General features: G+C 49.9%; 14 protein-coding genes across 17 annotated transcripts; 6 read left to right on the plus strand and 8 right to left on the minus strand.

Moving 5' to 3' along the window:
• Window positions 1-20,290: 20,290 nt before the first annotated feature.
• On the minus strand, window positions 20,291-20,909 carry LOC128274116 (uncharacterized). The gene is made up of 2 exons (XM_053012206.1): window positions 20,898-20,909; window positions 20,291-20,827 (listed from the first exon to the last, which is right to left on the minus strand). Exons 1-2 carry the CDS (start codon window positions 20,907-20,909, stop codon window positions 20,291-20,293), a joined length of 549 nt encoding a protein of 182 aa, XP_052868166.1.
• A 7,459-nt stretch (window positions 20,910-28,368) lies between these two features.
• On the plus strand, window positions 28,369-29,165 carry LOC128272455 (40S ribosomal protein S29). Its single transcript, XM_053010269.1, has 3 exons — window positions 28,369-28,486; window positions 28,660-28,759; window positions 29,043-29,165. Exons 1-3 carry the CDS (start codon window positions 28,425-28,427, stop codon window positions 29,049-29,051), a joined length of 171 nt encoding a protein of 56 aa, XP_052866229.1. The 5' UTR covers window positions 28,369-28,424; the 3' UTR covers window positions 29,052-29,165.
• A 598-nt stretch (window positions 29,166-29,763) lies between these two features.
• Window positions 29,764-72,244, minus strand: LOC128270063 (tight junction protein ZO-1). Its single transcript, XM_053007467.1, has 16 exons — window positions 71,845-72,244; window positions 66,878-66,929; window positions 60,100-60,736; window positions 44,264-44,433; window positions 43,797-44,196; window positions 41,952-43,733; window positions 39,948-40,178; window positions 39,432-39,618; window positions 38,849-39,359; window positions 38,521-38,642; window positions 38,297-38,444; window positions 37,243-37,459; window positions 36,800-37,166; window positions 36,452-36,587; window positions 32,080-34,253; window positions 29,764-31,132 (listed from the first exon to the last, which is right to left on the minus strand). Exons 1-16 carry the CDS (start codon window positions 72,242-72,244, stop codon window positions 30,909-30,911), a joined length of 7,758 nt encoding a protein of 2,585 aa, XP_052863427.1. The 3' UTR covers window positions 29,764-30,908.
• Window positions 72,245-73,592: 1,348 nt separating this feature from the next.
• Window positions 73,593-75,693, plus strand: LOC128273956 (maternal effect protein oskar). The gene is made up of 4 exons (XM_053012029.1): window positions 73,593-73,753; window positions 73,840-74,276; window positions 74,347-74,443; window positions 74,527-75,693. Exons 1-4 carry the CDS (start codon window positions 73,645-73,647, stop codon window positions 75,033-75,035), a joined length of 1,152 nt encoding a protein of 383 aa, XP_052867989.1. The 5' UTR covers window positions 73,593-73,644; the 3' UTR covers window positions 75,036-75,693.
• Window positions 75,527-77,554, minus strand: LOC128273955 (uncharacterized). Its single transcript, XM_053012028.1, has 5 exons — window positions 77,538-77,554; window positions 77,132-77,465; window positions 77,008-77,058; window positions 75,988-76,942; window positions 75,527-75,917 (listed from the first exon to the last, which is right to left on the minus strand). Exons 1-5 carry the CDS (start codon window positions 77,552-77,554, stop codon window positions 75,838-75,840), a joined length of 1,437 nt encoding a protein of 478 aa, XP_052867988.1. The 3' UTR covers window positions 75,527-75,837.
• On the plus strand, window positions 77,397-78,882 carry LOC128273957 (abasic site processing protein HMCES-like). Of its 2 annotated transcripts, XM_053012031.1 has the most exons (3): window positions 77,480-77,494; window positions 77,603-77,772; window positions 77,843-78,882. In XM_053012031.1, the coding sequence occupies exons 2-3, from the start codon at window positions 77,753-77,755 to the stop codon at window positions 78,852-78,854; spliced, it is 1,032 nt and encodes a 343-aa protein (XP_052867991.1). In that variant the 5' UTR covers window positions 77,480-77,494; window positions 77,603-77,752; the 3' UTR covers window positions 78,855-78,882. The 2 variants fall into 2 exon arrangements, with proteins under 2 accessions (XP_052867990.1, XP_052867991.1); XM_053012030.1 differs by lacking the exon at window positions 77,603-77,772 and having other exon boundaries at window positions 77,397-77,494.
• A 212-nt stretch (window positions 78,883-79,094) lies between these two features.
• Window positions 79,095-80,255, plus strand: LOC128273958 (abasic site processing protein HMCES-like). The gene is made up of 2 exons (XM_053012032.1): window positions 79,095-79,201; window positions 79,269-80,255. Exons 1-2 carry the CDS (start codon window positions 79,182-79,184, stop codon window positions 80,155-80,157), a joined length of 909 nt encoding a protein of 302 aa, XP_052867992.1. The 5' UTR covers window positions 79,095-79,181; the 3' UTR covers window positions 80,158-80,255.
• LOC128273959 (translation machinery-associated protein 16 homolog) lies at window positions 80,046-81,021 on the minus strand. Its single transcript, XM_053012033.1, has 3 exons — window positions 80,980-81,021; window positions 80,831-80,916; window positions 80,046-80,768 (listed from the first exon to the last, which is right to left on the minus strand). The coding sequence occupies exons 1-3, from the start codon at window positions 80,980-80,982 to the stop codon at window positions 80,309-80,311; spliced, it is 549 nt and encodes a 182-aa protein (XP_052867993.1). The 5' UTR covers window positions 80,983-81,021; the 3' UTR covers window positions 80,046-80,308.
• A 233-nt stretch (window positions 81,022-81,254) lies between these two features.
• On the minus strand, window positions 81,255-85,140 carry LOC128271525 (epoxide hydrolase 4-like). Of its 2 annotated transcripts, none has more exons than XM_053009096.1 (7): window positions 85,065-85,140; window positions 83,355-83,678; window positions 82,865-82,963; window positions 82,569-82,756; window positions 82,349-82,481; window positions 81,867-82,275; window positions 81,255-81,803 (listed from the first exon to the last, which is right to left on the minus strand). In XM_053009096.1, exons 2-7 carry the CDS (start codon window positions 83,601-83,603, stop codon window positions 81,619-81,621), a joined length of 1,263 nt encoding a protein of 420 aa, XP_052865056.1. In that variant the 5' UTR covers window positions 83,604-83,678; window positions 85,065-85,140; the 3' UTR covers window positions 81,255-81,618. The 2 variants fall into 2 exon arrangements, with proteins under 2 accessions (XP_052865056.1, XP_052865055.1); XM_053009095.1 differs by lacking the exon at window positions 85,065-85,140 and adding an exon at window positions 83,943-85,047 and having other exon boundaries at window positions 83,355-83,872.
• A 268-nt stretch (window positions 85,141-85,408) lies between these two features.
• Window positions 85,409-94,132, minus strand: LOC128274783 (elongation factor 1-alpha 2). 2 transcript variants are annotated; one of them, XM_053013089.1, is made up of 4 exons: window positions 94,113-94,132; window positions 88,329-89,308; window positions 88,053-88,258; window positions 85,409-87,531 (listed from the first exon to the last, which is right to left on the minus strand). In XM_053013089.1, the coding sequence occupies exons 2-4, from the start codon at window positions 89,149-89,151 to the stop codon at window positions 87,172-87,174; spliced, it is 1,389 nt and encodes a 462-aa protein (XP_052869049.1). In that variant the 5' UTR covers window positions 89,152-89,308; window positions 94,113-94,132; the 3' UTR covers window positions 85,409-87,171. The 2 variants fall into 2 exon arrangements, with proteins under 2 accessions (XP_052869049.1, XP_052869048.1); XM_053013088.1 differs by lacking the exon at window positions 94,113-94,132 and adding an exon at window positions 93,210-93,306.
• Window positions 94,133-95,123: 991 nt separating this feature from the next.
• Window positions 95,124-100,222, minus strand: LOC128270064 (GRIP and coiled-coil domain-containing protein 2). The gene is made up of 6 exons (XM_053007468.1): window positions 100,196-100,222; window positions 100,016-100,130; window positions 98,808-99,940; window positions 95,862-98,744; window positions 95,686-95,794; window positions 95,124-95,617 (listed from the first exon to the last, which is right to left on the minus strand). The coding sequence occupies exons 1-6, from the start codon at window positions 100,220-100,222 to the stop codon at window positions 95,571-95,573; spliced, it is 4,314 nt and encodes a 1,437-aa protein (XP_052863428.1). The 3' UTR covers window positions 95,124-95,570.
• Window positions 100,223-100,722: 500 nt separating this feature from the next.
• On the plus strand, window positions 100,723-101,497 carry LOC128274461 (armadillo repeat-containing protein 7). Its single transcript, XM_053012675.1, has 2 exons — window positions 100,723-100,844; window positions 100,908-101,497. The coding sequence occupies exons 1-2, from the start codon at window positions 100,736-100,738 to the stop codon at window positions 101,357-101,359; spliced, it is 561 nt and encodes a 186-aa protein (XP_052868635.1). The 5' UTR covers window positions 100,723-100,735; the 3' UTR covers window positions 101,360-101,497.
• Window positions 101,498-102,098: 601 nt separating this feature from the next.
• LOC128274462 (follicle cell protein 3C-1) lies at window positions 102,099-102,641 on the plus strand. Its single transcript, XM_053012676.1, has one exon. The coding sequence runs from the start codon at window positions 102,099-102,101 to the stop codon at window positions 102,639-102,641; it is 543 nt and encodes a 180-aa protein (XP_052868636.1).
• A 50-nt stretch (window positions 102,642-102,691) lies between these two features.
• LOC128274463 (60S ribosomal protein L44) lies at window positions 102,692-103,524 on the minus strand. Its single transcript, XM_053012677.1, has 3 exons — window positions 103,468-103,524; window positions 103,057-103,230; window positions 102,692-102,982 (listed from the first exon to the last, which is right to left on the minus strand). The coding sequence occupies exons 1-3, from the start codon at window positions 103,468-103,470 to the stop codon at window positions 102,845-102,847; spliced, it is 315 nt and encodes a 104-aa protein (XP_052868637.1). The 5' UTR covers window positions 103,471-103,524; the 3' UTR covers window positions 102,692-102,844.
• Between the last annotated feature and the right edge of the window lie 36,402 nt (window positions 103,525-139,926).

Raw genomic sequence — 139,926 nt, forward strand, 5'->3', positions numbered from 1 at the left:
TTTGTTTGGGGCCGGGCTCGATTTCCGGGCCCTCGGGCCCGAAATGCATCCGCCGGTGCGCTGGCTGGCTGGCTGGCCGTGTCTCCCCCCTGACCACCCTGACCGATCCATCACCCTGCTCCCCACCCCGGGGGCGGGATGACACTTTTATGCGCTTATGCGCGCTGGACAGCGCGGAAAAAAGCAGGCGCTCGCGCTTAATGGGGTACGGCGTTAGAAAACAATTTGACAAACTAAATCAGCAGGAAATGCGGTCGGTTATGGGGTCGGCCCCCATTTAAACCGCCGGCCATTATCTATGCACACACACACACGCACGCACAACATATCGCGGCAGTGTTATGTTTACGATGCTTTCCGATTTCTTTTTGGCCGCGCGCGCGGGCTTTGTTTTGCATTGCTAATTGAAATTAAATGGATCCTGTTTACAGTTTCGCTGTGGTTCCATTTGTTGTTGGCTCAAATTATTGGCCCCCGGGGCGGAGAGGCTGGGCCAGTAAATAATTCTTCCAAAATCGCGCGGCACGGCGCGTCTTTTTCGTCGTAATTACGCACCCAATGCGACGCGGCCTGTGAATTGGTCATCGGCTAATGTTTAACGACTTCCTGGGGGTTGCTCCACGTAATGGACGCCCCACTAGGGTGAGTAATACGTGGTTTGGGAGACACTTTTTGTGACACCGCAAGGTGTCGGTAGCTTGGTGGTGCGACACATCCACACACGATGCTGTGTGGGAATGCACCTGAAATGCGTACAGTTTGAGGTTTTGAACAAAAACCCACGACGATAAAAGTCGGTCCTCATTTTCGTCATGTTCACCAAATGTGGTTCAAGGGACATCTTTTAAAGATGATAAAATAAAACATCAATCTTCGTTATTAATAAATAATTTAAATAAAATAATAATAATAAAACATTACAAGACTGATTGAGTGACATATTAAAGCCAACAAGTGACGAAAAATGCATTGCATCCGTTGAGAGACGACCGCGCAGCAATTCTGAGTCGGGCGGTCGTCTGAAACAGCGAGCCGGATTGAAAACTAAAATTAATTGAGCAAGTAGTGTCGGCGAGTCAATACGTGAAGTGAAGATCTTAAACGCGAAAACGGCTGGAGCCGACCGCCTACGATGCTCAAGTGATCGTAGGCCGGCTAGAAGGTAGCGCTTGATATAATAAGGCAATAGATCAACGTGTCGTAAGGCCTCAATGCTATCAATTCAACAATGATACTGCGGATTTCACACAGCAGAAGCACGATCGGACGGATAAGAGAACGGTACATAGCTTTTAGACACACGTGACAACCCGGAACTCAGAACTAGCGAAAAAGAACAAAACCTAGCCTTCTACCAGGCTGTTCAATAAGTGTTGCGCTTCAATAACAGAGGGCGCTGCTGCTCATCCTTTTTGTTGTTGTTAAATTGCTACACTCTTGATATAAACGTATTTTTAACAATGTAAAAAATCGAGTAAAATCAGTGATTGAATCAGTTTTAGTTTTGGAAGGTTTAGCCAAGGAAATTTATGAATGAATGTTAAAAGTATATTAGGTATATTAAGTGGTAGGTTAAGTCTTTATTGTCAATTGGGCTATGCTGCCCGTTGACTGTTTTTTTCAAATAAATAAATAAATAATTAAATAAAGACTCTTCGCCTTCAATTATTAATGTAGGGTTATTGATGGGTTGCTGAATTTTAACGTGGTCGTACAAGCCTTGAATACGATCCACGTCAAGTACGTCTAAAAACAGTAGCAACACCTTAAATCGTACAAAACATACAGCATATCGTATTGGAAAATCGTCGAATGACAGAAAGAGATTTAGTACAAGGCCTAGGCGTCTCATTGACCAGTGTAAGCAATATTTTGACTGAATTATTCGCTAAAAATGGAACAAAAACGCATTCGAATGCACCTTTCTCGGCAACATTTTGAGCTTTTTCGAAAGTATAAAGTGGATTTTGTGCGTCGACTCATCACTATGGATGAAACTTGGGTCTATCACCATGATCCTGAATAGTAACAAGAGGCTAAGCAGTGGTTTGAACCTGATTCTTCGGTTCGCAAACGAGTTCGTGTGCAGCAAACTACCCAGAAGGTTCCAGCATCTGTTTTTTGGGATGCAAAAGGACAATTAAATTGTTTCCACAGGCCTTCCATGCCTGGTCGGCCTCCATGAGAGTAATCTCTGGCCGATAGAAAGTGATCGAGCAAGTGAACTTGCGTCTGGGCAGTGTTGCTGAGCAAATGACACACACTTGACTTACGCCGAAAATTTTCTAAATGCATCGGTTGACTGTTATGACTCAAGGGAACCAACATAGCGTCGGAACTGTGACGCATTTCCGCTGTGGAATTCGAAAGAAGGAACAGTCAACTATCATCGTCCCGTCGCATTGATCATCTTGTCAATTCTTGTGTTTACCTTTTCGGCACCCCCCAAAAAAGCCCAAAAAGGTAAGCCCAAACTAGGCTCGCGCCCATCGCTCGTGGGCTTGCTGCGCGTGTGGCCGGCACATCGCAGTGGACACCGGGCTGACGGGCGGTCCCGGGGTATGGAAATGGGCGTGCAATTAAACGATAATGTTTTGTCGCACTTCGCGTCCCATCGTCGCCGTTATCGATGAATTTCAGCTTAGAATTCTATTACCGTGAGCACCGAGCACCGCGAGCGGGAAATTAATTGTAATCGATCGTCATTTGGCCACACCACACACAGATACACACACACAGAAGTCGGGTCGGGCCCGCCACCGATTTCCGATTCTAATCCATTACACAGCAACCGCGGACCCGCGGAAAGGGCCGCGGCCAATTGCGCGCGGCCTATTGACAGACAGACAAGAGGGACGAAAAAAGCTGCGCGCGGTGTTCCGTCGATGAGGCTCGGGCCGAGCCGGGAGCCTTAATGCGCCCTCGTTTGGCCGTGGCCTCCGTGTGCGTGTGTGTGCTCCTTTTTTCGTTTGGCACCGAGAACGGAAAGCAGCAACAACAACATCATTTCCATTCCGATGCTTTCAGCATGAAACGGGCATGAAAAATATGAATTCATCCGCAGCAGCAGCAGCAGCAGAAGCAGCATCTGCATAGCTCCGGCCCGGCCCGGCCCGATGACGGCAGGCGGTCCCGAGCCGGTCCCCACCGCACCCGGACCCGCCCGGCCGCCGGCCCTGCTGGGAAGTTTGCCAAAATGGAAATAAAATAAAATATAAAATGAAACGCGCGATGGGTTTAAAAATCATTTTCAAATTGTTCGTTTACCATCCGCGGAGCGCGCGGATGCACATTTTTGCCCTCCCCAGTGGTGGCCAGCCCGCGGGCGGGGGGGCCCGTGGCGGGGGTTCAATTTTTCGCTTCGCCACTGAAAATGATTTATGATCGGCGGCGATACATTTGGCATTGCGTTTATTATTCCGCGGGTTCAGGGTTCGGGTTGATGCGCGCGCCTCACCACCTTCGCGTGTAACTATTTCCCACCGCTGGGGCACACACACACACACCAGGACCACCACCTGACCTACTCCCCGACTCTCTGTATCCTGAGCTGAACCGCGCCAAGTTGGCCATTTTATTTGCGGCCACCGAACGACGACTTTTGGGCCGGGCTATCGACGAAGCGATGTGCACCTGTGTGTTTATTGATTTTATCTGCCAATTTACACCTGCAGCAGCCCGCAAACCGTTTTCCGGTGCCGGCTGCCTGGTGGGATAGATAAGGGGGGCCGGGCTGGCACGGGCATGGGCTGGACTCGAAAACAAACAAGTGCAATTGCATCAGCCATTAAGTTGGTGCGCAAAACATGTCGGCGGCGGCGGCGGCCAAGTGTCCGAAGTGAAGAAGTGTCTCGAAGAAGGGCGCCCCAGGTGTTCCCCAGCGGTGGAGCGGCGGAGGGGGGGGAGGGATTAAGGGTTCCGTGGGGTCCAAAAATTATCATATCTTTGCGTTTTATCCTCGACCCAGAGTCCCGGACCAACAAACGGAGTCATTTTTTGACGCCATTATACGATCGCCACCGGTCGCGAGAGTGTCTTCGACCCAGGCGGGGGGTCCTGCAGGGAATTCGCGACCGGTGACGACGGTGATGATACTGGTGGTACCGTGTGTGTGTGTGCGTGTGGGGAATGCATATTTTTTAGTGTCTCCTCTTGTTTTTTGTTAAATAAACTAACCCTTCACGAAGTGCACCCTCCGAAAAGGATACGGAAATAAATCGAATCTTCTTCCCGGGTGAGGCCAGGACGTTGTCAAGATGTCTATCGATGCGAGCCTGAACGCGGGCCTAACACGAGGGGCTCAACGTAACGTGTAACGGCTACGGCGTCATAACTTATTTCGAGCATCCCCGTACGGACGAGCCGGGCCCACAGACCAATTGCCAATTAGCATTCCGGCGCGCGGAATGGGCACGCTCGGTTTCGGTGGGTGCGGGGTTCCGGGGGCGCGCGGGCACAGGGCAACCCGTTGCCACGCTGCTCGGTCCCGGTGATGGTGGCGTTAAAATGAAATGTTCTTCAATTCTTTCGGCGCTGTTATCTTAACCCGAACCCCGTGGCCGGTCGGTGTGCTGTTTGCAAATAGTGCTCCCGTCGCTGCTCCTGCTGCTACTGTTCCAACCCGACCCGACCCCGGTCCGACCCGTGCCGCCGGCTCCCCCGATGGCGGTGTAAAACCATAAATTACCAGACGACATTAAACTCATTTTCCAATTAAACTCGCTCCAACTTCACTCCGAAGTTCACCGCGGCACCGGCACCGACCCCGCGCAGGATTCGCCGGGAAAAACAAAGCTCACCGAATGCATCATTCCGTGCCGTGCTGCGCGGCCACTCAGCGACCAGCCCCACCAGCGACCGTTTGACGGGTGTCCCGACCCTATTCAAATAGCCCTAGAAAAGAAGGACTCTGACTCCGATGCCCAGCCCGGACCGGCCCGGCCGCCGGCCGACGGAAAGATAAGGCCTCTCGACCTCTCGACAGCCCGACAGCGACGAGCTACGAGCTACGTATGTAGCCTGGCCCATCGCCACCCTTCGCCACCCCCCACCACCCGGGTGGATCCGAAACGAATTAATGAAGTGATAAATTACATCGATAAAACATGCCAAATTATACGTTTTAAAACAAAAAAAGGAAGAGACAACCGAACGACCCGGGTGCCGCTGAAGGCGGACAAGTGCAACAGGGGGGGGGGGGGGGGGCTCCACTGCCCAGAACATATAGCATCGGGGTCGATCGGTCGATCGGAGTTTTAATAACCCCCTCCCAGGGCCGAGCCTAATCCGAGTGTCATTAGGGCGAGCCGGAATCGGATCGCTGAGCCGATCGGAAATAATTATATCCTCTAGGTGCCCCGTGTTTTGTTGCTCCCCGCGCTGACCCCGCCCCGGAACACGATCTGTTTACTTTTGGGGGGCACCCTGTTTTTCTCGATCTCGGGTTTTCGGGGTGGGTGGGGGTGTATTTGATTTAGACGTTCGCGCTTTCGAGCGGGTTATTTATTATGACTTCACGAGCCCAGTTTTCTCAGTTTACGCTTCATTTGCCAGAAGGACCACGGGGAAGGCGGCGGCGTCGAGCCGGTCGGCATCTGCAACATCAGCGTCAGCATCCGTTTTATGCTCACTGGGAGCAACCAGACGGCCTTTCAGATAATTAGGTCTCTAAACGACGCACAACTTTCTCCAGAGATGAAGCGAAGAATTCATTACCGTCGCCAGCGTTTCGCAAAATGTGAAAACTAGAGCCCGAAGCCCGACGCATTGTCCGGGCGTTGTGTTGGGTGCTGGCGGCTGGCCAGCATGCTGGCCCTGACACAATAGATCACTTTCTCCCAGCGTCCCTGAGTGGCCCCGGGAGAACAGGTAACAAGTACCTGAGCATGCAACAGAACCGGGGCGGCCAATCCCGGCGGCCGGTGCCGGTCGATCGGCGGGCGGTCTCGGAGCCGGGACTTTAATTGACTTTTGGCCCGCGTGAAAGTCACCGGGGATAATCCCATCGCCCACCGGGTTACCTTCAGGCACGGTTACGGTCTCCGTGTTTTTTTGTTTCCGTGTTGTTCCTGCTGCTCTTCTTCACCGAGAGTCACCAAATCCATTTTTTGACTTTGTATCGTTTGATTGAAATCTATTCTCTGCCCGCCACCACCAGGACACACTCTACTGCCGGGCAGACCGTGTGTGTGTGTGCGCGTGTTTGCCGGGATTATTGTCTCCGGGATACGGGTCTCGGGTTCCCGGGAAAATCCTCCCAAAATGGCCCCGTATATCCCATGTAAATGGGCAACATACACGAGCAGCCGGTGCGCAGCGAGATGCGATCGGCGGGCCGGTCGGTACTCGATGTGTAAAGGATCCCTTCGAGCTGAAGGACAACTACGAGGACCGAGAAGGAAAAAAAACCGGGCGACCGAAAATAGTGTGCTTCGTCGCTTTCCCCGCTTTCCGTCGCCGCCGCCGCCGCCATCGCTCATCTTTCGGGGTCGGGCTGCAGGATGCTGGCGAAGGACTCGAGACCCACGGGCCGGGGAACTGTAGTACAAGAAAGGGATCGTTGGGCTCGCGGCCGTATGGGAAACATTTGTTTCATTAAATGTTTAATGCGATGAGAGCGAGCGAGAGAAGAGAGTGTGAGAGTAAAAAAAATACACATATCCTTCAAACGCGCATGTGACACCGAGCGGGGACGGTAGCGGGGGAACGGGAGCGGGATATAATCACCAAAAAGGCCAACGGAACACAATCAACCCGAAAGCCGAAAGCCCCCGGAGCCCCGGCGGGAATGGGATTCTTTGGGATTTCGAGTCCTTCTGTCAATATCCTTCGTTTTTGTCATCCATCGGAGGATTTGGATCGATAAACGAAATGGTTACAAATCCATGTGGCTGGCCGGTCCAGAGGACCAGAGTGCACCGCGCCGTGCCGCGTCGCACCGCGCCGCCTGAACGAAGGACGAAACCGAGCGGAGATTGCTGGGAAATGTCACTTATCCGCAGGAAATGAACGGTCCCTACGGTCCCGGGGCAACCGATCGGTGTCGCTCGGTCACAACATTCACGCGCGCGTAAGTACGATAAAAACCGACCGAGCAGCTTCCAGCGGCGAGGCCACTGAGCGAAAGGACGAAATCGGACGGCAGGCAGGCAGGCAGGACCGTCCGGGGCTTACCGGGTGGGCCCTCGCGTACGAACTTTTAACGACTCCATAAAACGTAGCTACAAAGACTAAATATTTGTAAACGAATCATAAAATGCGTCACGATAAATACACTGGCACTGGACGAGGTGAAAAATTAGGTGCTACATTAGGAGGTTTTTATCGGCGGGGATTTCCCGGGTTTTTCTCGCTTTGTTTTCCCGTGCACTGCCTTTTTATAGGCTGCTGATAGAGTGTTTTGCCAACAACGAACTAGCCAACGGAGGAATTAGCTCCAATTTGCCGCGTAACAGCTACTAGTGCTTCGGTGATCTGTGAACGGATCGGTGTTTGGTGGCTTACGCTCCTTCGGATTATGAACTAAAGTTTGCTTGTTGAGTGATTCGTTATTTATTCGCAATGGGCTGCTTATTTAGTCCTAGTTGATTGTCGATTCCTTTCGAACTTGAGTTTATGTTTAAACTCAACAAACTTGCGTTGCCCAGTCATTTAATGGAAGCGCTGGGTACCCTAATTGTTGGACGCAAGAGGCTAGTGATGCTTTCTAACAGCTCGTTCGGTGATAATCATGCAAATATTGGACAACAAATAAAGAGCCAATTAAACATGTTATTTAAACAATGGTCAATCATTACTACTAGAGTTTTATCGATCCTAGGGCTGATACAGAATACCTACGTAGCAAGACACGTTGTTACAGTGAGAGCTTTCTATTTTTAGAATGGCTCCGCTGGTGAATCTGCTTAGAGCTGCTTCTCTAGTATCGACCTTGTCGATTAACCAAACAACATAAGCAAACTCAAACAGGAGTACAATTAAGCGACGCTAAACACACATCACAGATCCGGAAAATCCCTGGAAATACGTAGCACCAATCCAAATATTTTGTATGCCAACAATTTCGTCTGGAAGAATCGTAAGGTATGCGTATTATTAATCGTAAGGTATGCGCAGTTAACACAACGATCGATCAGAATGAATCCATGTGGAATTACATTTTAAATTCACTATTGATATCTTCGTCTTTATAATATTAATACTATTTTGGACAAAACATAATGGTTATTTTAATGGTGATGACATAGATTTAGAAGAATAAACAAAGAATTTTTGAGTTATAAGCGAATTCCCCACAATACAGTGATACAAACAGACAAACTGTTTGCCGGTAGGAACAATTTAACATCAGCAAAGATCCGGAGGCATTCGGCACACCCCGGCACCCGCTGGATGGCTTTGATGAGCATGTAAGAAGAAGAATAGGTGACAGATTGCTAATGTCTAACAAACACTCGTTTTCGACCAATAGAAAGCGGCGAGCGAGTCAAGTTGAGAACGACTCTTGATGGATCCAGAGCAAAAACTGAACGAGAAGTTCACAGATCTACAGCGGACTAGCAGAAGGTTTAATTAAATAGAAAGCACACTTTGAAGCATAAGTTTCGTCAACTCCCACAAAATGATGCGTCACTAGCAACCGATAAATTGACAGCGTGGATTAGAACTGGGGACTTCAAACGAGTCATTTACACTACGCTGCCAGCGTTCAAACATCGTTCGCCTCCCGAATCAATCATAGTAGCTGGCGTTGTCTCGACCCCGAAACTCGATGGAAATTATCTGGAAAACATGTCCAACATCATGGGTTTTTGATCGGGTTCGATTTTAAGTTTTGAACCTCAGTGTGTGGGGCTCTGGAGCGGGGTCTACCGTCTGCGATGCACCGACCGTTCCGTTGAATGGGAAACTTCAATCTCCCGAGCTCCATCTATTAGTTGCCGTTGTCAATCCCAGAAGCCTTTGCTCGAACCGTCAACAGAAGATGCACACACGCTTTATATGTTTTACGTAAAACCATCTCGATCTAACCACTTTCAACCACACAGCGGGATCGTGTCCGTTGCCGCTGCGTGGCACTACTTTCACTTTAATTACATTCCACGATCCGTGGCGTATTACTTATTGAACGATGCCTGTGACATTACGCTCACCCCGTTTGTCAGACTCGCAAAGTTTTGGCTCGCATCGCAGGATCTATTGCGCCATTTGGAGACGGGCCAAACCGGGGTTCGGGGCGAAACTTCCGTGGCGGTGGCCGGGAGCGACTTATCTGCCAGTTTGGCTGAAATCACGGGAATTATGTGGCACCTGGAAAATAGAGTCACAATTCACCAGGGCGGTTCCGGGCGGTTCGGCCCTCCTTAGTAATGTTTATTTGTCGACGACGCGACACAGTAGCGACTTTCTTTCAATTAGTTCCAACGGACCCAACCGGGCGATTGGAACCGTTTACGGGGGAGTCAAAGTTTCCGCTGGTCAATAGTGAAAGAAATGTGATTTCTCGGCAACATTTCGCCCACCGCCGCCGCCGCCGCCGCCGCCGACGACGGCGACGAATTGCGGGCGCGCGTGATTTATGGATGTTTTTGGAGCTTCTTCGACGGAGCTGGCGCCGGTCTTTGGCGAAGCTTTATGGTGCTGGAGCCTGAGCTGAGCATGGTCAGCACTTCCCGTTTTCTGCTGAGCCGGCAAACGAGCTGGTCCGCAAAATGGCGGACTAATCCCAACAGCGGATTGATCGAAAGCGCCGGACGACGACGACGGTTTTAGAAGGCGGCCGACGATTGATTCTTCGATAACTCCGAGACCGACCGAGACTCCGAGATCTTGGGCCGCTTCGAAGCTTCAAGGCAAGGCGTCCCAGGCCCGGGAGCAATAAAGAACCGCAGTTGATGGCCAAATGCAGATCATTATAGTTGCAGTTACGTTCGCCCCGCACGTCGCCTAGCGCTGGGCGCTCGGCTCACCTCGGCTCGCCTCGGCCACGAATGCCCCGCGGGGCCCGCCCGGACACCACCACGGAAATTATCCTATATTTTACGTGTCCCCCCGGTGGCCCCCAGGGTGTTCGCTCGGCCGGACGCTTCGATTGAATTCGATGAAATTTCCCGGGAAAATTGCGCGCGTCCCAACACCGGTTACCCGGTGTGCCCGGGCGTCAAGGCGAAGCCCCAGCACGATGATAGTTATGCCATTTTTATGTACCGTCCGGCCATCTTTGCGAGTGTACTCCGCTGCGGTCACCCCCTCCGGGCGCGCGGTTAAGGCCCGTTTGATTAGAACCTGTCCGGCACATCCTCCGGCCGGGCTCGGCCCGACGAAGAAAACGGCATAATAATTGGCGTTGCTTTTGGGCCGGGCCCGATAAACTCATAATCACTAGGCTGGCCCTTCCCGTGGAAGTGGCCACAGCGTCTTACGCGACCAACGAATCGGCCCCGGCAGTGAAAGAGAGAGAGAGCGGGCGGCGAAACGGTGCGAAACACTTTGGCCATTAACAAATTGACGGTCCCGCCGACGGAGCGCCCCGAAAACGGGCAGGATAAGGCAGGCAGGCAGGAACGATTAAAACGAATCCTTCGATAGCGTCCGCGCGTCGTGATCCGCCGGATGGCCAGCGAGCCACGGCCAAGGATGATGGCGGCCAAGCGTCGCACCGTGGCACCGATCAAATTAAAAAGGCAGAAAAACGACGGCCGAGGACCTCCGATACTCCGGTCCTTGCGGTTCGGTGCGGACAATTATCCTCCACTTCTGCTTGACTCTCTCTCGCTCGCTCCCGCCCACTTAAGCCTCCCGAGAGCTATAATACCATAATGAGTGTGTGTGTGTGTGTTTGGAGCCTTCGGAAAGGCTCCTTATCTGTGGCCACCCTCTGGTTCGGCCAAAGGCGCGCTGCGCGTATCCTTCCTGCGTACGGTACGGGTTACGGTGCGCCGGCCGCCTATAATTATCCGTCATCATTTTTTTTTTCTCCTTGTGCGTGCTTCGCTCTCTCCCGAGCTGCTTTTCTCCCAGGAACCAGGACCCAGGCAGGCAGGCAGCCGAGTCCTCGGAGTCAAATTCGGTGCCACGTGTTTTTTTCTTTCGCCGTTGCGTTTTTTTTTTTCATCTTTCCCCTGTATGATTCTTAATCCCTGATCTGTGGAGGTCCTCTGGTCCTCTGGGGCCATCCGCTCCCGGAGCGACCCCTGCCAAACCGCAGACTCCACGTCAACAGGTTTCTCCGGCCGAACGCCGGGCCGGGCTGGGCCGCAATTTTCTCCCCGAGAGTCCTGGCCGTGGCCCGGTTATTATATTGTTGCTTGCGAAGTCTTACTCTCCCAAACAAAACCTACCGCCCCATCCGCTGGAACATTTGCCGGTTCTTAGGGGTCCCGCCGGGTCCCGCCGAGCTGTTAATTTGGTTTTGTTTTCCGTTGCCCCGCAGTAATTCCCGGTTCCGTTGTGTTTTTGTTTAATAATTTTCGCCGCTCCCGCGAAACGATCGCTCCGGACCCACGGAAGTCCACCGGCGGTCTGCGGTCACTCAGTCAGTCAGTCCGCAGCGTGTGCGTGGGGTGAAGGATAATTTTCGGTTTTCACCGGTGCATTTCTTACCAACCGAGCTCATTTGCTCAGAAAACGGACGGCGGACGGTTGGCCACTGCGGTTTTCCGGCGGGCCCAATCTCAACCCGGTCCGGGCACCCTCTTCTATCGGCTTTTTGATTTGCCATTAATCATTAGCATCGGCCCCATCGGCCCTGGGGCGCTTCTCATCGCCGTCAGCGCCGGTCGTGCAGTGACAACTTCGCAACCTGGCGCCCGGAACTCGGGTTCCGGGGCCCGTCCGACCCTAATTCGCGTCGTGCGGTCGCCGCACGCCGCTCAATTTTCATATCAAATGTGGCCGCCGTGTGGCCTACACACGCTGCGCACCTGTCTTCGGCCAGATCTGACCGCCGCGATAATTTGGCTCTCCGCGCGGTTGACGTGACGTGACGTGTGCGGGGACCGACCGGGGTTCGCTGTGCGCCCTAATCCTGTGGCAGATGCTGTGGCAGAATAGCAGAAAAGGGGTGGTGCCCCGGCGGCGGCGGCCCAGCCATCCCAACTTCCGGTGGCACCGGAGAGTTGATTTGCATTTATTTTGACGTTTGAATTAAACGTTAATGGCGATTATCCGGGCCCGGTTGCGGATGGCGGACGGACGATCGGCGGCATCTAATCTCGGCATCAGGCGACGGCGTGTGGGTGAAGAATTTTCCTACCCGCCGCCGGGTCGATTTTGTGTGCGCCGGTGAGTGTGTTATCCTTTTTTAAACGGCGCACTAAGCCACCCAAACCGTTCCCGGGCGCGGGAATGCCAAAGTCCTGGGCGCACCGCGTGTGTGTGTTTGGTTTTCTAACTGTTTCTTGTTTCTGGTGCGCCCTATTGTTATTCATTTCGTTATCCAGTTCCCGGGGCCCGCTGTGTCCGTTAATTCTCTTCGCTTCACTCGGGCGAACGCGAAACCCCTTTTTTATGCGCTTCTCTAAGCGAACGGCCCTTCGTTGGTTCGTGGCCGTTTTTTTTTTTCGTTTATTTCGATCGTAGCTCTCCCCTCTCGTGGTGTGTTCCACGGTCCCGAAACTCATCCGTCTTCTTCAAAAAAACCCGGACCGGGCGCAACGATGCTCCCTTCAAACATTGACACATGGCATGCACTAATCATGCAGAGTTTAACTTCAAACTAATCAGACGCTCTCGCCAGGGCGGCCTTTTTTGTTGACGGTCGGTTGATGTGTGTGTGTGTGTGTGCCGGGATAAAGTCAAAAACCCCCTCGACTGGGACGGCCGGCGCATCGCGCAGATCGCGAGAATTAGAGAGCCTGATTATTGGCTGGTCCTGGGCTGCTGGCTGGCTGGTCCGCAGGGTGACTGTGGCTGGGCCGGCGTCGAGTGACTATTTGATTACGTAGGGTGTTTGTGTTTTTCGTTCGATCGGTTCCCCCTTGCTGTGCCGCAGCCGCAAACACTGTTGGATTGCCGGTTCGGACCTTTTTTTAACTGCTGCCGGCTCGTCCTGGGAAGCCTGGGAAGATTTCTTCGCATGCCGGCACCTTCCGGTAGAGGGCGCGCTTCGATTAAGCGGCAGGCACTAAAAATCGGCAAGGTTCGTTTGTTTCAATTAGAAGATTGGCCCGAAGAGGTCACCCGATTGTGGTGGTCGCAGTAGGCAGGCCTCCTTCGATCCTGTCGGTGTTCTGTTCGCCCAGCATGGGGCCCGGCTGGAAAGGCCACGATGGCCACGCTCAATCAAAGACAGGATGCCCGTGAGGCGTAATAAGCCGTTTTAGCAGGACCGGGACTTTAAAACTGGCTAATCCGGGTTGCAGATTTATTGCAGCGTAACGGTGCCCGGAGACCCCGGAGACCGGAATCACGGTGGCGGTGGCGCCGAAAAGAGAGATTGGCCACGACGAAAAGGGCCATGCATAAATGATGTCATGGCGAGCATCCATGGCTCGAGCCTAGCGCCTTGCGAGGTGTCAGACTTAATCTTAATTCGTCAAAAGGTGTTTATGGTTATTGCGAACAGCCGAGTTTTCCCGGGCTCCGACCCCACCAAGATCGGAACACCGTTTTCGGTGCCGTTTAGCAGCAGGATTTACTTTGACGTCTTTATCGAAGCTTACGCATTACGGTGGCCCGAAAGCAAAAAAACATCGAACGAAGAACCGGGAACGTCTGTTAGACGTCTTATTACACATCCGACCGAGCCTCGGCGTCGGTGCGGTCGTGTGTTGCGGTGCCGTAGATTAATCATTTGCCCTGGCCCCGGGTCTGACTGGTGTACTCGCGGCGCAATGTTTAATAACGGGCCGAGGGGGGCCATTTAAAGAGGGCGCTTTCGGAAGCGCACAATCAACCGGAAGGTGTTTAATGTTTGGGCAGACCGTTTCGGGGCAGATAGTTGATGAAAGTTGAACCCAAAATCCCGCCGTCCGCCGACGACGACGGGAAGATAAAACTGTTTGCACCTCCGACGTAATTCATCGTGGACACCTCGTGGAGTATGCCGTGGACGCCACGCACCGGTTCCGATTGCATAAACATGAAACACAAGGCGAAGACATTTTGGTCGCATATTTACACTCCCAGCCGACGGAACGATGTAGATGGGCCGCGAATTAACACAGTAGAAGTAGGAAGTAAAATTGGACCATTTCACCAGCTTCGTTCGCCAGGGACGTCCCGTGTCTAACGGGAGCCCAGGAGCCCATCCACAGGAAAAAAAAGGCAAACAAACGAATTTCCCCAACGACGAGCGGTCACACACGCGCTCCGCTTCCGTGCGCGGTGGCACGCAGCGTCTAACGTCTAATGAAATGATCATAATTCATCACTCATAAGACTAAATTATCTATTACATTAAGTCACGATACCGGGCCGAGCGGGCGCGCGCGTGCGCCCGGTCCCGGAGATTGACGGCTCGGGACGCGATCGTTGGACGCGCTTTTCGGGGGCCATCGCGTTTTGATTGTTGATTTTCCCCGATTCGCTCTCTGAGCGCCGTCGCCCGGTGTGCCATTTTGTGGGCCCCTTTTTGGGGGTTCCGAATTAATTTGCGATACTTGCGACTTGCGGCTTGCCTGATTGAAGGGCCACCCGAGGCACGGGATTCATTCACTTCAACACTTCGGCCTTCGGCCGCATATTTATGCGCCCGCGTTTATGGGATCGTTTTTATCGCCACCACCACACAGCTTAAGTCAGGTGCGTGGTGCGTGAATGTCCGCGATTACCGCGGTGACGGCGATGCATCCGAAAGTGTACCTTTCACCGGCCACGGGGAGCGATTGTAAACTTATCAGCTAATGAAAGATGAAGCCAGCACGAACGGCAAACAGGGAACAAGGTAAACAATCAAACAAACGGACATGCAAGGAAGGACCGTTTAACGTTCAAATCAGTTCAATCTGCCCGCCGGGGTCCGCTGAGGGGCTATTGTTTATGCAGAAATGCAAAATTGATACTAATGCTGATTAATGTGGGAAGCCGATGTTGATGTTTTGCATTCATCTACGCGAAACATGCAAAACAGACGACGCGGACGACGCGCGGTGCTACTGCGCCGGTGCCTTTTTGCGTCCATTTCGTTGGTGTTTTTTGCTACTTCTCAAGTGTGTGTGTGTGTGTCGCAGAATCAAGTTCCGCAAGCCCTGCGCTGATTATCCGATCGATGGATCTTCCGCGCCCGACGACGACGACGAGGACGAGGACGACGCTCGTTTGTCTCACTCACTTCGCCGGCCGCGAGCCGCCATTTTCCCCGGCACCCGGCGGATGGTCGGTTAATAATTTCAATTGCAATTAATTGGCGATTAATGGTTGGCCCCGGAGCGCCCGGAGCGGCCGATCCTCGCCCGTGATCGAGGGATCGGGCGCGGATTGAGCCGCGACTCGCACGGGGCTCTATCTCCGGCAATCTTGGCTTGCGAGTGCCGTTGTTTCTTGATGCTACTTTTTTCGCCATTCGACCTCTCTTGCGGAGAGCGAAGATCCCGGGGATCGCAGGGCCCGGTCCCGTGTGTCGTCCACTGACGCACAGGTCGCCGACGCCAGATCTGTGCGTTTCGATTTCTCGACGCGATGGCTGAGCGCTAAAAATGGGATCTTCTCGGACATCGGACGGATCGGACGGAGGGATCGGCCAAAGCCACCACCAGCAACAACAACCAGCAACAACAGCAACAAGCCCGAGGGGGACGAGCAGCAAAATCGAAAAACCGACCCCGAAAAACGTATAATAAGACGGGGCGCGGTAATATCTCATCTCGACCAAATCTTGCGCACACACGGCGCAGCGCATCGCATCGCATCGCATCTTTTCGCAATCGCATCTCGTCCCTGCCGCGCCCGGGCTGGGGGGGTGGTGCGCCGAAACAGGATTCCAGGTACCGCCGGTGCCGTCCGTCCTTCGGTGCGCACCGAGTCAATCGTCATCGCTGTGAAGGGGCCCAAGAAGAGCGCGCGGATTATCGACTGCGCGTCAGCGCGGGGCAAATAACTTCTTCGGCCGCGGCACGGTGGTGAGGTGCGGCGGTGCGGTGTATGCAGATCCCGGATCGGATCGGGCCGCCGTTTTGTGTAGCCCATTTTTTTGTTCGCCCATCCCGCTCTCACTCTCTCGCTCTTCGGCAACACTCTTCCTTTGTCCTGTTCTTCTTCTTCGCGCCCAGGACGCGCCGCGTTTGCAATAAGTTGGCATTTGCATCTCCGCGGCCACGCAGGTCCGCGTCCTGGGGTCCCGCACAAATGAGCACATCGATGAACGTCGTCATCGCCATCGCCATCATCATCATCAGCAGCCGCAGCAACAACATGAGCTGGCAACATCATCTTCTTGCTGCTCGTCTGCATATGTCGGCGTCGCGCCAATCGCGAATCATCGCCACGGTTTTCCATCCTCGTCGTCTTCTTCCGCCTCTTCGGCCGTGTTGTGTTTGGTGGGGCACCCTCTTTCGGCGAATAAATCGCCCGATCGACCGCCATTGATTGCTTGCACTTTAGCGGCAGCAGCCACCGCTTATCCTGTCCGCGGTGCGGCGCGGTGCGGTGCGTACGCGATGCGTCTGGTGGCAACCGGTGAGGGGTCCGACGAAAGACAATCTCTATCTGCCAACCGTGGGTCCTCAAACTGCACCGATCCTGCTCAAGGGCAGACGGTGCAGGGCCAATGCAACAGAGAGAGCGTAAAAAAGGCAAAACAAACCGCGCAGCCGCAGCCGGATATCGCAATCGAACGGATTGCGGGCTCTCTTCTCGGACAGCATTCCATTTCGGTTGACCGCCTTCCCGAGGCGGTCCGGTCCGTCCATCCATCCGTCCGGCTGGCTGGCTGAACGGCCAGTAGGAATGCATTTAGCGGACGCAGTCCGGGCGCAAGCATAAAACATTAATATATACCTATGTTTCATACCGTCTTTAAGCGTTAAACAGCGCCCGGGTTCTGTTTTCTTTTCATGGCGTCGACGCACTTCAGACCTGCGAGAGATGCACTGACAGTTGTCAAAAACCGACTCATCGTCACCCTGCTTCGTGCAGCTTTCGTTGGGCGAGTGTGCTGCAAAATGATGTGATTTTCTGTACTTCTATTTGACGACGTAACGGTTTGTATCAAAACTATCCAACAAATGGATTATTTCGATATCTATTTTACCACTCCCGGTACGTTGGAACAGCGACGTGTCGGGCTAAGATCTGATGATTCATTAAACGTGCCAAAAGTTGTGTACATTTCTAGTGCGCAGACGCCTCACATAACTTCGTAGGAATTTTTGGGAAATTCATAGACCTGAGCGCTGTAAGAGACCGAGCGATCAATCAATTTTCTGATCAATTCGAAGTCAGTAGACCATAGGCAAGAATAGTCGGTGTTACAGGACAGGTCTAACCATCTGAAATGGTTTCTTTACATTTCCGGTAAGTCTATAAGCAAATAACTTTAGGCCACTCTAAAGACCTGTACTGGAAGGCGCAATGAGGTCAAGTTTTAAAGCTGTCAGTCAGTTTGTTTACAAACCTTTATCCTTCGTTACCCGGTGTTGCGAATGTTATCTAAAATCCACGGTCACTTTGCTTAATCATCAAAATATGTCTCTTTGTTCATAAACGTATGATTGTTATCTTTGTTTGGATATTATAAACAATTTAAAAATGAACGTCTATGAGTTTGTGATGCAGAAATTGGCGATCAAAAATCGTTAGTTTAGAAGATCTACAGTAAGTGTTCAGCATGGAACTCGAATCGGTTCCTAGGAGCAAATTATATATGACGCGAATTATCCCAAAAAATGCCCCGAAAAAGCTTTCATTCTAAAATCGATAAGTGCCACAATTTATGAAAAATATCGATACAAACGAAACAATCATTAACGCATTCATAAAAGAAGGTTACTTTAAAGAGGATAAAGGAAATTTAGATGATGTTGATCATTGTTTGTTTTGCTGTGCCTTGAAAAGCAATAAATCACGCAATGGAATTTGGCTGAAATGCCCAAAATGAAAATGAAATCACGCCTGAGATTCGCTTAGTCTAATGTTGCGTGCGTCTGCTCGAAAATGTATAATTACTGCTCATCTAGCCGATGCTGGCCAATGAGTTTTGATAATAAACAAGCAAACAAAAACATTGATCGTTTGGTTGCTTTTAAAATTTACAATATTTTTACAAATTTCCAAAGAACGGCGCCGGGTCGCATTTGAATCCTCCACCAAGCCAAGTTCGCTGTACTTCAACTGGCAAAGAATTGCACTTTCGACGTACGATTTATCCATTAAGCTGTTTGAGGCTCTTGCATCAAGTCTAACGCATTCCGGATGTTGGTTAAATCGTCCAAGTTCGACGTAGCACCAAGTTGACACTAAGGACTAAGGTCCCGTAGGCAGCGTTCGCTGCTCTCCATTATACTCTCGCATGGGTGCCGACTGATAATGCCCAAGCCATTATCATCTCCGGTCCGGTCCACCACCCTCGGTTCAATACCTTCTCCGTCACCGAGCGGACTTCTCGCGGCGGGATTGTGGCGAGCGCGCGGAATGCAATCATCGAACCCCGGGCCAGCTAATCGCCAACCGCGCACCATCGAAAGGACGTCGCCGTCGCCTTCGTCGATGCAATGCATTAACGATGTGGGGGGATGCAACATAAATTGTGCCACCAGCTTCCACCCCCACCCCCTGTCCCGTGGGTCGCAAGGATCAACTACTACTACGGAGGATGCTGCGAGTCGCGGAAATGGCGGATTGAACGAGTGAGCAATTAGCATTTAAAACATAAATTTGTGGATAATAAAGCGAACGCAAAGTGTGAACGATGATCGCGGTGCGAGTGAGCGAGCGAGACGGGTCACCATCTCTCGCTCTCTCTGCCACACTCGCGCTCGCTCAGCGTCTCTCTCAAGCGCAGACTAGCGCCACGGAGCGGACCCTAGCAGTACTGTCGGAGTCTCCAGCAGCGCGATAGCGGCTAGCCCCTCCCACTGCGGCCACGCGCGTGGCCGTGGATTGCTGCGTTTACCCAAAAGTGCGGCGCACGCAACTCTAAGTGGCCACCAAAATAAACACACATTTTGCTACTCATCTTGGGCGCCGCCACATTTGGCCTTCATCTTGGTGCGCGAAAGGGCGGCCGGGACTGCCGGAATGGTCAGCCATCACCGATCACCGATCACCGATCAGCGCGATTGCGATCGGTCGCTGGCCAAGAAACAATCTCCTCTAACAATCTCTAATTCCCGATTGCCGGTCCCATGGCCGCGGCGCATGATTTGCATCGATTCGCAGATGTTCGTGCCGAGAGCCCTTGGGAGCCCTTGCACCAAGCGCCAAGGACCGGCGCATTTTATTCGCAATGGCGCAATCAATCAAACCGACCTGCATCGGTGCACTGGGTCGACCCACCCGTCCGTTATGCTGCCTTGCCCGCCTTGCTGCAGTTTTCCACCAGCACGACCCCCGCCCCCGACTGGCACACCGACCGACCGTCGCGCTCTGCGTGTGCCTCGAAACACAATTTTCCAGCAGAATTACTTTAAATGCATAAAATTAGCCAGCGGCAGTCATCGTCGTCGTCGTCGTCGTCGTCGTCGTCGTGAGGACGTGTCGTTGTTGTCGTGCCGTGGTTTCATTACTTTTGAACAATTTCAATGATACGCGCGCCCGGCGCCTGATCAGCTCCGACCGCTTTTCCTCGAACTCCTGGCACCAGTAGCGCAGCACGGACGTGACGAACTCGGCAAGGTTTTTCCTGGTCTGTAGCGAAAAAGGAATCGAAGGAAGGCGAAAGGAACGTGTGTAAGTTGTACGCGAGAGCCACGTGTGAAATACTTCGCATTGCTCAGTCGACCGCTGAAATATTTCGTTGCATTGTTTCAAAATCATATCTCATTATTCGATACTCAGGTTTATACTCTTCGGTTGTGGTGCTTCTGTTTCTTACTCGTATACGAAAATCATTTCAAACTAATTTAACGGTTATGGCAACTAATCGGATGTCCCTTTTCAGTTCGCTCTCGCCCTAATGCCTTTTTCGGATTATAAGATGAAAAGCAAAAACCAGTAATGTGTGCAATAATAAAATCAAACATTTATTTGTCTAATATCCATGGTACCTGCCCGGATTGGCCGGCCGGGGAGTTCGAATATAAATATGGGAAATATGGGAAGCAAATGTTGCTCATATTTTGTTGCTCCCAAACGGGAACCAATATTCTCGCCGAAGGGTCAGAAATTCACAATTCCACCATCGAACCCGTACGCCTCAGAAATGCCAGTTGCGGTGTGTTTTTTCGTTCTGCATGATGTGCTTGTAAACGGTAACCGGGACCGCAAATGGTTTAGGGACCGGCACCTCGAACTTCCTTAGCACCTCGACCGGAAACGGTTTTTCTACCTCGATCGGGTAAGGTTTCTCGACGGTATATGGGACCGGTTTTTCGATCACCTTCGGGATCACTTTGTAGATCGGAATCTTGATCGGTTGTTCCACGTTCACCTGCAGAGGATATGGTTGCGGAATGTACACTTTTATGTAGTGTGGCACTGCAATCGGGACCGGGTGGGGGACGGGTACTCCCACTTTTTGGAATACCGGAACCGGAATCGTTCTCGTTTTTTCCGACACGCTCGAGTGGATGTGCGCCCCCGAGTTTGCCTCCTTGAGCGTTTCCAGCGCATCCAGATATTTCACGTCGAGCACGTTTTCTTCCGGATCGTTGTAGGCGTACCTCCCGCTAGCTCCCGGAATGGCCGTGCCATGAAGAAGCATCACAATCGTTACGATCGACGAATAACACATCTGTGAGAATTAGAGGTAGAGTTCAAGTCAGGGTGGTACGTTTGATGGCGCACTCGTCACTCGTACTCACTAAAGGGCTCATGGTTTTGAAAACAAAATATCCTCACAATTGCGTATCTGAACTGAACATCAAGGCACGGAACACCAGAATGGACAGCCAGTGGATGGTGTAGTTGGGTTTTATACATCCACCACCATTGCCGACCTGGCTTCGTCGGCAAACATCGAACCGATCGAAGAACGATCCTCGTGCGATTGTTTACTTCTTTCGTTTTCATTCAGCACTCCCCTCTGTGTTCCCTCTTGGTTATTATCGATATAGGCGCCATTTGGAACACTCTCGCCGTCGCGCCCTGCTCGTGGAGTCCGGAAAATGCAACCGTACACCACGGCGCACCATCATCACGGTCGAGTCAACCCTCGACGAAACAGAAAGCCCACTCGCCCACCAACACCAACCCTTCGCTGAGGGTTGAATTTTCCCTTTCACTACGTGTTCCGACGGATCGCCATACGGAAACGAAATGCATCGCGCGGAAGCTTCGAATTGACCGGCTGCCGGCTTCTCTTTTGTGGCTTTCTTTCTTCGGCCACCGCGGAATGGTAAGCCACGGGATCGCGGATGGACGAGCGGCCGGTTGGCGGTATTATTTCCTTCGGTTTCCTGGGCACTGACGGGCGGGCCAGCACACAGGTTCCCGGACGTGCCTCAGATGCGTGCGAATGCGATATCGCGCGGTATCGAAACTCGATCACTTCTGGTCGTGGCACGTACTATCCTCAAACCGCAACAACGGCGTTGCGTAAATATGGGTCAATTAGGTACGCAATTGCAGTGGGTTAGCGGAACGGGCTCAATTTTCTCGGCCCTGGTGCTGCTAAACCGCTTCCTGACGGGCACGATAAAGGGGAAACATTCCGTCACGAAAAGCCTTCTCTCTGGCCTCTCGGCCAGCGTTATTAATATGGCCACCGGCGGACACCGAAACGGACTGGAAGGCTGCGTGTCTGATGGTGGACGAGCGTGTGATAAGCCATCGAAAGGTTGCAAGTGGCCCCGTGTAATTGGTGAATTATTTTTCTATCAAAAGCATTGGCCCCTTGATCGAGCTAACAACACTGTCGATCCTTTCCTATGGTTCGGTTATAGATTGCATTATTTCTTTGTTGGCTGACGTTGAGAAGTCATTGTCCTTTGAATGTACCTCAGTTTACTCTCTCATCTGTCGCCGTTAGCCGATGGAGCTGGCCGACTAATCTTGCGTTGCAAATTAATCGAGTGTGATCGATACTAAATTTAACGATGAAACAGCAATTATGCAAAGTGAACGCAAAAACCTAATGTCCCGGAGCAAAACGCTACGCTGTGGTTACGATGAAGGGCAGAGAAGCGCAGTGGAAGAATAAATCCGGGACTGTAATGAATTTAAATATTGAAAATGTTACTTTAGCCTTTACTTGGCGTTCCCAAACCCGTTATGGCATCATTTTCCTTTCTCGGGATTAGGCACGATCAATGCAGACCGAGTCGACCTCATTATCACTTGAGCAATTCTTTACATCCGGGTCCTGCATGGAAATTTGATCGGTGTGACTCCCGAAATAACGTCTCCTTCCGTGTATGTTCATTGGGAATGTTTGCCTCTCGTGGCTCTGATCCTGGGCCTGGACGTTTTCACTTCTAAACTCATAACACCCGCTTTCGGTCCGGACCAGATGGCCTTACATTCCTCTTTCCAGTCCGTTTGTTAGGGGGAACCATTTTTGTTCTCATATTGAAAACGAACGTTTTCGTTTGAAACGTGTTTTCTTTCCCAGTTTTCACACTGCCCAGTAAATGTACGGTAAATGTGAGAATATATAAGGTCTGCATATTAATTCTTGTGGTTTTTATTCGACATTTCTGGCCTATCTATAGCAACAAAACATATGACTACTTCAATGAAAGTATTGTCCGTGAATGCGTTCCACAGTTCCCATCCGACATTTTCGAGATAGGTTTTGACCGGTTTTGCGATCAGTAGTTGAAAAATTAGTTTATCATGTCTTTTATCCCACTCTAGGTTTTAAAAGCTCACACTATACCACACCTTTCGTATCCCACCATATGCACCGCAGTGACCTTTGCAGTGAATATTTCGCTTTGAATGGACTTGTTTCACCAGGCTCGTAATACTCGTAATAAATATACTTTTCATCACCAGGGACGAATCAATACAAGTACTTCTTCCTTTTTTCCCATGCAAACAGAATTTCGCAAATGGTTTTCCTTCTTTCAATGTCTCTTTCTTTCAATTGATGTGGAACCCATAAGACATTTTTCTAATCATTTCCATGGCACTTAGGCGTTTGGAAATTATCGTGGGGTCAAGTAGTAACGTTTCCCCAAGATCTGTTGTAAAACGACAGCAATTTATTTTTACATCTAATACATTGATGTCGACAGCTTGAATGCCACTTCGCGAACGACTGCACGCAACTTGCCGCTTCCAGCGCCATCTGGGTGTCGCTAGCGAGGTTGCGAACGCACCGATCAAAGGGTTGGAAAAAGGAGAAAGGAAACCGTTTTTCGTGCTGCTTACCGCTGATTGGTGCACAAGTTAATTGCATCGCGATGCACACATGCGTTGCACTTGTGCATCGCTTTTTCAATGGTCGACGACCTTCTCGTGAGCTGATGATAAACGACCAGCGCCGGCCAGAAGCCGGCCATAGCAATGATACTTGTCGTGGTGTTATTTTTGTTCTATTTTTTAATTTTTGCATTTTAGTGACCCATTCGAATGACACGCCAAATGGGTAACATCTTATTTAAATGCACTTTTCAGGCGGCTGTTCGCCAAGGTTGAGAAGTCTCGTGTGGTCGAACATGAACATGAACTGGCCGTATGATTAAATGTAATTTAATTGTCGCCCAGACTCGGACCCAGCACATACCAATGCTCAGTGCACAAAATTATACACTGGGAGCGTTTTGCGCACTGTTTGTAATTATAGGGCTTACGCCACAGGCGGCAATGGCGCTGAAGGATAACTGAACTTCGTGACTACCGCGGCGCGGCCAGTTTGCTGCCTATAAACACTCCCATTTCGCAATCAAAGACGGATAATTTTTGCTGAATTAAAAATGTTTGTAAAGAAACTTCAGATCTCCAGAGGATTCGAACATAAAACCTTTCTTTTTTTGGCGTCACTCGCCAAAAGGCGACCACCACCAACATTGCGTTACGCGTCAAAAGTTATCGGGCATCATGAATAAATTTTGCAGCTTAAAGGCTTTTTAGATGCGGCCGCGTTAATTGTGTCGTGTATTACGATGCATAATGGACCCGTTACTGTTTATCTGCAAATGTAAATCAGCATAAACGCAAGCGGCTCTCGCTATCAGCCGCACAACTTTCGAACAATGACTAACGATGAAACGCTGGGAACGACCGTTTGGTCAGTTTGTTGTACTTAACGTTTTCCTATTGTACGCTAGGCAAGAAAGGTAAAACCGCCCCGCCGCCAGTGGGAAGCCTTTCGGAACGATTAAAACAGGCGTCTTCTTCCGATTGCACCGACCGACGAAGCAATGGAAGGCAACGTTTGGTTCCAACCCCACAAAGAAACGGCCTAAGATAAGAGGGAAACGGTTAAGACGCCCGCCCTGGTGTGCTGATGGAAAATAAATTAAAATTCAAAGCCCTCGCCTCGAACGTTCATCAAAATTCAGCAGCAGCAGCAGGAGCAGCAACGGGCCAGGGTTAGCAGCGCCAAAGCCCATCGCGGCTCTGGGCGCGCGATTCGTTACACTTATCTGGCTTTGGCCGGCCCCGGGATCTGGATGACGTTTGACACCGGTGAAATGTGCGATCCGTGATGAATCCACGCATCGCATTAGCCCGATTCTCCGGCTTCGGCTCCGGGCGTGGAAATGTGCGTACAACGATGGAAAAGCCATGACGAAGCCGATAATCTGCTTTTGTCCTGCGAAAGCACTCGGCTGCCGCCGTGGTGTTCTCGTTTTCTTATACGAACCGACCGGCATGATCAGGGATAACACATTGCCGAGAGAATGCCGATGAAAAATTAACTTTGACTCTATTTGACTAACGGAAACCGACGATTGGTGACGTAAATCTGTTCTACGAAGCGACAACAGGCGGTTTGTAATCCATCCTAAACGTTCGGTTCGTCCACAAGCAGTTCAACAATAATTTCTAACAAACAAAAACAGCACATTGTATTGTTCCGGCCAATTTGATGGCGAGCATCAGCGCACACCGCTCGACAGCATAACAAGCGCGGCCTCAAACCTGTCTCCGCCGGATAGTCGCCATTTTATGTTGTTTGTAATAATTTCATTGTTATCTTTCGGGGTGTCCATTTTTACTATTTTCCTGCGCGCCCTGCACGAATGGCGGATGGCCGGGACGGATGGTGGCGGGCTATTAATTGTGCTTCATTCTTGGCCGGCATCCGAACGCTTGTCGGATGTCAATCACGCGGGCGCGCGTATCATTGAAATTGTTCAAAAGTAATGAAACCACGGCACGACAACAACGACACGTCCTCACGACGACGACGACGACGACGATGACTGCCGCTGGCTAATTTTATGCATTTAAAGTAATTCTGCTGGAAAATTGTGTTTCGAGGCACACGCACACTCGCACACAGGTCGGTCGGTGTGCCAGTCGGGGGCGGGGGTCGTGCTGGTGGAAAACTGCAGCAAGGCGGGCAAGGCAGCATAACGGACGGGTGGGTCGGCCCAGTGCACCGATGCAGGTCGGTTTGATTGATTGCGCCATTGCGAATAAAACGCGCCGGCCCTTGGCGCTTGGTGCAAGGGCTCCCAAGGGCTCTCGGCACGAACATCTGCGAATCGATGCAAATCATGCGCTCCGGCCATGGGACCGGCAATCGGGAATTAGAGATTGTTAGAGGAGATTGTTTCTTGGCCAGCGACCGATCGCAATCGCGCTGATCGGTGATCGGTGATCGGTGATGGCTGACCATTCCGGCAGTCCCGGCCGCCCTTTCGCGCACCAAGATGAAGGCCAAATGTGGCGGCGCCCAAGATGAGTAGCAAAATGTGTGTTTATTTTGGTGGCCACTTAGAGTTGCGTGCGCCGCACTTTTGGGTAAACGCAGCAATCCACGGCCACGCGCGTGGCCGCAGTGGGAGGGGCTAGCCGCTATCGCGCTGCTGGAGACTCCGACAGTACTGCTAGGGTCCGCTCCGTGGCGCTAGTCTGCGCTTGAGAGAGACGCTGAGCGAGCGCGAGTGTGGCAGAGAGAGCGAGAGATGGTGACCCGTCTCGCTCGCTCACTCGCACCGCGATCATCGTTCACACTTTGCGTTCGCTTTATTATCCACAAATTTATGTTTTAAATGCTAATTACTCACTCGTTCAATCCGCCATTTCCGCGACTCGCAGCATCCTCCGTAGTAGTAGTTGATCCTTGCGACCCACGGGACAGGGGGTGGGGGTGGAAGCTGGTGGCACAATTTATGTTGCATCCCCCCACATCGTTAATGCATTGCATCGACGAAGGCGACGGCGACGTCCTTTCGATGGTGCGCGGTTGGCGATTAGCTGGCCCGGGGTTCGATGATTGCATTCCGCGCGCGCTCGCCACAATCCCGCCGCGAGAAGTCCGCTCGGTGACGGAGAAGGTATTGAACCGAGGGTGGTGGACCGGACCGGAGATGATAATGGCTTGGGCATTATCAGTCGGCACCCATGCGAGAGTATAATGGAGAGCAGCGATCGCTGCCTACGGGACCTTAGTCCTTAGTGTCAACTTGGTGCTACGTCGAACTTGGACGATTTAACCAACATCCGGAATGCGTTAGACTTGATGCAAGAGCCTCAAACAGCTTAATGGATAAATCGTACGTCGAAAGTGCAATTCTTTGCCAGTTGAAGTAGTGGAGCTTGGCAAGTGGAGAATTCAAATGCGACCCGACCCAGCGGGCGCTACAGACGGCGTTCGCCCACAGTTCCGAGGACCAGCGGAAGCAGTTCACCGACCTGTTCGCGCTGGCCGCCGAGGACGAAACATCCACCACGGTCGGGATACGGGGCACGAGCAGTCGCGGCCGGAAGGCACCGTCGAGCAAGAAGGAAACGGCCGCGGAAAAGGCGGCCGCTGCCGCGACACACACCAACAACAGCCGCGGCCGAAACGACCTCCAACTACTTCAGCGACGATTCGAGCGACGAAGACTGGTCCAAACAGAAAGTCTCGAAACGACGGAAAACGCTCAGCAATTCCGATTGACACGATCGTCGCTCGTCGGCGAAACGATCGGAACGCAGCGGTCGGGCGAAGGAGGTCCTTTTGTACAGGAGCAGGGTGTTCAGGGGTGGCGTCGCCGCTGCCGCCGGCTGCTGGTCATGGACACACGGATCGAAACTGCCATTACGCTTTCGTTGTCGTAATGACGGCGACCCCGGGGATGCTGTTGCCGCTATGGCCGCGTTTGGCCAGGAGGGAGTCCTGCCGGAGTCTACTCGCTGCGGTGCGATGTTTCGCGCCACCGTCGAGAGGATGCTGGGGTGTCCTTTCCGGGGTTCCGGGACGGGGAACACATTCGTTTATTCCTTCGTTTTTACGGTTACGTTTCGCCCGTTTCGTTCGAACTCTCCCACAAATGAATTGTAAAATATCCCGCTAGTGTTAAGGGTGGGCAGGGAACGCGCGGATCCTCCGAGCAGCTTACCAGAGCCAGAGTGCTCGCGACCGCAGACGTTGTAAGCAAAGCGGGGCAGGGCGCGATAGAAAGAGTTAGTAGCACATTCTGTTATTAATTTTTGAATTATGTTTTCGATCGAAACGGCAACGGTGGCGCAAACTGGCGTAGGCAGAGCACAGTTGTATAGACTGACATACGTACCAAGGACTTTCGAGAGGGCATTGCGCTTCCGGGATCCGCCGGAATGCGTTGTGGTATGTGGTATCAAATGCGAGGAACACAAGGACCCACTCACGGCCAGATCCATACGGGACGGCCCCATTCGGGTGATTCAGGAAGGAAGGCAAACTTTTTACACTTTCACTTACACGCATTTGGCGCAAATCAAAATCGGTCATCAAATCATCGGTCCCACGCGCGATCGATGTACAAATTATGATCAGCTAGGCGACCGGGCCGACGGGTCCATTTCAGGGTGGCCAGGCAGGTTTGTAGCGGACGCACGACGCAAAACGAATGGATACAGTTACACAAAACACCTAGTATACTTGCGGTCGACAGCATATGTAATAGTATTTCTAAATAAATGTTTATAGTTTAAATAAAGCGAGCATTGGTGTAAAGATGTCCTAGAAAAAAGGGTTTCCAAGAGTGGTCGCGAGGGTCGCAGGGTTAATAACATTTTTTGCGGCAACTAAATAATAATTACTTGAGATTTTTGAATCTTTCTGAAAACCGCACATTTGGTCCGGATCGGATCGGCTAAGAGCCCTACCGTATGTTGCCGCTGCAAAGAGAGTGCCGCTGTGCGAAAGGCTTGCCGATGACAGCGAACTGTCAGCCTCTTTTGCCTTCAGCTTTTCCGTGAGAAACACGTTTGTGCATTTTCGCGTGCAGTTTTCCATCGAAAAAATGGGTTTCGCCAGCTTGTGGTACTCGCATCCGCGTAAATACGGACAGGGATCGCGATTCTGGTGAGTTTCGTACCAAGATGACGAGTGGTGCGGATAGTTTGTAAGGCAGAAAGCGACCGAACGAATCGCGCCTTTGGCACGTGTACTGTTACCATAGCCTCGCCATCTTGAAGCTACCTTTATCGTGTACGTTGGGCGGTAACAATCCATTCATATCCGTTTTCTCATTTTAGTCGTGCCTGCTCCAACAACCACGGAATGATCCGAAAGTACGGTCTCAACATTTGCCGACAGTGCTTCCGCGAGTACGCGAAGGATATTGGTTTCAGGAAGGTAAATATCTCCGTTGGTTAATGCTGTGCGAGTGGTCGGAATTTGTTGACATGAACGCAGAAGGGAAGCAATTTCCATCGCATTTTCGATGCTGATCTCGAGCAACAGGTTCCGGATGAGTGATCCTTGTATCACAGGTTTACAGTGTTTAACAGAAAACTAAGGCATAAACAACGTGTACAAGCCGTCCTGTTTTAATGATCAACCTTCCGACACTCCACAGTATTTCGAATCACGCAAGCCTTTTTCTAACCCTTGGTATTTGTTTTCTGTTTACTTTTAGCTGGATTAAACCAGAGAATATTCTCATCTTTCCACGCCTGTGGCAACAAGAAAGATTTGCAACTTGTTGACAGTGATGTGCGAGGAAAAAATGTCCGCAAATAAATAACGTAAAATCAATCAACATTTTAATTTCTTACCGTTTTGCATAATGTAAAGAAAGATGACACTAAAGTGATGCTGCTAATGCCTATATTTTAACAAATTTGGCGAAATTTTGGGGTTTTTACCAGTTGTAATACGTAGCGAAGGAGCAATAGGTGATGGCACCTATTGCTTTTTGATGCGGAAAGGAGTTTATTTTGATTCAACACCAAGAATCAATCATTGTGAAAAAGCGTCTGCAAAATATGTAAATATTGAAAGACGAAAGAAACATTTAAAATTACAGGAAATATCCCAAGTTTTAAGAAATTGGCAACCCTTGTGTTTTGGTCGCGTCCTCCTTTTTGGCTGCGTACTTTTTCCTCCATCTTACCAATTATGCAACCCTGCAAGATGGAATTAAATTGACGTAGGGTCACTTAAGCTGAAAGGCCAGGTCGGAATCAACGTTAAACTGAATTAAAACAATGTTAGCGATAAAAAGACGGCCTTATAAAAATATATTTTTGATTCATACACAGTGCGTTAACCGTAATTGTCATTGTCTCAACAATAATTGATCAGCAATCAGCATTTCATGGTTTTCTTTTCTTCCATTTTTATTCAATTCATAAACAAAAATACCCTACAAACTATGTTCTTCCGATCCTATATCCCATTTTCCCGCGATTTATTTCATAAATGACGCCTCAATACCTGCTCGTGACATAAAACAGAGACTGCATTTTAGTAGAAGCATTTCAACACTAAAACCATAATTTTATTATTTTCCTGCTACTCTCTTTGTAATTCAAAATCGCGCTTCTAGTTTGGATTTGTTCAATTTATGTAGCTTCTACCGACATCCCGCAGTACCAAAGAAAGTTAACGTGCAGCAGCACCTCTTAATGGCATCTTCAAAATTACCCCTGCTTTTTAATTGTAATGCCACCTGCAAAGGCTATCGGAGACTTATCAACTACCTGAATCGTTTCCGGTAGAAAAAGCATCGAATTACTCTACAACTACACCCTGTCTCATTTTGAATTGTTTGCTTCTTTTCAAATAACGGCTATGGTAAAATATGCGGTAGCTAAAAGCGAAATAAATTTCATTTTGTCATCACGTATTCCTCGCACCAAAGTAATGTCGAATTGTTCGTTCTATGCTGACATGCTGCTCGTCGGTCTAGGATTCTTGTGGTGTGCTTGAGATAGCATAAAACAATGACTTACAGACTCATACAATATAATAAAGCGTCTAAATCTTATACTCTGTACGATTGGCTTAAAGTTTCATTATTTACACTATCTGCTGCCGGCGACTTCTAGAAATGTTTTAAATATTGGCTGCCCCTAGGATGTTTCTCTTTCCTCCACTGTTACAAAATAAAATGGCAAACATGCATTTTTGGGGAGCAACAAATGCAAGAGACTTCAACTGAACAATAATGTTGTATAAATTGGCATAATGTACATCAATTGCGGGAGCGAATGCATCGTATGCTCGGGACTTACAAGGCTAAATGTATATTTCGATACATCCGAAAGAAAGTAAACTAGTTGCAAAAAGGCACAATTGTTCGGGTCGATTGTGATGGTAATACTCGCTAGACTTTGCTAACTTTAATGGGACAACGAGGTACATCTACTTACGCGCGTAAAAATATAAACATACTAAAGAATTTACGTGTTACAAGCTAGCGGCAAAGTATTTGCGAAGTTGTGATAAAGCACAATAGTCACTATTGGCAACTGGTTTCCTTTATATGACGACGAATGTGTTAAAAATGGTCCACCTTCACCGAGACGGTGTGGGCTGCCGTGTTGCTGGGCAAATCGATGTCCTCCCAGTCGGTCCGTAGATTCTTCTCGCTATCGGTTGCCTTTAGGGATAAACCTAGCGAGGCAGTGCGCCCAGCACAGTGTGGTATGTTAAGTGTAACCGGCTGCAAAAATTCTGTTCCCTGCGGACCACACATCACAAGCGGAGAGAGCATTGTTTCACCTACAAAACCGATGGAGTTGATCGAAAAAAATGTAGAAAGTTTAGAAATTATGCCATAGATCACATTAGAAAAGTTGAAACATGCATGCGGTGAAGAGTTTCTTCTTTTCAAGTTCAGTATTGTTAAAAGATTGATATGTAACATAACAACTGCTTACTAACAACTATAACAACAAAGACACGTGGAATGTGGTTTATATAAATCATAAAAACAATTCAATAGTCTCGGATTGTTAGGAATAAGGTGGATAATGCAATGGAATTACATGAAAAAATAAGCATTAATAACATGCATAAAATTGGAAGGAAATTATCATAATAAATAAACATATCAGGTATAATTGCAAAAACGGATTTGGACCCACATTCATGATGCATGCAATTGATGTGTTAGTTATCACTTAAACATAAAAGAAGTCATCAATACTTAAGTTAAAGCGAATCACACACTCACACACACACACACACACACACACACACGGACAAAGTTTTAATAAACGTACAAAATGGTAAATGAAAAAACATACGGTGTGATGGTTTGAAGATGGTGATCAATAAAAATGCAACAATGAAAACAAAAGAACTTGTATAAAATGTTGAATGAACAAAAACGACAAACAAACGAAAAACAAAACGTAAAAAACAACAAAAACATAAAACAGAAACAAACACTAGCAAAACACACAAAATCGCCCGTTCTAAGAAACACGAAAATAACACAACAAAAGGCTAGCAATACTGAACGCTGGACGGAAATTGAATTGGCCCAAGCCGTGATATTTAAGTATTGCTTTAGGTCGAGCCCTTACAGAAACGCGTGATACACTGTGCGCGGTTCCGAGCAACAGGACAACAATTACAACCGAGTCAAGGGTGATAGTACTGATAGGTGAAAGGAGCTAGTAGCAAGTAGGTGTAGGTGTTGTGAAACAATAGTCAAAACCAACCATTCTCCATGTCCAGCGGCGGTCCACCGACGCTTTCGCTCAGCCGCGGATCGGTCACAGTGAAGTAGATCTCCTGCTGGACGCCCGGCGCGATCGCCCCCGGCGGTATGTGCAGCGAAACGTTCCAGATCGGATCGCACAGATTGCCTCCAGCCGCATCGAAAATCCCGCGCCGTGTGATCGGTTGCCGAGGCGGCGGGAGTCCCAGCGACATGTCGCTCGCAAACGGTGTGCTGGTGGCATTCGGAGGCCCGATCGGTAGGCTCATCTGAGACGAGGTTGTGTACTGGGTTTCGATCGACGAACGGCTGGTGTACGCTTCCGGTGTGACCCGGGTGCCTCCTGGTGAGGTCACGTGTCCGCCCGCAGGAGGTGGCGGCGGCGGCGGCATAACGGGTGGAGCCGTCCGTTTCAGAAAGTTTGATATGTGTGTCGCTCGCATGCTTTTCGGTGTTGCCTGTCCAGGTGCTGGCTTCTGTTTGAAACTGGTATTTGCGGAACTGGGAGAGGCCCCTTTCTCCAGGACGGTCTCATTATTGCTTGTCATTAGCGTGCGCTCCACCGAGTCTTCATCATCTTCGTCATCTTCTTCGGCCGCTAAAGGAGCCACCGTCATGGGAATTGCTTGTTCAGTTGCCGGTACGGTATCCTTCGGGGAGGATCCAGCAGTAGGAGTAGGAGCCGCCGCCTCGGGTGTTACACTTTCCGGTCCCTCATCCGGTTGTTCCGGGGCAGCTAGGTTCATTGAGGCCATCTCCTCGATCGGAGGCTGCGGTGGCTGGCCAGCCGAATCGAGCTCATTCTTCGACTCGTAGATGGGTTCGTGCTTCAGTTCCCTGCGGGACACGTACACCGGTTCGGCCATCGATTCCATTGCTTCCTTGCGGGATTGGTGAATCTGATCGCGCATCTGGCTGCGCCGTTCGCGCAACTCTCCATTGCGAGACGCGGAGTAGTTGCTCTTGCAGGAACTACTGGACGGAGAGTTCGGGGAGCTGGAGCACGAACCACTCGTACCTTGGGCGAGATCCTTTCGTGGGAAACGATCGCCCCCATGGCCACCGCTCGGTCCAGTGGCTGTTGAACTGTTGCCCGAAGCTGGCGAAGAACTGGGCTGTTGCTGCATCTCCACGAGCCTGCTTTGTTGAATGCGATCTTGCATCTGCTTTTTGCTCTGGTAGAGGTGATCGCGGTGCATCTCGCGACGACTCTGATAAACCGGATCGTCATAGGCGCGCCGTGCATGCTCCCTCGCTTCGTTGTACAGGAACGAACCACTCTTGCTCTGATAGATGGACTCATCGCCGATACTGGTGTTGCAGACCCCATCAGCGTTGCCCATTCGGTGCGCCAGTATGGGCGTGTGGTGCTGCGCCCGCTCCGAACCCATTCGGCGTCGATTTAGCTGACTGAAGCTGGGCGAGGGAGCGGTTCGATCGGCCATACTGTGACGCCGCACTATCCGTCGACCGAGCGTACTGACGGTGGCCCCGGGCCCTAACTGGCCCCGGCCTCGCTCCAACTCGATCAGCGCCCGATTGGCGTATAAATTTTCGTCCTGCTGATAGCACTCCTGCTCGTAATAGGAAGCAGACGGACCACCGCTGCTGCGCCCGCTCGCACTATTCCCGTACATTGATTCCATTTCCAGGTTCTGATAGGTACTGTTCGCATCCTTTGGGTAGTATGGCTCGTGACGCTGATAGCCACCGGCGAGTTGCGGCGAGTAGGGTCCTTGATACGGTGGATATCGCGGATCGTTATAGTACATCTGCTGCTGCTGCTGCTGAGCATACACCGCACGCTGATCGTACTGTGGGTCCGGCATGCGCATCCTACCCAAGCGTGGTTCCATCAACGAGTGCTGCCGCTTCAGTATCGGCCGGAGCGACTTCTTATCCGAATCCGCCATGCTCACCTGGCGGCGTAGTGGCCGCGTGGACTTGATAAATGCATTCTTGATCGCTTTCAGGGGCGACTTGAGTATGTTTTTCTTCGGTGGTTTCGCCGGTAGCTCGGGCGGAAGAGACGGATCCCGGGCATAGGCCACCCCGCCCGATTGGGGCGGTATCGGGGGCAGCGGCTGTTGCTGCAAGTGCCGCATGCGCTGCTGGTGCATCAGGTGCTGCTGATGCTGATTGAACTCATGGATTGACATCATTGGCTCCATGTCTCTGCAGAATTGGGCGGAGGATTTGGGAAGAGGGTGTTTGGTGTTTGATGGTGGGTGTACAAATGGTGGGTTATTTTTAGTTTTTTTGTGAGCAACACTGCGAAACCGTCTCATCAGTGTTGTACCGGGAACAGCAGAGATTGGGCGAACATATTCGGTACGGATGTGGTAGTTAGTTGCGAACAGCGAACCGAAAGAGAAGATGCCGCTACCCGAAGGGACAACGAAGAACTTCAAGCTAAGTAATGCATTGTGACAATATGCACTAACTTTTCCCCCATTTTTTGTTTGTTTGTCTGTTTGATCTGTATATTACTCCTTTTCCTTACCTACTAATGGAAAAACCACCAGCTCAGAGAGAAGTTTAATTCAACAGAAAAGGATGCTGCATCGACAGCTTCTATGAAACGCGTGATCAGTTGGGCTCGATCGATCGGAGCCTTACGAGATTGCTTCTGAGTACACACCGTTCATACAATCGAATAAATATTGTCTTAACCTATTAGCTTTAGTTTCACACCAGAGGCAAAACACACACATACAGAATTCCATTCATTCACGTACACACACACGCGCTTTGTTCTGCCAAATTCCACCATAAAAGATAGAAACGTTTTCTTAGCCAATGACCATTACCACCCGGTTACTATCAACATCACCGATCTTCGTTAGTCAACATCTTTACGGCTATGATTGGTAAGTAGTACAGAATAATTGGACCCACATTAGAAATAGCAATGGATTGCAACTAGGGAAAGAGACAGCAGTCCAACCATGTACATAGACAGAAAACACACACACCACTTTGTGTGTGTGTGTGCAAAGGATCTGTTACCAATAGCCGCGGCTATTGGTAGAGCCAGCTAGCCGCCACAACACATCACAACAACAAAGTGACAGCTCAGTGATAAGCGAAACGCCGGACCAGACGGACTAATTTTGAGTCGCTTCTTTCGGATCGCTTCTTTCGTGATCGATAATAAAGGACTTCAAGATACGGAACGGTCGCGGCGTTTGACTATTACTAACAGGATCAATAAGGCCTAATATACAATTTTGCTAGAACCAAATGTCGGAACGTTTCGCGTAGAGTAAAACGCCCAACAGTAGCAACTAAATGAGGAAAAGAGTTACTTCCGTAGACCATAGAAATGGTGTAGAACAAAAACGAAGCGTATTGTTAGTAAATTTCGATAAAATGGACTCCCATTCTACTAGAGTGAGGCGCTTTGACCGTTGTTTTAACCTTTTCATAGACCTTAATGACCTCATGGGGCTTGATTTATTTTCAATTTTTGAAAAGGAAATTTTTCATCATTTTGAGCCAAGTTTTTAAACTGTCTAAAACTGTATATTTCCAAAACTCTAATCGCTACAGCGTGTACGGGGGTCAACAAACGGGAGCTATCGCAGCTATGTACGCGGTTTTCCTTTACATAAAAAATGAGGGTAAAAGTTAGTGCGATCTGTCTTGCCGATTGGATTTAATATTTCTAGAAAAAAAGATATTCAATATTTCTAGTTGGAATGTGGAAATGTTGGAAAGCGTTTCAGTCGAGGTTTCGTCGGAGTGAGAGATATCGTACTCGTTTTTGTGGTCTTATCTAGTCTTTCAAAAACATCGTCCGAAGCATTGCAAGGGATTCACCGGAGTCGAGCTCTGTTTGAACTGTACTGTATTAGTGAAAACGACATAACCTCAACACCTCACAACCCGCCACTGCATGATTATTGGCTGTTTTTAATGACTTTCCTTAGTTTATTGGCATTTGATATGTACGATTGATGGTTAGTTGTAGCAGTTTGAAACAGCTCGCTACATGCTGCCGTATGTGCGAAAAACAATGGAATCTGACAACCGGTTTGAAAAAAGTTACCATGACATGCCATCCGGAAAACACAAATTAAATGCGAGAAAGCGAGTTAAAGGTAGAGGCATTTCTGAAAATCAGTTTCTTTCTGGCGACATTGGCCTAGAGGCTAGGGTCTAAAATATTGCTCATGGGATAGTTCGGTCTAGATGGGATAGAGTAAAGTAGTCCAAAATGATTGGTTCACCTACATCTGTCGTTGATGACGGCTTTTCAGGGGAATCAATGAGGGAGGTGTATTAGCAGTCGTCGGAAGTGAGCTCAGCAACATAGTTTATAGCCAGCTCGAAAACGGTCGGAGGGGTTAAAAAGCGCAACTTCCACTTACCGTATGTTGTGATGGTGCCCGACTACTGTACCTAGCTGCGGCTTGCGGTACAGTTCGAAAGCCGATCCACGCTGCTCTCGGCTTCCGGCCAGATCGAGCGCATGTCGATCAGAAGGGTGCAGTACTGGCATATTGCCTGCAGGCGACACGTGAATGAGAAAGTAAGCTTTTAGCTGCCTTTTTTCGAATGGCTCTGACATTACACCAAATCATACATCTGGTACGAGGTTTTAAGGATTAAGACATGATGGAAACGGTCGGTAAGTGAGGGAGCGGAAGGTTACAGGGAAGGATTAACGAGGACGAGGCACGGGTGATGCATATGTTGTTGGTGTAAGTGTGTGTTACGTATGCCATGAGTTCCAGCCCCATTACCTCTTTGCATGTAAGTATTGCCGTAGGGGTATTGTGCGTTACCGTGGTTATAACCGTTACTCGTACCCATTGCCATTTCCCTGACACCATTGCCCATATAGGAATGACTACCGTTGGCGTTGCCGTTGTACATTGGGCCACCGGTACCGGCACCACCAGACATCCCGACCATGGGCCCTCCGTTCGCCCCGGCATACGGGTTATACGGGTGCATGGACGGTTGATGCGATGCGCCGTTGTTGGGCGAGCTGGGCACATTGTGCGCCATGCCCTGGTGATAATGGGACGACGGCATGGGAGGATAGTAGAACGCATCCGGAGATCGTGGTGAAATGGGTTCCTGGTGAAGAACGGTAGCGAAAGCGGCAACACATCAGCATTTGAACAACCTGCTCCTTGATCTACAAAGTACTTACCCCATTGTCCCACTGCCCAGAATGATGCATTCCGGAGCCGTTGCTGCCAACTCCACCGATCGGAGGTCTATAGTTCTTAGGCTTCGGCGGTGGCACGGGCTTAAACGGTGCACCGTTGCTGCCCATGGCTCCGGGCGGTGGCGGTCCCGGAGAACCAATCATCGATGGTCCCTTGTTCGGTTTTGAGTAATCTGCCTGCGAGGCCGAATTATTTCGACTGTTACGCGAAAGAAACAAAACACACAACATGTACCTTTTAATCTCTGTGCTATCAGGAAAAGGGATGGAATCGCATAAGATACATTGTATGCGGTGTATGGGTGATGCTAGCGAAAGGGATACGGTGGAATGAAAATGTTGTTTGCGTGCCGATTCGTGTAACAATTCAGAAACAAGCAGTACGCAACAGAAACAACGGCTTAAATCTAGCGTTACAATGTATGGCAATGCGTTGCAACTAGAACCGTGGATGGACAACTAATCTAACAAAATGCACGAGTGGTAATGTAGTGAACGAGTGCAATTTGGAATGATTCGAATGTACAGTTATGAAATCGGTGTACTACTGACTGGGTTTTTACTATCACTGTACCTTGCGCCACACAGTTCAATGGTCGAGAACCGAGAGAAGAACATAATATCGAAAAGCATCGGAAACAAGAAGGGCTCAAAAACACCTAGGAGATGGCCGTTTCAATCGACGTTTCAACCCTCATCGGTGTTCGGAGCCACTCAATCTATGATTTATAATATTTAGGCTAAACAAGGGTGTCGTACTTTGACTGCACGAATCTACTACGGTTATGTGGACAGCACAGTGTGTGGTAGTGCAGGTTCGGTTGTGATTTATTAAGAAACAAATATTCTCTCCTCTGCTGTCGCGATCTGCGGTACCCGTGTCGTTCACATAAGCAGCGTGAAAAGATAGAGACTCTGTTATCCTTTCGACGGGCCACGCGTCACAGTCCGAATGCAAAAGTGTAACACGCTCGTTCGTAAACCAAATCGTTTCGCAGCAAAAGCACATCACATCGATGGCCACTGAACCACTAACCTGTATTTGCCGTAATCGGTTTTCGTTTCAATCATGTGCTTCCGGGGACTATCCAGCACCAGGTTCGTTGGGCGTTGTGGCATATTCATTGCTCCACCGGGACGCTCTCCAGAGTTCCGCGGTGCTAGTGGATCATGCACTCCACTGCCTATATGGGCGAACAGAAGTCGGAATCGTTAACAATCGTACCCAATGACACCCCGAGTGTTCCCATTCGATCGTACCATTGTAGTTGCCCCTGGCCGTCGTCAGCAGCATATCCGATGTGGTGTTCATCGACGGATTACGCCCATACTCTGAATGGCCGGATGGATTCGCTTGCATAGGGTGAACACCGTTACGGTTACTGAAAGGGCAACAGACGAGACGGCAATATTAGACAAAAACACATGGAGCAAACATGGTTCGAAATCAGCCTAAATTTCCACAACAAAAATAAACGTAAAACAAAAAATTACTCGCGAACTCGTTCGCGTCGTTCGAAAAATTGCGTAAAACTCAAAAAGAGCAAACGGTATTGGGCTTGCCGTCAGTAGTTCGATAAAGACTTACTTTGGCACCGATTTCAGATCATCGGGTGCATTGGGTCCTAACCTCATATTCTGTGCGGTCAGCTGCGACGTATTGTACGAATCGTAGCTGGACACACTGTCGTACGATCCGTTCGCTTTACTCGGCGTGTTGGTGTTGCTTCCGGCCGGTGGCGGCGGCTGATGGCCGCCCGTACCGCGGCCACGATCGAGCGACGTGTTCGGGTTACGCTCTAGTGAACTGCCGGGCGCACCAGTTCCGTTCATCATCGGCATCACGCCCGATCGCTTGTCGGTACCGGGCGCAAGTCCGAGCAGCTGATTTCTGCTGCTGTACTCTTCGTGTACCGTTGGATCGTGCAGCGCGTCGCTGGAAGATTGTTTGCCACCAAACAGTCGCTCCTGGGCGGACCGACCAAGAGTGCCACCCGAGCTGGAATTGCGCGATGGAAGTGAAGACCCAGATGTACTGGGGGCACCACTAGCCGTGGCCGGTTTCGATGCTCGATCGACGCGAGGCGGTAGATCAGGGACTGACGCAATGCGGGGGGAAAACATTAGTGATTAGTGAGTGATTAGTGAAAATGAACCAAAATTCCACTCACCATTGCCAAAGTGCGCACCATTTGCTGTACCCTGTATCGGTGGGGCAGGCCGGGCCGAAGACGCTCCATAGATGGCGTCTTCCGCAGTTATACCGCTAGTCGAAGGGCCAGCCGTGTTGCTCGACGAAAACCCATACTTATTGTCCACCGTCATCCGGCGCGGGTGTCCCGCATGGTCGTACGGGTTCTTTACGGGATGATCACCGCGAATGAGGAAGGAGAGATCAAACCAATTAACTTTGTGTTCCGAGCAGTTCCATTACCATCCTTACACTTGCTTTAGTCACACACACGAAGGATGACGATGAATGGAGGTGAGGATAGAAGGTGTTATGTTAACACTTTTGGAAATCGGAAGTATGATAAGCCAGAAACTGCCCAGAGAAAACAAAATAGTGTCAAAGCCGGGGCCCCGAAACTATTTCCTATTTCCTGACAGTTTCTGGCCGGAAGAAAAGATGTGAGTGACCAAGCAGAATAGGGAGGAAAAATAGACAGACGATACTGTTAGCTTACCGTGTATGGTGGTGGCATTCCGTCACCGAGTTCTCTATCCCTATCCAAGTTATCCTGATTAGTGGCAATCGATGGATCAGAGCTTGATTTCACCAGTTGTGGTAAGTTGCCCAATGAGAGTGATGCCGATGGTCCCGGGCTCAGCTCCAGATCCGACTCCGGACTCGAAGCGTAGGACAGGCGGGAGGTCGTCATCGGGAAAAGGAAATCATCGGACAAGGATTCTACCGGCTACGGGGGTCGTAAGGAGCGTTTGCAGGAGTTTCAAGGACCGCGGAGGATTACGTTTCGTAGCGATCACAGCAAAAATACAAATCAAATAAAAACGAACACGAAAACAACATTCGCTCGAGTGGAGATGTTTGTTTGCGGAAAGGATAGGAGTATGATGATGATGATAATGGCGAATACAGGAATCGTACAGCCGCGGGATGGATGTGTTAGGTAGTGATGGCCGGTTACAGCAGAGGCGCACACGTCGAAAGAACGGCACCGGACGTATGGTACAGTGTATATTTGGTTGGCGGTTAGTTTGCGACATTTCGATCATTGTTTGTGTTTCGTCCGTTGCCACGATCGTCGGGACACGCGTTATTGGTATAGTTTATGTTCGCATTCATTCGCGTATCCGCGTGACGAATAAGCGTATATGGCAGACGAATGAGTAAAAAATATGAAAAAGACAGAAAAAAACACACTGTTAGAGACTGGTAAAGGGACTCAAAAATGGAGAGAAATCTTCCACTGTGCACCCCGAAGGCCAGAAAAATCTTTCCGGCGACGGCACACGCGTGTTTACATACTAAAATACCTCCACCACCCAGCAAGAAGATGTTAGGTTCACGTTCAAGTATTACCACCAAAAGACCACCAAAAATCCAAGCGCCAAGATGTGTTAGTTGTCAATGTAAGCAAAAGACGGACTGTCATGCACACGATTTCCGTTCAGATCGACCGTCGTTAGCAGGTTAGAGGCTGGCAACGACCCACAAACCATTAGCTCGCCATTAGAGCAGCAGCCATTTTCGGTGCATTTCAGGTTAGTAGGATCACCATTGCTATAGGGCCGGGTTCGATCGACAGCAGATGGATGATAGGAAGCGTTCATTATGTCGCGGCCAGGATTGTGGTAGTAAGGAGTGGCATGCACCGTGGTCGACGATTGTCGCGCGCTGGGTGGAGGAAGCTCATCATCGTACAGCAAGTGTTCCGACGAGCTGCCCGTTGCCGTCGATGACTTGCCTCCGCCACCCTGAGACGTAGCCAGGCTCAGGGACGAACGTTGAATGGTTGGATTCGAATGGCGCAATTCCGCACTCATCATCAAAGGTTGATGATAGTCGCCCATTGGTCGGCCAACCAGTGGGGATCGTTGGCCTAACGGTTCAACGGTATTCGGTTGGCCGGCATTGACGGGGAATGACAGAGACTTGGAAGCGGCATGATAGGGCCTGAAGATGGTTGCATGTGATTGCCGGTGAACGGTAGCGGCGAGCGAGTTAATGTTAGCGGCGGCTGGCATTGAGTAGCGGTACGGGGTACGAGGATTGCTATCCGCTTGCAACGGTTTGGGCAATGGCATCGGGGAAACATAGCTACAGCACGACAGCGGACACGGAGGAGGGAAGTAGGGAAGAAATATGTCGGGTGCTAGATCCACACGCTGCTGCGCGGGAACGGCGGGCGTAATAAATGGTTCGAAACAACGGAACAACAATGAATGGACGCACAGTGCAAATATAGACAGACACCAACACGAGTATGATACACAAAATGGAGGAAGGAAAAGAAAGAAAAATAATAATCAATTTTAGACACCATTCTGCCACCATTATCACACGATGAAGGTAGTCCGAAAGTCCCACAACGCGCTGAATCTGAAAATGACCTGTAAATCTATGACCCTCTACGCACAACGTTCTACATCTACGCCATACGCACTACATGGAACACTTCCACCAACATTACAAGCGACGAACCGAGACGGAAATGCTTGCGGTTTACCTTTGTCTCCGACATCCACACGGCACCACTCTGCTGCTGGTCGATGGAATCCCTCAGCTTCCGGTACCAGGTGTCCGGGTCGTTCAGATTGATCGTGGTGCTGAACACGTGCGACCAGACGCGCTCCAGCTTTTGGCACTGTTCGAACAGCTTCTTGCTGCTCTTGTGAGCGGACTTTGGCAGTCCCTGGCGCATCTGCTTGATCGTGTGTTTGCTCTCCGCCTTCAGGAACAGCACGATCGGGTAGAACTGGGCGTAGTTCAAGCGATCGACGGCGTTCGGGGTGACATCGAGCAGTGCGTGTTTGCCCCGATCCATGATGTCACGGATGTTGGACAGCCGCACGATACCGCCGCACTTGGACGAACCCTTATCGTCGTCCTGCAGCGGTGCCGTGTACTTGTCCGGGAAGTCCTTCATCAGTCGCTCGCGCGCAATGTCCGCCACCGGTCCGAAGGTTACGACCGGCCGCACGAAGCCCGGATGGCGCAGCACGACCCGCTCGTACGCCGGAAACTTTGAGATGGCATCGGAAAACACAACGTCGTCCCAGTTCTCGCGCGACAGCGACTTGGATCGCCGGTGCGTCGAGCGACGCCGCCGGAAGAAGCTGACCCGCGACTCGGAAGCGTTCAGCTCCTTTTTGCTCGCATTAAACTGCACCGTGGCCAGCTCCTCGGCCCGCGCTTTGTTCGGGATGACACCCCGCTGGAGCTCCTGGTGGCCTCGCCCGATGCGCAGCACCTGCCAGGCGCCGACCACGCCATTGTACAGCGTGTCTATCACCCGGAACACGTCGCCCGCCTTGAACGACAGCTCGCCCTTTGTCGGCGTATCGCAGTGAAAGTGTGTTTTGATGTGAAACGAATCGCCCCGCTGCTGCGCGGTGATCGTGTCGAACTCTTCCCGGCAGTACTGCACGATCAGATCGATGCGATCCTGCAGACTGAGCAAAAACAGGACCGCTTCCTCCCTGGTAACTCCGTTCATGTCCATATCGTTCACCTTCAGTATCTTGTCGCCCGGTACGAGGCCCTGCGCGGACGCGGGACTGTTCTGCTGGACGGCTGTCACGAAGATGCCCACCTCGTTGCCACCGGTCAACCGGATACCGACCGAGCCCTCCTTCTGGAATGTAATGTACCGCGGTTCGCTCGTCGGTGGTTTCTCGTCCAGCAGCTGGCGCCGCGTTGCGTAGAAGTCTTCGCCGCGCGGTGGCGGTGGTCTCGGTGGTTCGTCCACGGCGCTCCGTGATCGTGAATGGCCCGACGGACCACCGTCGACGCCCGTCGTCCGGCTCGAGGTACCGGGTGGCGTGCTGGGTCTATCGAGCTGTTGCAGCGAAATATCGGTCAGTGGACCCCTCGAACGGCCCCGGGGCGTGAGGTTACTTTTGTCGTCCACCAACAGTGTGCTCATGGCCGACGGGCGCGTCGGAGGTTGTACGTACAGATTCTGACCTGAGTACGGGCCGCCCGTGCCGTTCAGATAGCTTTCGTCCATATTGCTACAGTTTGACACTTGAGCCGCGTGCGAGTAGACCGAAGACTGCATACCAGGGCTGGCAACACCACCGCTACCAGAACCACCGTACCCAGCACCGTTCGCATCGCGCACCACGGCCAGCGTTAGCCGTTCCTTGCACCCGTCGATGATCTTCTTCGCCTCCTTCAAGCTCATCGCATCGTTGCAGTTCGTGTTGTGTATTCTGGTAACCAGGTCACCTTCCTGCAGCGAGTATCCGTTGGCCGCCAGCTGATCTTTCGTCTTGGAAGATATTTCCTGAGAAAAGAGGGTGGTTGGCGGTCATTTGGCTGCTTGCTTACGGGGGACTCTCCCACTTACCCTAATGAACAGTCTGCACCCGAGGACGATGCCAAAATCGTCCTTTTTGTTCGCCTTCGCTACGATGACTTTGATTTGCTGCTGAGATCCATTGTTGGCCACCAGACCGAGCCCGGTAGAGCTAAGGCTGTGCTGATGCTGGTGCGAATTCATCCCAACGCCGGGTGGTGGTGGTGGTCCACCACCGGCAGTTCCGACGCCTGTGGTGGCCGAGGCGGGTCCCCCTGCGCCAGGCATGACCATATTCGCCGGTAACGGATGCAGCAGGGTATGGTTTGGAACACGGCGCTTCACCATCAGCGTTACGGTGTTGCCACTGTCCCGCAGGACCTGGACGGCCGTGGCGTACTCAACGTTTTCCAGCGATATGCCGTTCACGGAAATGATGCGATCGTTCACCCTGGGGGAGAAAACAAACGTTGAGTGCTACTTCTTCGGGGTTTCCGGGGTCCGGTCAGCACACTCACTGTAGCTGTCCCTCGGCGGGTCCATTCTTCAGCACATCGCTCACCGCTATGGACGGGTCACCGTTGGCGAAGTGCGGGTTATCGCGGCCACCGGACACGGCAATGCCGAACCCATAGCCGGGCACCCGCGACAGCGTGACGGTGTTGTAGTCCCAGGATGTCCGTTCAACCTGCAACAAAGAGGCAAAACGCCATATTAGGGATCGCATTCAAAATTGGGTTCGGCCACATTAACGGGGTACGAAAACCGAAAGAGGATCCAATCAAATCGATAATCGATCCGTCGCCAAATAGGGACACCGAGCAATAACACCCTTAAGCGCTGCGCTGAGTGACCGCAATTTGGTGATAGTGGCGAGGTCCATTCTTTCGCTTGATAAATCACCGAATCGTGTTCCGTTTATGGACCGAGCATCGCCCTCACAGAAAACACAGCACAATTTACAGTACCAACAAAACAAACCATACGGCCACAGCCTCGATGCTGAACCCGCATACCGTGCCATACTTCAACTGGCGGCTGCAAGAGAGACCCCGGACCCCTTGGATCCGGTATCAAACGGAAGAATCTGTGGGCGCATACAAGGGTGCCCATTGATGAGGCATAACTATGCTTCCGGTGGTCCACCGTCATCATCAGCTGCTGGCTGGCGAGCGATCGAGGCTTATCTCGGTGATGTTCCGAACACGATTTTAATCAAGCGTAATTCAATTAAAAGCCGACAACTTATGTTGGCCTTGGTTGAGAGCGCGATGTCATCTCGTAGTGTGCGTTGCGCCGAGCGCAGACTTAGACCACGGATAAAGAAAGACAACAACTAAAGCCATCAACAGGAGATTTTCATTAAACGGCCGCGGTGCCGAACCTGGTTCCGGTCCGGTTTCGTCATCAGCGGTCGCGATCCCAGCAAAGCAGCCGTGATTTTATTCAGTTCGTTAGCCAAGCCCACGATCGAGCCAGGCACACACATTGTTATGCATTCGTTCCGATCGGTGAAAAGAAATCACTTGACTGTGATTGTAAAGTCCAGCGGCAACATCACCGTGGCCTGGACCGTAGAAAGCCGGGCCCATTTGAATTTGTCGTTTCGTCATAAATTAGTATTAATTAACTACCGATTGTCCACCACCGGGCGGGGGATTGCGCGCGCTCTGCTGGCCCGATTTAAGTGGCCCACGCCGCGGCGGACATTAATTGACCATCGGGTGGCCGCACCAGAGAGAGCCAGGGTTTTTTACACTTTCACCACCGGCCATTGATTAGGAGAGCGTTCGTTAGATAAAAAAGAGTCCCTATCGGAGGCTGCCTCAAGGAAGGGCCCCCTCACCGGAGGGTCCCAGACCCTCGGTCTGATAGATATTCACGGTGGAACCGCACAAATCGGTGCTACTAGTTTTGTCCGTGGAAATCTCAACCACCCGGGAGAAAGCATGGCCAATCGAACGCTGCACGAACATGTTATCAGTGTCGCGCCGTTCAAATTAACGTCCGCCCTGGTCGGACAGTCGAGGGACCACGCTGAACAACCGCCTCGATCACCATTATCAGTTGAGGGGACATGAGAAAATCGTGATGGCGACAACTGATACGTTGGCTCGATCTCCATAGGTCTTGTAGGAACCTTAGCGATAGCGAAAATCGCCGTCAAACTCAATGACCGACCGATCAGAAATCGGGCGCGCGATCGGAACCCTCATTACTGCCTCCCCTCAACGTGTGAGTGACACCGCAGGGAGACACTCTTTTAGCACCCTCCGGTGGACAGAGGTGTGTCGGTGTGAAAATGTGAAAAAAGCCTCAGACGCGATACATAAAAATGGCACAAACGAAGGAGGGTCCCAGAAAGGCACGACGACAAATTCACACGATCCACCGAGGGAAAAAAACCAAAGCCAGCCACCAAAGTGACCACCAAAAGCAGACCAGAGGGCACATAAAACGTGCATAATGGGCCCCGTGCAAGCGACATAGATTCGGTTCAATTTCATGCCAACATTCCGCCGTGGCCGGGTAGCGTGTCGAGGGCGCCCGGCGGCGGATCGAAACACGGCCGATTGCGGTTCGCGTACGCGGGAAACCATTAGGAGCTGCCGAGAGCCTGGCCGATGCTGGGGTGGGCTTTGCTCAATCTCTATCGGCCAGCCCTGGCCCGCCCAGCCCAGCCTAGGCGGCCATTACTCAATCCGTAAAGTGAACGAAACTACAAAGTGCGCCCTCCGCGGGGAAGGGCAACCCCGCTCGGGGCCGCTGCCAAATGGCCCTCCTGCCCTTGCGCGAGACCCCCCGAGTCACAGGCTGACGATGAAATGGAGAAATGTAGTTCCTTTCTTTTTATTTCACCATTAAGTAGCGCACACCGACCGTTTTTCACCCGTAAGTGGTCTAAGGGCTGTCGGGGAGGATCCGGGGGGGCGGTAAAAATCGATCGGTGGCTTTTGTAGGTTATGATTAAACCCACCTCGCCGCCTCCTCCGTCGTTTCCGACGCGCGTGGCGACACTTGGCGGTGAAATGGAATGTTTGGTCTAGAGGTTCCGCGCACACCGCACAATGTCGCACACACAACAAACCGCACGTTTAAACAATGGGCCCCCGCCACCCTGTGCGTCACACACACGTCACGCTGGTTTCTATCCGGTCCGGGGGTTGATCGCCCTTTGGCAGCGCAACGCCGCGGATCGGATCGGAGCGTCAAGTGTGACCACGAGAAACGCGCCGAGAAGTAACACATAAGGGTTTCACTTTCCCGGTCACCCGGGGCCGATGCCAATGCCGTCTCCGGGGGCCGATCGGTTTTCACGAGACACACGATTCGAAATTGTTCATTATCATACACAACAGAAAGTGGCGACCGGCCGGCCCGGTGGAGCGATCGCGAGAAGGGAGGATCAATTCAAATCGCACGGCCGTTTGGCGGAACAACACCGCGGAAAAAAGGGAAATCAAATGAAGAAAAACACAAGAAAGCAACCGCGCTGTTGACCATTCCCGCTGACGAAGTGAAAAGCCCCCCGCGTGTGTGGCCGCGTGTGGAGGATCCACTCCAAGAAACACACCGGAAGAAACCGCGCCGGCCCGCCACGTACGCCATTAGCCAGCCACCGGTCGGCGTATCGGTGGTCACTTTCACCACACTCGCACTCGTTTTCCGAGCCCAAGTGACCGACAGCAGTGCACGCACGCACCGATCGGACCGCACCGTGACCAACCAACAGTAGCACAACGGCGCCGAGTCAACTCCGGGGCCCATCGATGGAGTGCGGAGAAAATCGCCGGTCTAGGATGGGGCTACCTGTGTAGGGGGCCGCCTCACACGGTGGTGGGGCCTCTGCCGACGTGCAAACGCAAATCAGTGTTTAATGTGTCAATTAGCATTCAAGATGTCGTTGCGTCATCAGCGCTGCGCAAGCGAAAACCGGGCCCTTGTCGATGGCCCAACAATGTTTACGCTGTGCGCCTTCGCAGAGGCGATTATTGCTCGGCGATTGGTACATTGGCGAACGGACGGGCGGTGAATGATGTCCCAAGCAGGGCTATTCTAATGGCACGTAATTGATGCCTTTTTGCTAAACCCTGGCGCGGTACTAGCTTTAATAATGAAAGCAATTGGACAAATGTTTGATCGAACACTATTAGCTTTGAACACTTCAGTCCCAGTGATTGGTGTCAGTATTGGCAAATTTGTTGATTTTATGTCAAGCTTCATTTGCTGGATCATTTGTTTTTTGCGGATTTTACTATCGAAAAATGTATCCTCGAAGATGCTATTGGTTGGATCAGCTGAGAGTTATCTATTATGAACTATGGCACAAGCACCAGACGATCAATCTAGACGAGACACCATCCACAAGGCATAAAACTATACTCCACACTCAACGAAAGGAGTTCTATTCATCGCTAGGGGACTTCATTGAATTATTGAAATTATTGAAATGCATCCACAACGTGGAGCGTTAAGAGGATACCTCGATACGGTCGGATGCTGCGCAAAATAACACGTCTGCTAATCAGAGGTTTAAAACGCGGAGCCGAACGTTAAATGCGTCGCTTCCCTCGGCACACAATGCTACGCCCTGGAAGGCTCCATCCAACACTAACACTCTGCCCGGCCATTCTGCCAGCAGCGCGAAAGCATTCCTTGGCACGCATCCGCAACCTCGTGCAGCGCGCGGCTTTGCGCACACACCTGGCACCGGCCGGGACCCCGGGCCTCGCCCGTTTCGAAGGAATTTGGCCACTTCAGCTCCGCGGCACGGACTGCCTGCAACCACGGAGATCGCAAACTGCATTCAAACCGTACACCGTCTTCGCTCTCGCTCTGTCCCGGCTCCGTCGCCAATAGCGGCTCCAACGAAACGAGCCCAACAACATTCGCGCATTCCGCACGCAAGAGAATCAAGGCTCCGGCCGGCCGAAGGTGGACAGATGGAGGACTGCGGACACCGGAGCCGACGGCCAGAGCGAGAACGACGATGGCCGCAGATGTGGTAAAACTGGTCAGGTGAGTTTTTTTTCTCTCCGTATCCTCCTCCAAACATTCAACCACCCTCCGCGCCCGCGGTCTTCGAGGTAGTGTGCTCCTCTTCGAGGGTCGCCCCGGCTCCGGTGAGTGAGTTCTGCGCGGCGCAGAACTCCCACTCGCGCATGGCCACTTGGCAGCCCGCGGGCCCCGCGCTCTTCCTTCCTGGCAGCCGGGGGGACAGGTTTGCTTTCGCAGATTGTGGTAGCATGATTAATTTTTTGATATATTACTATGATGCAAACACGCGTGCCGATGGTAGGCCCCCAAAAAACTGCCTTCCCGCTCGCTGGTGGTGTTGGTGTGGGCAAAGGGAGCGTGTCGACGGTCGCCATGTCTACACACCATAACCTAGAGCGCGAGATCTATCGATTACAACGCAACGCCTATGCAAGCACCGTCATCGTCGTCATCGGCACGACCACTTATGCTTTTCAAATCAAACCGGCCGCAGCGAGCGGCCACAGCGCAATCATCATTTGCGCAGAGAACCGCAAACCGGACCCCCCGCTTGAAGGACACTACACTATCGTTTGATGTAATCATAGGCATTCCAGTGGCCCAGCCACCGTCTATCGGAAAGGATTGATTTCTGTCACTTAGGTTGTCTCTGAGAGCTGTATGAAACCGAAACGAAGGAACTGAAATTCCTATTTTATTACCTACAAGATCCCGCAGACCCGAGAAGCCGATACTGATGGGTTGCCTTCCCTTTAACGGCACCGATCCGGAAACAATCCGATCCGATTCTTGTTGGACAGGGTTTTTCGAAGTCCCAGAAGTTACTTACGATAGAATACGCATTCCACGCGCCGGGTTTTATCCTATCAGAGCCCAGCCACAAACCACAAAAACCGATTTCTAGGGTGTCCTCGGTGGATTAGCGCATTAAATCGCGCTAAGCGATGGAACCGCAGAGTATCGACAGGTGATCAGCCAGCCACAAGCATCGACAACGGACACCACCTTGACGAGTCACACACACACACGCCATTTGCACAATCACTCACCGCGAGGGCCGTGGCAAATGGCAAACTGCATTCCACAGGCCGCGATCGTCAGGTGAAGCCAGCCGGGCAAACGGCTGGATCCTCACATCCAGACGATCAGAGTCGCGGTCAGCATCCCTGCAGCTGCGGATGAAGGTGATCGTTTATAACAACAACGTCAAAAAAACGGTGACACAGAAACTCAAACAATCCTCTCTCGCTGATCAGCAGCAGATCACCCCAACAACGGAGAATGCGCCGACGAAGCGCTGATGATGCCCCCCGCTCGGCCACGGCTGCGGCCAATGGCTACTGTCGGCGGGGTTTTAAATGAGTGAAATTAATAACACACACCCCCGGTCCAAGGCTATTAGGCGAACCGGAAAGAGAAAGGGAAAACGCACACACACGCAGACTGTGGTGAACCTCCTCCCCCCGTCTCCAGGTCGTAACGGGTCCGTGGATCGCGAATTACCAGCGCCGCGGCAAAGTACGGAGCAGAGACCACGGACCGCGCAACAAGATTAACGACGGATAATCTGTTCATCGGACGGCCCGTATGTGTGTGTGTGTCCGTCGGCGGTGGAAGAAGAAAATGGACCGAAAGAGGGCTCCGTCGGATGCACGGTCAGCAGTCGACGCACTGCCAGAGGCTAGATTATTTACGAACGAACGAGATCGGAAAGATCAAGAATTGGTCACTGTTCAGCAGACAGAGCAGGCAGAATCATTTCTATTGTTTGTGGTACGAATTACGCGACACGTTAGCATTAAGTCTGCATCTGGACCTGAATCGGGCATTTGGGCTATTGGGTTTAAATTCCAAACTCCATGTGAAAACTGGAAGTCGGGCACTAGACTAGGTTTGAGGAGTTTCAGTGGTCAGAATTTGGGGTTCATACAGCAAATGGCGTCGCTTAGTGACAATACTAGACACATTCCGCAACTTTGAGAACGTCAAAACGGCCGGCGTGGCTACGGCTAAGTCTTGAGCCACAGTCTTTTCCAAGGAATCAAGATGACCTTGTCCACGGGCCCGGGGGAAGATTTCTAGACACGAAATATCCCGGTTTCGGTTCCCTTCCTCACTGTCTTCCCCACTACGGCCACTACAACTTTCCGACTAGGCCTGGGACCGTTTTTACCTGGGAATCGCTGTGAAAGTGGTTGTTGGGCAGATGATTGGCCCCGTTCGGTGATCCGAGCATGTCCATCATTTCGGGGCGATGGATGATTTCTACGCCGAAACCGATGAAGGAACCGAGGGGATCCGGCGCGCAGCTATAGCAGATCCAGCCTCGTGGCTGCGGTGGTGGCTTGTTGGTCGATGGTCGGAACCGCACAGGCAGGTGCGCAACGCATTCCTTTCCAATTCAGATCCTCCGCGGTGTAATGGCGCTTCACGGAGCAGGTCCGGAGGCAGATCTCGGCAGACCTCTCGGCCAGTAAGCCACCGGCACCACGGGCTGCGGTTACGTATACCGCGTGTGTGTCAGGGTGCTAATGGAGGGGTTGGGCTTCGGAATTTCGCACGGGCTGGAATGTCTCGCGCGCCTCGTGAGGTCCACAAACTTGGCCGGGGGCACTACTTCTATCACCACGCTCACGTCACACGTCACTTGAGTGTATAACACACGCAGCACCAGCGGAAGCCTTGAATTTATAATTCCGATCACTACTAAACACCATCGGTCGGGACAGGTTGCTTGTTGGGTGGTGCTGCCCTGCGGGGTGACGGTTAGGAAGGTGGTGCGTGTTAGGTGCTTCTCATTTTACTTTTGTTCGGCATCCTCCGGGCATCCGTCGAACCAAGTGACGGAAGACACGGGCACACCTAACCTAAAATAGCATTCTCCTTTTCCGTCACCGTCTGAGACGGCGACGAAGCCCACTTTGATATTCTAACTTGCGTCTCGCACTTTGTTTGACTTGCTCACTGGCCCTCTCGCTCGCTCCTTCTGGCTCGCTTTCTTCACACAATCTTCACGTTGTTCAAATCCTGCGGTTCGCGTGGAGGAGATATTTTACAGAGACTCCCTCCCTATCTTTTGGGCTTTCGTGGCCAGGTACTGCCGCCGCTGTCGTCACCCACCACCACCCTGAACCCACCCAAATGCGCACAATAAACAAACCGGAGACGCACACAGACACGCAGACACACACACACGCCTCGAAGTATACATCAAGCGTGACCGATTTGATAGACAGAGTCGCAGTCGCGCTGAATGGTTTCTGGAGGGCACGGAACAGTCCCGGGCGGGGGGAGAAGGGAAAACAGGAGACCGGTTTCTTGCCTAAGTGAGGGTGTATGCGTGTGTGTGTGTGTGTTTATTATTTAACTCTCCTTCGCGGCTCAATGCGCCTTCTGGGTATGGTTCCTTTTCACTCTTCCCACAAACCTGTTGAGTACCGCGGGCGCACCAGAGCGAGAAAGAGACCGTGTCGATTGTCTCACTCTCTACCCTTTTCGGTCGCACACGCACCAGCAATGCACACACACAGGAGGCTCGCGGCTCCTCTCTATGCTCGTACGCACCAACGCGAGCCGCGGACGCACACACATCCAAAAGGCTCAACCAAAGTTCACTTATGCACGACACGCACGAGCCACACAAAATGCTGGGTGCGATTAAATTTCCTACCGAGTGAGTGAGTGAGCGAGCGCGTGTTGTCTCGCTTACGCGCGCCAAAATAAAGCGACGCTTAAATAAAGCTCCACAGGATGGCGACTCCGAAGATTCTTGGCTGTTCCTCTTCCTCGACGGGAGAGGCTCCTGCGGGATGTGTGTGGGCCGGATCGGCGCAAGCTTTCGCGACCGGCGCACCTCTCGCCTATGCCACCTTTCTCATTCACTCACTCAGCGTTCGCGAAATACCCGAAAAAAGCTTCTTCTCGACCGCCGCAAGGATAAGCAGCCTGCTTATTCCTGCAAATCCAGGATCTAAGAGGGTAGCCTTTTGCCGGGAATGCGTCGACTGGGATTTAAAGGAGGCCCAAAATAAGACGAAATCTGGCACCTTTTCTCCAGTTCTTCTTGTTTCCCTGCTCTTCAAAAGAACACACGCGAAAGGAAAAATAGGAACCCCGTGTGGAAGCACGACGAGGAAGTCAAATCACGTCTTTTCACGGTACTCGCGGAGCGTTTGAAATTTGAGCCGACTACACACGCGGAGACTGACTTTTTCTCCGTTGCCCAGGGGGCTTGTCACAGCATTCTTGGATTGTTGAAACTTCCGAGAGCACCCACCAACCTCACACAAACACGCGTGCGAACGGACCACATTCACATACACACAAACACACACCCATGCCGCCGTTGCTAAGGGAATGCGGGATTGGTCGGGACACGACGGGCCCGAGTTATCCTGGAGCTCGATCACGGCCACAACGTTGGAATGCCATCGGACGCGCACCCCGAGTCGTGGCTGTTTTGCGTCGTAAAACGGGAGATTTAATTTGGATTTCAAGATGATTTGAATTTGTTTTTTCCCCCCGGTATTTACACTGCTTATTAGCGAACACGCTCGCACACACACACACGGGGACACTGGCGCGGCGTCACGCCACGCTGCCTTCTTTCACGCCAAAAAGGGCGCTTACGGAACGGGGGAGGCTGCTGGGCGCAATCAGCGAGTGGAACGGGCTTTAACGGGTCGCCAAACCACACGGTTACAGAGCGAGGTGACACAGCGAGGGCCGACAGGAGCACGACACGGACGCGCGCTGCTTACTCGATGGGCCCACGGCACGAAATAAAATGGACGCCAGCCGAAACGAGTTTCCAAGCTCGAAAACGGACCAAATCGGCGCACGGGGATCGGCGGCAACCCGTCCCTCTTTAGCACTCGGTCGGCAACGTCTTATGGTGCGAAGGAGAGAGAGAGAGAGCGAAAGAAACCAATATGATGGACCGCGTCGTAAACAACGCAACGCGGCGACACGCAGAGAGCTCTCCCAGCATCTCTAAGCCGCAGCCACCAGCATCTCGTCCATCGAAACCCGTGACAGAGATTCATAAGAAAGCGACAGAGAGAGCGAGAGCGAAGCTAGGGGGTGCGACAGAGAACGGTAGAGCGCGAGAGCGAGCGAGAGAGAAAAGGCTCAAAGTGGTCGTAAAGGAAACGCAAAAAGCCTCCAACAAGACGAACAGTTTACCGAAAGAGAAAGAAACACGGAGAGAGAGAGACTCAACAAAGCGCACAAGATTGAGAGAAGGAGCGAGCTTTGCGAATGCTTTGTGCGCGATCACTCTCTCACTTTCTCTCTCTCTTTCACTCCGGCCGTATCCTTAACGTACGCGCAACACGATCACGTATTGCTGCAATTTGAGTTTGGCGAAAAATGAGAACGAAAAAAAACAATCGAGCTTTTCGATCTTCGACACCATCGCAAGGCGCACGAGAATTGCAACAGATCCGTTTTTTTTCCGGGCATCAGCTTCGGGTTGCCTTTTTGCTGGTTGCAAATGTTAACCCGCCTGCCTGTGAAGGATAGGGCGGCCACATTACTGTTCGCGTCACACCACCACATCGAACCGGCGCAATGTCCATAAGCCGAGCCGTGATAGGCAGAGTTATGTTGGGCAAGCTTATCGCATGAGTCACGGTCCGTTTCCAGCGATAGCCTGCGAAAGCGTCCGCCGAGCACAGTATTGGCACAAGTTGGCAAAAACACACAAACATTTTTCCGAAATACTCATCAAAGTGTGAATACGTTTGGAAGTAAGCTAACATAGGGAAAGGAACTCAGCTTAAGCCCATAAGTTGGCCTTTGCTAAGATTTTCCTAAAGCTTTTGGACGTTTGGGCAATATGGCAATCAACAAATTCTTCATTGATGACGTTGCCGAAGCTCGCGGCAGCCAATTCTCTTTATCTTTAGCATTGTTCTTTCTCGTTCAAAGAAGCGAGTGAGAGTGTATCCCACACACACAGAACCGCCAAAACTGAGGCCATGTCCTGCGCCCCAGAGCGCGTGCTTTATCTGTATTTATTTTTGTAACGAAATGTGTGTTGTCTAAATTTCATTTCCTGGAGCAGACTAAACACCGAACAGAGACCGTATCTTTCCCTAATTTATGGCTTTCATGCTCTGTTTGTCCGGTGATTGGTCCGCTCATGTGAGAATAACTTTCGTTTAATGCGTTGATGAAGTCGGCAGAATGACAGATAAACATTGCGTGGTGCCAGAATGCTTAATGTCCATTTAGTCAGACACCATAAATGAGTTTTTCTGTTCGCTTCAAACACACTGTGAAATACGGAAACAATAGAAAATCATGGCTACCCACCAAGCAAGTCAATCAGTGTCACCCCGCGGCCACCAATCAATACCCCTTCTTTGGATTGGAGCGAAAGAAACGAAAGATTTTAACGCTCGACCTGAGGCCCGCCAGGAAAGGAACCCGCCCAATGTGCGCGGGGTGCACGCGCGACCGCGGCAAATTTGTCCCCGACCTCCGCCCGACTGGAGGAAGTGTGCGAAGATGCCAAACAATGGAGAAGTTAAGGCGAAGTTGCACCAACCCGCAGACACAGAGTTGGCAGACGGTCGCGGCGCCGCGAAGAAGCCCAAAACTTATTTGGCATATCGGGGACTTCGGACGTGTTCTGCTTTGTGCGAGTATCGCGCAACGTTATAGCCGGTTTTTTGCGTGTCCCTCTTTTAGAAGATTTGCGAGAGAACAGAAGAGGGTAAAGTAAACATTGTCAGCGAAGAATGCGCCCAAAAACAGCGAACAAAAAAGCAGTCCGGAAATGGAATAAATGTTTGTCAAAAGTTTACACTCCCAAGCACCGATGGCGCTGCGGATCTGTAAGCTGTTTCGGACAGCCGACAGAGTTTCGGAGCCGAAAACGTTGTTCCGTGCGTTTTCAATCGATTTTCTTCAAACTCCATTCTTATGCTAACTCTACTTGAAGAACGTAAAGGACAGATTAGTAACGCAAACCACGCTTGCCGTCAGCTGCTCCCGGCACGCAATCGTGCAAATATTTGCCACCGTCCAGCATTAATTCACGTGTCTTCCCACGGGGGGCGTAATTATTTGATTGATGAAAACATTCCAAGAATTTTTACCGAACGGGCCACGTGCTCCGGTCACAAGGGCGATCCCCAACATGATTGCCCCCCTTTGCACTCTGGGCGCGCCCTCGCACATGCTGCTAATCAGCGACATAAATCTAACGAGCTGAAGAAAAAGTCAAAATAAAACGGTCCCGCGCGCCTTTTCAGCCTACCTTGGCCGCCTTTTGCTGGTGCCGTTTGCTACCGAATCCTGCCCCGACCGACGACGGCTGGAGGTATTTGTCGTTAATCATCTCGAAGATTTCGGCCGGCGAAGGAATTTTGTAGAAACGACGAAAACTCCCCCTCAAACCGCCACCACCACCCGACGCCCCCGCCGGTGGGCGACGCCCGTGCGGCTGCTGCTGATGGTCGGCCGGTCCGGCTGGGTAAATTCCAGTGGCCGCGGTCGGAAGCATTTGTTTCGCCGCCCTGCGCACGGTATCCGTAGTAGTGCCGTAGCTTCCGGCGTCCGTAGGCCGATAGGGCGCGTTTGGCAGAGGCAGCGGCATTGGTAGAGCCTGTCCTTGTTGCGGTTGCGGGTGGTGATTAACCACAGCTGTAAACCCATTATCGGTGATCCTCTGATAGCCGGTGGTAGGCGTAAAATGTTGACGAGCAGCGGATGACACATTCGCCGGCAATGTTTGACCGCGTAACGCCGTAACGCCACGATCGGTCGCGATCGGACCACGGTCGTAACGCTGCACGGGCTGGCCGACGGATTGCATACCGTTAGGCGCAACCATCGTTTCTCGTCGGTAAAGGCGGTCCACGCTGCCACTCCTGCCGGGCAGAACATAAGCGTTTGGCCAGGGTGGCTGTTGGGCGGCGGCGTAGTAGGTGGCCGGGACAGGATGCGGAAACCCCGGGGGCGGAAAATAGTACTGCTGTTGTTGCTGTTGCTGCTGCTGTTGGTGATGATGATACGCACCGAACGATGCCGGAAGTGTGCGGAAACGTGCGCCACTCTCATCGAAGGGACGACCCATGGCGGCGGCCATCGCGTCACCCTCCATCATCGGATGGCCGATGGTCGAGTTTTTGAAGAAATACTCGGCCGGATAGAAGTTCTTCGTCGTAATGGCCGACGAAACGTACGAGTTGCGCTTCCGTTTGCCCTTCAGCGACGACGATGTTGACGATTTCCGACGATGCTTCTGACTGGCGCTGCCTCCACCACCGCCGACGCCGCCACCAGCACTGGCAACGCCACCATTGGCGGTGGAGGACGACGTCTTCACCACGCTCTTGACGCCCACATTCGATTTGGGCGTACGTTTGATCCACTTCGGGAGCTTCATATCGCTGCCCAATGGCGTCACGTCACACACCGCACACCGTGCACCTATCGATCGCGAAGGAGTCCCCCGTTTGGTCGTAAGAACCTACCACTGCTTGTCACTTCCTGGCGCACGGAAGACGCATGGCGTGGCAGCTTTTGCCTGTTGGGCCAAACCCGAGAGGGGGGAAGGTCCCTAATTAAATTAGAACAATTTCATTTTCCCGCACACAAACACACCCACTTTTGAGCGCGCGTTTGTTTACGGTGGCCCTACCTTGCTCGTGGCCGAGTTCCAAAAACCCACAGGGGGCTAGAAATTGATTTTCTTAACAGTTTCTTCACGCTGCCCCCTTACGGATGTAACCGCCGGTTTTGGGCGTCGTGACCTTCTGGCCCTCGCTTCACTGGACACGCCGCCGTGGCACTGGACACACGCTCAGGTGGCAAAAAGTCACGCACGGCACTCGAAAACTCACCGTGACGTCCGTGAAGGCCCCCCCTCGGAACTTTTCGATTTTCTCTGCCACTGGAGAACCACGAAACTTTGGCAGCGGCGGCATGCAACTATCGCTGCGCCATCCGACGGCTCAGCCGCCCCTTTTTTACTGTGTTCCGTTCGTTTGGGCCCGCCGCGCGATTACTTATTCACCACTTCTCACCATATCCGGCAGGACCGTTTATGGACCTGTTTCGGCGCTTTACGACGGTGTGCCAGGAGTTCACGCGCCGGAGCAACGAACCACAAAAAGTAAAACACTGCTCCCTGTGCGCCGAGGTTAGGAACCACAACACGCCGCCGACGATGACGATGACGACGGTGGATGCGTTCGCTTTCGTCCTTTTAGTTCAATGAAACTCCTCGGGTGCTCCACACAGTCTACAACATATTCGCACCGAGTGCGAAAACCGACTGCCATCGATCTGGCGGTTCGGTCGGTCACTCGGCCCCTACGTCACAGCGTCATCGGGTGGCTTCGTCCGTGAAAATAGTAGGAAATAGTCCGACGCGCGTCTGCTCTATCGTCGCGCCACCGAAGCCGCCCCCCTAGCGATAGCGAGAACGATATGGCGAGCGACGACGATACCGGCTTTCGTCCGCCCCTTCCCGCCTCTTATTCGGCTCGGTGTCGGTCGGACGGAAAGTTTGTCCTTCGGCGGGGTGGACGGGACAAAAATTAATAAGTAATAAGGACGAAAGTGAGCCAGAGCCGGACAGACCTTGTCTAATTGAATGAGTTTTCGTAGCAAAATGAGAAATAAATCACAATAGTTTTACAATAACTAAGGGTACTGTTTATCGAAAGGATATGCTATCTGCTTCGACACCAGTTACAGCAAATTCTTTGCTCAATTTCGAATTGTTTTTGCGATATGGATTAATGTTGAATGATGAAATTAATTCGATTCGATACTCAATATTCAGAATGTCCTTATAAGGTCGGCTTAGGATCAACATTTGGCGGTCCCCGAAATAATAGTAAATTTTATAAATAATTATAAATACTTTCCGTAATACTCGGGCTGAGCTTTTGGTCCGACCCAACCCACCTTTCCAAAACACGGTAACGGTCTGTTTATAGGTTTATCGCCGAATCGGATATCGAGAAGGGAGTCGCGCGCGTGCACCCGGACCCCTGCTTTCACCATCCGTGGCGCAAGTCTCTTCCCTACCAGCGTCTCGTGCCGTTTGCGTGCGGTTCCCCTCGCAGGATACGAATGACGGACGGAGCCGTGGTTCCTGTGCGTTCCCCGAGGACGCTGCGGGTCGACCGGTCGACGGCACCCCACGACCTGCCCGGGGGACCTTTGCGCCACCCTCATACAACACACACACAAACGTACGTCCCGCCAGGGGGAGGATGAAGTAGGGACAAACCGTGCACCAACACGCACGATAGGACCGGAAATGGCAAGGTGAAACCCGGGTCAGCAGCGAACGACCGGCGTTTTCCTTGGCCCATGCGCACTGCCATTGTTGTGCCTCTGCCGCGACGTGATGCCGCGTCAGTTGTAAACCACTGCCACCCTCCGGAGCCCCCGTTCCGGATCTCTGCGACTGCAACTGCAATCAGGACGACCGGGTAGACGTAAACGAATCCGACCGTACCCGAACGAACGGCACGCACCGAAACCAAAACAACATCAAACGCAGACATATGCCGCCGGAGTCGTGTGCGGTGGCGCCGCCAGACCGTAGGATTTGATCACCGGACGGAAGGGATAATGTCCCAGAGCAGGGGGCACGTCACTGGCATCGTCCTTGCTGGCTGCTTGCTGTGTTGGGGTTTCGGTGCTTTCCGTTTCCGTCGGTATTCTTCTTGTTGCTTTCCTATCGCTTGTATCCGTGCGCCGATATGTCCTCTGTCCGGGACCACACTTACAACAATGTGTTCTTTTCGGTGGTGTATTGGTGGAAGGCCGACGAAACCGATGCGACATCCGGAAGTGCGTTCGGCGCCCTGTGGCCTATCCTACATTCCACATCAACCTTCCGGAATGTGGCCGTTCCTGCGTGTGTGTGGGTTTTTTTATATTGGTCCATTCCCTCAACCCTTTGGCCAACGCCATCGAGAAGGCGCAAATGGCCACTTGCATGCGAAATTAGCATATTCATACCCGGGCGTAATACAATTAAGGGCAGTCCAGACGGCATGACTTTTTGAATAATAAACAAATGGACGACGGAGTAACAACATAAAAAAAATAACGGACCAAAGAGCACACGGACCAAAGTGCGCCCCGAATATTGCAGCAGAAATCGATCGAATTTTGTGAGTGTCGATTACTTTCGATACCCGGCGAAGTTATCATTTACAGGAACATTGGTTCAGAAGACCAGAATTTCAGTTCGGTAACCTTGCATCTGCCACGCCTTGATAGGACTCTTGGGTCCTTTGGCAGTTGCTTCACTTGCTGTGCATTGAGAGCGTCTGCCGATCTTAAGTAAAGTGTAAGACCCGAATCGCGCCACACTTACCACCTTCTCGTCCTCGATCACCTGGTCCGCCAGCACCTCGATCGTGTCGTTCAGCGAACGGTGAGCCTCGTACGTGCGCGGCTCTTTCTTCGATTTGCTCCGGAACAGGCTGGCCGTTTTGTTCTTCAGATTCAACCGCCGGTCGGTGGTGCCACCCAGGATGTCTCCGAACGGTGGCGAACTGAACCGTTTCGGGTTGAAGTACGAGTAGGCAGCCGATTCCGACTTTTGGAGTCGCTTGGCCGAGGGTGGAAGCATCACCGTCGGCCTGGTGGCCGACCCCGTGCCATCGGTGGCGCCCGGATTGGTGCCCCTGTCGCTTTGGTTGTTGCTGGAGGTACTGGTGCTACCGCTGCTGACGGTCGAGTTGTTAAAGTTGTTGTTCGACACGGCAAACTTGCTGTCACCGCTCGGCACCAGCATCAGGTGGTTGCCCGGCAGTGTCGACTTCGCCGGAAGCTGCGGAATCGGCGGTGGTAGCTGGTGAACTGCGCCGTGACCACTCGCTGCCGATGCCGAGATGAGTGACGATCGGCGCGAGGACACGACATTGTTGATCGGAGCGGTCGAAGGCGTTGGCGTGGCCGTTCCACAGTAACTGGTACTTCTTCGCGACCGATTCGAATCGATCGTATCCCTGTGGTTGCGTGAAGAGAAAAAAGAAATAAATTCATTAGCCCATCTTTCCAGGACTTTCCTGTAAAACACATTTTTTCTACGATTGTCCCAAGAATTACACGCCTTGCCGAGGCATACCTTTTCCGAAGCTGTGGGCTACGGAAAAACACCGGACTAATGGGCACGAAGTAGCCCAACTGCGAAGGACCGCCGTCCGGTGGGTGATAAGTTCCGATTGCCGCCGCGGTAGGTATCGGCGTTTCGTCGTTACAGTCGTCGTCGGTTGTAGTCGTACTGGTGGTCGCATTGTTACGGTGGGACTCCTCGTCAAAGTCCTCACCGTCAGGTATCGAATTTTCGGGCACCGTGTAACAGGAAAGGTTCGAAACGGGCCGACACCCCGGATACTCGCACTGCCCGTAGCTCGTGTACATGCGCATATGGTACTCCATGCTCGATCACTCGCACTGCGTTTATCAACTTCAATTTTTTATATCACTGCGTAATGTAATGAAATCAAACAATTTCGTAAAAGACACGTTCCAAGCGGTGACCATTACACGATCTACGCCCATCTGACGCTCGATCGTTGCTGATTGATGCTCGACGACCTGAAGCGTAAGCCGAAGATCTGATCGGTCGATCTGAACACGCAAAGACGGAAACCCCGAGACGGATTAACTCGCCGGAACAACGGCCAAACATTGCTAGCCAAGCGAAACGGGCCACAAAAATGTACCACCCTCGATCAACATCCGGCAGAATATACACAAAAATGTGGTTGCCCAAACGCAAAGCGGAGCGGATTTCTTACCAAAGGAAGGCGGCCTCACACGCCGCAAAGGAATGTTTCTCCGGTTCTCATTTCTGCCTCTTCTTCATTCTCCTGTTGGATGTTTTAAAAAATGGTTCCTTCCATCGCTGACCCACTGGCTACACATTGATGGCATTTTGTAGACATTTTTCGCTCTTTCTTGTCACAGCGTGCGACATACCAAAAGCGGTTCCGGAAGTTGGCCACCGGATGGAAATGGAATGTTTTAGAAGAAGAAAGTCTCACTTTTTAAATCACATCAGAACGTTTCCAAGCAGTGCCGTATCGTAGCCCATCTCTCTTCACATAAAAAAATCATCTCTCACGGAAATCAATAATTGCCTTCCACAGCGCGGGAAGTTGCCACTTTTCATGCCAGTAGCAAAAAAAATCATTAATCGATTTTCACCACTTGTTTCCGTACGTTTTACTTTTGAAACAAACACGCCAATGGTCGATGCGGGCAATATTTCAAAACCGAAAGTAGCCCCCGATTCGGCACGGTGGTCTCATTTTCACTTCACTGCCGAGATTTTCCGAATGAAAAATGAACCCCACCACCAATGTGTCGAGTGTGTGCCGAGTGTGCCCGTTGAGGTCACGCATTGGAATTCATCGGAAAAGCATGAAGCAACACACGGATCCTATCAACCGTCGCGCATAATCGAACCAACCACCAACCCACCAGAGCTAGATCACGACCCCCACGAGAGGCATCTTCGTACCCAGCAACTCTGCTGAGACCACAAGCATTAGCCACACACCCGCTGGCAACAATAAAAATCAATCGCACCGGTCCGTCTGTCCTACGCGGGCCGTGATCGATCGGTTGGCGGTGATGTGATGCTACCGTCGTTGCTACCGAAATGGGTCAGCGGGGCCACGGGAAGCAGGAAGGAAGCGAACTAGCGCAAACTGAAAACCAATATTTCACTCCGTCGCGGCGTCCTTAAGCTCCAAACATGGGCGAATAAAAATATCACACAACTTCCTAAAAATAATTCCATACTACAGCGCCAGCCATCGACAGACGGGCGGATTAGAGAGCGAGACGCGCGAGGGGCCACCAAGTGGCGACGGTCGTTGTTGTTGCTCTTGGCCACATATGGGATAACATGCGGACCAACAGCAGCGACCGCAAACCGACTGCCGCCGATGACGGACTGGGCCGTTAAAATTCTTCTTGAGAACAGCGAGGAGAGTACGAAAAATGTACACCGAAGAAGTTAACCACAAATTTTGTGTTGCAAAATGGGCACCGAACCGAAATTTAGAATCGACTTAAACCCTCAACAGCTGCAAAATTGTAGCTGCAATTCGTAATCTTCGAATTGATAGCTTACAGTAATTGTCTCTATTTCCTGCATTCAAGTCCAAGTAATATAATAAATTCTTTCCCACGTCCGCTGTTCGATGCTCAGCGTGTTCAGCAGCATCGGATACAAATTATCACGAATAGTTATGGCTCATTCGCGCCAGTAACTCTCGATGACATACTTTTCGACACCAGTTCATCTCGTGCCACTGAGCACGTCGAGAAGGAGCAGAAAGGCCAGCTGTCGGTTGTTCCGCGCATCGTATAAACCTTTTTCCCTATTTATAGACGAAACGATGTTGCCAAATTGTGATCATAAAATTATTGCAACCAAGCGTTCTTGAAGAGCAATAAACAAAAATTAAACCTAATGCTGAATATCGGTGCTGTAACAGTGCTGACCACCGCGCAAACACCGGTGCAGTCTAACCCTTCCTTACTTTCCATTTTCAATGGCCAAGTTGTCGTGTCTACGAGTGAATGGCACCTTTGCCTTCACAAACCGGTGGATGGACCTTGTCCTGTCGCGGTACCAACTACATGAGGGCCAACTGAAGCGGTGCGCGTCAAAACCGTACCCCAACCCGGTGGCCGGTAATGGATGACTGGGCCAGAACATGATTATGTTTTAGACGCGGATCATCTTCGTTTTGCCGGTGGCGCTTACAACACCTCGCTGCCATCCATCAGCCCAGTGCCAGGGAGCACTTGTTGTTGCAAACGGCGCAGGTTGAGGTTCAACGACGACGCACCGCGGCACTGGTTACGGTGGCTAAATATAAACATTTCCTGTATTTTCTGAATGCAAGGGACACTTAAGCGCCAGGTTCTTGACACGCACACAGCCCGGACCGACCGGAGAGACCACTTTACAGAGGGTATGCGCAATACGCATGGACTACCTTCCATCGGTGGCTGTCGGTTCAAGTGTAGCGATCTGTCACTTTTAATTTCAGACATTATTCAAAACAAAACCTACAACTTAACCACCGATAATGACGCTGTGTCCAAAAGATGGACCAAAAATCTGAGTATTTGCGGACAGCTGAGAATAAAGAAAACTTTTTCCTTTAAGAAAGTACCAAACTGTCTGCCATTTTTTTGCGAAATCTCTCAGTTGATCGACGGCACTGCACACGCTTCTTCGGCCAGGTTCTGCTTGATTCACGGAAATACCCCCAATCACGCTTATTCACGGTACACTCCGCAACCGGCGGGCCGGCGAGGATCACTTTCGCACCGCCGGTGGAGGAACGGGAACGGGTTTCCTTCTGTCTGGCGACAAAAATACACTTTTCCGTCTGGCGGCGAATCTTTTTATTTAACCTCCTTTTTCTTCATTGTGTGTCGCTTTTTGCACATCTTTTTCGCATGGTCCGCGAGGATCACAACGATCAACGATCAATGAAAAGGAAAACAGCACCAACAACAGCACTGGCACATTTGGACCTTTTATAAGAACCACTCCAATAAAGCTACTGCAATTGCTAGTTTACGCCACGTTTCAGCGGAGCAGTAGATAAACGTGAAACACTCGAAACTACTAAGGATCGTGCGCCGCGACGTGAATCTTCCGTGTTCAGGGAAACTCAAACTGCAACTGGCCACAACGGGACGTTCGGCTAGAAATGCGAAGATCGGGCCAGTATCGGCCCGAGAGAACGATGCGGCGAGCCAGTAACAAAAACACGGTAAAGAACCATCTCATGGCTTCTTTCGCGCGCCCGAGAGTGAATCTCTTAAACACACCCGAAACGCACCCCAAGAAAAATGATGATCATCGCTAGACCATGTGTTCTAATTTAATACGAGCGGCACCGTCGGCGGTATGTCGTGAATCTGTCACGAGCGCGAAGATAATCTTTCTCTCGTCGTCACAACGGCCGGTCGGCTGCGGCAGGCAGTGAACGACGTCAAGTGTGAATGAATTGCGAATGAACGGCGAACGTGAGGACAACCCGTCACCAGCCACCAGTCCAGTGAGAGGATCACCTCACCGAACGATCGCCCAGTATGACGAAAGTTGCTAATCGCTCATGTTGCGGATTACCAACGAGATTAGTTATTTGGATTTACGGTAGCATTTTTACGCAAATCGGGAAAGGATTTCTTTCCACTTCCTTCTCAAACGAGGTAAAAGAAGTGAAAGATCTTTGAACTTTAAACAGCACTTATGAGCTACAATAACGTGCTTCGTTGAGTTCATAATTTACAGATGATCGTAAAGTAATTATTTAATTTGTTGGTGCATTCATCAACAACCTGTGCCTTTTTACCACCAACGGAACGAATCGGAAAAAATGTCTTAACAGCTTATCGTCCCATCTGAATTGAAATTTACGACTTCAACGTCCAACGTAATTAGGGGGCAATTAAGAATTGGTTCCCACTGCATTGAAAGAAAGGGTGCGCAAGGTGAACGGAGGATTCGAGAAAGAAATTGTTAAAGGCAGTTATGAGTCGTAGAACACTAACCATTTAACTCGACACACTGATCGGTCTCACTTGGAAAAGAGACACCAAATGCTCTACATAATCTCGGTACAAAACATAAAAGAACACTCTTTGATGTTTTAAAAAATAGAGTGAATGAATCATCCACCACAGACAAACAATCCTTCCAGAGCAGCTGTACCGACGCCAGTCTGCACACTAAGTGCCCAGTTTGTCCCACTTTCGTAGTAATTGCACCAATGAGAACTCCCATCCATCTTGTTCGCTCGATCTCCGGAGCATAGCGCGATGAATGGAAACAACATTGATGATCGAAACGAGTCGAGAAAAAAAAACCAGCGCGCGTCGATGAATGGATGCGACGAGAGCAGCACTCAAAAGGCACACAAGCGCGAGAAAGAGTGGTGGGGAAAAAGCAAACTTCCGGCCAGCCGACCGGAACACGGAAAAAAGTCATTAAACTGCAACCGATTAAAGTTTATTTACGGAGTGTGAAAGAGTTAAACCCACCACAGGGTCGCTGCTCTACGGCCGCAGCCTCACAAGGCGAGATGACCAGCAACCGGCCCTGGCGCGGAGCCAACTCTGCCCGGCACCAATATCAATTTATGCCACATTTGCTGTGGAACGGTTGGCCGGAGCCGTGGGAACATTCTAACGCCCAGTCAGAACTGGATTTCTTTCCGCTTCACCTAGAACCCTGGAACGTGACTTCGACGAAGCAACATTCGGAGTGAGGTTTGCCGGAAACCTTTTAAATATTTGATGCAACACAGCTCGTGGTGAAGGCAAACGAGACCTGATGGAGTTCTTCAAATGAAACACGAAACACTCAACGTTCATCGCACCTCTGTCTCTTATCGCCCATTGCGATATATGTTTACCGGTGCTTCATTAACCTACATAATGGTGATCGTCCACACCCTGTGGACACACGCCACACAGCGCCATCGATTAGAATTGAGCGGGTTCGTGTGGTATGGGAGTTGTAACATGTTTTAAAAGGATAGTCCGCCCCATTCAACCCGACATATGGGTTACGGGTTAAATGACCTCGTGCTCCGGTGTGCAGCCTAAAGTGTATCAGATTGCACCGAAAACAGCCACGAAACAGGTGATTTTTTTGTGTCGAGCCCACCTTTAGAAACCAGATGGACCACCCCGCCACCGATTATGCTCCTCCGTTGTGAGGTCCTTCCTCGCGAATAATGACTGGCGTGCGCCTGAATTGATGTTGCGTGGCCTGCTGCATGCTTCCCGCGGTGGGGCGGACGGCGGGAACAGAACACGCCAGTGATGTTCCATATGCCGCCCTCGGTTCAGGTGGCATTTTCCATCCAACAGAGAGCAAGACCTACCGAAAACGGGCCTAGAAGCACGTACGGGAAGTTTCATGCTACGGAAAGCAGTTTGCCAATCCAACAGGTGGCCAATTCAAGGTGGCCTTTCGAAGAAACATGTGGCCGTAGGAACGACGGGAGAGAGAAAGGGACGAAAGGCATCAAAGCGAATCCTTCTTTCGTGTCATAAAACCGAGATGGAAAAACGATACTTGCCACTGCGGTGCGATCGCTTACCTGCCGTTCTTGAGTGACGAATCGTCGTGCGTGACTCCCAATATGTCGTCACCTGCAATGAGAAGGGGAAAGGGAAAAGTTCAGAATCGGAAAACCATTAAAGAGTGGGTGTCAGAATCGCTCACTAGGGCGACATATGTAATGAAATGAAGCTGAAACATAAGCCTAAAGTTGGTTCACAACCCCGCGGACCGATCACAACGTGGCGGTTTAACACCAACCGTAGCATTAGTTTGAAGAACACACCGCCTGTTGAAGCCAGCATTGGCTAAGCAAGAAAAGTAAAAGCGAATGTTGGGGCGACCGTTGGCCTTGAAGCGTGAGCGAACCGTGGCTGAACCGCGCACACATGCCTCCGCAGTAGTAGTAGGTAGTGTGCTAATGACACCACACAAGCAAAAGCGCACAATGCCAAGATGGCATCAGCAAAAAGAGCAATAAAAAGAAAACAAGCATAAAAATCAACTCCAGCCACCGTCGAGCGGGCCAACCAACCGGCACCACCGAGAACCCTTCTCCGGCCAAGAGGAAGCCAAGAAGCAAAGCGCGAATAATAAATTTTCAATTGTATTTGCTCGATAGCCGGAAAATGATGGTCCGTTGGCTTGGGAAAACCTCAGACTTTCCGATTATCTTTTCGCCGAGAGGCCTCCTTAACAGTGACCAGTGCAAATCATCGAGCTTGCTGACAAGATCAGTGTGCAGAACGGGCGGACATTGAAATGCTTAGAGCAGGAAAACCTTCCGAGTGCGAGGCAGGAAGACGAAGATTTGCTGTGGATTTTTGTTCTACGAAAACAAACTGTTTGCACCACCGAAAAGCGGAAGCGGACAAAGTAATGATTCTATTTCCACGATAAATACGAGAAAAAATGTTACACAACACGGGCTAACTATGTTTTAATACCGAAACGCGATTGGCAATGTAACACGAACGCAGAAACATGTTAATGATGATATGGCATGGCGTGGGATAATGACTATTAAAACAACATCAAATATTATTTGGCGATTAATGGACAGTGCACATTAAACACCTTGAATGCCTATGTAGAAAAATATGTCATGTTAAAGTTACATAAAAACAATCGATCTAGCATTTTGGGAATCGGAGAACCACTGTGAGGGGGCGATAAAGTGTGGCACGTGATTTCGTAGCATTTCTGGGCTCACGTGAATTTTCGGAGACCAGGCCGAGTACCGACAAGTTTACATGCCTTTTGCTAAAATTAGCTTCCAAGACATTTTCCCGATAATACATCGCATCAACTTTGGCGCGAGGTTTGATTACAATGATTGGAGAGCCGACAGTTCCTTCCATCCAAACCATCACTGTGACGAAAAATGGCTTCTGTTTGCCATTCGGAAACCTTAGTTCTTGTATTTTCGTTGGATGAGAATTAAGACCATGTGATTTCTGGAACATGTAAAACATGTTCAACAAAAGCTCTCTGGCAGTGTGCGTTATACACTTCGGTTAGATATGTTTTCTTCTTTAGCTACTTGCGCTACAAGTTTTTCCGATTCTAGAGCGTTTAGCGATGCTGCCAATATCAATATAATGTGTCACAGTGGTCTACACAATTTTGGGTGGATTAGCTCACGAACAATATTTGGTAGTTTTCCAGCTAAGTGCAACGACATTTTCCCCCATGAACTTAGATGCAAAAACGTTTGGCTACTTGTAGCTCAAACAAAAAACTGTCATCGGTATAAATTTGACGTAGCTGTCATTTTCACTTTAATTTATACGATTATTAGAAGTTATGTAACAGTTGTTCTGCCGAAACCTCCAATACCAAACAATGGCTTTTGTATCCGCGCAATTCGATTGGTCGATAGAATATGGGAAAAATTAATGCTCATCCCTCGCATGACCAACACTGCAACGTTCGGTGAACTGCGCGCGAAACCCTTCCTGTTCATCAATACTGAGCATGAAGTATTCATCGAAAATATTAAACTACACTCCGCCACGTAAAGCACCCCGTGCCAACTGGACCCGCCCATAACAATGCACTTTGTCATCGATTGATTTATGTCGAAGGTGTGTCACACCCCGGCCGCCTCTGATTACTTCGCTACTGTCCGCCAGCCTATCGCTCCCGCCGCCGAACTAACTCGGTGCGCGGTGCGTGGAGTTACCACAAAACGATAACCAAAATGGCAACCCAGTCACCACGGGGTGGTGGCACCGGTGGGGGCTGTAGAGGATAGGGGCATTGCCTTTAATCATCCGCTTGCTGCCCTTCCCCGGCAGACAGGGGTTAACCAGAGTTTACCCCTTCAGTGAGTAGCGCTCCCCCGAAAGCGAGTGCGCGGCGGTTCGTCAACGTGGGAAGAAGTTGTCGGGCGAGAAAGAACCTAAACTTCTCCCTCGATGCCGTGCTTCTTCACTCGGGCGCATAAAATACACTCATCTTCCAGTGCATACACACACTATTGGGCCTTCGTTACGCATGAACAGGCCGGCCGGCCGGGGCAGGGCCAGGGAAGGGCCTGGCGGGCCACACGAAGCGGTGTCGCCGGTCGTCTGTTTGTTCGATGTTTGCATACACAATGAGGGGCGCGATACAGAGTGCGCGGCGCGCGGTGTTATGGTCGCGGTTCTGCCGCGACCTAAAGTGGCCACATTATGGGCGCGAATCGAAGCGGAACAAATGGTCAAAGCGGCCCCTAACTCTCGATTGCTCTCGTGTGCCGGTCCGGGCTTCGGTCACTTTCGCTCTGCGCGGGAGTTAATCGACATTTTGGGTCTCGCCAAACCAGGGAAAAAACGACGCAAAAGTCGGCGACTAACTCGCGATGGCGCGTACCGTCGATGCGATGACAGAGGCCACAACTGGTGTACGCTGTAATTGAGTTTGGAAATTGAATGACCAAAAACTTAATTGGGGCCGCACATCAAACGAACGAGCTAGTGGCCATCGGAAATTGGTCTCGGCGCATTGCACCGCGCGGTTCTCATGGTCGCGATGCGCGGTCCGGAGTGTAATCCAGATCTCCGACAAGCCGTAGAGCGCCGATCGAAGAATTGTCACCTAATGAACCGATAGGTGCCGTACGGCGGGAAAAAGAAACAGCCTCCCATCGTAGCAGGCACCGCGACGGGATTCCATCATTAGCAGGGCTTCCTGTGGACGATGATCGAGGAAGCGTAGTCTTGTGTGTTTTTCCTTCAATGTATTTGTTACATTTTCATCGCCACAACGCTCGACCTGATGACTGGCCATGGAACGCTTGGAATCTGATGACCGAGGCGGCGAGCCGTTTCTTCACTCTCATTCCTCTTTCATCCTTTACATCCATTTCCTGCGGCTGTGATCCGATCATTAAGATCGTCAACACCGTCACGCTCGCAGCGATCGTCCATTGGCCTCACGCCGGCCGGCCGGCCGGCGGTTGGGTCTCGGGATTCTTGATTGTTTCTCCTGAAAAGTCTCACGCGCGTCCCACACCAGGTTCTTCTTCGTCGGCGCTCCGAAAACCGCAGCCGCCACACACACTTTCTTTTCCACCGTCTGCAACCGAAAGTCGATTGTTTTCCAGATTCTCTCAAGCCCACACGCCGCCGACAGGGCCATCTTTTCCCGCAGGCTTCCTGGCTCGGACAACCGCTTCCTTGGCTTCGGCCCAGCGGTAACCAGTTCCTGCAACCGTTCTAATTAGTCACTTCCAGGCCATCGTCACCGTCTGCGATGTCCGTGCCGGCCGGTTGGCATTTCCGGTCCCGGGCATTAATTCTTCCTCTCACTCCGGAGCCGGAACAGGCGATGATGCCGGCCAGCAACCGGTTCGGTGTTCGGAGCTGAGTAGGCCGTTGAATGCTGCCGTGCGACGGAAACAGCCCAGAACCGGCGGGAATTGTTTGATTATTATGCAACCCACATATCGGTGACGATGGCTTCAGTCTACGAGTGCTGCGCGATAACACAATCTTGGGCCGGTTTCAAACACCCATCCCATCCGCAATCTCATCCATCAAACGCGAAGGAATGAAGATATCACGGCTCGCGTTTTAACATATCTGCCATGTGTTAGGGTCCCCCATCGAACCGTTTCGGAGCGTTACAGTGCAAATTGCTGCCCGAAAGTACGCTGGCGGCACTCCATCGGGCATTGCTACAGTGTAGTGTGTTGTTAGTTTATGTTTTTTTCTGTTTCCTCCAACGACCAACCGATAGCACACAACTTAGGCTAAAGTGTTCTCGATCGTTTTCGACGCTTGAGCCCTCTGTCTCGCTTCCACGGCCAGTGGGAACGGTATGTCGGTTCTGTTTTTCCATTCACTTTCTTGAATTGTTTATGCCCATCATAGTTCCGAGTTTTATGCTGCCGTTGCCTCGCTCGCCGGTTTGTAAGTTGTTTATTTTCATCGCAAAGAAAACCCCTTTTCACCATCCGCTTGAGTCTCGGGTGGAATCGGATCGGGCTAACCGCCCAGTGCGACCGACAGCGGCTCTTCTGCCCATATGCCGGTTTTTTCCTGGCCACCCGGGCCGCGCCCAGAAGCGAACGTGGGCAACGTGATGTGAGAGCAGCGCTTAGAAACGTGTTAGAAAGCGACACAAGACCCGCCGGCTGGAGCCGCCGGATCGCTTGTCCGATCTGGATAAATTGAAACTGAAAAAAAGAATCAAGAACGCCACGCCGCCCGGTGCTGGGACCGAAATTACATTCTGTAGAGTTGATTTTCAATCTACCAAATTTCCTGTATCGCTGCCACCGTGGACGGTAACCATGGAAACCGCGTTCATCTTGTTTCATTTTCGCTTCCATCAACCGTGACCGGAAGATTTGAATCATTTCAACTCGATCCTCTATTATTTCAATACGATCGGACCAATTTTCACTGACCGCTCGCTCGCTCGCTCGTTATTTACAATGCAAAATTGGCACACTTTTCCCCGGACAGAAGGCCATCCGAAAACGCAAAATAACCTCGCGTAGCACACTTTCAAACCTACCGGCGGTGATGCTGGCGGCCGCAGTCGCGGCAGCAACAGATCCGGGGACGGCGGTAACTTTGGCATCGTCGTAACCTTTCGCGGCACCGCCATCGTCATCGTCATCATCTACTTGTGAAAGTTTATCGTTGATCAGGTCCGAAATCAGCTGGCCGCACTCCGCTTCGATGGCGTAGCAGAATTGCTTGAACTTTTCGAAGCCGCCACCGGCGATCAGCTCGATAAGTTGCTCGCAGCGGGAATTTAGATCGTCCTCGATGTTCAGCTGTTCTTCCTGGGCCGCCGTTAGCACGCTGTTCTTTAGCAGCACCGCCGTCAGTGCCGTCCCTACGAGATCCCGCGCGATCGACACTCGGTGACGCACCAAAAGCGATCGCACTTCAGCCGTTTCGTCGGCCATCATCGCACACACACACACAGCCACAACGGCGCACCACGCGGCCAAACTCGATGCACAGAAACTAACCCGAGGCCAATAGCGGGAACGCGTATCCCTTTCCGCGGGCAAAACGCAAGAACAGGACCCGCGGAGACGCGCGGGCGGAACACGGCTCTGTTTGTAAACAGTTTCACTGCTTCGCGTACCGCGCACCGTGTAAAACGAGTTCCGACATAACGCGGAAAAACGCGACGCACCCTCTCGCTTCGACGGGCAAAATTTTTGTTGTTGATTTGTTATTATCTCCCATAAGAAGAGCAATCCACACCGGAACAGGTCGAACGAAACACGAAACGTAACGTCCGCTTGCGCATTTCTTCGTGCAAACGTTCTATTTTCCAACCGGAACCTGAAAACACGTAAAATTTGACGATCGCGACAAAAACATCGGCAAAAGAAAATTTTAAGTTGTTATCTGAGCTTGATGAACCAACGGATTTTGTTGATTTGTCCTACACGAAATATCAAAACACGAAACGTCAAAATGTTGAATGTGTTTTTATGAATTCGACCGATTTTTGAACCTAACTAAGACACTGCGAACCTAACTTTGATGACGAACCTGACAATTCATCTGGCACTCAATTTCTTCCTCGTGAATTTTGTCCACAAGAATTCATTTTGTCCACAAGAATTCATTTTGTCCACAAGAATTCATTTTGTCAACAAGAATTCATTTTGTCCACAAGAATTCATTTTGTCCGTAACTCACGAATTCATCCGTCACTCACGAGTACCTCGGGCACTCAATTATGTTCACTGTGGTCGGCTGCGTAAGTGACAGTAGGCCACAGTTGATTTTACGCGTAATGTTTGCACATTTCGAAACGCTCGTTACTTTTCCAGCCACACTTTCGGTTGGTTTTCGTAATGGGTTCATTAGAAAAACTTGTTGCATTACATTGACAAACATTAACATTAAATTACATTGCCAAGTTGCATTAACAAACGAAATATGAATCGAAACGAAAACTAGATCACAATGCATGAACAGTGGTTTGATTGCTCATCAAACGATTGCCAAATAGTTGTTAATTAGAAACCAGTTGCTCAGTATATAGTTTCTATAAATTTGGCAGGCATCGCAACGATCCATAAAACACTTAGCTCAATATCATTAGATTTGGATCTAAGCTTCCGGCATTAGAGGTTGCTCAATTGCCCTGGTTGTCTGCCACACATACACAGCGAACTGCCGGCACTATATATTGGCAGCCCGACCACGTTGCTGCCTTTTATCCGAACTTTCAGTGTGCACTGTGCATATTCAAGACCGTCGGTTGCACTGCAGGCACCACGTGTTGGTGTTGTTGGTGCTCCTGTTACTATTGTGTGTGCTGTTTTTTGAGACAAAATTAAGAATGGTATTACTAGAATCGCTTGAAAACCGTGAAGAACATTTGGTGGACGAGCTGCGGAGTTTGATTATCACTCGCTCGAAGGACGGGGCAACGGTTGATGAAATAATAGGTAAGTTTGAAGGCAGCGTGTAAAAGCAAGTCGTAAAGTAACCATAGTGTTCCTCTTCTGTATCACTTCCCTCCGTCAACCGCTAGACGACTACTACGAGATAAATGGGACTCACTTATTAAATCTCTTCCACACCCGGAGTGCCCTGACACGCTTTCTAGTCGCTATGGTCGGGGCATGGTGTTCGATGGAAGGATCTAACGGCGTGATCCTGTGGTATTGTCACACGCCAAAGACGAACCACATTGTGGAATCGATACAAAAGCAACCGTCACCGGTGCGAGCCAAGAACTATCGAGAGTACATGCCCAGAAGCTTCCCAGACGAAAGTGCTCCGAACGATTCGCAGACAGGGCAGGAACCTTTGCCGAAGTGCTCCGAGAAACAGGTTATGTGGCGGACCCCGGTTCGCTACAATCGACGACGTGTACGAAGAAAGGAACGACGAAGAAGGTCGTATTCCGCGGCAAGAAAGTTTGCCAAAAAGTACTGGAGCCTTCCAACAGCGGATGAACTTGACGTTGTAAGCTTTGTTGTTGGTTTGAATTTTTGTTACAGCACTAACCAAACCTCTTGTGTGTGGTCTTTTGCAGCGCAAGTATGGACCATCTTTCCACAAGCATCAGTTGATGGGTGATGACTTTTTTCTCTCCATAGCTAAATGGGACCTGGGATTCTCTTTTGAACGAGGTAAATGCTACGCTACGCTGCACGTAGTACCAAGCTGTTAAGCCGTGCTGATGTATTCCATAATGAGTTAATGATCGTTCCAGGCCACAAAATTGCTAGGAGCGGCTTGTGCATCTCCGGACTGACGCTTTGTGAGGCTGCAAAACGAGTGAAATTCACCAAGTACATTGCACCAAACGTGCTCGTGAATGTCGGAACCGTCGATCTGCTTTACGGTCGCCAGATGACGAATTTGATTGACGATTTCAACTCCCTGTTGGCACGGTTCCGGGAGCGCTACGTAGAACCCATCATTACAACGCTGGCCCCGATCGCAAATGTGGTTGGCTGCTCGTTGATGCACGAACGGTTGCTAAAATTCAACGAGTACATACGAAGCATCTGTCCGCGGTATATCGATGTGTGGAAGTACTTTGTCCACCCGGACAACTCGGTACGTTTCGAATGCTACCAGCAAGAACCGCGTCACATGACCGGAAGCAACAGACCGCACGTGTTGTGGAACCTTCACGGCCGTCAAAACTTGTTGCACGAACTGGGCAATGCAGTTGCTGATCAAATATGCGATGACCCAGTGCAGAGCAATGTCTAAGTGTCTTATCACCGATCAGATTAGACGATTGCTAGCAGCTTGTTCTTTCCAATATCTTTTACATTTACTGCATCCACATTCTACCAACAACACCGGTGTTCGTATTCGATTTTAACCTGTTTAGTTTCTCATTGTGGATAATTTTATAAGTTAGTTTTTTCTTGTAATGAATACTTTGTCTAATCGCTTTGTCCAACGTTAAACGTTTTACGCTAACAACTAGATGCTTCGTTGAGTGGCACACGGAATGACATCGGCTGGACGGCGACAGGGTGAGTTCATGGGAAGAACATTCGCGTTGCCCCCTAATCCGGCCGATTGGCCAACGGAGAAATGTTCTTGAGAAGTGAGTGGTGCAGTTCGTTCGTGCGAAGCGGCAAGAGTTCGTCCTTGTCCGGATGACGAACTGGCTTGCCGCTTCGCAGACTACTGGGCCCAGGCGAAACATCACCACTTGCATGGAATGCCGAACCCGTCAAGCCGATGTCATTCTATGGGCTCTACAATAACGGAATTCGCCAAAGCTGGACGCCGGCGTTCAACTTTACAATTGATCATGATCAATATTCATACCAAACAGCATCGCCTCATGCGCATTGTGTTGTATATTTATGTTTTAGTGCCTTTTGTGAATGTGTATCTTTTTGTCTAAAAATAAATCTGCTTTAATGCAAAACTATTCGCTTGGTACAATTTTACTCCAGTTGAGCTAGTGGTTATTGGTTCCCAAACCTAAATGGTTCTGGCAAAGTAATCCACTTGTGCGTCTGATTTTGATCCCGCTTAGATTGTTTGAAGCACTTCAAGTAATATCATCGATTGTTCTTATGCAGGAATGCGTGCAAAAGTAGTCAGCAATGTATCGATGGATGAACTTTTGGTCTGCATGGTAAAAATGAAGAAATGATTATGAATGGGCGTACTTTTTCGAACCGAAGCTGCTTACACTTACCCGGATACTGATTCACGTAGATAATATTTTCTGCCAATCGTTTGGCGAGCTTTTTGAACAGATAACGATTCGCTATCAATCCCTCGTTCAGCGGCCTCATCAGCTCCTGTACAACCCACTTAGCTATCCGATGCCTGCAGCTGGCCACCAGCACATCGTTTAGCTCGATTGACGGACTGTACGGCCCAAGATCCTGCTCTTCCCCGTCGTCCTCACCGAAGAGCGACACGAAGCGTGTCCGTAGCGACTCGTAGCGTCGGTAATCATCATCGGCTATTTTAACCAGAAGACTCCGTAACTTCACGCGCTGCATGTGCAGCTCGCAAGGCCACAGACTTTGGCGCAGATCGTCTCCCTCGGCCGACATCTGCACCTCTTCGGCCAGTTTATAGCTGTTCATCAATCGAGGGCTTGGTTCAGTTGCGAGTATGCTGCTTTCGTGTTGATTATTAGTCACCTTCGGAGGGTCACACTTTTGTATCTCGTTGATAATGGCTCTCACTTGCTCCTGATCTTCACTCCATTCGAATATGTTCATTGTGTCGTCTTCTGGCTCAAACATTGCCTGTAATTCTCTAATTATTTCATCGTCCAGCGATGCGCTGTTCGGTTGCTGAACATTAGTCGCACACAAATTATTTTCCGTAGCTAACTTTGGTTGTAGTGCCAATGTAGCACGGCCAAAAGGTTCCTTCCTGTCGAAGTCTTGTCCGTCGGTGAACTTGACTTCGTGAATGGAACGATTGCTTTCAAATTTACCGAAAAACTTATCCAAACTGATTGGCGCTGTGTGTTTCAGAGCATTATGATGAGTTTTTGCTGGAGTGCCGACGATGGCATCCGTTTGCACGCCGACATGACACTGTTCTCGCTTAATGGGAGGTGGCTTAAATTTAACGTCCACTATGTTGGGATGAAGCAAGCCGTCTGCTGTCTGCTTGCGTATTTCTCCAATCTGCATAAAGAAGAATATTTGTGTAACGATAGCAGCTCAGAGTACATGCACATTTTTATGCTCACCTTCTTCAACACGTACTCTCTGTAGAGCGATGTGATCATGCAAGCTTGCACCTAGCGGTTGGAAAAAGCATTGGATTCCGTTATTTGTTGCGCGTCGTCAGCACTATTGCTATATGTTTCTCACAGCTCGTATTTCGATCGTTTCTGCACACTGCCGCAGCTCGTCGTCGCTGAACGGGTTGTCGTTGTGATTGCTCGTCATAGTCCACGAGCGATAGTTCTGCTGTAGCAATTGTTCCAGGTAGTGTAAGTACTGCTGTCGCACCTTCGCCGACAGTCGGTGGGCCGGGAATTGTATGTTTTCAATCAGTTCCAACGGATCCATTTCTAGTGGCGAACAATCGTGCTCCAGCACCGTCGGCAACCGTGCGAAATTAGAATAGGAATCGAAGACGCTTCCGCGGTAAGCCAGTTCGTACGGATCAAATTCGATGTCGCCACAGTACTGCTTGCTGCGCCTTAGGAGAAAAGAAAAGGATAAACGCAGGTGAGGCTTTGATTACACTGCACGTTTGACTTTACCACTTTACCATTTGCGCTTATACATTTTAAATCGTCCTGCAAAATTGCCCCACTTTATTGATTGTAACGGAAGGAGATAGAATAGTTGTTTACAAACACAAATCCCGCTTCGATGCCGGCTGTCACATTTTGAAGCGACGCGCAATAAAAAAACGGCATTCCCGTCGCGCGTTGTTTTGATCGAAAACGTTAAAATTGTACGATAAACGAAAGTTACTAAAATATGTGCGGCCGCACGTGCTTGTAAGTGCTTGTAACACGCGCATATAATAACATTCTGCTATGGATTTTAATGACTGTACCCCTTCGAAAGGACACTGGACCCACAGGAGTTGGAATGTTGCTGCAAGTACCGAAAAACGGCAGAGAGCAAACCGAAACACCCGCGTTATCGGAACGAGTTCAACTGCGGCAAAAAGTATCAGCCGTCTTGCAATGTAGCTCCAACCGATGTTACACCGGTGCTGGTATCGGCCATTCACTTTGATGAAACGGCGGATGCAGCGGACCGCTTGTTGGTCCCGATGATGTGGGGCATGGTGCCTCGCTGGCACAAGGGTGACTATCGGAAGCATGGTCTAACAACCAATAATTGTCGACTGGAGGGTCTAGCTTCGTCCAAACTATACGGTCCGCCACTGGCCGCCGGACATCGGTGCGTGATTCTTTGCGAAGGTTTCTACGAATGGCAAACAGTTCGCCCAATGAAGTCATCCGAGCGGCCTGTCTTTTACGTTCACATGCCGCAGGACGAGAAAGTAAAGGTGGAAGATAGAGCAACGTGGGATTTAGCAGATGGCCATTTCAAACTGCTGCGTATGGCGGGTCTGTTCGACGTATGGAACGATGAAAACGGAGACAAGCTGTACAGCTACACGGTAATCACGTTCGAAACAAAGGGTCAATTCGCCGAAATTCACCATCGATCGCCGGCCATTCTCGAATCAGACGAACAGGTCACCGATTGGTTGGACTACAAACGTGTTCCTTCAAAAAGAGCTCTAAACATGCTACAGCCTTGCCATGATATGCGCTGGTATCGCATTTCAAACATTGTGAACAATTCACGCAACAAATCAGATCAGTGCAACAAACCTTTGCAGAGCTTGAAGCAGGATGGCACAAGCCCAAAGGCGACGCCAAAGAGCAAACTCATGCAATCGTGGCTGATCGTTAAGAAAAGAAAGCTAGATGAAACCAATGCAGGCGAAGCGAGCGACAGCAAAGACAATGTGAAACCCATTTCAGATTCCCAACCTTTGGAGAAAAAGCCTAAAACTGATCAAAATGTACAAAAAAACAATGAGACAGACACAAAACAGTGACATATATTAGGATTGAACTACATCTGTGAACTAGGCAGCAATATATCATTTAAAATGGGATTACATATACCTAGATTGTGCCACTCCATTTGCTTTATGCACTACTGCAACCGTGGATCGTAGCGATTATCTTTAAACAGCTTGAAGATAAGAAAAGATCATGTAGATTGATAACATATTATTGAAACGATGAAAACGGCGACCCAGCTCTCCAAGCTTATCAATTGGCTTACCATTGTTATTAAGTGTGCACTTGCATTTCTCATTCGCGAAACAGTTCCAGCATTGGTTTTATAGGATTGGATTGTTTCTAAATAATACAAAAATATGTGCGGTCGTATGTGTTTGTTAGTATTTCAACGTAATTATACAATTGCACACCATTCACAACTCAAATTATTGATTTTCGAGCAGGTCCCTGAAGGCAAAGGAGTTGAAAGATTACTGCCAGTACCAAAAAACGCGCGAAAGTGAAGTGGAACACCCGCGTTATCACAAGGAGTTCAACTGCGGCAAAAAGTATGAGCCGTCTTTTAATGTAGCTCCAACCGATGTTACACCGGTTCTGGTATCGGCAATTCACTTTGATGAATCGGCGGATGCAGCTGACCAACTGTTGGTCCCGATGATGTGGGGTATGGTGCCTCGCTGGCACAATGGAGACTATCGAAAGCACGGTCTCAGTACCATTAATTGCCGCCGGGAAGGTCTATCCTCCTCCACACTATATGGTCCACCTATGGAAGCTGGAAAACGATGCGTAGTACTTTGCGAAGGTATTTTTGCCTGGCAAGGTAAAAATCGTTCCAAAAAACGAGGCGAGAGACCAGTATTTTACGTCTACATGCTGCAGGACGAGAAAGTAAAGGTGGAAGATAGAGCAACGTGGGATTTGGCAGATGGCCATTTAAAGCTGCTGCGTATGGCAGGCCTGTTCGACGAATGGGAAGATGAAAACGGAAACAAGCTGTACAGCTACACGGTAATCACTCTGGAAGCCAAGGGACAATTTGCTGAAATTAATCAACGATCGCCGGCCATCCTAGAAACGGACGAACAGGTTTCCGATTGGCTAGATTACAACCGTGTTCCCGCCGACCGTGCGTTAAGCATGTTACAACCTTGCGAAGCCATACGCCGGCATCGCGTTTCAAACTATGTGAACAATCCACGCCACAAATCAGATCAGTGCAACAAACCTGTGCCGGTTTTGCAAATGGTTGCCACAAGGCCAATAGCCACTCCGGAGAACGTATTCATGCTATCGTGGTTACGGAAAGGAAAGCAAAAAGAGACTTCGTGATTTTTTTCTCTAAACAGGATCCATTGTGCTGTAAAAAGTAAGGCACATTTTATGCTGAGATTGATTTGTGCCTGTGAAAGATGTTAAGAAATATAATTGGGGGCAACATTCCGAAACGGCACATTAAGTTCTACTTTATCCGAATGATATATTACGATTCCGCCATCTGCTGATCACTATTTGTGGACTCATTGTTCACTGCCTTGGATTGTAGCAATTTTCGGGACACAAATTCGAGGGCAAGGTGCTGCACACTCGCTGCATCTCCGTTCCACTCCTGGAACAGCTTGAAATGTTCCGCATTGCACAGGTCTGGTAGCTCGATCCCACCACCTGCGAAGTGTTGCTTCTCCGTGTCAATCGTCGTTCGAATGACCGATTCCCGAGAGGCGTGTTGGTTTATTCGGTGCTTTCCGATCGATTGCACTATTTTAATCTGTTCTAGTTCTTCATCAAACCGCTGTAGGTACAGGTCGATCAGCTGTTCGTATTCGCTCGGCGTAATAGGTCGATCTCGACCTTCCACCTTTTCGGCAAACCACGCCAGTTTCATGCCAAGAATGTTTGCCTTGGCCGCATGTCCCAGTTTTTTCTTTTCTCGGTTGCTGATCCTGGAGTGAGTTTAGGTGTAATTATTTGGTTCCTAACACCGCTTAGGAACTAACTTTCTTACTTTTTTATCTGCCGGGCTAAAGCTTGTGTTTTCCTGCTGTTTGGATGTTTGCACTTAGCCAAACCCTTCAGCACCGTTTGTTTGGGCTGCAAAGGAACGTAATCGAAGTAAAGAACAGAACGAATTGGGGAAAATAAGATTAAATTTACCATCTTGCTAGCGGCACAACACGAAAAGAATCCTTGCCGGAATTGCGGGATTGGAAATATAAACATAATTCACAGTGCCGTCAGCTGTCAGTATTACGGAAGAGACCTTTAAAGACCGCGCGGATGACATACTTAACTGAAAACGCCAAAAGGTATGCAATACCGCAACACATTTCAACATAACATTTTCAAACCTATTTTTTGTAAGATCTCTACCGTAAAGTTGCTTTATTTAGCTACAAAACATACACGTGTCGTAAGTTTCGTTTAGGCCAAACTATTTAAAACCTCCATTTTACGTTTTTACGATGTAAATTGAGTCTTCAACTCAAAAACTCAGAGTACCTATCAAACAAAATGCTTTATTTCAATAAAGGACAGTTGCTGGAATGGACAAAAGTTAAATTTGTTTCAACTTCTATTGTACGGTATAAAATATTCCTTCACTTTATAAAAGCTTAAGCACGCATTCACTCACACATAACGCATCAAAACATACACACAGGCAAAGGTCAATAACTTAAAACCACAATTTTACACTGATCACCGACGACGTTAGCTTGCCTTCGATTGCCTAGGAGCAGTAATTTAAGCAGTTTGGTACTCTATTCGAATCTGTTCGAACGGATTATTTAATCATCATCCTTTGATCATGAAGTTAGGAACACTGTTCAACGGATTGGCGAAAGCGTACGTTTCTCGCAGATTGTTCCCCAGTTTAACGGTGTTGTTGGCCACCGATCCGATGCCGCCAAACACACGGCCTACTAGGCCCCTCGATGGGGTGGATTGCATTTCGGTGGGTTTCTGGGAGTACTTTTTACCTGCAAATCGAGTGTAAAAACTATACTAACTGCACGGCGAAGGTCGTTAAGCTGAATCCATACCAATGAGAAACCTCAGCACAATGCTATTGAATTCTGTCGCCATTTCCTGGTGCGGTGCGCGACCGGACTGTTCGATGATTTTAATCACCACGTTCTCACAGTACTCCGAACTCTTCACCACTGATTCCAGCTTGTAGAATCGATCATCGTTGCCGGCGATGATCAGGCAGGGACACTGAATGATCTCACCGTCTCGGACGCGGTAAAATAGGAAGTTTCGGTAGTAGTTTAGTGGGCCGCGCCAGTCGTCTGTTTGGCTGTAGCTATATTTGTACGCCTCCATCACGTTGTTTGTAACGGTTCCGTTCGTTCCGGTTTGGTACATTTTCTCTTTGGCCACATGCGGATAGCAGCGGCGTAGTACCCGATCGGCAGAGTGCTTGAGTTCCATTTCTGGCAACATCGGTAGCTGGAATTAGTTGCGTGTGATTATTCATCCTTCAGCTTTTCCCTTATCTTATTGAACACCGATTGAGACCTACTTGTACAAACTCCAGCCAATTTCGGTTGAAAGGAGAGCTTTTCGGCAGATTATCCCACAGCAGGTTGGGGTGTGGGGTAGAAACGCTTACAAATTTGTCGACCATTTCCGGATTCGTGTGCGCAAAAATCCAGCTGTGAGACGAGCAAATGGGTCACGCGATTACTAACACGTTTCACACAATACCCTGTGGCCACACAGAGCATTGTGGCGATCCGTACCCGATCGTGGCTCCCAGGTCGTGCCCGACAATGGAGACACTCTTGGCGCTGATTGCAATCAAAAACTTGCGCAGATCTTCACAGACCTTCTTCGGTGTGTACTCGAACCGCCAGTGTGGTTTGTCTGAATCATTAAATCCCTTCAAATCCAGCGCGATAACGTGGAAGTAATGGGTAAGCTCCGATATCTGCGGACGACGGCAGATTAGAGGTCAGGTCGTAGTAAACAGAACTTGCCGGCCGGTACGTGCGTGGCCACCCGCGCCATCGCCACCCGATTCAGATTCCATACACACCTGGTATCGCCACCCGAACCAACAATCGGGGAAACCGTGCAAGAGGAGCACAATTGGATTGCTCCTGCTGCCCGCCTCGACAAAGTGTAGCTTCGTGTTCTGTGGATGGAAATCGCGTAACGTAATTAAGTAACCACGACGTTGTGCAATGTGGGGCAACCCTGATTTACGCTACCGGTCCACCACCTTGTGAATTAACTATGCATTGCCTTAAATATTGTTGCTCCAGAAAAGCTATTCATTATTTTTGAATCCATTGTTAATTTTACTAAAGCAACTGCAAGCATGTCGGTTGACCTGAAAACGAGTAGCTTAATCTGGAGCTAACAAATGGCAATGCTTTTAATTGAAGGTGTTTCGAAACGTTCAACATGTTGTTACGCGTGATCCGGTACCGGTCCTAAATAGCACCTTGCCGATTCACATTACGATCGATTGCGATGATCACGTTTCGCACTCCCGTTCAACGGCGGCCGCTTCAGATGCTTACCTCCAGCTTCACGTACGAGTGCCGGCCCAGATTGGTGTCGGTCATGAAGATTGGCGGCTTGTTGGGGAAGTCTGTCCGCTCGATGGTCTTGCGCATGATGGCGGTCGGGTTCACCTTGCACTTGACGCTCTCGTACAGCCATTTGAGCAGTAAAACAAAGTTGGCCAGCAAACAGCGGATGTAAATCTTGGCAATCTCCCACTTCGGCACAACCTGCAGCATATCGTAATCATTCCTTCGGCCAGCCATTGTGCTCACTTCCAGTGTTTTCTGAAGCCCTTTCGTGACACCCCCTTTCCGCCGTAGTAATGAAATTTCACACTCCTAAACACACACACAACGGAACGGAGGGAAGAACATAGCAATCGGCGATTAAAACGCGTCGAATTCCGTCTCGTTTTCACTGGTTCTCTCGACGCGTCGCTTGGTTGCTCTGGCAACCGGCGATGTTGGCGATTACGAGGGTTCTCCCGCGGCACCACGGCTGATAATCGGAACGGGTCAAGACGATGATGGGTCTGTTGATGGTGTTCGAAGTACGGTAAAGTACACTATTGCAACGACGACACCGTGCGTCAGCTCGCTCACCTAACGTGCACAAAGTGCAAACCGGCCCCTCGGACACTAGCCGGGCGAATGATAAGGCTTGCGTACGCCGCAGTCGCAAGGAACTCGTTCACCGTACAATCTCACCGTTGGCTTCTCCACAGCGCTCCGCTGCCCTTTTCATGGTGCGTTCGTGATCGGTGCGCTGCCTGATCTCGCGCCTGATCGTGCGACTCTGACGTAGGTGAGTGGTGTGTTTATGCTTGCCTTATTTATGTTCGTTTCTTTCTGTTGTTTTTCTCCAGGACAACGCTCACTTCGCGACGAACTGCGCCGGGCGGTCCGGTGCCTATCGGTGTACGACCTTCTCCGCCTTCCGGAGGGACGATCCCTGGGTCGAGCTAACCTTTACCATTTCATGGGCCCACCACTGGCGATAACCGATGAGATGGCCAGCCAGTCAGTGGACTAGGACACAGGAGGCACAGGAGGTGGCCGTTATCGCCAAACTAATGTGGAAATTAACACTCTCAGATGACCTTGCTTTTCCGTGCGCCCGTCCACACACGTAACTTTGGTGGAAGAATTCACCATTCGCTATTCAAACGCACGGACCAAAGCGCAGTGAAACTATAAACAAACGCACCTTTCCACCTTTCACTATCGTTTGAACAAAACATAACTCTGACGCACACACAGCCAGAGCATCCTTCGAGTTATCTCCGAAACTACGGAGCATAAAAGCAGACACGCACACACGCACTCAATCCCGGTTCCAGTATTGGTGTAGCCCGGCCGCGGCCATGAGCATAGAGTGAGGCAGCATAGCAATTATGTCACACGCGGCGGCAACCATCTGAGCATCGTGCAAAGTCCAACTGGCTGCGGACCGCGTGTGCTAGGGCGCAAAGGGTGCGCAATGTTTATGCTGCGTCACCAGACTGTGAGGGGGGGTTCCGTAGTCGGGCAGGTTGTGCCGAAAATGGGGAAAATGTAGGTCACGCGCAGGTTCCGCTATTCGGGCCTTTGGCTGACCGCGCAGCCACCGCGCACCAGACCCAGCCAATCAGTTATGCTAACTTTATTCGTTTGCGGCCCGTTTGCACTACGTTGCGATCACGACCCGGATTTCATTAGCAGCTAATTTGAGCGGGTTCTGAGCACCTTCAACGGTCACTGTTCGCGAACAGACCAAACCACAACCAACCAAAAACCCTGCGCGACTTCTAAACCACGACCACCGGATCGGAACGGAAACTGGCCAGCGGTGCAAATGAACTCCAGCACCCGACCGCCGCACAGTCAGGCGCCGCGGCACCAACACAGAGAACCTGACCGTTCCGCGGAGTTCATTCGAGGCATCAGCTGAGCGGACGTAGCGCATGTGGGGGTACCAATGGCCACCCTCAGGCGTTCGTTGTGCGTAAAACAATCGGTAAACAGAAGAAACAATTTCTCAGCTGCTCATTTTGGCGGGGCGCGCGCAATAAAAGGCAATCCGGTTTCGTTCAAGCCTTCTTCTTGAAATTTATTGATAGTTGTATGTCCCGTGTCCCGGGCGTTGCAGGTTGGTTACACTTAGTTTCACACACACACACAGACTAACTTCAGGTTTTGTTTTCCAATTGGTTTGCATCCCAACTCGGCTCTACCAATCTGCCCGTGGCCACCCGGGCTGTTGTTGGATGTGTGGTTGCCGCCGCGATCGATGCCTTTGCGTGCCCCCTCCATGAAGATCCCCCCAGTATGCTGCCCACTGATGTTCAGCGCATAGCTCACCACGACGGGCGGGAGCGGCTCTGCAGAAACGTGTCGGCACCGGCGGACGAAGTGATGTTGGATCGCCGAAAAACGGTTTGCCGGTTAACGCGGAAAAAGCGAACTCAATTGAAGGTAACCAACGCGCCAACACAGCCAAAAGAAGCAAAAGAAAAGAAAACCCATCCAAACCAAAGAGTGGCTTCGATAGGGAACCAACCGAGCGGCAGGGTTTGCGCGGAAATTAAAACACAACCGTAAGGATCATAATAAATGGTCTTTTTTCATTTTCTTGTTCAGCGATTCATGCTCAATCCTGCGTATCCTGGTATCCTGTGTGTTATTCGATGAGTCTTTTTGGGGGGCTTGTCATTGCCCGAGCGCGGAACGTTTACTAACGAAGTGATTGAAACAAATGGCCCTGCCCTGCGCGCTGTCGCCTCCGTCGTCCCGTGGGAGGCTGTGCGTTCATCCGTGCGCGCCTGCCATGAGTATTCTCGAACCGGGACGATCTGTGTGGCTTGAGCAGCATGTGTTGTTATGGCGAACGAACATCCGCGGGCCGCCTTTGGTGGTAGTGCAGTACTGTGGCCCATCAGCATCCTGCCGGCGGCGGTGGCGGCGCACAGGTCAGAAGAAGCGGGCTTCGCTCTACTTTGGCGGTGGCAGCTACTTGGCACCCGATGTTCGGTGCAACAACGATGATGAGACCGATGCAGAAGATGACGGCGTCGGCAATGGCACTCAGTGCGATTTCCCCCGGTGCCAGGGATTCACCGGCCGGAGGGTACGGGCTGCAGTCGCCGGCGGCGGTGGCGGCGGCGCCATGTGCTTTCCTTCGAAATGCTTTGCGATGGTGATGGTAAAATAAGTTAGTCACCGATGAAGAGAGCGCCAGCGAGGGCGATGGTTGTTGCGGGGAAGAAATGTAGCCGGTGGTCGGGCAAGCGATCGTCGCCGCCACTGCCTCTGCCACTGCCGCCATCCCGGCGAGACGGTGGGCTTCGCCTCCGCGCAGCATCAGAGCGACGCCACGGCCACCGTCGGTGCTACGTCGAAATGTTGACGATGAGTGTTGTTGTTTTAAATTATTACAATTATATGTGTTATCAGTAGTAGCATTGTTAAGTGGTAGTTTCTCGTTAATATTAATTCTTAGATTATTATGTAATAATAATAATAATAAGGATAATGAATGATTTGTTCCGGGCTGCACCACAACGGCCGCGGCACTTCCGGCCGAGCGGGGACCCCTTTCAGCGGGGAGCAGTCCGTTTGCGGCGGCGTACCCCATCATTGCCACGGTATCTTCATCATCATCATCATCACCACCAGCATCGTCATCGTCATTGTGTTTCAGTAATGTAGAGCATTGGGTTGGATCGTGTTCCGGTGCTGCTGTTGGTAGTACTGCTTCTCTTGCCTCTCCTTCTCCTTCTACTACTACTGCTTCTTTCTCCTCTTCTTCAACTGCCTCCTCTACGACTAGTGACGGGTGTTGCTGCGTCTCTAGTTATTTCTTCTTCTGGGCCTTCTCGGCGGCCTTCGTTACTTTACCGCCGGATGCCTCCTTAAAGTTGACCGACTTGATGACACCGACCGCCACCGTTTGGCGCATGTCGCGCACGGCGAACCGGCCGAGCGGCGGGAACTCCTGGAAGCTCTCGACGCACAGCGGCTTGCTTGGCACCAGGTTGACGATGGCAGCGTCGCCGGACTTGATCGACTTCGGGTTCTCCTCCGTCACCTTGCCCGAGCGGCGGTCGCACTTCTCCTTGATTTCGGCAAACTTGCACGCGATGTGAGCGGTGTGGCAATCAAGCACCGGCGTGTAGCCGTTCGCAATCTGTCCCGGGTGGTTCAACACGATAACCTGGGAATGGGGAGACAGAATCGTGGTGAATCGCGTGGCGGACCAAAATCACGTAATCCCGTGGTACGATCTATTTCCTGTTTGGCGTCGCCATGCGCTCGCAAGTTAGGCGATTGCCCACAAAAAAAAAACGCGGCTGAACGCCAAGAGATTAGCCACCACCACGTGGTGGCTCCGAGCTAGCGCAGGCCACTGATAACACAGCGAATCAGCTGGACCCCCCTCTGAAACTCCAAAAATCGTTTGCAATTAGGCTGATTAGAACGTCGGTGACGCTATCAAAGAATCCTTCAGAGCAGTGCTCCGTCAATCGCTAACCGGACACGTTTCGCAGAAACATGAACCGGGGTCTGTCAGAGAAAGCTGGTGACCCCTTCGATTCGCGTTACGTCAGCAGGCGACGCACGTCGTCACAACAAACCGCATTGTGTGCCGCACTTATGGCAGAGTACGCTCGGCTATCCAAAATTAGACTCTAACGTCGACACAAGCGCAAATGACGCCGGGGGACTCGGCCTTACCTGGGCGGTGAAGTCGGCGGCACCCTTCGGGGGGCTCGCCTTGGAGTCGCCGGCCACGTAGCCGCGGCGCAGCTCCTTCACCGACACGTTCTTGACGTTGAAGCCCACGTTGTCTCCGGGCATGGCTTCCGACAGTGCCTCGTGGTGCATCTCCACGGACTTGACCTCGGTGGTGATGTTGACGGGGGCGAAAACGACCACCATTCCTGTGGGAGTTTTTATTTTTTGGGTGTTAGTACTCGCACTCGCAGACACAGGAACCGAGATCTGCCTTACCTGGCTTCAGGACACCGGTTTCCACACGACCGACCGGTACCGTGCCGATACCGCCGATCTTGTAGACGTCCTGCAGCGGCAGGCGCAGCGGCTTGTCGGTTGGGCGCGAAGGCGGCAGAATGTTGTCCAGCGCTTCGATGAGCGTCTTGCCCTCGGCCTTGCCCTCCTTCCGCTCGACGGCCCATCCTTTGAACCAGGGCATCTTTTCGGACGGTTCGAGCATGTTGTCACCGTGCCAGCCCGAGATCGGCACGAACGCCACCGAGGCCGGGTTGTAGCCGATCTTCTTGATGTACGACGACACCTCCTTCTTGATTTCCTCGTAGCGGGCCTCGTGGTACGGCGGGTCGGTCGAGTCCATCTTGTTCACGCCGACGATCAGCTGCTTGACGCCGAGCGTGAACGCCAGCAGGGCGTGCTCGCGCGTCTGGCCGTTCTTGGAGATGCCGGCCTCGAACTCGCCGGTACCGGCGGCCACGATCAGAACCGCACAATCGGCCTGCGACGTGCCGGTGATCATGTTCTTGATGAAATCCCGGTGACCGGGCGCGTCGATGATCGTCACGTAGTACTTGGACGTTTCGAACTTCCACAGCGCGATGTCGATCGTGATGCCGCGCTCGCGCTCTGCCTTCAGCTTGTCCAGCACCCAGGCGTACTTGAACGAGCCCTTGCCCATCTCCTGGGCCTCCTTCTCGAACTTCTCGATCGTGCGCTTGTCGATGCCACCGCACTTGTAGATCAGGTGCCCGGTCGTGGTCGACTTGCCCGAATCGACGTGCCCGATGACGACGATGTTAATATGCGTCTTCTCCTTACCCATCCTGGACGATTTGCTGCTGCCTCTGCTGCTGTCTGCTCGAACTCAAACCCCGATCGCTCCGCCTTCCGTCACTTCCGTCTCGTGGATCACCGTTGCCGTGGCTTTACCTCTGACGACGAGCGGTTGCTGTGGGTCACTCGTACGATTTGCCGAAAATCTGTCAAAAGGTCGGGCAATCCGAAACAAGGGCGCATTATAATTGGTTGTTTATACGGGTCGAAAATTGATCAAAAACATCATGTAGATCTCATAGTTCCCGGAAGTCCCGCTTCGCGTTTCGCCGCGCCGTGTACCTTTTCCTCTTCTTCGCATTTGATGTGCTTAAAGCGGGCCGTTATCTGCTTAGACTGAACCATCAGTATCCAGCAGACGTACGACATTAGGATGATGTGAAATATCTTCATCGTTTCAGTCGGATCTTCGCAAACATTAGCCGCAGTATCAACACACGAAGATGCAGCACCAGAATGGCTACGGTCAACGCCAATATTCGTGCTTGGTTAGGTCACTCGTTCCTGTTTCACTAACAACCTGCATGTACTTTCTTCCGCACACGCTCGTTCGTGAAAAATGCAGATTTCGTACTGACGAACTGATCGTCCGGCCGCTCGGCTTTAAACTGATCGCGATCGCGCGAAGAATGGTCTCAGAGGTATGGACCAGTGTCCGCTCCGCAGCAGGGTCCAGTGTCCGCGCGCGCCACGCAACCTTTTGCTCTCGCGCGGCCTTGAAGACAACGCGTGAGAGTGAGCAAAACACGCAACCCGGGGGTTGCAGCACCACCAAATCCTTTTCGCATTTCTCCGGCTCATCCGCGACCTACCACGGTACTGGCGTGTACTGAGAAATGCTGTTTGTAAAAAAATGCTCAACGATTGGTTTCAAGCAAAACAACAGTACATACATTTTAAGGAAATGAAAAACTGGACAAAAAAATGCTCGACACAGCCTAAACACTCAAGGTTATTTGTGCACGTTGCTGACGAGTGAAAGATTGTGATGTGCGCGCAAACAACAAGTGTGCGCTGAAAAGTGTGCGCTAAATGTAGCGCACACAGTGCACACAGGCTATCAACTTTGTGCACGTTATCGGGAACCGTCCGTTGGCGTCCGTTGGCTGACTGTTGCTGGCCAGTAACTTTCGACAACAACAACGGCCACAGTACGGCAGGAAACGAGCATGTTTTTAATGACCAATCTTTGTTTAATCTCTAAATGTTGATAAATCTTAAAAATTCATCCTAAATTTCGTTCGAAGACATTTATATATCTTTCATAAATTTTTCTTTTTGGCTTAAAGAAAAATCCGTGGTTCATGTTAAAAGAAGCCATTCTAACCAAAGGCACTGCAGCATCCCAGCATCAGAACGGAAGCAGCTAAGCAGTGGCCGAAAATCCGTGGCAGTGTGGCACGCGATGCTGCGAGACGGTAAAAGCATGCGCGATGACGAATTCATTAATGGAGGAATCATCGTCCCCACTCGGCAATGTCTGACCGAAACTCCCTTTACATAAGCCAGCGAAAATGGCGTTCTGGCCTCGCGTGGTTTCGACTCGACCACCACCAGCGCCGCGTATCGTTATCGCTATTGCAGATTTTTTTTTGTGATCCAACCTTGGACTGGACGACGGGTATGGTGCTTCTTATCGCGCACCAGAATGGAAGCTTCTTAAGTACCGCCACTGTAAGGAAGAAAGTGGTCAGACGTCATCCGAAGTCAAAAATGCCGGAACCGGTATGGACTGGCTCGAAAGGACTATGACCAATGGAGCTTGTTTTGCCTTTCAGTTTTACTGTGTTTACCGCGGGGAAGTACCCTCGAAAACAAAATTGTTTACTATTGACCGTGGTGAGCCATAAAACCGGAACCGTGATACATTGACACAGTGAAGTAAACGGCAATTATTTATGATTATTTTGCTTAGCTTATGGTTTCAAGTTCAGTTTCGGGCGTTGTTTATGGACAGCGGTTCTTAGGAACGGTACTGTGTTGGTTCTAGTCGGAAGCGGTCGAAATTAAAGTACATCAAAAATGCGACGATTCACTAAAAGCATGTTTTTCGCATCTGTTGTTTCTTTATCAACTATTGATTTCACTCCTTGCGGAAATGTGTAAGATTTGTAGTGCTTTCTGCTAGGCCACGTGCTGTTTCGTAACCGAAACGGTGGCGCAGTGCTCAGGGCTGTCACCTTCGGTGTAGGCACGTCCATTGCGAAATGATACCACGTAAGGAACATTCTTAATCTTACCAACTTCCGCAAGAAACAAACTTATTTATTTATTACATTTTATTATTATTAAAGCCAATCGAGCCTTAAACTTGACGCTGACAATGACGTCTTTCGGTTGGAACTCGATATATCGGTGCAGTGCAGACGGATGAACTACACAACGGGCCACAAGGACCCATCTTGTCTCCTCAAAATCGCATTCTTATCGGTCTTCGCGCAGATAAGATAAAAGTTACCAGCTAGGACAATATAAGCACAAGGCCAAGCAAGTGGTAGACTCGTTTATTGATGCTGTTCATTTCAAACGGTATAGATGGTAATAATGTACATTTCCGGCTGTATATTCACGCCCACTTGGATGTATCGCAGCACAACAAGATACTCCACACGCCATCGCATTCGCTTTGCCAAGGCAACACATAAATCGATAATGTGCTTGGGCAGCATGCCGACAGCGAGCCACAGTTCCCACACGCGTTCCGATGGAGACGCCTGGTGCTGGATGTCTAGGTGGAGAACATGGCATTGTTTGATAATAAATTAGAAAATGTTGCTCGCTGGTAGGTGAGCTGTTAGCCAGCCAATCTTCCATCGCTGGCTCTCGGTAAGCCTTGAGCTTTCCGTGCCTAGGAGCGAACGGTGAAACTCCATGGCATCCCCGGCACACCGCCCTGACCCCAGCCAACGCAAAGCACATTCGTGGCGGTTGAGAACAGCGTTGGTGGGGCGCTCTGGAGACGGAAGCCAACGCTCATGCGCACCATCGAGCAGCATCTGTGTTAGTTTCTCCACGAATGCCCTGCCTCTCTTCCAGACTAGATTGAACGGTATCTGCCACCGGCTCGACGAAACAAACCGAGTCGATCATGTTTTGTGCAATCAATGTAGGCTTCGATAATATACGAACGCCTTGGGAATCGATGGGAATCGATTGGAGCATCTCTGGCACCTTGACTTTGTATAACGCAGGCGAACTCTTATGGCCAACTTGAACTGTACTTTTATTAACAAAAAATGTTTTTTCTCATTCCATCAGTTGCTTACGGTCCACAGTTAAACCCATTTCGCTGGTAGTTAGCCACATCGCAAGGACTCCTACGATGAGTGCAACTTTCGTTCGTCTCTTTCCGTCGGTGTGTGACGACGGTTTCACCGCCCGGTTATTGATTTCACGACCACACACTCCGAACGGCCGCTGCGTGGATGTCGAGCCACCACGACCCTAGTCGGCCATGTTTTCCAACCCTTCCCGCTCTGGGCTGCCACCGTCGTCGCACCGGACCACGGAAAAGGGATTGAAAAATCCAAAAGAACCGAATTTTCGAAAGCGAAAATGGGCCATCCAAGTCGCCATGGCGCTAAGGCTACTGGTCCTCTTCCTCCAACCGAACCGGGCCACTCATTTCAACCACGTTGACGATGGTGCCGCCTGACGGTAGACATCTTGGATTCGCAGTTCGCACTTTGACGTGCGACTGTGGCACAACCCTGTCTTTCATGCGCCCGTCTCTGCGCTCTCTGTCAGCTTCCCAAATCCATCTCGCCACCGCCGCGAACCTCACTCGCTTCTCAACGGTGCGCTGCTATTCGTGTACCGAAAGTGACATTGTCTCCACCCTGGGCGCGACAACCGTGGCAAGGTGATAAATATAGAAAAGCACATTTTCTCCGTTTCGGCTCAAACCTAACCTTACAATTCGCTGCCGCTGGCAAGCGATTAGTCAGCCGGCAATCGTGAGGCGGAATTAAAATGCGCCCCTCCGACCGAAGGCGATGTTTCAACTACGTTCCATCCATTCCGGACGGAAAAAGTGGATTTACTTACGATCTTCGATCACAATCGAGATGGAACGGACACACACAAACACACACGCACGCACGTACAATGCACAAAAAGGACGAAACGGTGCACGGACGCACACGTTTGCTTTCGCTAGCGGAACTCCTTGGAATGAACTGCTGGGCTCCAGCCGTGGCGTACCAAAGTTGCAACACTCTCTGCGCCAGGACTCTAGTTCTGTTTCGCTTCCTCGGCCGATTGCCTCCTGCTCGCACCACAGGCGCAGCAGCTGCATACCGCTGTAGTGTGCTCTTTTCATCACCGTTTCGTTATCCTTTTTCCACGCCGTGCGAATCCAGTGCGTACGGGATCGGGTGGACAAATTTTCTCCATCAAACCCGCGATGTGGAGTGGCCAACGCTTCTCCTGGGCTGGTTCGAGAGGCAATGCAAAATGTACGCCCCGTGATGACACCAGGCCACCGGTTTTCCCACTCGAACACGAATCCTTTCCGCCACCGCATGTTGCTCCGGCCGGCCTGCTAGCCGTGTCCCGGCTTTAATGGCCCGGCACGACAAATTGTACGCCAAATGCGAATGCTTACTCTCTAGCTTATTATCTAACCGCTCCAGTGAGACTGTTTGTGAAAATTTTTGGAAAACCCCAACATTCACTGCCACACGCAAGGGGTGGCCCGAGGCGGCCACCAACATGTGGACCACCGTGGCGTACGGCACCGTGCACCGGCATATTGCAAAATTTCTCGCAACACCCAACGATTCACCAATTTAGTCACGGTTTACGACACAGCGTTTGCACGGCCACTGCTTTGCAAGGCTTACTGCGTTCCAAGCAGGAAACTGGCCGACTCGGTCACGGTTGTGCTGGTGGTTTTCCAGAATTTTTCACAAAGTTTCACGGGAGCGCACGGAAAAACGTTCCACTTACCACGAGCACAAAGGAGTGAAAGGCCGATTTTTCATGTCCACCAGCACATGCGCGGCCGCGAATCGCGTCTGTCGGTGAATGAACACACCGCTCCGCTACACCAGCCCAAGAAAGTTCATTCCGGTCTTCAACCCCTCACTGGTCCGGTCCTCAACCCTTCACCAATTGCGCCACACCGGTTGTCGTGACGGATCTGCTGAATCCATATCCTGCGTGAAGGGTGTCGGCATTCGAATCGGAAGGTGAGCGATAAGCCCTCGTAGCAGCCGGTGCTGCCGGCCGGCTCATCGTTTGCTTCGACCGTTCATTCTGGCACGCGCATATCGAAAGACCCCCGCCCGCCCGGTTTGCTGCCCCGGATGCGTTCCACTTGCTGGCAATCGATAAAACTTTCGCTGCGTTCGGTTATCGATTATTCTGCTGTGATATGCTCGTGGCCGAATCACCGATGCTAAACAAGAAAATAAATAAATAAGTAATAACGACGAACGGTACCAGAGTGGCCACAAATGCCAAGTCTCTAGCGTTCCGTGGCATCGTGAATCGCCGTGTTTGGCCTGAATGGGTGTGCGTGAAGCAACACCAGTTCACATGCATATTCGAGCGAACCGGTCACATCGTGAGCAAAAAAAAAGCGCTATAACGCGGGACTGCTGCAAGAAGAACGGATGAAGGACAGATGCTATAAGTGTAACACATGGCGCTGCGTAACACACCGGCACCAGATGCGACAGAGAAAACGAAGAAGCACCGTCAATTCGCGCATGTTTTTCCCGTCCGGTGAGCTGCGCACTTGATCGGTACTTGTCATGCCTTGTTTGACCGGCAACGTGCGGAAAGGAAATGGATGAACCGGGTTTTTTGAACACCTTAACGTAAGAAACCAAGATGAATGAATAGGAATCAAGATCAATAGCTCGCTGGCGTCATGCTTACGCCACCTCTTTCGTTTTAAGTTTAGAAAGCCTAGTTTTTAGGGCTAAAACAACAGTTTAAAATATATGCTTTATTTATTGCTTCAAAATGTATGCCTTCCAGCGTAGCATTCAATAGGAGTCCCTTCGACGTCTACAAACGCCACAGTTTTTGTCTATCTAACACCATGCTGCGCACATTTCTCTCGTTGTATGAAATTGTATTCTAAATGCCCCATTTAATGTGATAATATTTAACAAACCACCCTTTTCTACTTAATGACAATTCACGTTTGTATAAAGTTAATAGAAATTTGCATGGTTTGAATAAAAGCTTGGAATTGCACTCACTTTTCCGTCTGAAGCTAATTTATCGGAGAATCACATCCGATAACCGTATACTTCTCGCAAAAGAACGCGTGATACTAAAACTATAACTTCTAATCATTCGTTCGTATAACTATCGCCTGAAGAAACCCGCATTAATAAAGCGTGGAATTCAGTAGGGAAAAAAAACTTAATCTATAATCTACAAATGATACCATTAATTCCACAACAACCCGGTCCATCCACGAGAACTTGGATCGGAACCTGCAAAATGAAAACAAATTTTGTTAACTGAAGAAGACCCGGTCGCGGTAGAGAAACCAGTCGCTTACCTCTCGCTACGTTCTGTAACTTTTGCGTCTCGTCGGGACTCAACTTAAGTATCGTGTTTAGCACTGGCACCAATCTTGACCGCTCGTCACCGTTGTTTAGAGTAATAAACTGTTGTTGGGTAGATAAACCGTAATAAGAGTAATGTCATGGAAGGGCGCAAAACCGTTAAGTTTACCTTAAATATCACATTTTTCAAATACTCCGAGTTGTGCACATGCGCCTCCCGCTCGATGGACCGCTGTTGCCGGCGTACCTCCTCTTTAAGTAATTCGTTCAGCTGCGTTAGCTTTGCAAGATCTTGCTCTGCCTCGGCCAAAACCGCGGTTAGATGGCGAACGCGGCTTTCCTGCTTACTAAGTTGCTCCTTGGTTTGCTGCAGTTCGACAGTCGGTGACGGTTCCCTGCCGTCAAAAAACTGATTTTGATGGTCGCCCTCACCATCGATTATCCCAACGGAAGCGGAATCGTCAAAGGAAGTGTTCAACAATTCGTCCAGAGGTATAACCTCTCGGTTACGTCCTCGGGAGATGGAAGTCGAGGACAGTTTTCGACGCTGTGGGGCCCCTCCAACGGTACTTAGATTGGTGCTTTCGGAACCTTCGCCTTCTTCGCGCTCCATCAGAAGAAGATTTATTCGCTGCTCATCCGTAAATGCAGCTGTACGTCCCACGAATGCACCAATCGGCGCCGGGTGTAGTGAACCGTGCGATGGCAAGTTATTGTTGAGCACGTGGCGCACTCCGTTTGCTCCATCCACCTCTGATCGCTGGCGTATCTTCGTCTGCAATTGCTCTAATTCCTGGCAGTGGCGTTCCTGTTGCTCCTCCAGCTGTGTCTTATAGCATTGGATCAATGTTTCGCTCTGTACGCGTTGTGTTTTCAATGCTTCCTGATGCTCCAGGCTCGTTTTGCGTGTTTCCTCCAGCAATGATTCACTTTGCAAGCGACTTTCTTCCAGCAAACTGAGCAGCTCCTTGCAGCGGTTCTGTGTTCGCTCCTTTTCGCTCTTTAACCCCTCGTTAGACTTCGAGAGGTCGTTGACTTGCTTCACCAAATGCAGGTGCTTGCCCTCAACCAGTTCCAACGATTTCTGCAACTGACTTAGTTCCTCTTCCAGCTCTTTCTCTCTGCTACTATCTTTATTCTGGTTATGACGCAGCACCGATTGGGCCCGAACCTTGTAGCTTGCAAACTCGGTCCGCACATCGTCTACTTCTTGCTGTCGCTCTGCTAGCGCCTTACGCAGTATATTCAGCTCACTTTCCAGCGTGAGACTCTGCTTCTGAAGGGTAGTTTTCTCCAACTCCAACGTTCCAAAGACTTTCTCCTTTTCAGATGCCACCTGTTCGAGCTCCAAGCGATTACTTTCTAGCAGCTGTTTGGCACGATCGTGTTCTTCGCGAAGTTCCTCCAACTGGCTGGTCAGTTCCATTCGTTGGTGCTCACTTTGCCGTAGCTTGCCCTGCTGTACATCCACTTCCTGTTTGAGTTCACGTGAATGTTGTTGCTGTGACTCGAGGCTTTCCTCGAGGAGCGTAATCTGCTGTTTAAGGCTCTTCATCGCTGTCTCTTGCAGGTCGATTTTAGCTTCAAGTTCCTTTACCAACGTCTTTTTAGTCTCCAGCTTATTGTTCAGCTCGGTTAGCGATCGCTCGTAAGCTTCCATTTCGAGGCTCAGTACGTTCGCCTTTTTCACTGCCAGCTTTGTGCGGTCCAATTCCGAACGTAACTCTTTCTGCTGTTCTTGTTCATCGGCAAGCTCCTTTTCTTTTGATTTTAAGCTACCCTTCAGGCGTTGATTTTCAGCATCGATTTCTCGCTTTGCCAACTGAAACGCTTCTTTTTCACGCTTCAGGCTTTGTATTTGCACTTGATACTCGCGTACGGCCGTTTCGAGTGATCCACGATCTTTTTTGGTACCCACGATGTCCTTCTGAACTTGTTGCGAAGTGGTAAGTTCGATCGATTTACTCTCCAGTTCCGCACGCTTGCTTTCCAACTCTTGCCGGACACTTTCTAGTTGATCTTGCAACCGATCGTTTTCGGCCTGCAGTGTCTGCACATTTTTACTGACAGTGGCTAACGACGAAGGATCTGCACTGCTCAACGATTCTTTTTCGTATTTTTGCAGCAACGCCGTCTGCTCGGCAACCTTTCGTTTTAGTTTTACGGCGAGCGACCGGAGTTTGATGTACTTCTCTTCAAAGCCTTCGTCCAGCTCGCGCATACGAGCGACGTCTTCCACGCGCGAGATGGTCGACGTGGACATTACATCGCTCTGTGTGTCGAAGCTAATATTGGAACGTTCCTTTACTGCTGTCAACTCATCGCGCTGACGCTCTAGCTCCGCGTCCTTCTCGTTGATGGTTTGCTGAAGCTGATCAATTTGTTGCTTCATTGGAGCCACATCCGCCGCTTCGACGTTGGAAAGTTTTTCCTGGAGCTCCGATATTTTCGATAACTGAAGGTTGATAACTTCTCCTCGTTCTTTCATAATCTCATTGATTTCCTTCAACTCCAACAAAAGTTCGCTGTTTTCGCCTTTTAAAAGCGCATATTTTTCGGCCATTTCCACCTCAAGGTCTTTGGTTACCTTCAATTCTTGCTGAAGATGTTCTTTTTCTGCATTGCCTTCGGTCACGTGTTGGATACTTAAGGAAAGTTCTTTTTCTAGTTCTTCGTTGCGGGCGACAGCTTTCTTTGAAGTTTCCAAACTACTTTTCAACTTCTCAGCCAACTGGCCAAGTTGGCATTCGAGGTTTTGGTTTTCAACGATCAGCTGTTGCACTAGCTGTTGATTTTCTTCTAATTGTTTAGTCACTTTCTCATGGGCAGTAAGCTGTTCATCGGATCGTGACGCTTGACTCTGGATGGTCGACTCTAATGCAAGTATTTTTGTTCGGTACTCCTGATTTTTCTCTTCCACCATTACAAGCTTTGCTTCCAATTCCTTCAGGCATGCTACTAAGTTTTCCGCCTTTTCATGGCCCGAAACGGAAGTAGATTTTAGCAAATCAGAGAGACGAATCTTTTCCTTTTCACTATTTTCTAGTTCTTGCTTAGCATTTTGAATGTCAGACTGACACATTGCATGGAGTTTTTGGACGGATTCCAGATTTACTCTTTTTCTTTCAAGCTCTTCCTGCGTGCTTGTCAGTTGAGCTTCAAGACACTTTTTTTCGTTCTGTACTTGTTGTATCCTTTCCAAAGTTTCCTCTAGCCGTTCGGAGAGTTGTGCTTGCATCTTGTGACTATCCGAAAGCAACGACGACTGAGACGTGAGTTTTGTTTCCAAATCGGCGACCAGCGCTTTCGATGTTTCCAAATCTTTGGAAAGATTTTCCTTTTCCTGTACATCTTGCTGAAGCTTTTCAGTCTCAAGTAGGCGGCCCTGAGACTCGGTTGTCAAGGCAAGATTATTCAACTTCAAATTCTCCACCTCTAAACGCAGGCTTTCAATCATAGTTTCGTTGTCTGCCGTACCGCTATTGCTGTCCGTTAAGTCCTTGTCCTCATCACCGATGCCTTGATGTGTTACGGCTGCTAGTTTGCGCTGCAGTTCTTCGTTTTCACAACGTAAACCATCCACCAGCGATTCTTGAAGCGTGATCTTTTCACTAAGGTCACTCTTTTCAAGCTCGAGCGCATGTATTTTCGCAAACAATACGTTCGATGCATTGGCAAGCTCCTTTTGCCACTTCGGAACCTGTTCCGCATAATCTTTGACTGTTTTTAGCAGTATTTTTCGATCTGACTTCAGGAGAAGTAGTTTTGCGTTGATCTCTAGGACCTTCGCTTTGTACAGCTTCAGCTTGCGGATCAGTTTTTCCTCTTTCCCATTCTGTTCGCTCAAAACCACTTGACTGCCTTTCACCCGGATTAGTTCTTGCTCCAGTGTTATCCGTTCTTTTTCTAGCTTGGCATTTTCTTCCTCCAGTTCTCGCAAACGCTCTGCCAAACCGGCATTCTCTGCTGCATTGCGTTCGGATTCAGCTATAGTGTTATGTAGTTCGTTCACCTCTTCCAGAAGCTGTTCGTGCAGTTTTTCATGTAATGACTTTTCGTCGGACAACTGCGTAACTGTCTTTTGGAGCTGCTTCTCGAGTTCATCAACTCGCATCGTTGCTTTCAGCTTTTGATCCATATACGAATCCGCCACTTCCTGCATCGCCTTAATGCACTCCTTATCAGCATTCTTTTGCGTTTCATAGTGATCCAATTGCTCTTTTAGATGACGATTTTCTTCTTGGCACTCTGTGCGTTGGAATAAGAAATGGAGCTGAGTACATTCAACGTTTCACTTTTTGGCCTTGGTCCAAAACGACTTACCATCTTTTGCTTGTTTTGCCTTTTGAGCTATACCAAGTAAACCTTTGCATTTCTTCACCAAATCGTCTCTACTTAGATTATCGAACGGTCCAGGCTTCCGAGTTGTCGTCGGATCCTGCAGAATCAGGTCATAACCGTATGACATCAGCAATTACCGATGAGACACCCTAATGTTCTTACCTGATCCGACGCCTGACTAGAGCTCATGGTTTCGGGCGCAACGGATGCAACTGAGTGGAGGAACAACTTCTACACCACAAGGAAATCAGTCAATTGTAAGCATAGCGGAAAACTGCAAATTAAATTTAATAAGAAAACCGTGTTTTCGAAACGAGTAAAACAGATCAACTATGAAAAAATTGCGAACTTTATTATTGATACAATGACGTGTCAAACAGCTGATTGTCAATTGGCCTGAACACCGACAATTCAATAGCAAACCTGTTAAAATCGCGTGGATGACGAGATCCCATCGGATTGTTTCTAAACCGGTAATCTTTTTAGGCAAGAAAAACACAAGCATTTTATTTTAGCTGCGAAAGTTACATAGAAGATAATTTAACCTAAACTCAATGGATTATGAATGCAGTTAAATATCTTATTCAGCTGATACCTGTTGTTTGTAAACAAGCAAAAGGAAAGCCAAAGAAAAGCCAGTAGACTATCGATTTTCCACGCCAAAAGTTATGTTCAAGATTTTGTTGCCTACGAGCTAAAAGAATGTTCAGTACACACGAACGTCTCAAACGTCGCACTCCGGAAGGGGGTATCAACCGAAGGACCTACTTGCGGCTGCTCGTAGATGAATATTACGAAACATCAAACGTTGGTAAGATTCATGGTGTAGCTCTCAATTTCCACATCATATTTCCTCCGTTTCTACCAATTTTAGAAGCGCAGCAGCAAGTGACCGCCAATCTGGCTAACTTCGCCTACGACCCTATCAATTGGCCCTTCCTGCTGGAGGCTAAGGCGCATGAGCTTTTTTACGAAATTATTCAACAATCCACTCAGGGAGTATTGGACAGACTTCTCGTTCTGCATGCAATCGTTGGCTTAACCAACATTTCACTCGATCCGGACACGGCGGAATACATCGTTCGCAGTAACGGCTTGCATCGACTCGCGGAACTATTGAAAAAGCATGACACAAATTGCGAGATCGTTTGCAATGTGCTGACTTGTTTTGCATTTTTGATAAACGACGACCGTGCGCAGGTGTTACGCAAAGATAACAGTTTATTGCCGCTACTGGAACAGTTGAGACAAGACAAAAACCCTCGAATAGCCAATCTTGCCACGGTGGTCCTGGAAGACATTAAATCGAAGCAATGCAACGAATAATGACCATGCGTTGGATCTGTGCTGCTAGAACTGCCGGTGCACCGACGCTTGGGACAGTTTTCCACCTCACAAGGACGTTTCGTGAGAAGGACATAAAAACATTCGTCGCCCTAACCGGAGACAGCAATCCAATCCATTTGACAAAGAACCAAATGGCGAGTGGTGCTACAGCAAAATCCGACACCTTTGTGAACGGTGCTTTTCTGAATGCCGTTATTGCCGGAATAATCGGTACACATTTTCCCGGTTACGTTGTGACGGCGCAACACTTTCGTTTTCCAACCCGTTGCCAGCTGGACCAGGAAGTAGCGTTCACTGTGCGAGTACAAGACTTGCGGAAAATTGTGACTGTTTCATATGAAAGCAAACAGGGTGATCAGATTGTTTTCGAGGGTAGCGCCAAGTTGTTTGCGGTACGGAAATGAAAATAAAACAAAATGGACAGTGATGCGACGAAAAACGGTTTTGTGCAGCACGGAGAGTTTACAAGTTAGTTGCGCAATAGGCTTAAAAACAGTATGTATAAAAATACGCGAAAGAAAATAATAAATATTGTATGAAGAACCGAGACGATCCGCTAAGATTCTTTGACATGCTTAGGCATGATAATAAGCCAGCCGCCTTTCAAAATATCCATTAGAAAGCACTTTCCCCTCATTCCGAAAGACGCAAGAAGTTCCAGTTCACTTTTACATTTCTCCGGAGCCTTCTTTCAGTTATTAGTCATACACCGTTCAGCATGGATCACCGAAATTGTAGCTCCATCCTACTAAGTGTTCTCGGTTTCGTCGTCCTGTTGCAATGCATTGCGGCAGCAAAGTATTCCCGATTCCGTTTGGCAGACACTCAGAGAAATACTATCCCAAATGTTCCCTGCACATGTGCCATTTTTCTTACCGGCCAGTTCAATCGTTTCAATCGAACGGAACAGCCTAAGGGAAATCCAGGAATTCAGCTAGAGCTGATGCAGCACTTCACCTGCACACCGGCCGGCAACAAGCAGTGCTCCAATCGGTGTCTCGACGCGATCGTCAAACATTTGCCCAACTCGCAAAACGTTATTTGTGCCACCATCGACCGCGACTGCTATCGAGAGCGCGCCTACCTCTTCTATCAGAATTGCTCCCCACGGTGGATTAACAGCAACCTTTCGGCGGGTAAGGAGTTCTGCTGTCAGAACGACGAACCGATGCGCTGCAATCTGATGGCAGAATTGATACGGCAATCGTTGCTGGAAAACGGTAACAGCACGTCCACATCAACCAGTTACGAAGAGGAGTGAATTAATAAATAGTACTACAAACAAAGATCCTCGCTCAACGCTAACCGATATTTTTTTCACATCATGAGCAAACGCAGACCGAACACATGCCAACTGCTTCCGTTATATGGTAGCCCACGTTGGCATCGAGTACATCCGGCGTTTGACGTTCTTTTATTCACAATGTCGATTCCCAGCGTTCTTGAAACAATCAAAACAAAAGCCTAGAACTGAATCATCTGTCCCTTGCGCTTCTTGTCGCCGCCGAGCTCGAAATGTTTGCAGCGCTTCAACGGGGTCTGTTTGCGGTACTTGCAATCGACGCACTCCATACGCAGCACAATTTTCTTGGTGGTCTTGGCCTATGGAAAGAATGATGCCATCGTTTATTGGTGGTTCCTGGTCAAATTCGTATTCCAACGTGAGCGAAGATTACCTTCTTCCTGAAGATGGGCTTCGTTTGACCACCGAAACCTTGCTGTTTACGATCGTAACGACGACGACCCTGGGACGCCTTTCGTTCCTTCGATTTCTTGTACTGCGTCACCTTGTGTACGCGGTGAACCTTGCACTTTTTGCAGTATGTGCGGCGCTGCTTCGGAACGTTGACCTACAATTCAGAAGCACAGAAACAAAATCACCATCAAAAGTCGGAACGGGTGACCACCGCCACACCATAACCTCGGTCATGACCGAGTCCAAGCAAAATGCACGAAAATGCAGAGTAAAACTTGCAGTACACTGTGTGTACCACTTTCCCCTTCACAATAGCGTGCATTTAACGTGAACCACAACATAATTTCAACATAAATTCGTTAATTTTTAGCTAATTATAAACAACTTGTACCATTTTGGATGTTCTCGTCGATTCAGTCTCAAACGAAAAGAGGAAGCACAGAGCAAACAGTAAACGTCAAATGTACGAAAAGTGACAGCAAAGTGATTTCCGGCAAGGGCAACGTCAAGAAAACAATACTCATACGTATTAATTCAAGCTAGTTAGCACAAAATCTACGCACAATTTTCAACCGTAGAGTGAGCGCCCTCTGTTAGCGGATAGATTTTGAACTCCATTTGAAAGGGCAGTTTCATATGGATAAAAAACAATAGCTTTCATTTTTACGATCAATTTAGTTCATATTTTAAATCAAATAACAACTAGTAATATTAAAGTAACCATTCAAAATTTTATATATAAAATCTGTTCATTGTACATCAATTTTACGACCTTGTAAAGCGGAATTTGCGTTAAGGTTTCTATTTCATACATCCGTAGTTCTTCAACAACATCCTTTTCGCGTAACAGAAATAAGCTTTCAAGTAGAGTACCGTCTTAGCTACATCGGGTGACTGATTATTCCACCAGAGTCAAATTTTTATTTCATCAACCTGCCTCCTCTGGAATCACACATCGCGGTGCACGACGAATCAGCCGAACGACAGTTCGACGTTCGCTCGAATCAAATAACCATAAGACCACCTTTGGTGCCGACTCATTACCGTAATGTTCGCTGTTGGTGGTAACCGTCAACTGCTGGTATATAAACCACCGCCGTTGATCCTGTCGCTGGCCGCTGCCTTCACCTGGCAATGGTTGTTTAAGATCCGCACAAATAAGCACACACACACATACAGTCGTGCGTTTCGGTGCCCGGTGCTCTTCCCATCCCGCTCAGCGAGCGCTCCCCGGGATCACCTCAACTACCTCAATTACTTCGCGTTCGAGGACAATCGCAGCCAAACTCCTGGTTTCTCCTGTTTCGGCGCTGTTACCGGTCGGATCCCTGTAAGCCAAAGCGTGAGCGTCCTCTTCGCACATAAATTGTCATTTTATGGTTTTTAATGCGGGACAGGGTTTTATTTTGTATTTCGTACACTTACGAGCACTCTTCATACGTTTTGATATCCCAGAGTTGCTCCTTCTCACGTTAATTTTGGGCTGCATGGTTATGCCTTTTCTCATTTGGTTCTCTTTCACTTTGTACTTGGCGAAATGTCCACTGTGTGTTTGTTTAAAATTTAAACGAACTCTTTATGCCTGATATCGGAGTCGCTTAAGTCGTCCTTTTAGTTTACACGGACCTAAGTGTTCCGCGCATTTTGCACTCCGCTATCGTTCGACATTCGCACACACAGTGCCGCGGCTAACAGGAACGCTTTGTACAATAAAAAATATCTTATGATACCGCTTCTTATCATCGTATTTTTCTCTGCTGCCCTCCTTTATCACAACAGAAGGCAGGGCAGGGGTTTCTTTATGCCAGCAGGGCATATCTGCTCCCGACTCTTCCTTGGTCCGCTTCACTTGTTGTCGTTTATGTCCCAAACCCTTTACCAACGAATGCCCCGGTAAACAACGAATCATCGCACAAACATCGTACATCGCAAATCTTAACATCTCCTGGCCTGTGATTCGACTTGCTCATTAATTTGCAACATCGTTTACGATTCTGCTTTCCTGCTTGCCACTCACAAAAAATGGTCGACTTTTGGTTTCTCTCGCCAAGAGAAGCAGAACACCAGGTCGAGGATCAGGACCGTTCAGTTGCCCCGATGGTAACACTTTGATGGGTCTTTTTTTAATGCTTCCTCCTTAATGCAGTTTGCCAAATAGACCTCAAAGATCCGACCATCCGCTCACTTTATCTTCACAACTTCCGGACGGTGGATCCGGTCGTACTCTCTCACAGTGCGGGCACTACTTTCAGTGCATGATTGGCCAGAAAGAAAAGAGAGTAATTATTTAAGTTATTTCATTCCATTTAACAAAGCTTCGGTATGATTGGTGTATATTTGATGTATATTTATTAATACATTCGTATCAAACGGAAATGGGTTTTATAAAATAAATTTAGACATTTATTTAGCGCTGGGCATCATTACAACTAGATCACGATGCTTTCCATTCAATCAACTAATCACGCGCTCTGCTTAAAGGACCACAGACCTTGGCATTCATGGCCAGGCCATAGAGAACGAAATCTGGACGGGGCCAATACTTTGTCGCGCCCCACGACAGGCCCCAAACATCTTCCGATTGGTGTCGAATAAAACTTAAAACAAGCCATAACGCAAGAAGCCACACACGGGAAACAACTTTCAACGTGACTTCGAGCCCTACCCGTCCGGCCACACGCACTAACCGGCCGAAGAAAGGAGGATAACAAGCCGACGAAGTCCTCCGGTTCCAAAAAGGACCGGGAACGGTCGGCGGGCCGGTGGGGTGATAAAAGTCTAATAAAGGAAACTGCATTTCACTCGGACTTGAGACGTGGTGGAACCAAAGAAACAAAAAAAGCCTTAAATTCGTTACAAAATAAAAGAAACTCTCCGAAAAAAATAAAACTTGGAAAGAGTGGCCGAGAGCACGCCGAGAGCAAAAATAATTCCGAACCGATCAAAACATTTTATGTACAAGCTTTTCGGCCACTGCCGGGCGGCGGGAGGGGGACGCACGGTCACCTATATGCCGGGGATGGTCACATTCTTTCTTTTCCATCCGATCGGATCCCGGCCGTCCGTTCCCGTGGCCACTCACCACGTGTCCTGATGCCCGCCGCAGTTTTTGTTGTTACCAGTGGACGCAGCTTCAATAAAATGATATGAGCCATTTGCATATCGTGGCCGATGAGTTGATGAGCGGGATTTTGATGCTTTTCACACGGGCCGCTCCGTGTGGTTCCACCGGGTTGCGCCGGGAAAAAGGAACCAAGATGCACCGCGAGTTGGCCTCGCGGAGTCGTAATCTTCGTGTCACAGTACGCTTGCCTGCCAGCGAAGCGAATGACCTCTCTCGCTGATCCCTCGCTAAGGGGGCGCTTCAGCTTTTATAGGTGAAATACTTCCCGAAAGGCCAACCGAACCGAGACCGAGACAGATAACTTCCCGGAAGCGTGACCAGGGTGACCGGGATCGACGTGATCGATTTTTTTTCCTTCCGTCGCTCGCACACTGAGCATTTAATTGGTGGACGACGTCCGGGAAAAAGGTAACGGAAATGGAGCAGTAAAATTTAAAACCACTGCGCAGGATACGCCCGGTGCCAGGATGGGCTCGCCGGCCCGATGATCCCTGCAGTTCCTAATGAGATGCGAGTGGAAGAGATAAATTAGGGTCCGACGCGGATGATCACGTGATGATCGTTCGAAGACCGAACGAACCAACGTTTAACGCTAAGCCGGATAATGCCACGCAATGACACGAAGGCCAGCTGCGGGTGCGCTTTGCTGGTCAACCGTCTCAAGAAAGCGGCCGGCCAGAAGCTAGGCACCCAGATTTCACACCCAGCCCGTGGCGAGCGAGAAAGAAAGCAAAAACGGGTCTGGGAAAGAACGCTCTCCCAGATCGCCAAAGATCGCGTTGGAGATAGTGAAAACGCAGCCGAAAACAAACAGCGCGCGCAAAGTAGCGGAAAAGGTTGAAATAAAAAGCTCATAAATTAATTTATCTCCCCACCGGGCCCGTGTGCGCTTCGGTTTCCGCCTAGCCGGCGCGGGCTGCAGGGGTCTCGAACTTCCGTTATCCGCTCGGCCGGCGCGCTCGTATCTCCTTGGCACCCGGTTGATGGGAAGCTTTCGGGTGATCCTCTTTTTTCGCGGCCACAACTCTCGGGCTGCACTGCTTTGTATTTACATTGCCAACAAATGTTTTGCGAAACGAGTTGGTGCGAAAGAATGGCTTGTTTTGGGTAAATTTTCATAGAAAAGACGGTAAGACTACATCGAAACTGGAGCAACCATTTGTAGCAGCAACCGTTAAAAGAACCATCACGTTTCTCATTGAAACATCTCATTTTGTTAAAGTTTTCTATCATTCTCAAATAATCATCCCAAAATTAACCTTAAAAACCTTAAAACCTACGGTGATTCAGGTTTATCAAAATCGCCCTTGAGCCGAAACCAAATTTAAAATCCCTCGATGAACGACCAAACTTGAGGATAATGTTGCAAAATGGAGCAATTGCAGCCACAGCAAAAAACCATTGTTGCAGTTGGGGAGATTTAGAACAAGTGCTGAAAATGTCATTCGAATCTTTTCGTCGGGTTTTGTTTGATGTTTTGTTATAAGACGCGTCGATGCAAGAATTGTATTAAAAGATTCCTGCAACGCTTCCATTTGGACGGAGTTTTGGGTCAGAAACTTTTCTGCATAAACCGAAAGTTCACCAAAAAACACCAGACAAGGTCTCCTGTGACGTTTTCTTAAGCTTAAGTGTAAGTTTCCGATGACCATTTCGAGTCAACTAGCGAGGTCCGAAATGCTAAAGTCGATTGCTAAAGAGGTGCTAAAGTTGATTATAACCTGTGGTAGTACCAGTATTTGGATTTTTTTTTCTAGTTCAGCTTCTTTTCATCGATACGAACAATGTACCAAATTTGTAAGTAGCATCTACAAGTTTGCGAAAAAATGCCCCTTCGTAAAAATCCCAAATTGGGATTCTGTGATCGTTACGATCCTATCATACTGTGCCGTTTGATTTGTTTTACTAAACCAACCCGTCTTGCTTTTCTCACGCCATACACACACACGCGTGGTCATTAGGTGTGTTATTGCCCAACTATTCAATCTACCAAACCCTACCTACGAAACAGATCTTCGTGCCTCGTGAAAAGGAACCTAATAACGCACCTTCCGTCGCAAACAGGGATTTTGGAGAAATATTTTTTTGTTTGGTGATCTTTCCGGTCCGATCCGGGCCCTGGGGAGGTTTCTAAAACCAACAAAAGCAGCTGTGCCACGGGTGCCTAATGTGTTTTTAATTCGAAACCGCTCTAGGAGTGTGAAAAAAATGTCGGGTCGCGGTCCTTCCCGCCTTGAGACGTTTTCCAGGGAATTCACGCGACGACGGGCTTCGGCCGTCGGAACCACACACGCGAAGCGTGTCGCGTGTATGCACAGAAACCACAACGGAGCCAGGAGGTGTTGGTACGTGTAACGAGCAAATAGTCGCTAATCATCGCTGACCTTCACGGTGAGCTTAGTTTCCCACCAAACCGCGGCTGCTGGCATTAGCAGGCAACCCATTTTCCAGCACAATCCGACCAACCCCATTCCATTCGCGCCATGTGTTCTTCGATCGTAACCACAGGCGACGTCGATCGAGAACATCAAGATTCGAGCTACCACCACACCGATTCTACGCTGCCAAAGAGAGGCGTCCCCGGCCATCGCCGGTGTCTAGGAAGAGTTGAACGGATCGACCGAGGTGTTGAGTATGGCAACTTAATTAAAGTCCAGTTCTCAAGTCACCGGCTGCTGAAGTATTGAATTGGAAATCGCACTTCGCTGACGGTCCAGGACTGGATACGAGTGGATCCAATCGTTCGGTACACACTGTCCACGATCTGTAGAGCTCCTTCATGGAGCTGCTTCCTGGGAGGGACAAGTCCTCTCAAGTGTACGAACTCTGCGTAGCGATATGGGAACCATTGACCGCACACCTGTTTTGCGGTCAACACTTTATCAGCTTCCCTCGTGGAGCCACCCGAAACAGTAGCAGCAGCAGCAGCAGCAGCAGGGTAGCGGTCGGAGTGTTTTGTCCGGGAGGCCACACCGTTGGCCATAAAACAAATGGAGCCGGCTTTCGAAAGGATCGTTTGCATCTCCTCCAGTCGAACCATCGCTCGGCTCCACTAGACCAGGGCCGGGTCCCACCAAAAAGCCCACCGAGCGGAGGCTGTTAAGTTGCGTTCGTTTAAGGGCTGGCAACCCGCTGGTCCGGCAGAGACTGTTGTGTTCGAAAAACACATCAAATTTGGCTGCACTGACCGTACGGCGGAAGAAGCGAATGTACGGCAATTATCAACATTGATTAAAGTCGTAAAACCACCTCTCGGTGGTGGTGGCCCCGGATCAAGGGCCAGTTTTGGACCCAACCAACTTCATCAACTTGTTTGCAGGGCGGCGGCGGCGGCATTGGTGCCTTTTCGGCCCTTCGATTGCAGTCCTGTGGCGGAGTATCTGTGCCCCACCCGAGTGCGATGAACCCGCGATGTCCCACATTGGCCCAAGGCCCGGCGATGCACTCAACAAAAGACAACCCACACACACGACGTTAGGAACGATTCCAATAGGCCACCGAGAGGCCACCCTGACCGCTGCCGCTTCCTGGCATAGGAGTTCCTCGGTCCCCGGACCGGACAGGGCGAAACGATCCATCGCCCGTGGGTGGAGTGGGGGGCCGTTACGGGCGGGTCCAGTTCCGTTCCGGTTGGGCGATCAGCGATTAAGCCTGGTGCTTCGGTCGGTTCGGCCGGCTGCCGGTAACATCCGTATCCCTTGTGGCACGGTTCACGGACTACCCAACTATGGGCCAGCGTCACTGCTGCCGGCACGGTTGGCTGGACAACGAACACACGCCCCAGGGTGGCGCACCCTGCAGCTCGGCTCGGCACTCGGATTGTGGAGATTGAATAGGTCCAAGGTACCCAATGCCGGGGTGTGGCATTACGGAGAGGCGAGGAAGTGGTTCGTCGCGGAGTACAGTGATGCACGCTAGCTGTCCTGCCGGCATGAAGCACGACAGTTCGGTCGGTCCACAAACATTCTCGTGGTCCAGCAAATGGCAACATAAATGGCCAAGGGCGTACCGCAACTCCAAATTGTTGCTAAGCACTATTTTGATAATTATGTCTGAAACACATGGGCTGAAAAGTTCCGGGCGTAAGTCATAAATAGCACTAGTCTTATTCCATTCACCGTTATTTCAGTTAGTCACTAACCTTCAAAAGAAAGCTGTCAGCTCTACTCATAAGTTTGCGAGTTCTTGTGCTAAGAGTGACGCTACTTTTGATATTTTCAAAACAATAAAGCTTCGTGTTTTCATCTTACATTGCTTGTAGATGGGCAAATGTACCGCTCTACCAAAGTAATGGCTTAAAAAATGTTATAAGGACTCTGCTCCATCAGAAACACCAATAAAACGTTGATTTGCTGACTTCAAAAGTGCTCCCAGCTACAGCGATGGTGCAGAACGTAGTGGATGTCCAAATAAGGAGGCAACAAACGAAAACATATGAAAAATCTACAGTATCATTTTGAATGTTGTTGTTTTATCAAAGTCAATCAAAACAATAGCCAAAGTACATGAGTTGAACTTCGAATTCGCCTGATTTGGCTGCCAGCCAGTCCTGGCCTTTCGAAGACCTCAAAAAATGCTCATCGGTAAGAAATGTCGTTAGGTTGTCGCTGAAACTAAGGCCTATTTTGAGGCAAAAGATAAATCGTTCCACAAAAGCGCTATTGAAATGTTAGAGCGGAATGATTGTGTGGCTCTTGATGGAGATGACGTTGATGAGTAAAGCCAATTTTGAGCAAAAAAAAACACATCTTCTGTCTTAGGCTCGAGAATTTTCAGCCCATGTGTTGTGATCTACGGACGAACTGGAAATCTGTTTTATTACGGGTCAAAACATTACGGGTTTTTGAACGGGTGAACATCAACTGCCACATGGCGACAGGCCAATCGGGCTTAAGTTGTTTAATTGTGCAAATCTTCCGGCGTCAAACTTATCTTAATATTTTGTAAAATGCCCCACCACTCACTTCGTAATCTGTTGGCACTTTTGACCGATGGCCGCCCGATAACGGCGGTTCCTGCGGGATGCTCGTGTGTGTATGTGGCGCTCACTATGCTGGGACGGTCCGTCCACCGTCTTTGAAGTGAAACGACCATTAAAAGCATTTATAAGGCGTTGTGGCCAGATTTTTACGATCGTTTACGAGCTCATGGCGGCTGGCTGACGGTTCGAAGCCGGACGGCTTCCTTTCTCCTGGCGGCTGGATGAGAACACCGTCACCGCGGAAGATACGCTCGGCTCGGAAGATGAAGTTTTGAATTTCTAATCGTCCGCTAGTCGGCCGAGTGTTTGGAAAAAAACATAAATCAACACGCCCACAACACGAACTTCGGTTGATTCGTTTGAGTTGTGTGCTGTTGCTCCGGCTTCACTTTCAGGACCGACTGCCGCTGACTTTTGGCAGCTTCAAGGAACTGATTTAATGCGGCGAAATGAAAACAACGGAAGAAAAGAAACCAGACAAAAGCAGAGTAATTGAGCCGTACACGGGAAAGGAACCAGCGAGGAAAGCTTTTGCATGTTTTTTTCTTAACACGGCACGAGAAAAGGCGTAATGAATTAAAGAAGAAAATTTTATTCCCGGAGCCGAGAACAAGGCAAGAATCTTCCACCACGACACGCGGGGGCCCCACTCGAAAGCGCGGGGCTGACTCGCGGGGAACAAAAATGATGTAGAAAAGAGACCGCCGACAGACAAAACAAAAAAATGGCAGCCGGGCCAGGATTTTTATGGCGGAGAAATGTAAATGATCGGGACTCGGCAACGGGAGCAATAAAACATCAACTACAAACACAACTCACACACACACACATGCGGGAACGGATGGCGAACGTTACGGAAGGGCCAGGAGGCCGATTGGCCGAAGTTGGATAAAGGAGTGGGAAGTGAGCATGCCGGCGAACGGAAGCACTACCTTGGCCACATCGACGGACACTTCAACAAAATAAAATATAAAAGTGTTAACACAAGTTTACCGGATAAATAAACGCGGTTCGTGATTAGAAGAAAGTGTCATTTGATATGGAACATTACACAATTGCCAATACAAAACTGGTAAGGCACTGTACGCCACTGTATATCCTGCGAAGTTAATGAGATGCAAATGTTTGTTTAACCAACATCGCAACGGAAAAGAGCACAAGGCGAACAATAGAGTAGAGAGAACATACAAAAAATCTGAGAAAGAAAGAAAGAAAGAAAGACAGAGTGCAACAAACACACACGAAAGCCAAAAGAAAGAAAGCAGCAAATGAAAGCAAGAAAGAGCGGTGGCGATGGAGCATTATGGGGAAGTGCTCGGCGGCCGGCGAATTAGGCCCAAAACCCCCAAACACGAAGCCGAAGACGACGACGTCTGCCACCAGATGGCTGACTGACAGCCGCACGCAGCCCCGGGAAACACCGGGTGACAGCGCACGCGTTCCGCCGTGTGCCGCGTCCGGCGACGTTGATCCGCCACGATTTTGATGATCCTCTAGCTTCCTCTTTTGGCGCTCGTTCGCTCGCCGCCCCGCTTCGGGCTCCCAAATCAAAGCCTTTCGCCCCCAGTTGGCCACGGGCCGACAGAGAGAGAGACAGAGACTGCTGGGGAAGTCCGGACCCGTACCGTACATGGGCTTTCAATGTTCTTTCGCGACTCGCGATCTCCACCTTGTGGGCAGTGTTTCTCACGTATTCTATTGTGTGTGTTTTCGCCTGTCCTCGCTGTCCCGTCCTCGTTGTTGTCGCAGTGTTCCCACCTTCCTTCGGACGTCCTGTGTGCGAGATGCAGAAGGGATATTACATTTCTTTTACAGCCCCGTACTGGTCCGCCTGGTTGCTTCATTTTTGGTGCGTTCACTTGTCGTTTGTCTTCCGGCCATGACCGGGCGCGCCGTTTCGCGCCCATTTAATGGGCTTTCTGCTGGCCTCGTTTTATTCGGTGCTTGGCAACTGTGGCTTACTTGCGGACTTACGTACTGGTGTTGAGTTGGTCGCCTAGAACACGCTGGCGCTGATCCTTGCTCCGCCATCCGTTCACCCGAACGTCGAGTGGTCTTACCTATAGTCACCGGGAACTGGCGAACCGGCGTGGTCCTCCGGTCCGGCCATCCGTCACGCCATTGCGCTCGCCACGCGGGAAACAAATCAAGCAGCGAAGTGAACCGTGAGTAATTTTGCGGTCATTTGTCAGTTTGATGGGTGCGTCTTTTACTTCTGTTTGTTCTTGCTTTTACGGCTTTTCGCACCCATCTACGGAGCAAAAAATGGCCCTCCCGGAGGATTCCTTTCCCGTGCGATCTGGATTGGATTACCACCGAACCGAGCATTCCCAGCAATTAACCGGGGTCTCTTCGCTGCAGGAAGTTTTATTGGAGTTGGCAGCACTCCGGTTTTTTTTATTCCTTGACCGTCATCCTGGGAAGCGTGAGGAAGATGTTCGGCTAATTGCGAGATGAATTTTGATTACTGATTAATAAAACGGAAATTCGAAAAGTCTTGTTAGGCCTAAATAATAAAAGCGAAACAGTGTCTGTTGGTCTGCATTCCGCAAAAAATGCATGCTGCATAGAAGTTTTACAGACACTACACGAAGCAAACAGCAATACAAATAGCTAGGAAGCTCGGACCGGCAAGGGGTCTTATTGCACAGATCCTACTTCGTATTCTCCACAACGTGTATGCCAGTAAAGCCCACAGCCAAGCCGACATGTTGGGTTCTCGTGATGACAGAATTTACGTCCCAATTGGTCTTTCTTGGTGTTGGTCCTAAAGAAATGAATCTATGATCTGACGATCTGCTGATGACACCCTCGTGATCGTGAGGTAGATGGCGCCTCAACGAAGTGGGAAAATGCTGCAGACCTGCCAAAAGTGGCTGGTGGAATGCTGGGGTCCCTGGCAATTCCGTGCACTTAGTGATTCAAGTTCAGCCTGCCCAATCCACATATACCACATGTTACCCTGCCGTCTCTCGAAAGATTAGCTTCCAGTTGGACTGTTCACTCGTGTACGGTTCGGACATCCCAAATCCTAGACCAACCGCTTTCCAAGCTGATGAGTAATGGGTGTGTGTGTCTGTGTGCTCCATCGTCTCCAGTTCCCCATATGGTTCCACCGGGCAGGAATGCAAAAGTGACCAGAGAGAATCTCCAGCATCGCCTGTATGCGTCTTCGCATGCCTGGTTTACCGGCTCTTCCGAGGCCACCCCATTTTTTCACACCCCACGGAGCTCGCGCCAGTGTTCGCAGAGGATTCCTTTCTACTTTCCTTTCGTAACATCGACACCGCCGTTCCGTCCTTTCCGGCGTGGCGTGCAGCCGGGAACCGAAATCTCGGAGATCTCGGCGTGGCTCGCAGAGCGACGGAGACGGAAAGTCAGCAACTTGAAGCCAAAAACACAAATTAACCGGTCACTCACACTGGCCGAACGCACCGTGCTCGACTACGGGGTTGTCCGTCTTCGCCGCGGCCGAGATTGCCTATCCAACTCCGTCGGACCCGGAGCAATCTGCTGGATGGCGGAGGGAGAGAGTGACAAAGAGAGAACAGGGGGGGGGGGGGGGGGGGGAGGAAGAGAGATCGAGCAAACGAAGCAGAGCCAGGCGATCGACGGACGGGATGGAGCTGGCAACTCCAGCGCTCCCGAGTCCTACGATTTTCTATTCCTGGAGCCCATTATGGGAGCGAGCGAAGCGAAACGAACACGGCGTAAAGCGGGGAGCGAAGAGCGCAACAAAAAGAGGACGACGCTAAGAAAGCTCCGCGGCCAAGGAAGCGAAGAACGGCAACGGCAACCACGACGGCAGCAAGCGGCTCGTAGGCTAGGATAGGCTTTTGCCGGCCAGAGAGTCCGTCCCAACCCCGGGAACGCTCCGCACGGCCAGGCGCCGACCTAATCCCGGCCTCCCTACCCACAGGCCCCCCTCATCCCGGAGGCAAAGTTGAATGACTTTTGCGTTTTACTTTTTTACCCTTTCTTCCCGGTTTTTCTCCATTCCCTGAGCATCTTCCTGGTCCGGGCCCGGGACTCTCCGGGTTGGTGGTGGTGGCGAACGCGCTCTAGCCACCCCCTGGCCCACCCCGTTTCCAACCCACACGCGCTACCAGGGCTACCGATCGCAGTCGCAACGAGGATGAACGAATACCAGTTCCCGGCGAGCCTCAGGATACCAGGCGATCCACGCGCGGCACCGGAATCCGGTTACGATCGACGCAGCTCGATTGTCGTCCGGTTGGAAAGGAAGAAACCTACGAATAATGAGCGGCCCCGGGAGACCCCCAAGAGCACGGCCCCGGCCAATATCCTGTACATCCAGTTCCACGCAGTGGCCGTGGCACCCTCGGGAGCACCTGACACGATTGAAAAGCCCGGACGATTATGGGTTGCCCGGATCCGGTGCCACCCGTTGGCCCACGATTGCCGACGGCACCCTAACTGTACCCTCCGAGCCTTGGGGGATCCGAGCAACAAAACATAATTTCTACTTTTATCTCCCGGGAACTTGCAGGCGAATGCGATTTGACATTTTTTCTGACAATCGCCAGCCATTAGATCGTCCAATCGCACGGGGTTTAGCATCGGCCCGCAAGGAGCGGGGCTTGATTTTATATGCCTTGGCATTTGACATCGTCCCAGTAACGGGTGGGTAATTTGAAAACTCGACTGCATCACTTGCCGTGTGAAACCGGCAGGAATAACTGGGATCTTTACTGCCCGCACTTAAGCCGGAGCCGACAAGTACGTGGATGATCATCGGATGAGATCGTTTGAGAGATCGTAGAACTTAATCCGACCGGTTCTACGCAATTGCCAGGCGATCGTAATGCCAGGCGATCATAAAACCATAACCTATTGAATGCGGTAGCATTTGAAGTGAAATAGAAAACGGATTCCAGTGGGCAGTACATTTAATGATGCTCTCCTCTCGAGTGGGCCTGCGTTGGACTGTTGGAAAACGAGCCTCGGCCACGACTGCTAATGGAGGTAGAACTAGTTTCTAGTAGGAAGCTAAAATGCATATATTTAATTAGCTGTTTCTACTTTTGATTTTATCATTTTAACTCGATATTGGACTGAACACTAATGTTCAATTGTGGTTGAAGTTTTATTTAGTGAATTGACATAATGTTAGTGGAACACTTGAGTTATGCGTCGCTTGTTGTGGTGAATACAAAGGTTCAAAGGTTCAATGCCATAAAATGCAATTTTGCGACGAATTATGTTGCGAAACGTACTCATGGACAAAGGAACAACCAAGTTAAATTCTTGTTTAAGAGATGCCCTGGTGACAGTGTCCCAGGACAAGGAACTCCATTTTATACTTTCAGCTCATTTTGTGGGATCAGCTGGAAATTAACCACTGCGGCTTAAAGCAAACTACGTTATCGGAAGCTATCATTCCATCAAAGCGATTTGTTCATTCCATTCACGTCGTAATCGAACAACATTTCGGAGTAAATAACAATCCGCCAAGCTTCATTTCGAACCGAAAATAGCGTTTACAAGCGCAAAAAGGCTCTAAAGTGAGCGTTAAATTTAAAATACTATCAACCCGTTCCACGCTACTGTTCCTACTCCAGCCTAATTGTGGCTTCCCTTCTTCCAAACTGCTCCGGTCGTCCTGAGGCTGAGCGATTACACTTCAAGCGTAAACTGTTGAGTTGTTGAGTTGAAACACTTATTTTTGACGGTGTTCCGATCGCGCACGTATCGGGGGAATTGAGTTTGAAATGGTCGGATGTAAATTACAGATTATACACCCGCATGCCACAGTACACACCAGCGGCCAGCGGCTGCGCCATCCTTGCGAAATGTGTCCGCGACACAGTTATGCGTAAATATGAAACATTCACCACGACGACGGCGGGCAGCAGCATTATCCGTCGTCCGAACCCACACGCGAACGAAAGGACTTTCATATCAGGGGGGCTCCATCGGGAATTTATGAGAATGGTCCGCGGTCAGATAAGTTTCAACGCCTCATTTTCGGTGGTGATGGTGGTGGTGCTGGTGGTGAAGGATTAAATTTGTCTCCCGCCGGACCCGCCGGACTGGCGGCGGCATTAAGGAGTCCTCGTAACATCACCGGATGAGGCGGCCTCGTGAGAACTACTTGAAAGCCGCCAGAAGTCCCTTCTCTTTCTGTGAACGCCAGGTAATGAAGGCTTAGCCTGCGCCGATCGGTTTAAGATCATATGTGTGAACGATCAAACCGTATCTTACGACGCTCATGGCCATGCGGAGACCCCACTGCGAGGAGGATGTGGCATCGAAACCAATAAAATCCGACGACGAGCGGCTCGAGGATGAAATGTAATCCATTGTTGATTCGGGAATCGATTCGCGTCCCGCCGGTGAAAGGTTAATTATTTACGGGACGCACCGTTACGGAGCTGCCAACCTAACTGTGCCACAGGACACGGGCACAGCGGCTCACTCGCCGTAAGTGCATAATTTAGAGGTTCAATATGTGGCTGGAAAAAATAATCAACAGTTTTCGTAAAAGTTTATATGAAATTGTAAATTTATGCCAATGTTATAACAAGCCCATACATGTTTTATACTCGACATTAATTCGCAACATTCCCGAACGGGTAAGATGGTGAAACTTTCTCATTTTTCTCCCCAACCCCGCTCAGAGTATTCACGTGCCTTGGCGTGCCCATTCGCAGGAGTACATAAGCCACCGCCCGCCCGAATGCCGTCTTTTGCGACAAAGGATAACCCTGCTGCGCGCCTGGATCTGCTGGCAACTGTCACCGTAGCGGTACTTCGGGGATCTTCGCGGCAACCGTGCACCATAAAATACCACACTTTATTCATTTATTATTGCACAGCTATTATCGATCCTCTTTTTACGGGTTTTATATGATCGAGCATGGCGCACACGAAGCGATTCCCAGAGAAGTGCGTGACGCCACGGCCGTGCGGTTTAGAGGAATGCACAAGGGCACCCCGAACTAGTCCAACTCACTCGCGAGACGGTTCCTATTCCACGTCACCAGCATCATCAGCTTAAATTTCTGCAACGAATCCTACTCGCAGCGAAAGGTCAATCGCGCAACCGTCCGGCGGGCCGTGCGATCCTGTCCCCAGCGGGTCCTCTTTGGAGTGTTCTTCCTCGGGTGTCGCACCAACCATCCAGTCACTCGAGACGGTCATTCGGCCCCCTGCAGAGTGACAGCACACCGACGTCACTGGACCACCGTTGGGCCACCATTGATATACCCATTTAGTGTTTACCTCTTTCTTTTGACTGCATTTCGGTTATTGTGGCCCAAAAGTGTCCGGCATCCTTCGTCCGGCTTTTCGGCCGCTTCCTTCAGCAAAATCTCGTCCAATATGGAGTGTCCTTTGGGCCCAGTGGGCCCATTTTTATGAGTCGCCACTTTGGTTTTCTCCAACTTTTTACCGGTTTGAAGTTTTGCCCAGAAATGGTAAACAAATTGCAAACAAAAGACCAAACCGGTGCTCAAAACACTAGCCACAGTCTCAAGAAGGCAAGCGGACGGGCAGAGAGCGTACAAACAGAACGGGGCCGACAACGGAACACAGGAACTTGGCCGAAGAAGAAGAGCACGAAGGCAGATGAAACAATATCGCCGAGTTCAGGGACATTGCATCATCTTGCGAGAGGTCGCGCAGAGGTCCTGTTTTCCGCTCCTGCCCAGCCAAGCGGAGCAACTTCGCCAACGACCAACTCTGACGTGTCGCCGACGCCGTCACCGACAACGACAAATGCACTTTGTAACTGCGTTCGTAGCCGTCGCCGTGATTAAGAGCGTAATAATCGTTTCATTATGCAGTGCTCCGTGGTCGCCACGGTGCGTCGGATTTCGTCCGGGGTCTCTGGTTGCGATCATCGTGTCAGTTTCCCAAGCACGCAGTCAGCCGGCCAATTTCCGCCCGGTTCAATGCCGTATCCCGAGGTACTACCACCGACCGGCCGACATACCTCGATTTAAGTCCGAGCCCCCAAAACCATTCTTATTTATTCGAGTCTCATCGCAGCTTAATCGTGGCGTTTGTTGAAATTTGAAACAAAACGGTAGAAACTAAAATTACCTGAAGAAGAAATGAGCAATAAATTCACTATTTGCAAACAAATGGTTTGTTGAACATAAAAAAAAACGTTTTAAGAACGATTTGTGTTAAACAAATGAAATTTCCACGCTTGCAAAATTTATCAAGTGACCAAACAGAAGTGGCCGTCCAGCCGCGCTGCCGTGTTGGAACTCTTCGCACGCAATTGAGTTAATTTTTGCAGAACCATCTTCAGCGCACGTTGTTATTGTTGTGTCGTTCTATTTATTTACCGTACTTGTCGTTTTGCTTCGCGTGCGCGCATCTCGTCCTTTGTTCGCTCGTCGCAAAGCTGTCAAAATGGTGAAACATAATAAAAAGTAATATGAAGTTCGCTGGCTGGCAAAAAAGCATACGCACACGAAAGAATAGCCAGACCCGTTTCGGCCGGCCAGCCCAGCCATGCGGTTCGCATCTCCATGTATTTCGCATAAAATAGCCGAAAATGTGGCATATAATCTGTCACCGATGGCACGAGAACGAGGTGAATATTAATTGGACTCGGCGGCCGCAACGGCCGGATCCGACGCGGCTCGTGATGTTCGCGCATGTCGCGTTTTACCCTTTTTATGTGCCTTCTCTCTTTATTATGATTTCATTTTGTCGCTTTGCATTTTACCATTTTTCGTCGACCAATTGTTTGGTCACCGCCGTCATTCTCTGTCGCAGTTTTATTCCTTTTCCTGTTTGCTCGGCAGCAGTGGTTAATGTTTTGCATTAAGTCCCTTTGGCTTCGGACCTGAGCAGGCAGCCTTTTTGACCTACGATCCTGCGATCCATTCTTCGTTTTGTCTGTGGCTTGTGCGCTCGGCGGTGGGAGGGGAGGAGAGAAAGATCCTGCGCGGCTCGGCGGCTTTTGCGTCATCGATCAGGCGGATTCGATCGCAGCGTCTCGTGTTTGGTACCCTAGCTGCGTATGGTGGGGGATGACCTCATTGCGCGACGAATGGCCGCGACGGTAAGAAGATCCCTTCGGTATGCCGGTAGAATGTTGGTAGAAAGCGATCGCAGTGGGTACGATAAGAAACGCGAATCAATCGCCTCCAGACATTCCGGACACTTTCGGCTCGTCACCGAGCACCTTGCAAAAACGGAACCGCTGTGCGGCGAGTTCTTCAGTCATTTTGGCGACCTTTTTTGCGCATCTCATTTCGCTTAGTGCTCAGTGTTTGTACAATCGATAATCTCAGAAAATCAATTCGAACAGTCAGTTGAAGTGTTCATATTATAATATCCTGCAGCACGATCGCTGCTTCTGCCGATAGCAAAAGTGACGTAGCGACGTTTGGCTTAGACGGTATATTGAATGACATTTTCCTTATGCCAAATAGGTTGTAACTTCAATTTTATTTTTATCAGCGAGGTTTTACAACTCTCAAAATCTAACGGTCAACATCAAGTGATGAACTATACGTCAAAAAATCAAAGAGTTGATGCTCCAAACCGACGATAGACAATTCGAGATCTTACTGACCTTGTATGAATATCGCGAGGATCAGTGTAATCTATTTTGAGTAAACATTTGGGCGTCTGTTGATTAGTGTCAAAAAACCATTCCATTTTCGTGATAATTTCGTGATCATTTCGACGCAAACTCAATCCATATCGGTCGGCAGCTAGCGTATTCACCAGACATATCACCATGTGACTTCTGGCTATTCGTTAAACTCAGGAGGTCGCTCCGTGGACACCGTTTGGAATCTATCGAAGAGCTAGAAACCGAAACGAAGAACGTTTGAAAACTGGAATAAACGTTGGCAAAAGTTTATTGCCTCCGAGAGGGGACCACTTTGAGAGGCATGAAATGAATTTGGAAAAATAAATAGTTTTTAAGTTATAAGCAAATTCCCTTCATTTTTTGGCCACAATAGTAATAAAACAAACTCAATGATATGGAACCATTTTTTATTGTCAAATTCATGTTGAACAGCAATGGAGTCTGCGTGTGTTGACTACTTCTGACACTTCATAGACGCCGGGGGATGCTTTCATAGCCGGCGGGGCAGAAAACTAGTTACTTCGACGGAAGCAGCGGAGATGAGCTTCCGAACCTCAGTCTAATAGATCTCTCTCTCTCAGTGTTCCCGCGCTTCGGAGTCACAACAACTCATTCAGAGCTCCCCATCTTACTGCTCTTTCTCTCTCTTTCTCCTTCTCTCCTTCTCTGCTTCTTGCTCGCTCCGTCCGTCGAGCCTGAGAGTTGGTAGCTCCAGCATCGAGCGGGCGCACCCGGCAAGTAGGTCAGCTGGGTATTAATTACATTTCCACGCAACCACTCGCCGCCATCGCACGGAACGCCACGTCGGGACAGTCGAAATTTCCGCGGATGGAGGGACGGCCTCCGAGCCATATGTCGCGAGCTCCTGGTGATCTTAGATCGTGGCGATCGTTAATGTCCGGCCGCCTTTCCGGTAAGTCACAAACGCGCGGACCGGTGATTCCGCCAGTCCGCCGGTTCCGTGGTGCTCTTTGATCCGGCCGCGGCGCGCGCGCCGTATAACGAGATTTGCTGTCGAAAACAATCACTACAAGCACTGAGCACGTGGCGAAGTGTACAAATTATCCTGCACCGGGCCGAAGATTGATGAACGATAGGTTATTTTGACATCGGCTGAGAGATTAAGCTCATCAATTTGGAACCATTTGCCAGAAAGAAGGTCTAACCTAAACATCTGTAAATACTGAACGATCTGTCAAAGTGATCGCCTTGCCATGCAAATGGCAACGGCACGGGACAGCCGTTCCGCTCGGCAAACCGCACGAAATCACGTTAAACGCATTACCGGGCCGGCAACCTGGACCACCGTTTATGATCTAAACCTGCTGTGGGCCCGCTCCGTGCGCCCTACTGCCCCAATGAAAGTGACAAACGTCACGCTGACCGTGACGCTCGGCTGAACCCGGCGGCTCGGTGGTTTAGTTTTCCTGTGCCGTTACACCAACACCAACACCGGAGCAAATCGCTCCACGCCACAGCCACACGCACCGGATCAATTAGAATCTTCCGCCGGGTCCGTAGCGACGCCAACGCGACGTCGGCTGCGTCGGGGCTGCTTGCGTAACTTCGTGAGGCTCCACGCGCTTGAGAGCGCCACCGGAGGACCGGTGTTCTCTTGAGGGCCTCCCCGCCCCTACACAAGATGGGCCTACTGCGCGATCGTTATCTTCTGCACACACACGCGGCGGGGGTAGCGGCAGCAGCTACACGCCTCTTGGTGATTCATTCATCCGCAACATCTCGCTGATCGCTGCGTTATGTAACCGGCCACCGGTTCGAGCACTGTTTCCGATGCGCGAGTAGGCGGCTCGGCAACCTTTGGCTCGCTGAGTTGTTCAATGTCATCCACGCCATCCCTTTTGCGCTTGTGTTTGGGCGGGGGGGGCGGGCTTCGGATTAACCCTCCACGCTGCTTATCGTCAGCATCCCTCGGTAGCGATCTCAGAGCCGAGAAGGCTTCCGCCGTCAATTGCCGCGCGGCCGACGTTTTGCTTATTAGAAGTGTCCTTCGTGCGAAGAACTGTTCCGGACGCCGTACACGCTCCTCTATTTTTAGCCCCATCATATCATAGGCACTCGACGCTCGTTTGACATTGACCCGTCTGGCCCGTAGTGGCAGCGGCTATTAAAACGGTAATTTTAGCCCCCGGTTAGTGATGGTTCCGTTTTTCGTGCCCATCGCGGGCGCTTAATAGTACGCGAAACTCGAAGAAGAAAGCCAACGGAGATCACCGGAGGTTCGTGGTGCCTTTTGCCACTCGCACGCCGCGCTGCTCGGTTCCAGTATGTGGCGGTTAATTTAAGCAAATTCACCCACCCAGCATTTGCATAACGGCCATTCATAGGCCTCGCGGTGGCGCGGAGCGGCGTGGCTCACGGGTCCGCGGGTTCATTCATGGCTTCGGGGATGCAGCGACGCAGCGCCGTCTAATGGAGCACTCGTCGAAACGACTCGCCTCATCGCATCTCTCTCTCTCTCTCTGCCTTTGTGGGGGAAAATCAGTTGGAGTCCGGGACGAATGCGTGGCACCGTTTGGTTCACCGTGCCACACGGAGAGCCACACTAAAGTGGAAAGTGGAAAGACCACAACAGCATAGGGCTGGTGCATAGGCGCGTCTGTTACGTCTGTTACGCACACCTCCACCCGGACAACCCCGAGGCGGCGCAGCAATAGAAGCACCGGGTGCACTTGTAATTAGGATGCCAAGGTTAGGCGCCCCAGCTACAGCTTCAGCGCCCCGTTCGGTGAGCTGCGAAAAGTAAGAGCGAACAGCGGAACAGGCCCTTCTCACACCTCACAACAATGGCCGTTACGTGGCCGGCCCAGCGAGCGGTTCTTCTCGGCGTTTCTCGGCACTTTTTGGGTCGAACAGGCAGGCGGTGGGATGGATTGCCGCTATTGTGAGCCGCGGGTAAGGTACGGGCTATGCACCGTACGTTATGCAGTAGGGTGCAGCTTCAAATGCACCCCGCAGGTGGTTGTAGGTGGTCCCAGCGGGAGGTGCGCTAGCGACAAGCCCAAGGTCTTTTCCAGACTCTCCGCCGAAGCCGCGCCGCGATGGCGTGATTAGTTGTAGGATGTGAGTGAGTTGGGGATTTTTTTTCTGTTTGTACTCTCATCTTCTCACCTCACGATGCATAATTCAGTGAACATTTGAGCGAAGGTTAGTATTCAATCCTGTTCGTCTTTTACTGCTTGGGGCGCCATGGAGCAAATGAACTCCAAACATGCAACACGGTGGTCGGGACCTGGTAAGCACGAGAACTTGATAAAGAGTAGAACGGGTCAACGATGCGAGTTAGGTTGCGTAACTTGCATCTTGCGGAGTGGAGCCCAAGCAGGTGATTCAGCCTCTTCTTAGAGTCTCAGTTGGCAGGAAATCAAAATGGAACGTTAAGATCACACAACTAATTTACCAGGCAGCCGTAAGAAACCCTATGCATTGCCAGTCCTAATAAATTATGCCTTTTCAGTCGAAAAGAAACTCCAAACCGATCTTAAACTTACCACTTTGACACCACAGATAAGAATTTGGTTAAACAATCCTACAGAGACAGTTGATTACCGTAGGGTGATGTGTTATGGATTCCCTCCAAGCGGTCAAAGACAATTTCTGGTTTTGCATCACCGTATTCGGCTAACGTAGCACCATGTTATTTTTGGCTATTCCCTTAAAACCGCTCCGTGGACACCGTTTAGCGTCGATAGAACCGAAATGAAAACTGTGTTGAAAGCTTTTCCTAATAAGAACTCTTCGAACCTTGTCGAAAATTGGAACAAGTGTAAATATTAGTGCCCAGAGTAAGGACTGCTTTAAAGGTGATTACATTGATTTAGATGGCTAACGAAATATTTTTTGAGTTATAAGTATGTTATAAGTAGTTTGAGTATAGTGACGTTACAAAAAGAAGTTGCATGCCAGCATTTTAATACCCTATTGTCAATAAGCAGTCCTTCTTGAAGAGTTCGGTTGAGTTACTGGCAGGGAAAGCTAAGCGGGATATTGTTAACCCTTTCAGGATTAAGTTCAGAAACATGATTCACAATAAGGACATGATGTTTTCACATAAATATCTTCACTGCGAACAGATTGAGATTCTACCAAAGAAGTTCTACGATTGGGGCGAAGCTACGCAACTAAGAAAACACATGTTGTACTACTACAAAGGACGCATTAAAATGCAATACACCTTGCTACTACTGCTAATGCCACGACTTCTACTATGATTGCAAAATTTAGCGCTTAATTTAGGTTCCAGCAACCAGCAACCGAAACGATCGACGTCGATCGAAATTATTTCCGACTAGAAGGCGATTGGCGGTAATTGGAAGACGCTGGTCGAACACCAATTAAAATCAAGAATAACATAACGAACTAACGAACGCTTCGGTTGTTTGTTGGGTGCATAAACTTGAACCTTAATGCAAGTAGCTCACTCGTATTATTTTTCCCAATCTCATTTACCAGGATCTGTTTCCCATTATTCAGGACTGCCCATTATAAAACGCGCATCGGTGATCTCGGCGGCCTTGTTTCTATTTCCCGTCCGCCCCGATTCCGAACCATGCCAAATAAAGTGAGTCGGTAAAAATCGTCCTCCTCGTTAAGGAGGAGCTCAAGGACATGGACTGACTGACATGACCGACATGGTTCAAGGTTCCACGGTGATTTCAACGTTCAGCCCGACTTCCTTCCCGTCGTCGTCGCGTCGCGCACCGTGGCCACCGGCGGCCGGTGGCAAAGGAAGGGCCAACCGACCGATCAAAACACGCTGCCGACGTTGATCGTGGATCGATGGTTAATTTTTTAATTCTCTCACACACGCGCTCCCCGCGCCCGCCCGGTTCGCGGCGAAACGCGGCTAGAAAATGATGAAAACGCCCTAAAACATCCCAATTCAACAGAACGACCGAATGAGAGAGAGAAACCGAACGAAACGACCACAAACGTGTCTCAAAATTGAATCTTCCAGAGTTTCAATCAAACTGCCGCCGGCTGCTGACCAATTGCGATGGGCGCGTCACGCGGCGGAATGGGGTAAATTTGAGGCTCGGTTTGCCCCCATTTCCTGTCCCCGGCTGCCTCCGTGTGTGGGATCGATCCGACGGGCTGCGTAGGTAGGGACCCGCGGGCCCGGGCTGGGAGGCCGGACGAGGACCGTTGGTCAGGACTGAAATGGATCTGCGCCCGCCGCGATCATTGTCACAGATGGATCGGAGTGGAGCCGAGATCGGACACGGCCAGCCAGATGTGGTTCAGCCAGAAGATGACGGACTGATCGTCCGACCACGCAGAAGCGCCCTAGCAGCAGCCTACAGTGGATGACCAAACTGCAAGTGTAGGCAGCTTCGAATTGTGGTCTCTCCGATCATTTGGTTTTTATTTATTTTTATTATTAGAACGGACAGAGCCTTATTGAGCTTAACTTAAATTAAGTGCTTTGATACACTTTCAAGGTTCTAAATGAAGTCTGTCACCTGGAAATCGCTGAATCGGTGCAACGCAGACAGATGATATTTTGTGAAATTGAGTTATGTTACAAACCATAGAATTATTTTTAACAAAAGGATTTTCTAAACTTTCTCAACCTTTTTGAGGATATTTTGAAATAAAAAAATCATGACACCAACGTCATTCGCTTACAGTTTTTCCCACCAGTGTGCGCATCCCTGCGCAATGAGTATATGAGTCCGTCCAGCGGCCTGCCCCCCAGTTGCCGGTCCATTGGCATTTGGTCGCCTCGTCCCCAGCCACCCATCCCCAGCCGCGGCGGGGATCAGTACGAAACCGCGGCAAATGGGAAACGGGAAGGCAATTATCTTTCGTACTTCCGTTAGACGACGACGGCGACGACGGCGACGACGATGATGCTCCGTTCGAGAAAAAGACACAATCCATCCGGTGGCGGAGAACCTCCGGACGGCGACTCGATGCGTCTCCTCTGCCTCACTCGCACCTGACCGACTGACTGGTACCTTCCCCACCGTTGGTCTATTTTTATGGGCATCGTCTTTGCGCAGCTTTCTGACGCGCCCAGCCCCATCGCTCGGATTCCCTGTTTTCGCTTCCGTTTTCGCCTGATCCTAGGATTTTCTACGCCCCCCACAACCACTCCCCCCTTCACTCCGTCAATCCGTCTCTTTCTCATTCGCTCCGTGTAATGATCGCCAACGGCCGACTTCCTTTCGATGCGAACTTTTCCCTCGTGGCCGTAGCGTCGGCCCGCGATGGGAGCCGGCGTGGAGCTCCCGGAGGGACGGCGGGACGCTAGAAATTTCTCAGACTTTCCCCCTATTTCCGTCACCTTCTTCCGGTTATGCACGGCCGTAGTCGCAGTCGCCGCCGCCGCCGCCGGCCAAGTTGTGGCTTTTTTATTGTTTTTCGTCCGGTTTTTGCTCCTAACTCTTCTTGTTCGTCCCGTTTCTTGCGGTGGTTTTTGTTTTATTGGTCCGCGCGTTGGCGCGTTTCCATTTCCCCCGTGGCCCAGGTCCGAAGGGGTCCGTCCTAGACCCTAGGATCGCACGCGGGTCCCACCACCACCGCGGGTGATCCAGATTTCTGAGCATTTTCATCTCCGCGGACGACGACGAAGAATCTACTCCAGACAGATACAGAGAGAAAGAGAGGCACACGGTGAACGGAATGAGTAAGCGGAAAACTGTGTTTCAGGTCCCGGGCATTCCGACAGCCATCGTTGTTGTTGTTATTGTGGAGAAAATTGATTCACCTTTCTGTCGCAGGGTGCCGTAGTTCATTTCCTTCCGCGAAACAACGCTTCCCTGCCGAGTTTTCCCCATTGTTTGCTCTCCCAGTTCGACGCCACTTCCTCCGGGGGACCACATTTTCCCAGCAGCAGCCGAAGGTGGCTTGAACCCATTTCTTTCTTTCTACCTTCTTTACTATATTTCATATTTTATTTTTCTCGCGCCGCTCCGGCTGTTGGCAGCTTACAGCAGATCGCAGAGAAACGGCCAGAAAGTGACTACCAAAATTATTGTATCACAATCGAATCAAGCAGCGGATTGGAGAGCGAGAGAACCTAAGGCTTAATAGTTTAACGTTTTGTAACCCAACATAATGTGTACGTGATTTCTCCTAACATTTAGTCTCTGTCGATAAATACACGGTTATTGAATAGTATGCACAACGTCGCGAATCCAGCAAATCTTCGACTAGTGTAGCGTAACGTAAAGGTCTACACTATCAAAATGTAAATGTAAAAAATCAATACGATCGAAAATCTATTGATGAAATGAGCTACCGCCATTGTTTATGTCACTGTTCCTGTGGTTGCTTAATAAACATTCTTTTCTATTCATCCAAAATCCTTTCGTGCTTTTTTTAGTTTTCTGCTTACATAACATTCCCCACTTTAAATAATATGAACTCAAGCAGTTCCTTTTTTTAGATTTGTAAAATAACGTCATTTAATACTATTCGTAGTTTCTAGTTAGTTTGGTCTGTGACCCATTACAAGGACATAGCTTAAATAAGATAAATTCCAATCTACAAATTTTATGTTTCACCTATCTATCCTTAAAGCTTCTTAGAAAATACGCTCGCACAACTCGCTGTTCATAGTAACAAAGAAAAAATCCCACCCAAAGGCGTCCGCGGTTTCATTCATTCATCCGCCCGTGGGTTTTGTCGGCGCCATTCATTCATGCATTAAGTCATTCCCCATTCACTCGCCACCCGGCTCATCAGACCTTCCGTCGAAGATGACGGATGACGAAATAGACCAGACACGCTTCCCTTCAAATTGGAACCGCATCGAAGAGGGCCGGGCGAACCGGGGCCAATCCAGCGCCGTCATCAAACCCTGTCGCAATCAACCCCAGATCCTCCCGGCCCAGAGCCCCAGACAAAGACCCACGGGCCCGCTACCCAGACCGCCGTTCCCGTTCGGGCTGCCTGGAGCTGGACTTTCTCAGTTGCCACGCCACATCTCGCAGGCCGGCCTGCATACCAGCAATTTGCCGCGGTTAATGTGGTTTTCATGCAATTTTCTATTCGATCCTCTCGTTCGCGGCTCTCGCGGCCAATTCTCTACGCACCACCGCGGCAGCCCTAGACGAGCGGGACAAGAGATTTGCTAATGCGTTGGGGCGGGCGCGATCGGGAAACATTTTGGCAGCGACCACTCCGACGATCGGGAACAGTGCCCCGGATCTTGGTCGGACAGACCGTCGAAGGAGCCGGTCTGGAGCTGGCTGCCACAAAACAATCGCTTTTCGCCAAAGCTCACGATTTAAAGGTGCATCGTCGAACGCATTCGATGTGCTCATCAGTGTGCGAAGCCGAATGATTGAGGTTTGCCAATTTTCAGCGTCTTTAGCTGTATATAGAACGTTAGAAACGGTGTTTTGGTGGTCCGCTAAAGGTTGCTGTTGTCTTGCTGCTTTCTGGTGACAATTAAGGCACGAAACCACACGAAAGGTGGCTTCTTAACCGACATGGCGCCGGTAAACAACAATTTATTTTGAATCGCTGTCGGCCGTGAACAGTTTCACAATCAACTTCCCGCAGAGTGTAATTAATTTTTAGTTAATTTTTAGTCTCACTATACCCTTAATTGACAGGATCTCGTAAGAATGGTAGCCGACCTGTAATTTGCTCTTATTTGCAATTAATCGTGTTTATTTGAATTAGCTATCTTCGTTTGCTCATGCTCACCGATCAGCGTACAATAATGGATTGAGAAATTCTTTTATGTACCTTAAACCGTGTGCCATCAGCCGTTAAGACATTCGATACGACGTGAAGGACCTTAGAATACCAATAAAAACCTCTTGATTTTTGCGCGTCTTGTCGAAGGTATATATAATCTCATCTTAGACCGAGTCCCAAAGACCACTTCCTTTTGCGCGACGGACGAAACGCAAACCGAAGGATGCCGTATCGTTGGCTTATGCTGTCTCCGTCAAATAATTCATATCGATTGCATCCAGTTTGTCCACAGCCACAGCTAGAGATTGTTGTTGGGCCGTATCCTGTGCCTCGCGGAATAGATTAGGCATTGGCATCGATCCGCAGAAAGATGATCAAATTCTACCTCGACTCGATGACGAATACTGATCAACTTACATCGACGATTCGGTTGGCATTTGTTTCTGTGCTCGAACGAATGTTTTGAAACTTGGCGGAGCAAACAAATCAATCCGCGAGTTGGATTACGTGACGGTATCCGTTTGTCTTCGTGAGCGAGTAGTTTTCTTCCGCCGCTCATTGGCATTGAAAATCAATATCTAGGTAAAGGTATCATAATTCCAGACTGGAGTGACTTTGAATATTCTTGACAGAGTCCAAATTGACGGTCAACCAGGACGAAATTGTTTCTATGAAGTCCGTTCTGTGGTCACATGTTTTGTTGATTCCTTGATCTTTCTGTAGTCGACAGTCCAGAGTCTCCATTAGTTCAATTCTTTCAAATTTTATTTAATTCTTTACTTTCACTATTCAAACTACCTAGTGTGCTATCTGTAGTGTTATTCCCCATAGCTAAATAAAGAGTTATCTTCAGAACCCTTCGATCAGTCTCTCGCCCAACGCGCAACTCCCTAGACTGATCGTGGCGTAAGAGCCAAACGGAGCAACACGTAATCGAAAAAGGCAATTCAAAAGTAGAAGTTCGGAAACAAAATGAAAAACAATCTCCGGACGCAGAAGTTCCGCTGAATGGTTCACATTCGCGGGAAGCAAGTCCGGAGCGGCGAAGGGAAGGAAAAAAAGGTGACACCGCCATCGACGGCCGTACCACTTCCCGACGTTAGAAAGGAAAGCCACCTTCTGCTGCCCAGCCCAGGCACTGTGGAAGCGGAAGATTTACCGTTGGCCGGAATCGCCTCTTCGCCGACGACGTATCCGTCAAGACGGCAGCGCGCACCGCGCAGACACACGCGCGTTAGCGCAGGGCGCACACAGGAACGCACCGCCCCGCAAGGCATTTCTTGAGCTCCGCCACAGCGTTCGTAGCGGGGCCGGCGAACCGAAGTGCATGGGAATTTTGGGCGGGAAGCGAATCGCTGGAGGGAAGGGCGATGGGCCTGGGATTGTGTGGAAGTATAAGCTCACCCAATTGTGGCGGGGCGCTTCAAGTGGATCATCGTCAGCGGCCCCGGCGGAACGGGGACCTGTGGGACCTCCACCGGGCGACTTCCGATCCGCGTGACGTCGCGATATGTCCGGGGGCCCCGCTAATAAACCTGGGAACTGGCCTGGTCGGGCCGCCGGGCCGGGGCGCGAATTGACTTTCTATCTTTTTCGCCTTTCTTCCTGTTCCCGCCCAGCGCCAGCCAGCACACGGCGGCCCGAAATTGGGGTGGCAAAGGGCTGACAAAAGCTTTGTCGGACCGGCGAGCGCGAGGGAACCTAACGGGGCGATGACAGTGCGCCACTTTAAAGTACCGGAATAAATATCACCGCGCCGAGCCGCGGCCGCGTCAGGAGGCTCATAATCATGCCGGCTCAGAATGGCATTAAACGCCCGAACCCTTCGGTGTGCCGACGCTGGTCGACGATAAAAAAGGGACTACAAAAAACTGAGAGATTTGAACGCAATTTTCAGAAAGTATGGTTGACCACTTAATTTGTCTAAAAGACTTTGTTGATCACAGAGCTTCTGGTGGTATTTAACTTTGGGTTTGTTTTGGTATTCAGATATTGACACATATTAAAAATTATAACGACATTCCATCAAAGAATTACGCAATTTTATATTTTATATATTTTTTTTAAGTTTTGTAGTTTTTGCACAAAAATTGGAGTTCGAAGATTGTGGTGAAAGTTTAGAAAATTTAAAAAAGGTTTGAAGGCTTCCTTGAATTTGTCTCAAAACGTCTTAGTGACCGTCTTAGAGGCATATCTTTCCCTGTTATAATAGACAGAATTTTTTTTACAGAATGTAATTTATTACGGGTTGTCTTCTAACTATTTCTTCGTTTCATATTGCAAGAAAGGCACACCTGGATAGAAACTATCTACTGCACAGTAAAACGCACATGCACCGTGCATCGAAGGGTTAACCTCGGATCCTGGGAACAGGCACAGGACGGGTGTTAATTAAAACGCAACACTCGATGGCAAGCTCCGTCGTAATGTACACCGAGCCCCGGCAAAAACACAAGCAAAACTAAGCCAAGGTACGCCAAGGTGCAGCTCTGCGGGTATCGAGAAGGAAGAAATCACCGCCGAGTGAAGCGGACACAACACGTAACAGCGAGACGGACGCTCGGTGGATGCTTCGCTCGCAGGGTTCACAATCAACGAATTTACATTCAAAGTTTCCCACCGATCGCAACCCCAAAACAAAACGCTTCCCTTCCCGCCCCTGGGGCGGGCAGAGATTATGCTGCACAATCGCCAACCGCCCACCCTCGCGGAGCCTCTGCCCGGTGTCGGATGGAAACAAATCTCTAAACAACCGCACCGTGGAGCAATGGAAAGGATGGTATGTTGTGCAAAAACATGACGCGCTTTGGACGCTCATTTGCAGCGGCCGGCGCACAGCCGAAAACGGAGCCCGGCGATGACATAAGAAGCCATCGGCGAAATTGGGCGATGATCAAAGGAAAACCCGTTGGCTATTTGTGGCCAGGGCAGGAAAATTTCCTACCGGTTTGGTAAACCCGAAAATGCTATCATTAACGGCCATAACCGTCGGCGTAATGGCGTGGTAACAGGGCAAATGAAATCGATGCTAATGACATCGAATTTTATTTAACGACAACCAAAGCCGTTCCGTCAGCTGTTTGGTGTTTGATGGTGTTTAGAACAGACAATAAGACATTCAGAATAAGATTACGGAGGATCAATAACATGGATAAGACACGTTGATGTTAAACAAATTTGTTAACCAGTTCGAACCCTGACAGTGCATCAATATGAATGCAAAACATTTAAATTGGATACTTAATGCTCTTGATGCTCTTTTTATACTATCACAAATAAAGGAATACAAGAAAATTCATGCGGTGGTACTCTATGGGCTCCCAAGAATTTTCCCAGCACACCCTTCTGTCCAGGAATTTAATGAGCTTCCCTCAACATCAACCCTCAGCATACTACAAAAAGCATAACAAAATCATATCCACACACCGAAAGCCACATTGGTGTGCCTCGTTCCGCATTGTTGCACATCGGACATCGGGCCCTTTCCCAACAAACGCTCGGTTCGTTGATTGTGGTTAATGAATTTTGCATTTCCGGTGACGAATCCGTGCCGGCGCAGGAAAGCGATTGACTCAATTTAAATCTCATTTAAATGGCCCAGGCCGACAGCTCCTTGCTCGAACCCGGTCCGAACGGCCAAAAGCGGTGGTTGCAGGGCCATCATAAAGGTCAGGAAGTCTAGACGGACACCATCCTGGGACCGGGCACCGCTCTGGGCGCTACCAGTCGCCGGGATTCGTTGCTTCCCGTGCCGCCCGCGAGACTGCGCGCAGCGGAACGGAATTGGCGTAAAAAAGGTTTGTGCGCGCGCCGTGCGTGTCGAAGAGTTCGAAAGGAAATTCATTTCCCATAACGGTCACCGAAGTGCGCGCTTTGTGTCCGGTGCAGTATGCGGCTCTTGGCTGAGTGTCGCCCCCTCCGGCGAAACGCTACTTTGGGGGAGGGAGCTATTTGCATTTCAAATGGTCCCCATTCACGGCAGGCCGCCCTGGCTGATTGACCGATTGGACTGGCTGGCTGAGGCCGACGGCGGATCGGAAACGATCCGGTTCCACCCTTCCGGTTTGAAGGGATTTTATGTTCCTTTCACACCCAGTGTTCGGTGTCCCAGAACGGGGTCAATCCTCGGAGCAACAAGTAAGCTAACCTCGTCGCTGGCACCGAGGCTCTGGCGGATCGCAAGCCTTGTCGTCGAGGAATTTCAAAACCATCGATTGAACGTTTGATTTTCACTTAAAATCGGATTTACTTCTTTAACTCCGAAACTCCGGAAGATATGCAAGGAAAATTAAATGATTTTTGAAACCTTTTTGGTCCTGGGTGTTTTGGTTTGCTCCTCTCGTTGACGTTAGTTTACAGAATACTTCGTAAAATGTTTGCCGGCACTCGAGAGTCCGTAAAAAACGAATTTTAAAGTGTCCGTCTGTGCAGGCAACTTTTGGCGTGGCACCAAACACAGTTACATCCCACGTAACGATAGTAAGAACGTCGATTAACAAACTTCTGTGCGTATCGGTGGATCAATAAGCGTTTCTTATCGGGCTGCGATATGATGATTTATCGGTTTACATGGAACGATAATATTTATATAAATGATAAAGGCAATATAAATATCATTAAACATAAGATGCTACCGTTTATTAGTAGCTGCACCCACAGTTTGCAGTTCATTTGTGTCTCAACTAAACGGAAAGGCTTATGGAACTATGCTGTGCTGTGGAAATATTAATTATAACTAGGAGTCATATTAAGAAAAGCTTAAACCGTTCACTAAACTAGACTGGACTGCGTCAATCCCTCAACATGTTCTGTTGTCGATCTATGAACGAAGTCGTTGGTAAGTAAAGTTGATCAATCCGTACCGAACGTAAGAGTTGTATGATCGTTTAGATTACATTAGCTTAATATTTGCCCGTTTCTCCCATAGATTATGTTAGGAACCATAAGTTGGTCATGTTCCTCTGTATGGTCATTCTTGCCCTAGTGATCGCGCTGATAGTATTGGCCGTATCGAATAGCAACAATGCTGCTGATTTGGAAGAGTGTCAGGAAAAGTCTCAAGAGTGTCTGCTACTTTCGACGACGCCAGCTGAAACGGAACCCCCAGCAACATCGCCTATAGATTCAATAACTACAACTACTGTAACAACCGCTGAAACGGAATCTACGCAACCCCCAGTCACATCGCCTATAGTTACAACAACAACTCTAGCATCCGAATTTACGGAACCTCCAACAACAACACCACAACTCACTGGCCCACCACAACCCACTCCAACCTGGTCTTTGCAAGAGGAATGGCTAGATTAGTAACAGTCAGGATCAGCCGCATAAATCAGTCGTCTGGACGAGATGAGACATTAAATTGATAATCTATTGTGATAATCTATTGTGTTTGTGTAGATCGGAAAGAAATCGAATCGTTGGATGCGTTACGCTTGCCGTGCTGGAATTAAGCTTCTTAAAAATATACGAGTAGATTCTGAAGCCAATCAATTATGCATTTTTATTTTGACCTATCGAGTTAAGCCGGCCATGTCTAACGACGCCTTGAATGTCCGTTTAATACGGATTCGGTAATGATTTAGGTTGATAGAGTCGAATTTGCCGATCACCACAGGACCCAATTTCAAGACGTTTCTGTTTATCAAAGTTTCGCTTTATTTCGGCAGGTATTTTAACACACTTTGTAAAAATTACGAGCAAGATCACATCTGCAGCGTACTAATCTCTCTATGTTCCCGGAATAGTAATGAACAATCGATCGATCAACAAGTAATGAACAATCGATAATCAATCGAACGGCACGTCCGTAAGTAATTTACCTCGATACATCTGTTCGGTTGGGTCTTCTTATCATTAGGTTATATACTGTAGTATTGTATTGCATTATTTATCGTATTATTTACAACATTTATAACCCAAACAGGAGCTAGAGTATGATTGTGATGACGTATCAGATAAGATTAAATATTTGCCTGCATTGTTGCTGCACAAGCTTAAGCCTATTTATGGAACTATATGTTTGTTGTTTTACTTAGATTGTCGATGTCGGTGACTTACAGTTTTGTGCATGACGATTTATTTGCTTGTATAGATCGATAGTATTTATATAAACGATCGCTATTTATTAGCAGCTACGACTTCTGTTTGCATTTCATTAGTTTGCCAATTAGGGAGAAAGGCTAATGGTTAGTAACATGCTAAAATATTCCCCGAAATTAAGTGTCATAGGACGAGACATTCAAACCGTTTGCTAAACTTTACCGGGCTTTGTTAAACAAAATCCCTCAACATGTTCTGTTGTCGATCTATAAACGAACTCGTTAGTGAGTAAGACTGATCAATACGTAACAGTGCTTGGTTATATTAGGTTAATGTTTGCTCTTTTCTCTCTTCAGATTATGTTAGGAACCATAAGTTGGTCATGTTCCTCTGTTTGGTCATCCTTGCCCTAGTAATCGCGCTGATAGTATTGGACGTATCGAATAGCAACAATGCTGCTAATTTGGAAGAGTGCCAGGCGAAGTGTCAGGGCTGTGTACTACTTTCGACAACGCCAGCAGTAACTCGAACACCAGCCGTTACGGAACCTACGGATCTTCCAATAACATCGCCTATAGGTTCAACAACTACAACTATTCTCTACTCTACTACAACCACCGAACTTACGGAACCTCCAACAGAAACTACAACAACTGCAACGTCTACAGTAATAGAAACCACAACGCCGGCAATGGATACCACTGAAGAAACGGAACGTACATTTCCTGACGCAACCATACCCAACCAGCCACTTACGAAACTGGCAACCAATGATCAGCGACTCGATCAGTAGTAGACCTTGAATCGCTTGAATTGATCGCCTGAAATAGATTGTTCTTAGGACGATGTATTCTTCCAAAACATCAAAAGGTGTTAGTATCTAGTGTATTTAACATAAGGTCGGCTGAAAACTTATCGTCAGTCGCGTGACGCAAGAGTTGAAGTGGAACCAAGTTTCTCAAAAATAAACGAGCAACTTCTGAAGCCAAATTATAGACCTATTTAAATTCATAACGTTTATGCGTCAATCAAGTTGGAGCTAATTCAAAGCACGTCAACAAACACCAAAGAGTATGCAATTCGCACAAAACAATACCTAAGACGCTGGGACACTAAGTTGTTACCGACTGACCTTAAAATCAATTTCGGGCCGCAGCTCATAACCCTTTGAAGTCTTCCTGCATAACACGGCGGGCAGATTGTTTCTGTTTTCCAATCAATGCTCAAACTAATGACGTGGCACTATTAATCAAAACATTCAGGATGGACTCTGTTGGCCATGGACCCCCCAAAAAACGGCTTGGATGAGCAACTGAATAGGACCAAATTGGAAAGCGAAGGGATAGCTTTCAACGATGCTATCTAATAATAGTGAACCTCCAGCAGTAGCAGCAGCAGCAGAAGTCAGGCAACCATAACCAATGGAATAAAAATAACCTCGTGCGTTGCTTCCATCGCTCCGTGGGGAAAATGCTGGAACAATGGAGTGAAAGGAAGTTGCCGAGCCGGAAACGGGGTGACTTTGGCTGTGTGTGCGTTACACGCAGCTCCCTGCGTGAGGGTCACACATAGCAGTGTGGCAACCGTCTGGAAATCTGTACGGGATCGGGAATAACCTGTCGCCGTGGTCTGCCCCAGGGTAATGACCCGTAAAGGAGTAATGGAACGGATGGAGTGAACATTGTTGTCAACCAAAATCCAATACAGGTTTGTGAATGAAAACACTAGTTTGGAGGTTTATAGTAGCTTCTCGATAAGTTGCCGTAAGTCTCTAACAAATATAAAAGTGTGCATCCTTTCCGGTGATAACTGAACGACATCTCCCCTTCTATTCAACTAAACCGTTCGAAGCAATATCTGTGGCTGCGTGTCCCAAGAAGCACAAGGAGAACTCTGACGACACGCAGGCCCCAACAACCATTTTTTGCGCAACGTCAGCGCACACGGAAAACCTTGCGCTCCAGACACGCAGCCACAGACGGCTAACTAGAGAAGCATCAAACCAGCCCCACAGACTGCTCTGCCGAATGGAGGGTGCATAATAAAATAATTTCATAATAACAATGCCCAGCGACAAACCTTCCATTGAAACCGTAACGGAGCATCGGACACCGCCCTTCGGCCGCCCTTCCCTGCCCCAGCTTATCAGTTCCCCAAGACGGAAGTTTGTTCTGTTCATAAAAAACACGTTAATCCTTCTGCTTGGCGTTGGCTCTGTGCGTTTTCTCGGCGTTCCCTTTTCGTTCCCGCGAGAGCCGCGCCCGTATGATGCATTCCGATGCAATGTTGCAACGCATCGTGCGCACGGACTCACACACACACACGGACGGAGACGGAGTGCTATTGTGCCGCATTCGGTCCACGGACACACAGCGCTGGGTCTGTTCTGGTGGGACTCCAACACCACCAGCGGAGCGTGATTGGATTGGACAATTTGAAGGAAAGGATGTTGCAGGGGTCAATGAGTCCCCGTCGTTTGGTACGTCACCCGCACAGACTGGCAAGGGACATTGCTCAGAGTGAGTTGAAAAGATTTTTGTCGGCGAAAAGTGAGAGAAGAGCATGGCAATAGTTAGAATCGTTGTGCGCGAACATTTCAAAGCAACGATTATTAAATATTGTAATTTCAAAACTACATTCTTCACTTGATTAGTTTGAATTATTTGTTGTCGTTAATTGAACGTTTGAATCCTGTTCGCCGTGATCCGGCCTTCTCGGAACTTTTCAATCAACCCGCCCGTAGGACCCGAGCTGCCGTCCGTCTGCCGGGCCAGACCTTGGTTGCTTCGATCGAGTGAAGAAACTCACCGCTGAGGATGCCCGGTGCCCGGAGAGTAGGCGCGCGGAGTCAATTGTCGGCGACTCCGAAAGCGAGGGCCAACGAAGAAGTCCCTACCCTTATGGGCGAAAAGCAAGAAGACAGAAGAAGAAGACCGGAAAGAAAATCTAGCAGTGATGAGGACATCGGCCACCACCACCACCATCAAACGATGGCCCACACGAGCGCGCCTTGGAGTCCGTGAGAAGACGAAAGTCAGCCAGCGAGAAAAATCCGAGCACTCGGAGCGAAGACTAGACCAAAACGAATCCGAGGAAAATAGGCGAGAGTGAGTGAGATGGGTAGCACGTGGGCGCGAAAGAGAGATGGCAAGTGTGCGAGAGAGAGCGAGTGTGTGAGAGTGTTGGGGAAAAAATAGAAAATAGTGGCCAGCGAAGAGAGGAACTACTGCCGGTTCGTTGAACTCGCCTTGCCTGGCACTCTCCGTTGACTTCTTGGGAGGAAGGAAGGAAGCGAAAGAAACGATTTACCGAAACGAAGGACCCCGGCGGGCGTGGTGGGTGGTGTGGGGGGCGGTCGACCGTGGCGGGTCGTCGGAACTGCGATAGGGAAGAGCAGTGATGGTAATAATAATAGCAACAACTCGGCTCGATGAGCGGCGAAGACGACGACGACGATGATTGAGGATCGACGATAGCCGGCGAGGAATAGATGAAAATGAATTATGTATACACGCAAAGAACTAGGGAACGAGAGAGAGAGAGCGCGAAGTCGGAGGAAGAAGCTCCTAAGAGAAAAATACGCGAGAAGCAAATGCCGATAGATGCGTCAGGACAGTGCAATAGAAACTCCACGACTTTTAAGAGTCAACGAGTCAAGAGATGGAATGAGATAGAAAGAGAGAATACTGGCTAATCGGTGACACAATCCAGCGAGCACAGCGATCGTCGATTGTTTGACGCTCCATAAAGAGGACACGCGATGAGCAAGCAAAGTGAGACCAACAGAAGAGGGATGGGGACAGTGGCCCCCAGGATCGTTGCTCGCGTGTACTCTGCCAGAGGCACGATTTTTGAGAATCGCGTTTCGGTTGAATCGCTGCATATCGAAGACGAGTACAACGGAGATTGACATTATCACGCTCGCTCGGACCTGATGGACGACCCAAGATTGGACGGAACGGAAAGAAAGAAACCGGTAGCCTAATTGGAAGTCCCTTGCGACACTCACATGCGCGTTACTAATTTGTGGAGGAGCCAGGAGGCCGCGCGCCCGGGTACCGCCTCGGACGAGACAATGTCCGGGTCACCGTCACGAGAAATCGTGCGTTAGCGTGTTCGGAGGACCTCGACACGTACACGTACGTCAACAGCAGGCTGCGTTCCTATAATGATAATGTCTTAATAATATAATCATCATCGTGACTTGCGCTCTCCCAGGACGAACGAAGTCTCGGCGGACTGGCAAGCTGTGGGACGGCAAAAACAAACCACGAGCGTCGCAAGCATAGAGCACGCGTGGAAAAAATCGAATTATTTAAATTCTTTGTCAGCGCCCATTTTATTGGTCCGACCCGGCTCCGGCTCTTAAATTAGCCCACCAATCCCAACAGCGATTTGCATCGCCACCGTTCGCTAAATGGTTACCCGGTTTTCGTGGACCTGG

Source organism: Anopheles cruzii, chromosome 3 (assembly GCF_943734635.1).
Source record: "Anopheles cruzii chromosome 3, idAnoCruzAS_RS32_06, whole genome shotgun sequence".
Taxonomy (NCBI): Eukaryota; Metazoa; Arthropoda; class Insecta; order Diptera; family Culicidae; genus Anopheles; species Anopheles cruzii.

Coding starts and splice junctions, on each gene's coding strand:
- LOC128274463 (XM_053012677.1), bottom strand. Junction 102,983..103,056: donor AGCCCATCTTCAGGAAGAAG/GTAATCTTCGCT, acceptor TTCTTTCCATAG/GCCAAGACCACCAAGAAAAT.
- LOC128272455 (XM_053010269.1), top strand. CDS start 28,425: ATGGGTTTCGCCAGCTTGTGGTACTCGCATCCGCGTAAATACGGACAG. Junction 28,487..28,659: donor GGACAGGGATCGCGATTCTG/GTGAGTTTCGTA, acceptor TTCTCATTTTAG/TCGTGCCTGCTCCAACAACC.
- LOC128274461 (XM_053012675.1), top strand. CDS start 100,736: ATGTTCAGTACACACGAACGTCTCAAACGTCGCACTCCGGAAGGGGGT. Junction 100,845..100,907: donor TTACGAAACATCAAACGTTG/GTAAGATTCATG, acceptor TACCAATTTTAG/AAGCGCAGCAGCAAGTGACC.
- LOC128270063 (XM_053007467.1), bottom strand. CDS start 72,244: ATGGCCGACGAAACGGCTGAAGTGCGATCGCTTTTGGTGCGTCACCGA. Junction 39,619..39,947: donor GAATGCCACCACCATACACG/GTAAGCTAACAG, acceptor CATCCCGTAAAG/AACCCGTACGACCATGCGGG. Junction 36,588..36,799: donor GGCTGGAACTCATGGCATAC/GTAACACACACT, acceptor TGTCGCCTGCAG/GCAATATGCCAGTACTGCAC.
- LOC128273957 (XM_053012030.1), top strand. CDS start 77,439: ATGTCGCCACAGTACTGCTTGCTGCGCCTTAGGAGAAAAGAAAAGGAT. Junction 77,495..77,842: donor AAAGAAAAGGATAAACGCAG/GTGAGGCTTTGA, acceptor CCCCTTCGAAAG/GACACTGGACCCACAGGAGT.
- LOC128273959 (XM_053012033.1), bottom strand. Junction 80,769..80,830: donor TTAGCCCGGCAGATAAAAAA/GTAAGAAAGTTA, acceptor AACTCACTCCAG/GATCAGCAACCGAGAAAAGA.
- LOC128274783 (XM_053013089.1), bottom strand. CDS start 89,151: ATGGGTAAGGAGAAGACGCATATTAACATCGTCGTCATCGGGCACGTC. Junction 88,259..88,328: donor AACCGGTGTCCTGAAGCCAG/GTAAGGCAGATC, acceptor AAACTCCCACAG/GAATGGTGGTCGTTTTCGCC. Junction 87,532..88,052: donor CCGCCGACTTCACCGCCCAG/GTAAGGCCGAGT, acceptor CCCCATTCCCAG/GTTATCGTGTTGAACCACCC.
- LOC128273955 (XM_053012028.1), bottom strand. Junction 77,059..77,131: donor AAACGATCGAAATACGAGCT/GTGAGAAACATA, acceptor TCCAACCGCTAG/GTGCAAGCTTGCATGATCAC. Junction 76,943..77,007: donor GAGAGTACGTGTTGAAGAAG/GTGAGCATAAAA, acceptor TTCTTTATGCAG/ATTGGAGAAATACGCAAGCA.
- LOC128273958 (XM_053012032.1), top strand. CDS start 79,182: ATGTGCGGTCGTATGTGTTT. Junction 79,202..79,268: donor ATGTGCGGTCGTATGTGTTT/GTTAGTATTTCA, acceptor ATTTTCGAGCAG/GTCCCTGAAGGCAAAGGAGT.
- LOC128274462 (XM_053012676.1), top strand. CDS start 102,099: ATGGATCACCGAAATTGTAGCTCCATCCTACTAAGTGTTCTCGGTTTC.
- LOC128273956 (XM_053012029.1), top strand. CDS start 73,645: ATGGTATTACTAGAATCGCTTGAAAACCGTGAAGAACATTTGGTGGAC. Junction 73,754..73,839: donor AACGGTTGATGAAATAATAG/GTAAGTTTGAAG, acceptor GTCAACCGCTAG/ACGACTACTACGAGATAAAT. Junction 74,444..74,526: donor GGGATTCTCTTTTGAACGAG/GTAAATGCTACG, acceptor TGATCGTTCCAG/GCCACAAAATTGCTAGGAGC.
- LOC128270064 (XM_053007468.1), bottom strand. CDS start 100,222: ATGAGCTCTAGTCAGGCGTCGGATCAG. Junction 100,131..100,195: donor CTAGTCAGGCGTCGGATCAG/GTAAGAACATTA, acceptor CTGATTCTGCAG/GATCCGACGACAACTCGGAA. Junction 99,941..100,015: donor GGCAAAACAAGCAAAAGATG/GTAAGTCGTTTT, acceptor TCCAACGCACAG/AGTGCCAAGAAGAAAATCGT.
- LOC128271525 (XM_053009096.1), bottom strand. CDS start 83,603: ATGGCTGGCCGAAGGAATGATTACGATATGCTGCAGGTTGTGCCGAAG. Junction 82,757..82,864: donor GGTTCGGGTGGCGATACCAG/GTGTGTATGGAA, acceptor CGTCGTCCGCAG/ATATCGGAGCTTACCCATTA. Junction 82,482..82,568: donor GACCTGGGAGCCACGATCGG/GTACGGATCGCC, acceptor CTCGTCTCACAG/CTGGATTTTTGCGCACACGA.